Source organism: Chiloscyllium plagiosum, unplaced genomic scaffold, assembly GCF_037043375.1.
Source record: "Chiloscyllium plagiosum isolate Xiang-an unplaced genomic scaffold, Cpla_swu_hap1 HiC_scaffold_29, whole genome shotgun sequence".
NCBI lineage: Eukaryota > Metazoa > Chordata > Chondrichthyes > Orectolobiformes > Hemiscylliidae > Chiloscyllium > Chiloscyllium plagiosum.
The window spans coordinates 95,914,527-96,047,142 of NW_028270167.1; the positions used below are offsets into that span (position 1 = coordinate 95,914,527).

Consider the following 132,616-nt stretch of genomic DNA (forward strand, 5'->3'; position numbering starts at 1 on the left):
AACATCCTGGTAAACCTCCTCTGCACCCGTTCCAGTGCCTCCACATCCTTCCTATAGTATGGCGACCAAAACTGCACACAATACTCCAGATCAGGCCGCACCAGAGACTTATACAACTGCAACATGACCTCAGTACTCCGGAACTCAATTCCTCTACCAATAAAGGCCAGTACGCCATATGCCTTCTTCACCGCACTATTTACCTGGGTGGCAACTTTCAAAGATTTGTGTACATGGACACCAAGATCCCTCTGCTCATCCACACTACCAAGTATCCGACCATTAGCCCAGTACCCCATCTTTTTATTAGTCTTACCAAAGTGAATCACCTCACACTTAGCTACATTGAACTCCATTTGCCACCTTTCTGCCCAGTTCTGCAGCTTATCTATATCCCGCTGTAACCTGTCACATCCTTCCTCACTGTCTACAACTCCTCCGACCTTCGTATCATCCGCAAACTTGCTCACCCAACCTTCTAACCCCTCCTCCAGGTCATTTATAAAAATGACAAACAGCAATGGTCCCAAAACAGATCCTTGCGGAACACCGCTAGTGACGGCACACCAAGATGAACCTTTGCCATCAACTACTACCCTCTGTCGTCTTCCAGCCAGCCAACTCCTAATCCAAACCTCCAACTCACCCTCAATGCCATATCTCCGTATTTTTTGCAGTAGTCTACCATGGGGAACCTTATCAAACGCCTTACTAAAATCCATATACAACACATCTACTGTTTTCCCCTCGTCCACCTCCTTCGTCACCTTCTCAAAGAATTCAATAAGGTTTATGAGGCACGACCTGCCCTTCACAAAACCATGCTGACTATCCTTGATCACATTATTCCTATCCAGATGTTCATAAATCCTATCCCTTACAATTCTCTCTAAGATTTTGCCCACAACAGAAGTGAGACTCACCGGCCTATAGTTACTAGGGTTATCCCTACTCCCCTTCTTGAACAAGGGAACCACATTTGCTAGCCTCCAATCTTCTGGCACTACTCCTGTAGACAAAGAGGACATAAATATCAAGGCCAATGGCTCTACAATCTCCTCCCTTGCTTCCCAGAGAATCCTAGGATAAATGCCATCAGGCCCAGGGGACTTATCTATTTTCACCCTTTCCAGAATTTCCAACACCTCTTCTCTACATACCTCAAAGCCATCCATTCTACTTAATTGTGACTCAGTACTCACATTGACAACAATGTCCTGTTCCTGATTGAATACTGACGAAAAGTATTCATTCAGTGTCTCCCCAATCTCTTCAGCCATGTCTCAGTCACTTCAATGTCTATGTCCCACCCCCTTAGTCAATACATCACAACCCCCTCAGTCACCATGTCTCAGCCACTTCAATGTCTGTGTCCCACCCCCTTAGTCAATACATCACAATCCCCTCAGTCACCATGTGCCACTCCACGCAGTTACGACATCTCACTACGCTCATTCCTTTTATCCTTGCCACTCAGTCACTGCATCCAAACTGCTCTCAGCCAATATATCCCATTCTCCTCAGTCAGTCTATCCTATTCTGGGCAGTCACAAGAATGCACTCGCCTCAGTCACTATATCCAATTCACATTTGTTTAATGTACATCATTCACCTCTAACTAACCTCCCTCCCGTTACATCCCCTCGCCCTTCTCCGCTTTTATGTTCTAAACACTCTGCCCATTCACACATTTGGGACTTCCTTGAATGGGGAACCTCTGTCAGAGACACAGAATAAGCGACACTCAGAACATAACGTGGCCATTCAGTTATTTCACGTTGATGTAAGGGTTACCTTAGCTGTCTCTCCGTCGACATTCTTTTTAACTAGCATTCTTCACTAATGAGGATAAGGATGTGATCAACTCTCGAAATTCTGTTGGAATTGGATGACTCAGAGAACTATATTGTAGACGCTTTAGAACATAATTTCTATATTTGTAAAATAGTCACCGTTAAAGAAAGGAACAGTCTTCACCTTATAGAACATAGAACATAGAACATAGAGGAATACAGCGCAGTACAGGCCCTTTGGCCCTCGATGTTGCGCCGATCCAAGACCACCTAACCTACACTAGCCCACTATCCTCCATATGCCTATCCAATGCCCGCTTAAATGCCCATAAAGAGGGAGAGTCCACCACTGCTACTGGCAGGGCATTCCATGAACTCACGACTCGCTGAGTAAAGAACCTACCCCTAACATCTGTTCTATACCTTCCACCCCTTAATTTAAAGCTATGTCCCCTCGTAATAGCTGACTCAAATCATGGAAATAGGTTCTCACGGTCAACCCTATCTAAACCCCTAATCATCTTGTACACCTCTATCAAGTCACCCCTAAACCTTCTTTTCTCCAATAAAAACAACCACAAGTGCCTCAGCCTTTCCTCATACGATCTTCCTACCATACCAGGCAACATCCTGGTAAACCTCCTCTGCACCAGTTCCAGTGCCTCCACATCCTTCCTATAGTATGGCGACCAAAACTGCACACAATACTCCAGGTGCGGCCGCACCAGAGTCTTATACAACTGCAACATGATCTCAGGACTCCGGAACTCAATTCCTCTTCCAATAAAAGCCAGTACGCCATATGCCTTCTTCACCGCACTATTTACCTGGGTGGCAACTTTCAAAGATCTGTGTACATGGACACCAAGATCCCTCTGCTCATCCACACTACCAAGTATCCGACCATTAGCCCAGTACCCCATCTTTCTATTACTCTTACCAAAGTGAATCACCTCACACTTAGCTACATTGAACTCCATATGCCACCTTTCTGCCCAGTTCTGCAGCTTATCTATATCCCGCTGTAACCTGCCACATCCTTCCTCACTGTCAACAACTCCTCCGACTTTCGTATTACCTATGCACCGATAAACTGGAGCAGTTTCTAATTTGGCTTCTCTGGTGATAGATCAGAAATTATCTCACCGAATGGTGAAATAGGATTGACGGGTTGCATGACCTACCCATTTTCTTAAATTCTTTGAGAGACTGGAGTGGTCTGATCATTTTGTTTTCCGTGTGGTGGGCAGAGGTGAGAGGAGATTAAACAGACGAGTTCGAAATCACGTGGTGGTTTAACGTGCAGACAGGGAAAAACTGTCTCCATGGATGCAATGAGGAACAAGCATACTGTTTCAAAACATCGATGACAGAAATAATGTTGAAAGTTGACAAACGTGCTAATTTAGAGGACGGTTCCTTTTTTATAATCAGCATAAACGATCGAATGGCCTTCCTTCCTGCTGTTGCCACACTAATTCTCCGGTAACTGTCCTTGGAAACATTAGACCCTTTTCACTCCACTGATACAAGCTTGCCAACCTATCATAAAAGATCCTGCTCAAACCTATTATTTCTGGTCCAAATCCAATTAGCTAACAATTGAATTGAACTCGGAAGTTCAGTTGTCACAGGCCTGCCATTCTGATTTCTTTTTTTAAGATTTTCGCACTCACATTGCATGCAACCTGTGACCAAATTCTTCTAGCTTTTTGACCCAGTCATGACGGTGGCATCAACTGCCATAATGATTTAATTGGCAGTGCGGTTTGAGAATTTGCTGCCGTACTGAAATAAATATATTGCAATGGAGTATGGCCCAAATAACTGATAAGGAAGTCAGCAGCAGAGTCCTCATCTCTCCGTGGAATTTTCCAGGGAGTGAAACACATTTAAGTTTGAAAAATTGAACTCTTCAAATTATTGGAGAGACGTTTGACGTGGGGGATATACTTTGATAAATAAGGATTTTATCCTCCAGTGGTTGTGCGCTATCTTGCTCCCTCGCCAGGGCACGGTTGACAGTTTAGCTGAACCTCTCTCACTCAGGGTTATTCCCAAAATGTCTTCATGTTTTACTTAATGGGCACTCAGTGGAGAGAACCCTACTTCTGTCCTGCTCTACGAATTTTTGAAAAAGAAAGTAAATTGAGGCAGTAAACTTCATGAGTTTAAGCCAAGAACTTAGATGAGCAGTTGAATTGTGGCATTTAAGATTAAGGGAATAGTTCAGAAAGTCGGGCAAGTGTTATGCATTAGTTTATTTTTGTTAGTATGCGCCTGATGGACTGTAAGGATGCCCTCTATACCATATGATTTGCTACTCTATCTGCTCACAGGCCAATTAAAAAATTGGTTGCCACGTATTTTCCCGTTCTTTGACATGATCCTACAACTCCTCAGTACCTACATTTGCGTTTACTACTCCACGAGACAACTCCTCCACAGTACCTCCAACTCGTCCACGCCGACCAGATATCTTAAACAAATCTCGTCCAAATGCCAGCAATTGGCCGCTAGCCCTTTGAACCTTTCCTATTCGCACACCTATCCAGATCCCTTTTACATGTTGTAATTGCCACCACCAGCTCATCTGGCATACATGTCCCAACCTCTGCATGAAAACTTTGTACTTAGTTCCCTTTTATATTTTTCCCCTCTCACCCTAAAATTATGTCCTCTTGTTCTGGACAACCCCACCCAAGGGCAAAGACCTTGTCTATTTATCATATGTAGTTCCCTCGTTAAAGTAAACGATAAAGTTATCCCTCAGCCTCTGTCGCTCCAGGGAAAACAACCTCAGTCTATTCAGCCTCTCCCTATAGCTCAAATCCTCCAACCCTGGCAACATCCTTGTAAATATTTTCTGAAATCTTTGAAGTTTCACAACATCCTTCCGATAGAAAGGAGACAAGAATTGCACGCAATATTCCAAAAGTGGCCTAAACAATGTATTGTACAGTTACAACATGATCTCCAATCTCCTATACTCATTGCTGTGACCAATAAAGGAAAGCATACTAAGCACCTTCTTCACGATCCTCTCTCCCTGTGACTCTATTTTGAAGGAGCTATGAACCTGCACTCCAAGGTCTCTTTGTTCAGCAACACTCCCCAGGCCCTCACCATTAAGTGTACAAGTCCTGCTCTGGTTTGTTTTTCCAAAATGCAGCACCTCATAAGTATCTAAATTAAACTCCATCTGCGATTACTTGGCCCATTCGCCCAAGTAGTAAAAATCTCATTATAATCTGAGTTAAGTGCACCACCAGTTTTGATGTCACCTGCAAATTTTATATACTGTGGTACATAAGACTTAGCAATGATCAACTAGCCACAGTTTCAATTAGAACCTTCTTACTGATATGAATCGACTTTATGTCTTCAGTTCCACAAATCCTATTTGATCACCTGGCATTTCTCGGAGATTTCCTCGATCTTCCTCCATGAAGATTCGTGCAAAGTAACTGGTTAGTTTCTCTGTCATTTCCTTGTTCTCCACGATAAATTTACCTATCACTTACAAATGTTCACATTTGAATTTGCTTTGGTTTTCTTTGAGAAACAGATCATAGATTTAGGAAGTCTTCATGTTTCCTGTTTGCTTGTAATCAAGTTCGTTTTTATTTCCTCATGAGTTTCTTGGCTCTCAATTTCTGGAACATAAATTTTTCCGAATTCTCAGGTCCCACAATATCTGGAATTCTTCTCAAGCTGCTTCCTTTGACTTAATGCAATCTTTAATTTCTTATGTTAACCCTCATCGAGTTACCTTCCCTTTCTTTGGTGTTTGTAACACAGAGATATATATGTATGTGTCAGACTTTGCAGTAATTCTATCAACAACAAACATTGTTTTTCTAATACTCAATATGATATCGCATTTTGTGCCCATTCCCTGCAGTTTCCTTCCCCATCCTATGCATCCTAAATCGTGCCTAATTTCATCGTAATTGCCTTTCCCACAGCCATAACTCTTGCCCTGTGGTGTATACATATCCCTTTCCATCGCTAAAGTAAACACAACTGAATTGTGGTCACTATCACCAAATTACGCACTCACCTCCTAATTTAACACCTGGCCTGGTTAATAAACATGTACTAAATCCAATGTGGCCTTAGCCCTTGTTAGCCTGTCCACACACTAAGTCAGGAAACCCTCCTGCACACATTGGACCAAACCTGACCCATCCAAAGTACTTGAACTACACGATTTCCAGTCAGTATTTGGACAGTTAAAGTCCCCCATAACAACTAACCTATCTCTCTCCCTCCTATCGAGAATCATCTTTGCTGTTCATTCCTCTGCATCTCTGGAACTATTCGGAGGCCTATGGAAATCTTCCAACAAGGTGACCTCTCCTTTCCAGTTTCTGACCTCATCCCTTACTAACTTAGTAGACAAGTCCTCCAACGTCCTTTTTTGCAACTGTAATACTCTCCTTGACTGATAATGCCACAGACGTCCCCACCCCACTTTACCATCTTCTCTGTTCTTACTGGGCAATATAATTTCTGGAACGTGCAACAACCATTTCTGTCCCTGCTCTACCCATGTCTCCGAAATGACCACAACATCGAAATCCCAGGTACGATCCCATGCTGCACGTTCACCCACCTTATTCCAGATGCTCTCTGCGTTGAAGTCGACATACTTCAAACCGACTTCTTGCTTGCTCGTGCCCTCTTGCGACCTTGAAACCTTGTTTCAGACCTGTCTTCTCTCAATCTTCTGAACACTCGAACTGCAATTTAGGTTTCCATCCATCTGCTAAATTAGTTCAAACCCACCTGAAGAGTGTTAGCAAATTTCCCCAAGCACCCCTCAGAATATTTGTGCCCCTTCTGGCTCAGTTTTAAAGGTCCCACCTACCCCGAAAAGAGCCCCAAATATTCAGGAATCCACACCATCCCTCCTACACTATCACTTAGCCATATATCCAACTCCTTCCTCGAGGCCAAAGTGGGTACTGAAAATGCTGGAGATTGGAGTCAAGACTAGAGTGGTGCTGGAAAAGCACATCAGAGCATGTAGCATCAGGGAGCAAGAAAAATCGACGTTTCAGGCAAAAACTCTTCATCAGGAGTGAGGCCTATCTCCTCTCTCTCTCCCTATTCCTCACCTCAATCCCACGGAGATGGGAAACAAACCAGAGATAACAACTCCGCCTGTCCTAGCTCTAAGCTTCCATCCTCGCTCCCTGAATTTCTGCCTTAAATCCTCATCTCTCGTCATACCTATGTCGTTGGTGCCTATGTGGACCACGATTTGGCGCTGCTCCCCCTCCCCCTCCCCCTCAAGGATTCCGTAAACATGAGCAGAGACATCACGATCCCAGGCACCTGGGAGGCAACACACCACAAAACCTCCTATCTGTCCCCCGAATTATACAGTTCCCAATTACTTATGCTCTGCTCCTCTTCTCCCTTCCCTTCTGAGCAACAGGAATAGACTTTGTGCCATATACAGGTCCCAATGCTTACCCCGGGCATTGAGAAGATTAAGCCTGTAGGGGTGTTGTCTTATTGGGAATAAAAACATTCCCTACGTCCAGCTTATATTGGACAATAGAATTAGTCCTCCCCATTTTGTTCCTGCGGATGTCCTCAGACTCTTGCAACTAAAGTTTTATTTCGTTCTTTCCTCCTGGGACAGATATCTCACTATCCTATCCCATTCTTCAAGGAATTCCTCGTTATTTTACATATTTTGATGCACATCAAAATCCAAGCCATCTGGATTGCTTCTCTATACAGGGCAGCAACTAAGACCTGTTTCTTCAGTCCCCTGTCCCTTTTGTTGTAAAGTTTCAACATACTCGCATTACATCCGATAGAGTTTTTATTTTATCTGACATCTTTACCAGATTGTTTGTCTGACTCAACTTCTTCTCAATTTGTTAGGGACCACTCAATCTGGCTTTGAAGCGCTCTCCTTTCACTTGTAACAATACCCATGGGAAAACGTACGCAGTTTCGACCTTTTTTTGTCTGCCTCCTGCTTCCGTCTGTGCTTTCCCCTCTTCAGGTAATTCACTTACTCGATTTAATTTCTTCCTTCACTTCAGATATACAATCCAAATGTGAAATCTCTGACGGCGGTCCTGTCAATTGTTTTCTTTATTAGTGCCAAAGGCCTTCTCACTTCATACCCGAATATTGACTCAAAGGGAGTAAACTAAGTAGATTCGTTAGGACATCTCTAATGGTAAACAAGATGAAGGGGATACATTTATCCCCATCATTCGGGAAAGCCTGGCAGTACACTCTTAACATTGTCCTCAGGTTCTGAAGCCACGTTTCCAAGTCTCCATGGTGGTACAAGCTTGGTTTAACATGCTGCATGTCTAAACTATCCATGATTTTCATACATAGTTTAGCAGTAAAATTAGACCATTGGAGTGACTGAATCTCCCTGTGTAGCCCATACCACCTAAACAAAATGGACTTTGCCTTAACAGTAGGTAATGGAATTGCCTACGAAAAACGGGGAGACACAGCCATTACGGTTGGTAAGTACTCGGTCCCACTTTTAGTTTGAGAGAGGGGACATCCGCAATTAACCGCATAACCCATGTGAAATGTTCTGCAAAAGTGACAATAAGCAACAAAGGTGCTGGCTTTGTTATTACCTGTGGCTTCCCTACAATTTGGCACATATGAACTTATGGCATATTTTGCCAACCTTCTTGTGCAGTGCAACGCAACGGACGGAGCCTGCATCTTCCTCACACTGCGATTAACTCCAACAGGTGATTCGTGCATTACTCGCAATGTTTCCTGAGCATATGCTAATTGCGACACAATCTGGTGCATTTCCGCCCATTTCTTCTCTGCATGAACCTGCTGTTACGTCCATTTTCACCTTCGGATTCTGTCCTTAAGATAATAATACTCGGGAATATATTCTGATTCCTTTTCTGAGTATGCACCATCATATAGGTCTGTTACCGTCTCATTTTTCGGTTGTAAGTCCATTTGCTTTTCAGGACAAGGCAACTCTGCCTGATCCTCGACCTGTTCTGGTGTTTGCCGTACCTTGACATCAAGCAGGGTGTCACCTAACCGAAGATCAACTCCTTAATCTGTTTCTTTAGCTTTACATTCTTGCTGTAACATACGATAATGGGATCTTCTTACTACACGGCCTGGAATAATTCCAATAATTTTGCTTTGAACTACTCAGTTCCCTGGTTTTCCTTCGGTTTCCGCATGACTAGGAACATTACCTCCACCTTGAATCCTGTTGAGTCGTTTCCAAAACAAGCTGCATTCCTGGAACTAACAGTCTGCCAATCACTCCCAAAAAGTTACTTCCCCAGTCTTGATTTGGCACTCCAATATGACCTGTTAGAGGGACATGTTAAATTTCTGTCCTTGTATTCCACAGTGGCTGAGCGGTTAGCACTGCTGACTCGCAGCACCAGCCTCGGGTGACTGTCTGTGTGGAGTTTGCACATTCTCCCTGTGTCTATGTGGATTTCCTCTGGGTGCTCCAGTTTCCTCCCACAGTCCAAAGATGCGCGGGTCAGGTGAATTGGCCATGCTAAATTGCCCATGGTGTTCGGTGCATTAGTGGGGAATAGGTGAATGGTTCTGGGTGGATTACTCTTGGTAGAGTCGGTTTGGACTTGTTGGGCCAAAGGGCCTGTTTCCGCACTGTAGGGAGTGGAATCCAATCCAATTGCGGAACATGTCAGAATGAGTGCTGATACTTTCATTTTACTATTGGAGACTGACCAGGTACCGTATCTCTCAACATTGTCACTTCTTCCCTTTCCAAATTACACACCCCTACCCCCCCCCACCCCCTTTCTTCCTGAGTAAACTTTATCCACAGAGGTGAAGTCTTTATAGAGATCAGGCACTATCTCAATACCTAGCCCCTGCCTAGGCTCTGCACTCTCTTGTAGCTCCTCGACTTTACTTCGGGTTTCCTTGACGACTTCCACTAAGCCCACTGGTTTAGCTTATTTTACACCATCTATTTCTCTCGTGGCTTTCTTTAACGAAAAGCACTGGTACTTAACATTTTCTACTTTAACACCTGGTGACTTTCACCTCCTTTTCAATTCCTTGGGATTCTTTTTTACCTGTGATAAGTATTTCCACGGTAATTCGCTCTTCTCCTGATTAATATCCCTCCCGGGATGAAATTCCTGTTGGAAACTAAATTTCACCTTCTGCACAAATGAATATTCATCTGCCATCCGAGACACTCTTCTCACTTTTTGAACCTTCTCTTCATCCACATAAGTTCTTATCACCTCTGGAAGTGAGCTTTTAAACTCCTCCCACTGAACAATCTCTCTTACAGCCTTATATATCTTGTCTATTGTTCCGTTGCACATCTATCGGAATTCCCATGTTTAACTCTTGAGATCTCAAAGTAAATCCGACCTGGTTCCTTCTTTATATTTATACACTGTTGTCTATATGGTTCTGGTACCAATTCCTAGGCACTCAAAATAACATGTTTGGCATATGCATAATCTCTGGACCCCCGTGACAGATTTGCGCATATCTCACTAGCCCTGCCTACAGCATTAATCAGTGTGAGGCGAAAGTGAGTACTGTAGATGCTGGAGATTAGAGTCAACATTCGAGTAGTGCTGGAAAAGCACAGCAGGTCAGGCAGCATCAAAGGAGCAGGAAAATCGATTTTTCGGGCAAATTCCCTTCATCAAGAATTCTGATAAAGGGCTTTTGTCTGAAATGCCGATTTTCCTGTAAATCAGCATTATACATACGTTCACTGGGCACCACACCTGCCTCGCCTATTTTATAAATATGATATCCCTACCATGTTTTTGTCTAAGATGGGATTGTTCATCATCACTCTCCACTGCCCGAAGCTTGCCGTATTGTTTCATCATTGTAAACTGACTTTCGTGTTCACTTTGCTATTTCCGAAGTTCAAATTCTTTCTTTCTCCCTCTCTTTCACTTTTTGCCCAGCTAGGCAACTTCTCTCTCTTTCTTGATCTTCTAACATGGCTGTTCTTTCATTTTGAAAATGTCTTCTCTCTTTCTCTCTCTGGATCTTTGCTTTGCGAAGATTTTTTCTGTGGAGAGTGTGGTGCTAGAAAAGCACAGCACGTCAGGTAGCATCCGAGGAGGAGGAGAATTGACATTTTGGGCATAAGCCCTTCATTGACTGGAACGTCGATTCTCCTGCTCCTTCGAAGCTCCCTGACCTCCTGTGCTTTTCTAGCACCACTTTCTCGGCTCTAATCTCCAGGATCTGCATTCCTCACTTTTGCCTAAAAATCTTGTCTCCCTATCTTTCTCCTCTATCTCAAGCTGTTTCATCTGCCATTGAATTTTAGCCATTTCCAAAGCTGAAAATGACCTTTCCAGCAGATGTAAATGTTGAGCTATTTCGGCAATACCCACATCGTTTTTTTCCCGAGACACAGGCGAGTCCAGCTCCAGCTGTCTGCTAACTGTAGCAGCTTTTCCTTGCTCACGGCTTATAAAGTTCCTTCAGTCACTGCTTCAAACCCCAGAATATACTTAGTAACTGAAAGTGTCATTTCTCTCACTTTTAATCTCACCACCGGAAGCATCTGAAATTAAACAATTTTTTCTCGCCTACATTTTATTTTCCATTCCAGCACAGTAATCGAACAGTGTGATTAAATTTGCTGGGAAGTTTCACATCTCAAAGCTGTTCATTAATCTGTCGAAATCGGCCCACATCCGCCTAAATATATCTAACCCTGTTCAAATCCCAGAATGGATCGCTCCAAACCTGCCCAAACCCCGGATGATGAGCTCAAACTGTCCCGACACAGAGGATGAACCCCTGTATTAATTTAAACCAAGCAACCCCCAGAGAAGCTTACCTCGCCTCGTTAAATGTTAACATGCGTGCATGAGTGAAAGAGAACTCATAATTACCACTATTTAAATAAAAATAATAAATTATTTGCCTAACTCTGACAGTGAATGTGAACCAACAACCATAATCAATTCCAAGCTGCCGTTTCTTAACTAAACACCTTCTGACCACAACTCGATAAAAATACTGTTCTAATAACACAAATATTAAAGGTTACATTAACTTAATGTCTCAGAGTTCATGCAGATGGTCTTCTCATCTCCCTTCAACCTTCTCTCCATGTCTTCCCAACTTTGCTGTGTTCTTCCTTTTTGCTTTGAGTATTTTTTTCACTGGAAAATGTAGCCTTTGCTAGATAGTGCCGTCTGGTTACTTTTAGAACTTTTCATATGAGATGGACAGTGAGCTCTCTCGGTGTGTGGCAGTTTGTGTGACAGGTTTTCAACATAGCTGCGTTTTTATACTTCCAACACGATTCCCTCTCATTCGTTGGATGTCATCAATACAATAAATTCAATTGGAATTAAGTATTGTGGGAATAATTTAAATTGATTGGTTGAGTTTGAAGTATTACCGAAACAGCAACCAAAGTTCAGGAGATTATTTAGCAGCCAATTGTTCCAAGTATCTATTTATGAACAGCCCGTCTCTTGTTCTTCGTCTCTTTGGACTTAAGAATGATATATAGATAGATAGAGAGATAGACAGACAGACAGATAGACAGACAGATAGATAGATCGAGAGATAGATAGATAGATAGATAGATAGATAGATAGATAGATAGATAGATAGATAGATAGATAGACAGACAGACAGACAGACAGACAGACAGACAGACAGACAGACAGACAGACAGACAGACAGAGAGAGAGATAGATAGATAGATAGATAGATAGATAGATAGATAGATAGATAGATAGATAGATAGATAGATAGATAGATAGATAGATAGATAGGTAGACAGACAGACAGAGAGAGAGAGAGAGAGAGATAGATAGATAGATAGATAGATAGATAGATAGATAGATAGATAGATAGATAGATAGATAGATAGATAGATAGATAGATAGATAGATAGATAGATAGATAGATAGATAGATAGATAGATAGATAGATAGATAGATAGATAGATAGATAGATAGATAGATAGGAGTAGTAAAGTTTATTACCACGATATTTCTGTTCAAATCGTCTTTACAATTACGGTTGGCAGAACTTTCAAAGCAGAATCATGAAATATTTCGAATGGATGCAACATAGTTGAAAATGAAAGACTATTCCTGCCAGCACGCGCTTAATTTTTAAAATCTTGCATCCAACAGAGATAGGCAATTGCTAAAATGTAATTCCCTGACTTCAGCTCGCCGTTGCAGTGTAGAATTGGGTATTACTTGCACCGGAAAACTGGGATTTCCTCTCTAATTATATCGTTGGCTTGTCTAAATCGCATGAACTGCAGAGAATCAGACAATCAGCTTGTCGCGACCTTATGAGCAGTACAAAGTGCGTGAGAAAATTGTTGGCCGAGGCAGTGACTCTTACCAACTGTGAGGAATGTCGACATACACAGAAACGATGCACATGACTGGAAAGATACATAGACTGATGCAACATGAATGAGAAGGCAAGAAAGGTGCGGCAAGAGACAGCATATGGAGTCAAATATCCAGGAGATTTATGGCAGGGTAACAGGTATGGTATATCTTCAACCCAGCCATCCCGTGGCTCGACACTTCAACTCCCCCTCCCACTCCACCAAGGACATGTGGGTCCTTGGACTCCTCCATCGCCAGACCATAGCAACACGACGGCTGGAGGAACCTAGGAACCCTCTAACCACAAGGGGTGAACTCAGATTTCACCAGTTTCCTCATTTCCCCTCCCCCCACTTTTTCTCAGTCCCAACCCTCGAACTCAGCACCACCTTCCTAACCTGCAATCTTCTTCCTGACCTCTCTGCACCCACCCGCATTCCGGCCTATCACCCTCACTTTATCACCCTCACCTTAATCTCCTTCCATCTATCGTATTTCCAACGCCCCTCCCCCAAGTCCCTCCTCCCTACCTTTTATCTGAGCACTGCTTGGCACACTTTCCTCACTCCTGAAGAAGGGCTCATGCCCGAAACGTCGATTCTCCTGTTCCTTGGATGCTGCCTGACCTGCTGCGCTTTTCCAGCAACACATTTTCAGGTACAGATATGGTGTGACAGACATGAATGTGACAGATTGGTGTGTGGTGTTTATCATTCGATTTATCTTGTGTCGATTTATTATATTGCAACGCATGTTCACTCTGCTTAATGGAACACACTTTGAACAGAATTGGCAACTCAAGACTGAAAATCCGTAAAAGTGCTATTGACCATCAAAACCAGCAGAATTGTACTCTTGTATAATCTCCAGTCTCAAAATCCTGGCTCAGCATATCTCCCACTCAACCATTACAATGAAGCCAGGGGATCAATCCTGGTTCAATGGAGAGTTTTATGACACATGCTAGAAGCAGCAGCAAACAAAGTTGTCAATGTGGTATCAAACTGGTGAAGGTACTGAGCAGGATTACTTGCATGTTGGACAGTATAAGCAGCAGGTGTTAGACAGAGCCACCCTCACATTTCGCTGCAAATGATTTGCCAGAGTCCATTGAAGCATGAATAAGCCTCTAAAAAAAGACAAATCTGTCTTTTCGCCAGATTTGAATTAAACAAACCAATGTATAAGGCCTAAAGTGATAACACAACCAGTCTTGATTGGTGATGGACAATTTTTGGTGGAGTTGTTGGACGAGTTGTTCAGAGGACTTTGTGCATGCCTGAGACCGCAGAGACACGTTTATTACCAGCAAATGCTTAGAAGGACAATTAAAAAGGATTGACTTCACTATCATTCCATTGGAAATTTTGCCACACGTCTCTGTTCCTTCGTTCATCTGGCTTGGAGATGGCTTTGGACGTTGCAACTTTTCTTATGTTAGGTGGTAAGAGGACAAACTCAATCCTGTCAGCGTAGTGAAAGCAATCTTAATCGTGACTGGGGGTAATAGATTCATAGTGTGTGAGTCCTCCCAGTGTTGTAGTGGAAGGCAATTCTTCTCATGCAATGCCACATGTCAGACAGACAATCTGAAACAGTGGCATCGTCCTGAATTATAGGATTCGTGTATCGCATTTTCAGGTGATATTGTAAAATGTCAGAATTGATAAGAATTGGATGAGGCTGGGCATTTGCTATTAATTCCATCATTTGTTCCATTCTTGCTCACTAGTTAAATGTGCAGAAAGTTTCGACACGGGCATTGTTTTGAAAGGATCTCCCTCTCCTTTACTTTCTCTCTTACACGATCAGTTGAGTTTGGAATTTCTTAAAGTGACACTTGAGCTTTCTCAAATTTACAACGGGTTTCAAAACTCCTGGTACGTTGAAACAATCCGGTTTGTGTCAACGTTGTGGAGGAAGATGTTTAATCCGGTGCTGATGTATGACAGTCATTGCAAACACTGAGGCTTGCTTTCGGTTCAGGACAAAAGAAAAAAAATCGATGATTTGGATATTCTTTGAAGAAAAGCAACTTCCAATTGATCAGAATAATTCCAGGCGAGCAATATGGTCATTCTCTTCGAAATGAGTACAGAGTATTTCCGAGAATCAGTTACCTCAACTTAAAAAATGCAAACAGGTATATCTGAAGAAATTAAGGCAGGCTGGCCTTAGTTGATAAAGAGAGTTGATGTTATCTGTCTCATATATCTGAGAAGTCTTCAGAGAAGTCACAAGTCTTGCTGAAATTGTCAAGCAGGATCTCTTTTTTTAACCTCAGATTTCCGTTATTCACATCTTATTTTTCGTTTGTGTTATTAGAAGATTACTTTATTAAAATTCCAGATCTGGGGTGTTTGGTCAGCAGTTTTTGAATTATTGGAAGCTGAGTTCTCGGTTTTGTGATGGTATTTGTTTCTCTGTGAGAAGTCTTCACACTTCCATGCAAATGATTCGTAAGAGTCCGTTGAATCAAGAGGAAGCATCTGAAAAAAAAGACAAATCTCTATTTTCTCCTGATTTGAAACAAACAAAATAATATTATGAGTAAATGCATGGCACATTTGTAACTTTCATAACATTTTAAGATTTCTCAAACTGTGTCATATATGGTGAAAACGAGTTTTTCCTTTCACCTAAAGAAAACGAATCTGCTTAACATGTCAATAAAAATCTCAAGCCTCCTCTATCTCTATATTAGTGAATAGCCACCACATTTGCCACATTTAAATGCACTAACCCGCTACATTTGAATAGGGACACTGAATTATCCAGTTGTGAGCAAAGCAGGATGGCTAATAAGTGCAGATACTGCCTCCCTTGGGGGCACCTCCACATCACGAGAGGACAAGAAACTGCTTATCCCTGTTCATCCAGGGTTGTCCCTCAGGCCTGATTGCTTTGTCTGCCCAGATTTCTGGATCACCGCGGAAGCACTTGTACACCACATTACCAGAAGTCAAATACCAATTCACCACCACCCTCCCCCCAACGCAGTATCTCTTTCCTTCACAGTTGGTAATGGTCATAAATGACGGGTCTGCAAAGCCAGCAAACAAAATGTATCAACTCGGTCTTTTGGGCAACGTTAAGGTTCAGAGTATTAAACTGATTGAGTGGAAGTGTGTGTAGCTGCTGTTGCCGCTTCTCACCAGCGATGTGTCTCTCTCAGCACTCCATTCCTCACTCACACCATCGCGTTTTCCCTCTTCATTCTGGATGCATTAATAGACCTAAAGCGAGTCCACACTTCAGTTGATTGATGGAGTGGAAACAAAGGGCCAGGCAGCTGGCTTTTCATAGTATAATGTCTTTATTAATTAATCGAATAATTGCTGTCAGTGGAAGCTTCACCGCACTTTTGACCTGTTTTCTGAACTTGGACTGAGTCACCCGATAAATAAATGTACCTGCAGGAATTTAAGTTGCACAGTTTCCAGCTGACTTATTCGAATATATACAAAGACACAACATAATCACTGAGATTAACGCTTGCGAATCTGTAATATGTGTAATATATGTTTGGAAGGAGTAACTGAAATAAAGAGTACTGGGCTAATGGTAAGTTTATTGGTAGTGTAAAACAGCAGAGAGATTTCAGTGTCCACGTACAGAGATCCCTGAAAGTTGCCACCCAGGTTGATAGGGTTGAGAAGAAGGCATACGATTTGTTAGCTTTCATTGGTAGATGGATTGAGTTTCAGAGCCACATTGTCATGCTACATCTGTACAAACATCTGATGCGACCGCACTTGGAGTATTGCATGCAGTTCTGACCAATGCATTAGAGGAATGGATGTGGAAGCTCTGGAAAGGGCTCAGAGGAGATTTACTCGGATGTTGCCTGGGATGGAATGAAGGTCTTATGAGGAAAGGCTGAGGGCCTTGAGCCTAATTTGGTTAGAGAGAAGAAGGTTAAGAAGTGACTTAATTGAGACATATAGGATAATCAGAAGGTTAGCTAGGGTGGACAGTGATAGCCGTTTTCCTCGAATAGTGATGGCTAGCACCAGGGTACATAGCTGCAAATTGAGAGGTGATCGGTATAGGAGCGATGTCGCAAATAGTTTCTTTACTCAGAGGGTAGTCGGGGCGTGGAACACACTGCCTGCAGCATTAGGAGACTCGCCAACTTTAAGGGCTTTTAAATGGTCTTTGAACAAATATATGGAACAAAGATGAAATTGTGTCGGGCAGATAGACTTCGGATTGTTTCCACAGGTCGGTGCTCAAAGCCTGTACTGTGCTGTAATGTTCTATGATCTATGGTCTATAACATCGGTCAGCCACAGAAGTATGAAACTGTCACACATGGTGAAGAGGAAGACTACTGATTTCCTTCTGCTCTCCAACTCTGTGTCTCTGTGACAGTGGCTCTTGCTCTACCCCTTCAGTTCCTTGTGAACCTGACTAGTCAATAAAATGCACATTACAGTAAGAGTATTAAGGAATATACTTGGAGCAAATGGGAGAATTGGTGTTAAAATCGTATCTTGCCGGTCAAAAAGCAAAATTCCAGGATTAATACAAAAACGTGCATTTCTCTAACAGAACAATGATACTTTATCAACATTCCATCCAGGTTCTTACACAAAGTAGAAGCGAATATTTATTTTTAAAAAAACACGTTTTGGAGAAAAGCAGAACTGCAGTTGCCAGAATTTCAGTCTGACAATTCTCAGCTTCTGGCAACAAATGGCCATAAATCGATCAATGTTAAAAGTAACGGCCAACCAGATGGAACAGTCTGTTGCTTCACGAGCTGCAAAATGTATAATGCTGCACACGGGAGTGATGTCCAGAAAAAATAATTAAAATAACATTTTTGAACTGTTTCAATATGACCTCAGTGATGATGACCATTCGATCCGCTGCGGCCATGGCCACCAGGTAATATGTTGTGCAAGTGGAAAGGTCACACTTTCCCTCGGGGCAGCATCACAATGGCTAACAGATTAACTGCAAAAGATGAACGAGAAAAGAGTAAGAAAGTTGTTGGTCAGAATAATTTTTGAGTGAGTAAGAACGGCAGGATTGAAATTGGAATGCAAGAGTTAAAACAATTCGTGATCAGGTCAGTCAAAATATCATCAAGTTCACGACATACCCACATCCATGATTAATACCTTCTTACATACTGATTAGGAGTTATCAAGAGAAAGCAACAGAAAGCTCCCAACTGCGTCAGAGTGTGAACTGTTCTAATGAGGGTGACAAAATTTGACTTTGCATGTTTTGAGAATATTCGTAGCTCACGTTGAGGTTCTGGATGCAGGTTTGCTCGGAGAGCTGGGAGGTTCATATCTAGACGTTTCATCACCCTACTAGGTAACATCTTCAGTGGGCCTCAGTCAAAGCAGTGTACATGACTCCCGCTTTCTATTTATATCTTCGAGTTGGTGATGTGTTATTTCCAGTGGTGATGTCATTTCCTGTGGTGATCTCAGTTTCTGGTCTTTTTCTCAGGGGTTGTCGCATCGAATTCGACCCCATCTACCACCCCCTGAGAAAAAGAACAGGAAATGATATCACCACCGGGAATGACATCACCACAGGAAATAACATCACCAACCCAAAGAAACCCAAACATATAAATAGAAAGAGGAATCATGTACATTGCTTTGCTTGAGGCCCACTGAAGATGTTACCTAGTAGGGTGACAAAACGTCTGGAAATGAACATCCCAGCTCAGCAAACCCACATCCAAAATTTGAATTTCTCGTTCAGCCACTTGGCTGGAATTTTCCAATCTCACGAGATTCCGCTGCTGAGGATTGATCAGCACTGCATAAGAGATGCTTTTACTGGACTGCTGCTACTTCATCAGGTAGCTTTGGAATTGGATCATAAGACACAGAATTTAGAGCAAAAGATTACAGTGTCATGCAACTGAAATGATACATTGAACAAACCTAGATTGCTGCTCAGTATTTCATCTGTTATAAAGGTTTGCAGGTTTGTTCATTAATTTGTAAACCCCAGAACTTCTTTGAAGTCGCCTTCTCGGGATAGCTTGAGGTTTTATTTTAAGAAAGGTGACATCTCAGCTCAGACAGGATCCGTTCAGTTGAGGAGGAATGCGACGGACGTCTGAAGATGCTCAAGGACTCCCTCATAAGAACAGGATACAATGTTCACTCATTAAACGCCAGTTCAAACATGCCAGAACGAGATATTGCAATGACCTCATTAGGAGATAGACACGGGATGCAACCAATAGGATTGTCCAGTACTTCCCAGGAGCAGAGAAATTATGCTATATTCTTCGCAGCCTGGAACACATTATCGATGAGGATCAGCACCTCATCAAGACCTTCCCTATGCCTCCACTTCTCGACTTTAAGCACCTGCTGCACCAAAACCATTGTTTGCAGCAAACTGACCAGCCTTCAAGACAACATCGACCACAACACCGTACAACTCTGTCAGGGCAAGCACTGCAAGACGTGTCAGACTATCGACATGAATACCATAATTACACGTGAGGAAACCACCCCCCCCCCCCCCCCCATGTACGAGGTATGCACTCACGTGACTCGGCCAACATTGCTTATTTCGTACGCTACTAGCATGGATGGCCCAAAGCATGGTGCATTGTCGAGACCAAACAGATGCTGTGACAACTGCTGAAGAGGCACTGCGCAACAACCGCCATACAGGGGTCTTCCCTCCCAGTCAGGAAATGCTTCAGCAGACAGGGACATTCAGTTTCGGATATTTGGGTGACCATCTTCCAAGGGGGACTTTGCCAATGCAAAGTGGCAGAGCAGAGGCTGAAAGCAAAGTTTGATACCTATGAAGACAGCCTCAAACGTGACCTTGGGTTCATGTCACACTACACCCTGCACTCTCTCTCACACACACACAAACAAGCACACATACACACAAACTCCTACATACTCACACACTCACGCAGACTAGCTGTCAGACACACGCTCTCTCTCATACACACACACATATACGCGTCACACTTAAACCTAGTGCACACCCTCTTACAGGCTTGTACTCCATCACACACACGCACACACACTTTACCCGGCATACATGCACACAAACACAAACTCTCTCAAGTCACTCACACACACTCACTTACATGCACACACTCACAGTCTCCATCTCTCATGGACAGGCACACACATATAAGTAGATGGGGTGAATTTGAATTTTCAGAATTATACATGCAGATATTATTCTATTTTGCTCAAAACGCACACATTCTGTGGGCAGTAAATGCAGTCAGTCAATTCATGTAATATTCTATAAACTCCTACTGTGGAAATACAACCAGTCCAACTCAAGTTTGGGATAAAGACAGATTCTAACCTTGCAGCTTTAATGCATTGTCTGAGCTGAGATTTCACCATTTTTTAATATAAAATCTTCAGTTATCTCGGGAACGTGACTGAAGAGAAGTTCTGGGATTTCCATATTAATGAACTGACACCTGCAACCCATTCTAAAAGATGGAAGACTTAACAAAAATCAAGGTTTGTTCAGTATATCATTTCTGTTTAATGATACTGTATTCTTTTGTTGTAAATTCTGTGTCTTACGATTCTCTCCCAAAGTTACCTGATGAAGGAACAGCTCTCGAAAAGCTAGTGCTACGAAATAAACCTTTTGGACTATAATCTGATGTTGTGTGATTTTTAACTTCGTCCAGCACAATCCAAAGCTGGCATCTCCAGTCAGCATTGGCCAGTCAGATAAAGAGTATTTCAATAGACCCGATGCCGAAAATCATCAGAGACCTGAGGCAATGCTTCAAAATCCAGATTCGGGACACAGTTTTCTTAATAGGAAGATCCTGCTACCAGAAATGTTAAACTTGATTTGCTAAATCTGGAAAAATGTCAGAACAACAGTGTGCTATTCGATCTGAAAAATTTGCTACAATAGTGGTTTATCACCCTCCTTAAACTGCTTTGTGGCATTAATCTGAAGTCCATCTATCATTGTGAAGAGGAATATGTCAAGAACAAAAAAGGGAAACACAGTGCAGCAAAAACCCTGTGCCATAAAGTAAAATTTGTAATTTTTAAATAACGCTCGAAGCGCAACTTATATGCCCGCAGGAAATTCTGTCCTCATATCTAGGTTTAATTATTGTCTAGAAATTGAAATGGAATTGCTGCACTTTTCATGAGAAAAAAAAGTAAGTTCAGGGATAAAAGATTCGATGCATATGCACGCAGATCAGTGAGTGGAATGCAAGTCCTGTAACCCCAAATGACGTCCATTGTTTCATTACCACAAGTCAGCTCTGTGATAGCATACTGCCCACTTCTTTAGATGAGTGAAGCACCAATTAATGTCAGGAAACATTACACACAATAGGATTAGACAGGCCACCAGAGAGACAGTACATCTACCAGGCCATGCATTCTCTCACCCTGCCACTGATGTAATGACAGCATTGATTAACATCAATGCAATGCACTGAAATAACCGGTTAAAACCTGTTGAGCAAGACTTTTGAACCTGCTTTCGAGAATACCTGGATGAGGAAGGATACCGGAAGCGTGGGAAAACCACGTTTCCAAACAAGATATAGGCAGTTTCCACTTAAAATATCTTTTACCGTTCCTTCACTGTCAAGCAAACAACTTTCTGAAACGTCCTTCTTAACAGCACTCTTTCTGTTGCTGCGTGAATAAGGCTCCTCTGGTTTAAGAAGGCATCGACCTTCGTCAGTTTCACATCAGCATTGGCCACACATTTCCAACTCCAGCGTTGCCATTTTGATGCACTTTCTGGCAACGATATCCGTGGAAACAGTCACTGATTACAACCTGAAGCGTTTGAACGCTGCATGACGCAGAAAGGTCTGGATGGTCCTGATCTGAATGGACAACAGAAAATTCCATTAACATTCTATAGGTCAGGCAGCAATACTGGTACGCGTGAATGTTATTTCATTATGATTCACTCATCGGGTGTGAATATTGAGGGATTACTCAGCATTAATTTTCAGTGTTAAACCTTCAGAAGGTGATGATGTCAGAGTGATGACTTTTAATCTCATTGTTAGGTCTACGAGAAAATAAATGACTGTATCAATAAAATATTTATAGTCTGGTTTTGATATTAGAACGTTAATATTTTAACAGTTTGAGGACAGAAATTGCAAAACCTGATCAGAATTAAATGTTAACATTATCAGATCTTCGTGATTGTCATTCCAGATGTAAGATACACAAGGAATGTCATGACTAAGTCCTTCTGCAAAAATCTGCAGCATATAGTGTTAACGCTACAGACACCGATTTCAGAATCTTAATTGTTTGATGCACAAGAAAATCATTGTTTCAGGCAGGAGAAATGTGTAGGACAAACTAAAATTAAAATAGAAATTGTTGGATAAACTCACCGGTACAGGACATATGTAGAGAGAAGATTGCTTTAATGTTTTGAGATCAGTAACCTGTTTTCATGCACGGAAAGATAGTGAAGAAGAGATGGATATAACTTTCAGTGGATGAAGCTCTTGCTCTTTAAAAGGACAATATCCTTTCAAAGCAGCTTAGTGTGCAGCAAGATATACTCCTATTTAGCAATCATAAGGTACAACCATGAAATGGAGCAGGAGATCCCGCGAATAAAGACGAGGATAAAAATGGCTGAAGAATGTGTCTTCACTGTTTCAGTTGCTTGTATTTGTTTAGGATGCTGAAGGATGAGGTATTCAATGTAATGGTGTTTCAAGTTAAAGCTGTACATAAGAGGACAACAGTCATTACTCTGCCATTGCTTAGAATAGCAACAAGTTTCGTGGGCGGCACGGGTGGCACAGTGGTTAGCACTGCTGCCTCACAGCGCCTGAGACCCGGGTTCAATTCCCGCCTCCCACGTTCTCCCCGTGTCTGTGTGGGTTTCCGCCGGGTGCTCCGGTTTCCTCCCACAGTCCAAAGATGTGCAGGTTAGGTGAATTGGCCATGCTAAGTTGCCCGTAGTGTTAGGTAAGGGGTAAATGTAGGGGTATGGGTGGGTTACGCTTCGGCGGGTCGGTGTGGACTTGTTGGGCCGAAGGGCCTGTTTCCACACTGTAATGTAATCTAATCTAGTAATGTAATCTAATCTAATAAAAGTTATTAAGTGCATAACGCCAAATCAAACCCAGAAACAACATCACACACAGATTTAAAAAGTTAAGCTTACTGTCATAAATTCCCTGAAACACCGATTGCAGCAAGCACAGTGTAATATGCTTTCATCACCATGTCAAACGTTACATCACCTGAGTTAATTACGTTTGAAATTCGCTGTATCAATGCTGACTACACAGGGTTCTTTGACAGCGAATAAGGAAAATAACCACATCAAATTCTGATTGGCTGTTTGAAAGAATCGTTTTATCCTGTTGAGCTAATCTCTGATCCTCCAAGAACATATCCCTCCTGGCCAGCTGCTTCACACTGCACAGCGCATTCATGCTGGGCTGGGGATTGACAGCAGCACCTGCAAATATAAATAGGTGAGAGGAGGGTATTGCTCCAACCAATAAGAGGCGGTGTTGAGCCTGCTCATGGTGCACACCAGTTTGGGAAAAGGCTCACTCTGTCCTCATTCAGAACAAAACAGACTGGAAAGGAGCTAAACATCTCAACGATTGTCTCTGTCATGTGGGAGATGCTGGAATCCAGCAAAATCCATTCAGAAATTAAGGTGGAAGCAGTCTTCAGCCAGGAGTGCGAAAGGATGATAAGGCCTTTGATCCATGAATCAAATTTTTTTTTTTCAGGTCTGCAGAGTATTCTAAGATCCCCAGCAAGGAAATATGGGAACCAGAGCCGGCTATTTGGCCCGTCGAGCCTGCCCCTCTGTTAAATATAATGATGAATGGACATCGGACTCAGTGAAGCTGGTTCAGTGTGACCACAACATTAAGACTGACACAGACTTTTTAAAATATGCCGGTTATGTCGAGTCCACAAAAGCAGAACAAATCCAACCCCACGTATCGCTCAACACTAGTCAATCAACTGAGTGATAGAAGGAGGTAACAATAGTGCTACCAGGCTGAACTCCATTAGCAATATGCAGCTCACTGATGCTGTGCATTCCATCAGGGCCACACTGCTTTTTTCCTCATTACGGAATTAGTCCAACATGAATTGAACACTAAACTACAGAGTCAAGGTGAGACTGCCAGTGCTTGACATTAAGACAGCATCGGGAGTGTGGTGCTGCAAAAGCACAGCAGGTCAGGCAGCGTCAGAGGAGCAGGAGAATCGACATTTCAGGCAGGAGCCTTTCCTTAGGAATGAGGCTGGGAGCCTCGGGAGTGGAGAGATGAATGGGAGGGGAGTGAGGCTGGGGAGAAGGTAGCTGAGAGTGCAATAGGTTAAACGTGAAGATGTCACAGAAAGTAAAGGAATGGCGATTGCAGTGATCAGGAGTGGAAGGAGTTATAAACCAAATGCACATTTTAACGTTTTGTTCTTTGCTTGACGACGAGTAAATTTGCTCAATGAGGTGAAATTAATGCACAGATGGAACATGGTGTGAACAAGTATGCACCCGGCAGAAGTTTTGGTGATCTCACATTTCTGTGTGTGGAATGGGGTGTAGGGTTAGTATTAGAGGCTGGACAGGAATGTATTGGAATAGTCAAATCAAAGTGAATAACGACGTGGACTGTGGTCTCAAATGCATTCTACCTGTGATGGTATGGAAGCAGACGATGTTCTGGAGCACTGCAGTCAGATTTCAGGATAGTGTGGAAATATGGTGAGGAGCCCATTGTGTGGTTAAACCAGAGACACCGATTGTGCACTGTTTAAGACTGTTTCAACCTCGGCTGTGCCCCGTAGATGGATGGACTCGATAGTTAGAGAGCAAAATTAAGTGGTGATTTTCACAATTCTTTAACTGTTGAAGAATTGTTGATGGAGGCAACAGCGTAATAATATTATCGCCAGACTATGAATCCAAAGACCCAGATAATGTTCTGGCGGCACGTTTTTTTAATTCCACCATGACAGATGGAACCCAAGTTGATTGTTGGAAAAGCCCAACTTGTACACTAAAGTCATTTAGAGAATGAAGTACCGCCTACACCAATCTGGTTAATAGGTGACTCTAAATACAAAGCAATTTGGTTGGCTGTTAACTGCTCTTGATTGGCAAGAAACGCTGAATGAGCCTGTGACGTCCAAACCCTGTGAATAAATAAAATATCCAGGGGTGTTGGATGTACAGTCTGACAACTTAGAAACAGTGGAGTAATGGAGACATTGGGTTATGTTACAAGATAGAATTGAGGCATGCCAGTAGATGTGTGAAACCTAATGAAGGGCTTTTGGCTGAGATCACCTCCTAATGGTGTGTAAGTGTGAATAACAGGAACACAGGGGATTCTTGGGGTCACCGTTTTCCAGATATTTGGAGATGGTTTTCACTGAATCGATGCTAATGGTGGATATATTTTGAGATGAACCATACCAGATGAGAGCAAGAACTGGGAAAAATATCAGCAAATCAGTGGATCCTCAGCGATTGAGTGGCAAAAGGTCAAGGATTGGAGGCCGGTATTAAGAGTGTGAGGAGCTCTGGAGGTAGGATAGGAGCTGGCAAAAGTTGAGAGTTCAGAGCTCAGACAAGATGGAACCTTAGAGACAGTGCCAGGGAAAGGAGGGACATGGAAAAGGCAGCTGCTCACATTGTCTCAACCTGAATGACAAAGAAGCTACGTGAGCATTTCACAAGATGGAGGAAATAGAAATAGAAAGCATTTCAAAAGAAAGTGAAGTTAGAACATAGAACATAGAAGAATACAGCGCAGTACAGGCCCTTGGGCCCTCGATGTTGCGCCGATCCAAGCCCAGCTAAACTACACTAACCCACTATCCTCCATATACCTATCCAATGCCCTCTTAAATGCCCATAAAGAGGGAGAGTCCACCACTGTTACTGGCAGGGCATTCCATGAACTAACGACTCGCTGAGTGAAGAACCTACCCCTAACATCAGTCCTATATCTACCCCCCCTTAATTTAAAGCTATGCCCCCTTGTAATACCCGACTCAATACGCGGGAAAAGGTTCATACTGTCGACCCTATCTAACCCCCTAATCATCTTGTACACCTCAATCAAGTCACCCCTAAACCTTCTTTTCTCTAGTGAAAACAGCCCCAAGTGCCTCAGTCTTTCCTCATACGATTTTCCTTCCATACCAGGCAACATCCTGGTAAACCTCCTCTGCACCCGTTCCAATGCCTCCACATCCTTCCTATAGTATGGCGACCAAAACTGCACACAATATTCCAGATGCGGCCGTACCAGAGTCTTATACAACTGCATCATGACCTCAGGACTCCGGAACTCAATTCCTCTACCAATAAAAGCCAGTACGCCATATGCCTTCCTCACCGCACGATTTACCTGGGTGGCAACTTTCAGAGATCTGTGTACATGGACACCAAGATCCCTCTGCTCATCCACACTACCAAGTATCCGACCATTAGCCCAGTACCCCATCTTTTTGTTATTCTTCCCAAAGTGAATCACCTCGCACTTAGCTACATTGAATTCCATCTGCCACCTTTCTGCCCAGCTCTGCAGCTTCTCTATATCCTGCTGTAACCTGCCACATGCTTCCTCACTGTCAACAACTCCTCCGACTTTCGTGTCATCCGCAAACTTGCTCACCCAACCTTCTAACCCCTCTTCCAGGTCATTTATAAAAATGACAAACAGCAATGGTCCCAAAACAGATCCTTGCGGAACACCGCTAGTGACGGCACTCCATGAAGAAACTTTGCCATCAACTACTACCCTCTGTCTTCTTCCATCCAGCCAATTCCTAATCCAAACCTCCAACTCACCCTCAATGCCATATCTCCGTATTTTCTGCAGTAGCCTACCATGGGGAACCTTATCAAACGCCTTACTAAAATCCATATATACCACATCTACCGCTTTCCCCTCATCAACCTCCTTCGTCACCTTTTCAAAGAATTCAATAAGGTTTGTGAGGCACGACTTGCCCTTCACAAAACCATGCTGACTATCCTTGATCACATTATTCCTATCTAGATGTGCATAAATCCTATCCCTTACAATTCTCTCTAAGACTTTGCCCACAACAGAAGTGAGACTCACCGGCCTATAGTTACTAGGGCTATCCCTACTCCCCTTTTTGAACAAGGGAACCACATTTGCTATCCTCCAGTCTTCTGGGACTACTCCTGTAGACAAAGAGGACATAAAAATCAAGGCCAATGGCTCTGCAATCTCCTCCCTTGCTTCCCAGAGAATCCTAGGATAAATGCCATCAGGCCCAGGGGACTTATCTATTTTCACCTTTTCCAGGATTTCCAACACCTCTTCTCTACATACCTCAAAGCCATCCATTCTACTTATTTGTGCCTCAGTATTCTCATCGACAACAATGCCCTGTTCCTGAGTGAATACTGAAGAAAAGTATTCATTCAGTGTCTCCCCAATCTCTTCCGCCTCCACACGCAACTTCCCCCTACTATCCTTGACTGGACCTATTCCTACCCTAGTCATTCTTTTATTCCTAACATACCTATAGAAAGCCTTAGGGTTTTCCCTAATCCTATCTACTAAGGACCTTTCATGTCCCCTCCTTGCTGCTTTTAGCTCTCTCTTCAGGTCCTTCCTGGCTACCCTATAACTCTCAATCGCCCCAATTGAACCTTCACGTCTCATCTTGAGATAGGCCGCCCTCTTCCATTTAACAAGGGATTCCAATTCCTTATTAAACCACGGCTCCCTCGCACGACCCTTTCCTACCTGCCTGACAGGTACATAATTATCAAGGACACTCAATAGTTGCCCCTTGAACAAGTTCCACATATCATTTACACTCTTGCCTTGGAGTCTACTTTTCCAAGCCACACATCCTAAGTCATGCCTCACCGCATCATAATTTCCCTTACCCCAGCTATAATTCTTGCCCTGTAGTACACACTTATCCCTCTCCATCACAAGTGTAAAAATCACCGAATTATGGTCACTATCCCCAAAGTGCTCACCTACCTCTAATTCTAACACCTGGCCTGGTTCGTTACCCAGAACCAAATCCAGTATGGCCTCACCTCTTGTTGGCCTGTCTACATATTGTGTCAGGAAACTCTCCTGCACACATTGAACAAACACTGACCCATCTAACGAACATGAGCTATAGCTTTCCCAATCAATATCAGGAAAGTTAAAGTCCCCCATAACAACCACCCTATTACTGTCACTCATCTCCTGAATCACCTTCCCAATCCTTTCTTCAATGATTCTAGGACTATTAGGAGGCCTGTAAAAGACTCCTAACAGGGTGACCTCACCTTTCCTATTCCTAACCTCAGCCCAAACTACCTCAGATGGCAAGTCCTCATCCATCGTCCTTTCCACCGCTGAAGTTATGAATTAATCTCACATGAATTAATCTCACATACAATACTTCACTGAATGAATTTTCAAAATCCAAATCAATATCACTAATGTGTTCCCCGTTATCGATATTATTCTTATCTTCCCTAAGCATTTTAATAAATTTGTCACGCATGATTTCCCTTTCACAAGACATGCTGACTCTGCTTGATTCGAGAGTGTAGTGTTGGAAAAGCACAGCAGGTCAGGCAGCATCCAAGGAGCAGGAAAATCAACGTTTTGGGCATAGGCCTTTCATCAGCATTACACTATCGACTCTGATCTCCAGCATTTGCAATCCTCACTTTCTCCTAACTGACTCTGCTTCATTGTATGATGCAGCTCCTTATGCTAAAAACGTCCTTCAGTCCTTTGTAACTTCGAGAGTGAATGATCCTAACACTCTCCTGATCCACCTCCCAGTTTCTTCCTCTCTGTAACCTTCAGAACATCCAAACCTCTGCTGCCCATGTGCTCACTCACACTGAGTCTTTTCTCCCAACCCTGAGCTCAGTGACTTCGCCAGTTGAGAAAGAACGACATTTTAAGAATTTCTTGCACTTATTTTCAAATCCCTGTATGAGAGTGATCATTCCAATCTCTGCTAGTCGCACGATAATTCAAGATATCTGCACTCACCTAATTCTAGTTTGTTGAATATGCTCACTCTCCCAGCAATGGTGGATGCTCTTTCAGTACGAATATTTTATCTATCAAATTAAGTATTAAGTAATTAAAATTGAAATGTCACTCTCGGAGTTGAGTGATTATTTCATGACATGACAGCAGGTGGACCCCACTGTGGTGCATAGTGACCACGTCCACAGCAAGTGTCGGTTGCTTGAAGAATTCCGGCTCAGATTGGTGTTCTGGAGCTTGAGTTCCAAAAATTGCTACACATCAGGGATCAGGGCATGATTTACTTGGACACTCTGTTTCAGAAGGCAGTCTCATTCCTTTGATTAACTGTCTTAAATTCGGTCAGTGGTCAGGGATAGAGAGGGCGTCACTATAAGTGAGGCAGGGAGAGGGAACCAGAATGTAGTGTTAAAGGAGCTCAGCCCTTCCACTCGTTAACAGTTTTGAGATTCTTGTTACCTATCTGGAGAGAGTTGGGGCTGTAGAGAGGATGAACAACCTGACCACAGCACTGTGGTAGAAGGAGCCACTGAATTTGGGGATGGAAAGGAAGGTGTAGTCATTATCAGGGATAGACTAGTAAAGGAAATAGACATTGTTCTCTGTTGCCAGAATTGAGAGTCTGGAAGGTCGATTTTCCTGTCTAGTGCCCGGGTTCTGGATCTCTCATCTGGACGGCAGAAGAACATTGGAGTGAGAGAAGAATGTTGAAACTTTATTGCTGGAACAGCACAGCAGGTCAGGCAGCATCCAGGGAACAGGAGATTCGACATTTCGGGCACAGGCCCTTCTTCCTGAAGAAGGGCCTGTACCCGAAACGTCGAATCTCCTGTTCCCTGGATGCTGCCTGACCTGCTGTGCTGTTCCAGCAATAAAGTTTCAACTTTGATCTCCAGCATCTGCAGACCTCACTTTCTCCTGAGAGAAGAATGTGCCAGTTGTACTTAGAGGGAGAAAGGGGAAAGGTTCTGATGAAGGAATATATACAACTCAGGGTGAAAGGAAAAGCAGAACAAAAAAGATAATGATCTCTGGATTACTCCGCGAAACATTAGCAAATTGGCACAAGGTCAGCCAGATTAGAGATACAGGAATGGCTGAAAAATTAACGTTGGGCAGAACAGGATTGAAGTCATTGGACAATGGTTTCAGTACTCGGTTGCTCCAAGGATGGAACTGCACCAATGGGACATGGTCTACCCGAATGATGCTCGGATCAGAGTTCTTGCAAATCTCATAACTCGAGTTTCTGGATAGGACTTCAAATTAAATTGTGGGAGTTGGTCTCAGTTGCATGGAACATTATCCGTGGAGGGAGGGTTCAGCACTGTTAAAGCACATAAAGTGTCTGAAACAATGTAGATGAGTTTGTAGCGCAGATTGAGGTTGGCATGTGCAATTGGTGTAAGAATGTTCCACTATGGTTATCCCACCTGCCTTCCACAGACCACAGATTGCCAGTGGTCTTTATGCTTTAACCCTTCCCAAGCTTTCATGCTCTTTATTTTGCATATATGTAAGGATACTAGAGAGAGGGGGTCATGTCGTTTCTTTGCCTAATTAGTGTCCATGTATCCTGGTGGCTAGAGAGATGTGGCTGCAATGAGATCAGGGCTTGGCATGAAGAGAAGCAGAGGGGCAGAAAGGAATTTGCAGAATGTCTACGTTTTTTGAAGCAGCTTGTCAGAAAGCTCTATAAGAACATACAATTCTGGATTTAATAATGTGCAATGTGGCAGATTTGTTTAGGGACCTCACGGTGAAGGAACCCATATGAGGCAATGACTTTAAAAGAATAGAGTTCACCCGGCAGCTCAAAAGAGAAATGATTGAGTCAGCTGTAACCGGATTGAACATAGAACAATACAGCGCAGAACAGGCCCTTCGGCCCTCGATGTTGCACTGACCTGTGAACTATTCTAAATATTTTAAATCTCCCCAACGTGGCTGAGTTGACTACATTGGCAGATAGGGCATTCCAGGCCCTTACCACTCTCTGAGTAAACAACCAGCCTCTGACATCTATCTTACATCTATCACCCCTCAATTTGTAGTTATGCCCTCTCGTACAAGCTGACATAATCATCCTAGGCACTTGAGGAAATACATGAGCGAGGAGCTGGCTAGAGATGATTGGAAGGACGAGCCAAACAGGGAAGATAGTGAAGCAGCAACGGCAGAAATTTCTGGGGTAATTCAGGAGACATTGCAAAAATTAATGCTAAAGAAGAAGAAGCAGATGAAGGTAAAGACGAGGCAACCATAGCTGACAAGGGAAGTCAGAAACAGCATAAAAGCAAAGAAGAAGCATACAATGCACTGAAATTTTGTGGAAGCCAGAGGACTGGGAAGTCTTTTTAAAAACAAACAGCAGGAGATAACCTGAAAACAAAAAGAAAAATACGAGAAGATAAGATGAAATATGAGAGCAAGACAGCTATTAGGATAATGAGGCTGCAAGGGAGATTTTAGATATCTAAAATGTTACAGAGAGACAGGAGTAGCGAGCTTTGAGAGGATTTGTATCTCAAGTTGAGGCTCTGTATGTAGGTTTTCTCGCCGAGCTGCAAGGTTCATTTTCAGACGTTTTGTCACCATACTAGGTAACTCGCCACACAGTGAGCCTTCGGACAAAGGTAACAAACCGAAACAAGCAGACAAAACGTGTCCAGAAATCTTAGCCACCCTCCCATATATCAAAAACATCTCGAAAATAACTGTCAGACTACCCAGACCCCTTGGCATCATGGTTGCATACAAACCCATCAACACACTAAAACAGCAGCTAATGATCTTGAATGACCCTATACAGAAAATAAGCAAAATTAATGGCATTGACACAATAGCGTGCAGGAACTGTAACAAAACCTCCATTGGACAAACAGGCGGAAAACTAGCCACCAGGATACATGAACACTAATTAGGCAAAGAAAAGACATGACCCCCTCTCTCTAGTATCCTTACATTTTTGCAAAATAAAGAGCATGAAAGCATGGGAAGGGTTAAAGCATGAAGACCACTGGCAATCTGTGGTCTGTGGAAGGCAGGATGGGATAACCATAGTGGAACATTCTTACACCAATTAGTAGAGTAAGATTAAGACTGAAAGGTCACTATGGTGTAATGAGATAACACAAGTCATAAAGCAAGTTTCTCTGTTAAGTGTTGTTATGACACAATTGGGACCGTAAATATTTGGGTTATGACATTAAAACATCTAATTAATAGTTAGTAGAATCAGCTTGAGACAGGAGACTATTGTAATATATGAAATAGCTTAATATCTATCATAATATATTAGTCTGCAATGGAAGATCTCTGTAGCAGAAGTGATAATAAATATCTAATCATGATATTAGGAAAATAGTAAATAGGGTCCGGAATGAAAGACCATTGTAGCAGAGTTAGCAATAAACATCTAACCGTGACATTAGAATAACATTAAGTAGTATGTACAACTAAAGAGATAGTGGAAACTAACATCACTGGTTTATTGTGCAGCTAGAGTGAGGTACTTTGATTAATATAGTTGGACATGCTGATAAGCTAACAGAAACATGATTTTAAAAATCTAAAAACCCACGGACCCTGAGAATCGTGGGCATTCGAGAATCTGCTTTCTCAGTGTCAGTTTTTTGTTTGCAAATAAAAGACCTACTTGTTGAAGAACTCTCTGTGTCTCCTGGTGGTTCTCTATATTTTCTCTACAGCAAATTTAGCGCTGAGAGCAGGGTCGTGCAGAGACCCACCTGGACAGAAGGTGGCAGTAACAGGGCTCTTCTTGGTCCCCAGGGGGCACTCCCGAGACTGACAGAATAAGGGTACCCAACATAAAATATTTGTATTTTTGCTCTGAATTCGGACTATATTCTGTTGGCTTCGAGTGGTCCTTGGGGACTCAGAGGTGAGGGAACCTGCCGCAGGGTCTCTCCGATCCAAGATCCTAAGGCGAAGGGTAATTTGCTGCTGAAGGACGTGGATAATTGGTCAAGAAAACTGCGCAGTGTGGTAAGCGGTGAGTAAGAATAGAAAGCAGCAATTGTTTAGTAAAAATTCCACGTGATATATATAAGACCTAATAGATAGACAGGACAGAAATATAAGACACTATAAATAGATAGGGCAGAAATATAAGACGCTACAGATAGACAGGGCAGTATAAATAAGGGGAAATTGTTTTATAAGACCCTATAGATAGACAGGGCAGAATAAATAAGGGGAAATTGTTTTACTGGAAGCGCTGATAGACCTGTTTAGAAAGCCAGCAGATTGGTAGTGGGTGATTAAAAGGAAAAGAGCAGAGAATAGTCAGAATGTTATAGTGTTACTAGACTGTTAAATGTCTGTTTAGGTAAGGCTCTGGCTGACAGCAATTGATTTGCAGCAGGGTTCTTGGCTGTCAGCAGCAAACGTGTGTGTGTGTGTGTGTGTGTGTGTGTGTGTGTGTGTGTGTGTGTGTGTGTGTGTGTGTGTGTGTGTGTGTGTGTGTGTGTGTGTGTGTGTGTGTGTGTGTGTGTGTGTGTGTGTGTGTGTGTGTGTGTGTGTGTGTGTGTGTGTGTGTGTGTGTGTGTGTGTGTGAGAGAGAGAGAGAGTTTATAGTTTAATCATTGTGATCTTATTTGTATGCATAATGGTTTGTTAGTGGTTCAATGTTTGTATTTTGTTTCCCTGGAGCTCGAGATCCAGGGTTTTTTAGATTTTATTTTCCACCTTAAGACTTTAATGTTCCTTTTTTATGAGTGAGAGAAATTTCTCAAGAAACCGTTCGTGATTGATGCATTTTGAAGGTGCCATGTTAAGATTGGTTTAGGTTGAATGAATGAGAATAGGTTGTTTGTATTAACTAGCTGCAATTGAGAACGTTCAGAAATTGATAGATTCGTAAGGGACAATTGCAAGTTATAAAGTTATGAATTGCTTATACTATTGAACAAAGCACTATCGGACTTGAATAGTAGGAGGAAGTGATTTATGAGAGCATAGATAATGCATTAGTTGGACTGAAATATATCGTAGCATGGATAAAGGGACTGCAGTTGAGATACTGAGTAAGAAATTTCCAGAGGCAAGAAATGATATAGTAAACATTTCTGAGAAATGGGAAAAAAGAACTAAGGATTTATGACTAAATGGCCAAAAGAAGGTACCTTTGATATACATATGTGCATTGTGATGGAAGGATTAAATAAGAACTATAAGCCGAAAGATAAATCTGAAAATAGAGATCTGGAGATGGAAATACTGAAACTTTTCAGGAAAGAGGGTGAGGAACTGAAGGTAGCTTGTCAGGCACCTGTGGTGGTTAGGAAAGCTGCAAAAGAACAAGCTGAGCAGTTACAGGAAACAGGAAAGCAGGAATCAGCCCTCCCTCTCCCCCCACCCCTCTATACCCAGATGTGGAGGAGTTGAATAGACCTCCTCCTTACTCGAATGAAGAGGCATTGAAGCAGTGTCCAGTAATAAAGGGAATAGTAGAAATGGATTGACAGTTAGAATGGGATGCACGTGTGGAAGACAAAAGTGAACTGAGGGAAAGAAGAGAAAGAGAAAAAAGGGACAGGCAGGAGTAAATAAAAGCCATACAACGAGAGCAAGAAAAGCTGAGATTAGTATGCTGCGTGTGCTAAGGGAACAAAAGCAATTGAGGAATACTCATTACAATACGAAAGAAGGACTGAAGAGAAAAGCAGTGAAAGTGACGGAGAGCAAGCAGAAAGGGATGATCAGAAACAAAGAAAGAAAAAGGCCCCAGTACCTAAAGAATGGGAGGAATTAGAAATCGCAACTGACTCAGAGCCCGAGGGGGATTTATTGAGAAGTAGTGTCAATAAAGGGAAAAAAGGGCCAACAGGGAAGGATGGTACTGATCCTTATAAAAGAGGGGAGAAAACCACAATATATTCCTTGGGGAACTCAGGATCTGGCAGGACTGAAAAATGCACTGCCCAGTTTACATGAGGGAGCAGGAAAGTGGTTCAGGTCTTTTGAACATGAAACCACAGGGCGATTGCTGACTACAGGAGAGTTTAAGGCACTGCTGGTGAGGTTGGTAGGGCTCCCGAAGTTAAAGGAAATAATGGTCCGAGTTCCTTTGAAAAATGAGGCAGACAGTCCAATGATTGATGGGGTCGGGTTTGATCGAGTGAGACAGGCCTTAAGAGACTGTTATCCACCCAAAATGAACCCCCAGGCTCTGAGAGAGGATCCACTTGGAGAAAGTGAAAACCCGACTGTTTACTTGGAGAAAGAGTGAAAGAAGTGAAGGTTAGAAACTGAGCAAGACATAGAGACTAATTAGTTGCTGCCCACAATGTTCCGAAATACCATCATTGAGGCAATGTCCTCCCAAGTCAGGTGGTGGTGGAGGAGGTAGTGGGTCTGACATAATCAATGAGCCATCAGGAATTTGGAGATTATGTAGCTCATGCAGTTGAAAGGTTTCGAAAAGACAAAGATAAACTGTCTGAACAGCAGGAGGAGGTGCAGAGGAAGCTGGTGCAAACCAGATCGAAGAGCTTCACAAGAAAGAAAAAGAGAAGGCTAAAAATTTGTTGCCTGTAAGAACCGACACATTAATCAACACTGGAGAACCAAGTGCCGGCACAAGGGGGGGTCCTATCAGTTAGACAGTCAGGCGCCAGAAAGCCCCATGCCAGCAATGGAGGTTTTAGAGAAGCTTTCCCACAGGTATCCGGGGCAGGGCAGATTTAAACACAGCCTAAATAGAACTGGAGTCCCCAAGGACAGGGACGTAGGAATGGGGGACTAAGGAACATGTTAAATAATCAGGCTTGGGGGCGGCAGAAATGATGTGCCATCAATCAGGCCACTTTGGGAGGAATTGCCCTAATTGGAAGGATTATTGCCCTACAGCGGACCTAGACGGCGGGAATCCCAAGTGGTCACTTCCCAGACACCTACAAGCCCAGCAGGATGTGTAGAACCTGGGTGGGAAGAAGCACTATCCTGTAGTAGTATGGGATGCTGATCAAAAACCAGTAATTCAAGTTAATATAGAAGGGCAGCAGACACCGGTGATGATAGATACTGGAGCAACGGACACTTGTGGACAGCCGCGGTATGCCTCTTACCTTCCCATGTCAAGTCAATTTGTTAAATCTGTAGGGTTCTTGGGGAAATCACAGTTAACCCGATTTACAACTCCAGTAAGATTAGAAATGGAAGGTAGAGAGATAGTTCTGCCAATATTACTGTCTAAAGACACGCCAATTAACTTGTTAGGTAGGGATGCTTTACTACAGTTAGAGCTAAGATTGGAGTGCACACAGCAGGGCTTGGTAATAGAAAAGGCCAAGGCACAATTAGTGATGCACGAATTTGAAGATGTTAATGTTTATTGGATTGGGGATATAGTAAGTGATATTCAAGGCATTTGGGGGATGTGAGAAGCAGAAGTGTCGACGATGTTGACTAAAGCAAGATCACAAAAGTCTGAGCTGCACTGTACAGTGATATTTGATGAGTCTCGGGATGAGGTGTTAGAGAGGCAGTGGCAGCAGGAAGTCACTGCTCCACAACATTTGAGAAGTGAAGCAATAGTATGAGTTATCGCATGCAGACTAATCACATGACCAACCTAACACCGCATGAGTTGCTCACAGGTAGACCTATGCCAGTGCCCAGTTGGAAAGACCCAAATGAAGGGCCTAGCTTGGAGCAGTTAAGCTTAGAACTTAAGCAATATATGCAGCAGCTAACTATGATACATGAGAGTATCCACCTGCAGCAAACACAAAGGGAACCGACATCTGTCAATGAGGAAGGACCTATTTCACCCGGGGATTGGGTGTATGTGTGGGTTTTTTGACGAGCTGAAATGAGCCGAGGAGAGAGACCCCTTTTGTAGTGACTAAGCATCACCTACAGCCATTGAAGTGGAAGGACGACACATGTGGTACCACCTTAATCATTGTACTAAAGCTCTCCCACCAGCACAAACTAACTCTAACACTGAGGTATGTGGAGCTGAGGCTGGGGAACTTGCTCACGAGCAGGGCGCACAGGACGCTAGTACTCCTCAACAGGGTTCTGAGCAAGGATAGGTGAAGTTCTTGGGGATACTGATCATTCTCGAGATGATTGCGATGGAGATGTGGAGCGTAGTTCTCCTGGCAGCGAGGATGGGGAAGACATGGGGGACGCCCATGGTACCCCCCTCTCTGATGCCAGGCCTGCAGACTTGGAGACCACTAACTTGGCAGACCTGGACCGGTGATGCCAGAGTCATTCAGGCTGGGAGGCAAAGACGTATTAGAAATGCAGACCTTGCTGCCCTAACATGGGTATGGGTCCATGACAATCACTGGTATCGATGGGCAAATTATACGGCCATAATGATGGCTAGACAGGACTGTCTCTTGTGTACAAAGGCACCTCCCTCATATTATGTTGTCCCTATCCCTTATAACTCGACCACCTGTACTCAATGGCGTTTGCAGCACTCCAGCCGACCTCTTAACCCAGATGATTACAGGCAATCCCATTTCCCTTTTTGATGCCTCCTACTTCAGGCCTTTCCGTTCTATCAGCAGGACGATGTGGGCTGGCCGCAACTCCAATGATGGTGTGGCTAACAGTAAGACTAATTACACATTCCCCGTGATTGCTTTCAGGATACGGGAAGGGTTGAGTTTTGAATAATTTAAGTGAAATGGCTCCACACCAGTCGGCTATTTTAAGGGTCTTTGCGGGAATACGATTGAACTCGAGGTGGAGAGCACATTTGGGGCTGTGTTAAATTCTCAACGCGTCCCACTGGCAGATACTTGGTGGCTGTGTGTAAGAAAGGAGGGTTGCGCCCGACGCTGCCGCTTACTTGAGTGGCAGCTGTGTCCGTGTAATGCTCCTACACGAGGTAGTTATATCATCACACGTGCAGTTTGATGTGGGTGGCACGGTGGCACAGTGGTTAGCACTGCTGCCTCACAGCGCCAGAGACCCGGGTTCAATTCTCGCCTCAGGCGACTGACTGTGTGCAGTTTGCACGTTCTCCCCGTGTCTGCGTGGCTTTCCTCCGGGTGCTCCGGTTTCCTCCCACAGTCCAAAGATGTGCAGGTCAGGTGAGTTGGCCATGCTAAAAAGCCGGTAGTGTTAGGTAAGAGGTAAATGTAGGGGTATGGGTGGATTACGCTTCGGCGGGTCGGTGTGGACTTGTTGGGCCGAAGGGCCTGTTTCCAGACTGTAATGTAATCTAATCATGTCACAGTCAGCTTTGCGCCGAACTAAGCGACAGTATGTCCCTGATCTAATGATTTGGATATGATCACATAGGACAGCCAAGTGGTATTCCTAATGAGTGTAAGGCTTGCAATGAGATTGCCACGGGCTGGGAAGCTCTCATCCTCCTGATAGGGGCTGTCATGAATGCTGAATGAATTAATTACAGTTATTACAACCAGCAGAGATTTATCAATTATACTGACAATGCCCTTGTGGCTCTTGGGAGAACAATTGGATGCTACTACTAAAATGACATGGCAAAACAGACTGGCCTTAGATTGGATCCTGGCAGATAAAGATGGGGGTTATGTCATGCTTGGGGAACATTGCTGTGCCTTTATACCTAACAACACTAGCCCTGGGGGATATTTTACTAAAGCAATGGAAAAACTAAAGAATCTAAGACGGGAACTAAGAGACAATGTGGGATTGGTCATCAGGCTTTTGATTGGCTGAATAATATATTAAGGTCTTGGGGAGCGTGGTTTGTTATGATTGGCCTTATTGTAGGTGCGGTTTTGCTTGTTGTTGCCTTTATCGTTTGTTGTGCTTCATCTTTTATGAAGTCATTTTTAGTTTGCGTCACTACATGGCAACTTGTGGTGATGTCAGCCATCCCAGGAACTACTTACTCCTCTGATGGAATCCCACTGCTCTATTATTATGATCTAACAACCGCCACAGTGCAAGGAATATGTCCACGTGAGGACGTCGATGATACTTCTGAAGAACGCGCAGTCCTAGACTATGAGGGATTAAAGTTTGTGCGAAGATTTGTAGCTCGGGTGCTCGTTGTTGTGGTTCTGTTCGCCGAGCTGGAAGTTTTTGTTGCAAACGTTTCGTCCCCTGGCTAGGCGACATCATCAGTGCTTGGGAGCCTCCTGCGAAGCGCTTCTTTGATGTTTCCTCCGGTGTTTATACTGGTCTATCCCTGCCGCTTCCGGTATCAGTTTCAGCTGTCCGCTGTAGTGGTTGGTATATTGGGTCCAGGTCGATGTGTTTGTTGATGGAGTTTGTGGATGAATGCCATGCCTCTAGGAATTCCCTGGCTGTTCTCTGTCTGGCTTGCCCTATGATAGTAGTGTTGCCCCAGTCGAATTCATGTTGCTTGTTATCTGCGTGTGTGGCTACTAAGGATAGCTGGTCGTGTCGTTTCGTGGCTAGTTGATGTTCATGTATGCGGATTGTAAGCTGTCTTCCTGTTTGTCCTATATCGTGTTTAGTGCAGTCCTTGCATGATATTTTGTACACTACATTCGTTTTGCTCATGTTGGGTATTCGGGTCCTTCGTTCTGGTGAGTGGTTGTCTGAGCGTGGCTGTTGGTTTGTGTGCCGTTATGAGTCCTAGGGGTCGCAGTAGTCTGGCTGTCAGTTCCGAGATGCTCCTGATGTATGGTAGTGTGGCTAGTCCTTTTGGTTGTGGCATGTCCTCGTTCCGTGGTCTTTCTCTTAGGCATCTGTTGATGAAGTTGCGCGGGTATCCGTTTTTGGCGAATACCTTGTATAGGTGTTCCTCTTCTTCTTTTTGCAGTTCTGGTGTACTGCAGTGTGTTGTGGCCCTTTTGAATAGTGTCCTGATGTAGCTTCGTTTGTGTGTGTTGGGGTGGTTACTTTCATAGTTTAGGACTTGGTCTGTGTGTGTGGCTTTCCTGTATACCCTTGTAGTGAATTCTCCGTTCGGTGTTCTCTGTACCATCACGTCTAGGAATGGGAGTTGGCTATCCTTTTCTTCTTCTGTCGTGATTCGGATTCCTGTGAGTGTGGCGTTGATTATCCTGTGTGTTTTTCTTTCTATTTCCGTGTTTTTAATGATTACAAACGTGTCATCGACATATCTGACCCAGAGTTTGGGTTGAATTTGTGGTAGGACTGTTTGTTCTAACCTTTGCATAACTGCCTCTGCTATGAGTCCCGAGATTGGTGATCAATGGGTGTTCCGTTGATTTGTTCGTATATCTGGTTGTTGAATGTGAAGTGTGTTGTGAGGCACAAGTCCAGTAGTTTCAGCCGTCTTTGTTGATAGGTTCAGCATCCTGTTTTCTGTTCTGTATGTCCAGTAGGTTGGCTATTATTTCTCTGGCTAGGGTTTTGTCAATCGAAGTGAACAATGCCGTCACGTTGAATGATATCATGGTTTCTTCTTTGTCTGTGTGTATATTTCTGATGATGTCCAAGAATTCCTGTGCTGATTGTATAGAGTATTTGGATCCGCTGACCAGGTGTTTCAGTTTCTGTTGTAGTTCTTTGGCCAGTTTGTATGATGGTGTTCCTGGCAGTGATACTATGGGTCTGAGTGGGATGTCTGGTTTGTGTACTTTAGGTAATCCATAGAATCTGGGGGTGTCGTTGCTTTCCGGCTTCATTCTTTGTAGGTCAGCTCTAGCTACGAAACGACACGACCAGCTATCCTTAGTAGCCACAGACGCAGACAACAAGCAACATGAATTCGACTGGGACAACACTACTATCATAGGGCAAGCCAGACAGAGAACAGCCAGGGAATTCCTAGAGGCATGGCATTCATCCACAAACTCCATCAACAAACACATCGACCTGGACCCAATATACCAACCACTACAGCGGACAGCTGAAACTGACAACCGGAAGCGGCAAGGACAGACCACTATAAACACCGGAGGAAACATCAAAGAAGCGCTTCGCAGGAGACTCCCAAGCACTGATGATGTCGCCTAGCCAGGGGACGAAACGTTTGCAACAAAAACTTCCAGCTCGGCGAACAGAACCACAACAACTATGAGGGATCTTGGGTCTTTTGTACTGTTCTGGATGAGTCGAGGACAGGTTTTTGGTCCAAGGAACAACAGAAATGGAGGAAGAACCCTTTAAGTCTCAGACTCCGAAAATTATTTAGTCCGTGTTGGGACCTATATTGTTTGTATTGGGCACAAGAGAGGCTGAGCTTAGTGTCTTCTTTCTCTGGTCGAGACCAGTAGGTCTCAAAGGGGGGAATATGGAAAATAAAGACCATGAAAGCATGGGAAGGGTTAAAGCATGAAGACCACTGGCAATCTGTGTTCTGTGGAAGGCAGGATGAGATAACCATAGTGGAACATTCTTACATCGATTAGCAGAGTAAGGTTAAGGCTGAAAAGTCACTATGCCGTGATGAGATAACACAAGTCATAAAGCAAGCTTCTCTGTTAAATGTTCCTATGACACGAATGGGACCGTAAATATTTGGGACTTGACATTAAAATATCTAAATAATAGTTCGTAGATTCAGCTTGAGACAGGAGACTATTGTAATAGATGGAATAGCTAAATATCTATCATAATAGATTAGTCTGCAATGGAAGATCTCTGTAGCAGAAGTGATAATAAATATCTAATCATGACATTAGGAAAATGCTAAGTAGGGTCTGGAATGAAAGACCATTGTAGCAGAGTTAGCAATAAATATCTAACCGTGACATTAGAATAACATTAAGTAGTATGTACAACTAAAGAGATAGTGGAAACTAACATCACTGGTTTATTGTGCAGCTAGAGTGAGGTACTTTGATTAATATAGTTGGACATGCTGATTAGCTAACAGAAACATGATTTTAAAAATCTAAAAACCCACGGACCCTGAGAATCGTGGGCATTCGAGAATCTGCTTTCTCAGTGTCGCGGTTTTTTGTTTGCAAATAAAAGACCTACTCTCTACGTCTCCTGGCGGTTCTCAATATTTTCTCCACAACAGATAAGGAAGGACACCACTTCGACTGGGACAACGCATCTATCCCAGGACAAGCCAAACATAGACACACACGAGAATTCCTAGAAGCATTGCATTCCAACCATAATTCTAACAACAAACACATTGAGTTGAAACCCATTTACGACCCCTGAGAAAAAGAACAGGAAATGACATCACCATAGGAAATGACGTCACCGCATGAATTGACATCAGCAGCCCAACGAAACCGAAACATTCAAATAGAAAGCAGGAATCCTCAGCAGTACTTCGTCCGGAGGCTTACTGACGATGTTGCCTAGTATGATGACGAAACGTGTGAAAATGAACCTTCCAGCTTAGCGAGCAAACCTATATCCAGACAAGAGTAGACATTGGACCGCTAAAAAATGTAAGGTTGGAGCAGTATGAATGGGGAAGAAAGAAACGGCAAAGGAACTGAATAGGTAATTTGCATCAGTTTTCACCGTGGAAGACAACAACAGCATAGCAGAACTTTAGAGAGAGACATAGACAGAAGTGAGATCACTGGCTATCAATCAGGAGAAGGTGCTGGGGAAGCTGTAAGGTGTGAAATAAATAAACCACTCAGATTCGATGGACTGCAGCCCAGATTGTTTTAGGACACAGCTGAGGACTTTGACAAGGCATTTGCGGTAATTTTTCAAAAATCATTGAAATCAGTGAGAGTCTCAAAGGACTGAAAAGTGACTAATGCAACATCTATGTTTAAGAAAGGAGGGTGGCAGAGGGAGGAAATTATAGGCCTGCGGGAAATGAGAGGAGATAGGAGAAGTGCTAAATAAACCAGTATTCACACTGAAAAATACAATTTTGTCGAGGAGAATATTGAGATACAGGCTACTAGACTGAATGGAATAGACGTTCCGAAGGAGGACGTGTTAGCAATTCTGAAAAGTATAAAAATGGCAAAGTGTCCTGTGCCGGATGGGATTTATCCTAGGATTCTATGGGAAACCAGATTGCACATTGCCCAGCCTTCGGCTTTGAACATTCTGTCATCATTTCTACAGGAATAGTGTCATTAGACTGGAGGATAGTAAACATTGTTCCCTTGTTCAAGAAGAGGAGTAGAGAAAACCCTGGTAATTATTGACCAGTGAACCTTACTTCCGTTGTTGGTACAGTCTGGCAAAGGGTTATAAAACATGGGATTTATAATCATCCTGAAAAGAAGAAGTTGAATAGGGATAGTCAACACTTTTCTGTGTAGGGTAGGTCGTGCCTCACAAAAATTATTGAGTTCTTTAAGAATGTGACCACATAGGTTGATGACAGTAAAGTGGTTGATTGGTGTATATGGATTGTACTAAGGCTTTCGATGAAGTTCTCCATGGTAGGTTAGTGCACAAAAATGTAGGCACGGGACTAACGGTGGTTTAGCGATTTGGATCAGAAATTGACTGGCTGAAAGAAGATAGAGGGTGGTAGTTGATGGAAAATATTAACCTGAAGTATATTTACTAGTGGGGAACCGCAAGGATCTGTTTTGAGTCCACTGTTTGTTATTTTTGTGAGGCCACGCTGCAGCTGTACAAAGCTCTGGAGCAGGCACAACTGGAGCACTGCTTACAGTTCGGGTCAGCGCATTATAGGTAGGATGTGGAAGCTTTAGAAAGTGTTCAGAGGAGATTTACTATGTTGTTGCTTGGTATGGAGGGAAGGTCTTACTTGGAAGTGATGGGGCACTTGAGGCTGTTTTCATTAGAGAGAAGCAGGTTGAGAGGTGACTTAATTGAGCCATATAAGATAATCAGAGAATTAGATAGGGTGGAAACTGAGAGCATATGTCCTCGGATGGTGATGGCTAGCAACAGGTGACATTGCTTTAAAATGAGGGGTGACAGATCTGGGACAGTTGTCAGAAGTAGCTTCTTTACTCAGAGAGTAGTAGGGTCGTGGTACGGACTGCCTGCAACAATAGTAACTCGCCAGATTTAAAGGGATTTAAATGGTCATTGGAAAGGCATACTCGCGAGAATGAAATACTGTCGTTCGTTAGGCTTCAGTTTGTTTTCACAGGTCGGCGCAATATTGAAGGCCGAAGGGCCTGTACTAAACTGTAATGATCTATGTTCTATGTTCTACATTCTATACTTTCGTTGTTGGTAAGGTTTGAGTGTACCTTATGAAGAATGAGTCTGCAGAGTACTTGGAAATGTATGGTAAAATAGGGCACAGTTTTGTCAAGGGGAGGTCATGCCTGACAAATCTATCCGTTTTCTATGAGAGGCTAACAAGTAATTTAGACAAAGGAAATCCAGGAGACGTGATATACTTAGATTTCCAGAAGGCTACACAATAGCCTGCTAGATGAGATAAAAGCATGTTGCTACTGGCAAGTAGAGGATTGGCTGACTGGCAGAATGCAGCGATTTTAGATAAAGGGTTCCATTACAGAATGGCAGCCGGTCATTTGCTGAGTTTCATGGTGGCCAGTTTTGTGACCACATCTATTCATGTTATACTCTAACAATCGGAACAATGAGAACGGAGAGCAATCTTGCCATGTTTGAGGCAGGGACAACTAGTTTTAATGATGGGGAGGCTGCAGAAGGATTTGGACAGGCTAGGACAGCGAATAAGGAAGTGCAGATGCAATAGAATGTGGGTAAGTGTGAGGTTATGCAGTTTGGTAGGAAGAAAAATGGTGTAGACCTTTTTCTAAATGTGGAAAGGCAACTGAAATCTAAAGCACAAAGAGACTGCAAGTCGGAGATCAGAAATTGTCTAAAGGCTAACATATAGGTTCATTTGGTAGTTCATAAGGCAAATACCATTTAATCATTTACCAAGAGCAGAGTTGTAAAACTGAGGCTGTATCAGAGCTGAAAATGTGTTGCTGGAGAAGCGCAGCAGGTCAGGCAGGATTCCTAAAGAAGGACTTATGCCTGAAACGTCGATTCCCCTGCTCCTTGGATGCTGCCTGACCTGCTGCGCTTTTCCAGCAACAAATTTTCAGCTCTGATCTCCAGCATCTGCAGTCCTCACTTTCTCCTGAGGCTGTATCTGCTCTGGTCAGAGGGCATGTGGAATATTGTGAGTAGTTTTGGGCCCTGAGTCTACTGAAGTATGTGCCGTGGTTGGAAGGGATCCAGAGTAGATTTACAAGAATGGTCCCAGAATGAAGGGTTTGTTGCACAAATAGCAGTGAGGACACTGGGTCTGTATTCAATGGAATTTTGAAGATTGAGGGGGATGTAGGAAGGTGGAAAGTGAGGCAAAACAAGAATCGGTATGTTGTTTTTGATTAAAATGTTGCTGCTGCATCTGGAGAAAGCAATTCCAAAAGAAATCCAGTGAAATTATATGGATTGAAATTCGAAATAAGAAAGGAATGATCAACTTAATGGGATTGCACTCCACCAGCTCCCCCCCCCCCCCCCCACTCCAATAGTCAGAGGGAAACTGAGGAACAACTCCGTAGAGAAATCTCAGATATATGTACCAATAATAAAGTTGCAATAGTCCAAATATTAACTGGAATTACCATAATATTCACGGTTCAGATGATGAAGAATTTGGTAGATAGGTTTTTCTTTGCTTTATTTCTGTTTTCTCATGAGGTGAGTGGCTGTGTTATAAATTTACCTTGAGGTCAGGGCCCTCTATTCTTCTTTATGTGCAGCCGCGTCAACCCGGAGACTGAAGTGATGGTGAATCACCGATTGAAAAACTAACCTTGAACTTTGGGGTCCTCATTTTAGTTTCAGTAGCAGAAGGAGCGGGCGTGTCGACCGTGAGGCTGACGGGAAGGTGAACCACTGATTTAAAAAACTTACCTTGAGCATCAGTGCCCACCATTTTTGTTCCAGCAGCATGAAAAGCGGGAGCGGGAGCAGATTGACCGCACTCCCAGCAGGAGCAGATACTACACTGCTGAGGAACTAAAGTACTATATTTGGGTGGGTTTGTTACCTGAAACACCACACATATAGTGTCTGCCACCCATCCTCCTCCACTAACCAAAAAAAGATTTCTGTGCACCGGATTGGTAAGGTAAATTGAGTTTTTAAAATTATTATTTATTTTCCTACAGCCTCTTTAGGAATTTAAAATCGTGGGAATGGCGGTTAGTGCAGTTTAAAGTGATTTAAGAAGCCAAACTTTGATTTATTGATCAACTTTTACCAATCGGATATTTCAGCTGCTAATCTTGACATGTTTACTCTCTGTTCTTCCACATGAGTTCTTGTTAGTTCAGAAAATGAATTTTCGAACCCTCAAGTGCCAATTTCTAAAGTTCAAAGCCCCTCTCTGTCTACCTTTCCTTTCCTCCTCTTTTCTCATAATTAGCTCTTGCTGTAATTATCTCTCCTTTCCTCAAGGAAGGAAGCAGCTCCAGCTTGTCTGCCAATTCCAGCAACTTGGGCTTAATCGTCTTTTGCAAAATCCCCCAAGTCACTTCTCCCAACCCCAGAAAACTCTTGGTGACTGAAAAGCCATTGCTATCCCAAGCACGTTTTAAAACAATCAAAATCAACATCTAAAACAAAAGACATTAACTCTGACCACTCGCTACCTTCGAGTCCAACAACCCAAATCCCAAATCAGAACTACAGATCAAATCCTGGACGAGCCCCCAATCTGCTATGGACCAGACCAGGTCCCTCGTAAAATTTCAAAAATATAGCACAGACACTAACTTTGCTGTTTGTTTTTAAGCATGTCCGAGTGGATACTCCACGAGTGATGCAGGTGGTCAAAGCACTTAGGTTTAAACAAAACTGAATTTATTTACAATATTACCGAATGAAACACATACAAACAGAATACAGAATAACTTAATGTTGTGGATGCAAGTAAATCCCCAACAGTCGGCGTATTCAGCAGGATTTCGATTTCACAAGATTTCCCAGAATCTGTTAAATTTTGTCCCCTAACCTGTTGAGTGCCTATCTGAGTCAGTAGATGTTGCAACAAGGCAGGAGAGGAAACGTTACCGATGCGGGTGGGTGATCCTTGAGCCACGAGCTACAGTGAGTGGGATTGGGCTGTAGTGATTGAGGCTCGTTTTAATTTTGTGACCCCGAGCCATGAACTCTTCAGATTGTGGCGATAGAGGCGATCAGTTTTAAATTAATAACCCTTAGTGTTCTGATAGAAGTTGTGTTATATTTTGGTTCACATAAGCCACGAGTCAGTTGGGCTGTTGCGGCACAGGTTAAGTTTTGGAGTTGCTCCAAAAGTCTCGACCGGCTGTTTGTGCCCATTCCTCCTCTGAGCCAATAAGCGTGAGAAGGGAACTGGGTTCCTTTGTAAAGACAGGCTGTGAAACGCTGAGGCAAGACATAGTTGAAGGAGACCGTGCCAGTATTTGTAATTAACTGGGAGACGTCTGCCTTGAGAGATTGACTGGGATCCCGATATTTGTTGTCTGTCTCAGCTTCTCTGTTGCCTCTGTCTTTTGGTTCGGCTTGCTTCGCTTTGTTGCTTTGTTTTCTTCATTTGTTCTGTTTGACCAACATATAGATCAATGGGATCACAACTGTCAAAGATCACCCGTGATGAGCTGCCCCCGGGGATGTGGTTAGAAAGGCAGCCCACAGCCTTTTCCTACCTCACAAATGACAGAGCAGCGCCACAGCAAACACATGAAGTGCAAGAATGAGGCAGGAACCGTTGTTACTTCCGAGTTCATGAGCCAACGTCGTTTGGAGGGATACGGGCCACAATCATTCCTTTATTTCTTTACCCTTGAATTACATGAGTGGTCTCATGGGAATTGGCCTCACAAGAGTTCATTTAAATTAGGCAAGATTGCTTACTGGTTAGTTAACTTCGAGGGAGGGTGTGGCCAGTCCACCTGTGATAACAATTGCACGCTCTAATGCCCATAAAAGTTTAAGGAAACGAAAAAGAGGTAAGCATTGTGGGAGAATTGTTAAATTCATGGCAGACATTTTGTCACATATTAGAAGCCTGGGGATCATTTGTAATCACATTTTAATCCCTGCTTGCTAAAAGCCTGTGTTTTCACATACCCAGCTAAAACGGTTATACTGATGTCTGATAAATGAATTCTTCTCTTTGAATAGATCTATTCTTCTCTTTGCAATGAACTATTCCATACTGTCACCTGCTTATCAGCTACTAACTAACTCTGTCCATGCATTACGAGACTAAAGCTAATGAATGAGCAAGATGGCTAGCTTGTTCATTATCCTGCGAGTAACAGTTTGATAATTGTTAATCGATTGCAACCTATGTAATCACACAACTCTCTGTACCTTGCCGGAGTGACTTGTGGCCATCCAATCAAGCTGGTCGCCTTGTCTCTCTCCGTGAGCTTGTGAATAAACCAGTCAATATTCAAGACCTGTGTGAGGCGGTATTTGTAAATTGGACCCCGACGAGTGAGTTACCCACTGCATCATTTGCTTCAATTTCCAACAGGATCATTGAAGCACTATCACTGTTCACTGGGGGTTCGCCTTCCGTTCCAACGCTGCGAGTAGGGCACCTGCTTGGGGAGTCTCGTATCATTCAGGTGGATGACGTGCACAATTATTCGGACCCTTTCAAGGGTGATCACTGCATTGATGCTTGGGATGTTGACCTGGTAGAAGACATTGGCGTTGGTGTATCGTTCTTCCCAGGAGATTGAGCAGACCGCTCTGATGGTACTGCCCTAGAGCCACGAAGTGCCTGCTGTGGACAGTTCACATCTCAGAGCCATATAGGACGGCGGGAACCACCACCCAGTAAATCATGATCTTGGTATCAGGTCGGATGTTGTTTTCTCAGGCGACCAAAGGCTGCGCGAACACACAGGAGGCGATGCTGGATGTCTTCATTAATATCTGCTTTGGCTGACAGGGCACCTTCGATGTATTGGAAGTGGTCTCAATTATGTAAGACCCCACCAAGTACCTTGATGATCGTGCGGTTGCTCCACAATACCAGGCTAGGCCAGGAGGAAGTTCATGTTACAGATGTTTTGTGTAAGACTCATGCTCTCATATGCCTCTCTAAAGGAGCTGACGATGGTTTTTAGCACGTCTTCTGAGATTGCACATACACCAGCATTAACTGTGTACTGGAGTTCAATGGCACTGGTTGGGGTGACTGACTTTGGCTTGAAAGCAGCGGAAGTTAATAAACATCCCACGGGCTCTGAAGGTTAGTTCCACTTCAGCGGGCAGCTTGGCTGTGGTGAGTTGTATCATTTCAGGAGGTCCATCAGCAACAATGTTGTGAGGATAACACAGCCTTGCTTGACACTGGTCAGAATGGGGTATCGGTCACTGACAGAGCCAATTTCATTACCACGACTTTCATTACGTCATAGAGTTGGAAAAGAATAGTGACAATCTCCATGGAGCAACGAAAGCAGAGTAGGAACCTTCATAACACTCCCTGATTGACGGTGTCACAGGCATTTGTAAGGTCAAAGCAGACAATGTACATGATAGGTTCTTTATTCTACATTCCTCCTGCAGCTAATACGAATTGAAAATATGTCTGTTGTGTCCCTCTATAGCCAACAGCCGTACTGCAATTCAAGGAGAAGCTTCTCAGCCTCAGGGAGGAGACGATTGAGGAGACAGGTCAATCAAAGAATCCCAACAATGTGGAAGCAGTCTATTTGGCACAATAAGTCCACACTAACCATCCGAACAGTAACCTATCCAGACCCATTCCCCTACCCAAATGTGCTGCATTTACCACTGACTAATGCACCTCAACTGCACATCCCCGAACACTATGGGCAATTTAGCATGGGAAATTCATCTAACTGCCACATCTTTTGATTATGGAAGGAAACCGGAACAACCAGAGGAAACCCACACAGACACGGGGGCAATGTGTAAACTTAACCCACACAGACACCTGAGGTTGGAATCGAACCTGTGTTCCAGAGGATTTGCAGCACCAGTAGTAAGCACTGAGCCACCATACTGCCCACAGGCGGTCATGACTTTTCCCAGCAGGGAACAGCAGGGAGATGCCCTGAAGTTACCCCTCTCGGATTGTTCTCTTGCTTAAAAATACTCCAGAATTTGGAAACCATCTGAGATCTCCCGCGGAGCTTTCCTCCTTCCAGGTAAGACAGGTGTGTAACTGCAGCAGAAAGTTGTTGCCTCCGCACTCCAATGCCTCAACATTAATATGGTATGCTCCTGCAGACTTGTTGTTCTTAAACTGCCATAGGACCTTCTTTACTTCGTGCGGCCTGGGATGCTGCCAAACTCATTGCGTGTAGTTTGCTTTGGAATGCCTCCCAATATACTCACATTAAGGACAGAATCCTGGCTAAGGAGGTCTCCGAAATTCTGCACCTCAGGATGTTCTTTGACAGATTATTTATCTTTGATAAGAATCCCCTTGGCCAGCATTGTTTCGGGCATGTGCTGTATGCCTTTTTTCCGCATTATATATGAAGCATGGGTGATATCCAAAAAATTATGTTCTGGAAATCAAAGCTGCTATATTGATTCTCAATAGGTAGGCGTTGATTGTTTTGTGAAAGTTTAAACTCCATTGCTTACCATTACATTTGGTGTTGTTATTTACGTTTCTGATGGTTAGACATACTCTAGTGTCCAGTAGAACCCGGAGGGACTGAACGGTTAATGCAAAGGAGAGAATCATAGTGATCCAGTAATGGAGAGCAGAAGGAAACCTTCGATTTTGCTTTTCCCCATAGCTGGCAGTTTATTCTTTATGTGGTCTTTGTATGCAATAGGAGTCACATCGAATAATATTATAGGAAGATATTCTGGGGATTATGTGCAGCCTGAAATTGCCTTTAAAGAAGTCGGAGCTAGGCTGCAGAATTTAAATTGTAGGACAAATCTAATTAATTATGGTAGTTTAGGATTCTGTACATTCAACTCTGCATCAGGTTGCACGTCATTGCGTCCGCACACATGCAGATATGGCTATTTTTTCAAGTATCAAGTATTTATCATTGTGTTTGTGTAATCCTACGATACAGCAAGTGTCAGCGAAAACAAGGCAGCCTTTCGACCTTTGTACTCAAATTACAACATTCAAATTGCCTCAAAATGTACGCAAATGTTTCTGCACCAGTTTTCTTAAATAAACAATCCCAGTCTCTCCGATCAATCCATTCCAGACGCTCACTTTGTACGTTGAACATGCTAATTTTGCGTCAGACTGTGGGTTTGCGCGTCCGTGTGTGAACTGGCGTGTTGTTCTGCCTGTATGAACACACCTGGTCTCTCACACCACAGGTCATGCATGTCTGCGTAAGTTTGTGAATGAACCTGTATCTGTTCGTTTGACAGCGATTGTCCATGCCTTAGCATCTGTGCTAGTTGGTATGAATACTTCAGATTTACTTCCTGGATGAAAGCTGATGGCTCAAAAGACATCATTATGGGGGTTGGACGTATAGTGGAACTGATCGTGCATGGCAAAGAGGAGGCAGATGGTGAACGCAAACTGGACGTTTTGAAACCAACAGAAAGCGTCAATGCAATAGGGGATTTACGTGGGAACTAGACAAGAGGAGAAAAACCGAGCTAACGTAATGAAACAAAGAAGTAAAATTCAAGCGGCAGGAACAGGAAGGAAGGTCGACACAAATTGAAAATTCTGCTCTCTGTCACCCTTTTTCACTGTGGCTGCGCAGTTAATGTAGGAAGTTAGAAATGCCCGACTCACAAGCACATTTTACTGTTACAACTACTTCAAGTGTGTCTACATATCTCTTCTTCTATTTTTTCCAGCTACATTCGCTGCAATGTGACACCTGTTTTTTTTTAGGTGTACCCAATCAGCATCATTTGAGGAAACACCTAAGAGACCATCCCTCCTTTTTCGTCTGATAACGTCTCTCATCAGAATTGCACGACCTGCTTTTTCACTTCCGCACTCTCAACTAAAAACTTTCAACCTGGAATTTTCTGCTGCAAATTCTCCACTTTCTCAACCGTGTTAGATACTAACCACATAACTCCAGACTTACGGCATGTATTATTTTGTGATCGCAGCTCATCGACCTTGTTCAACAGACTCCTTGCTCTGGGATAAATATCAACCACACTTTCGAAACCCCAAGTGTGTTGAAACTGAACAATCTGTAGTACAGGTCAGGCTGTTGTGTTTCAAAGGTTGTGTAACTACTGGATATAGGAACCAAACCTCTGTGTACATAAATATCACCAAGCCTTAAATCTAGTCAATATCTTACGGCCAAAAAAACAAAAACATGGAATATTGTAGTTGGCACTGTGCAACTTCGCGATTGACTGCCCGTTTTGGGAATAGCAATGTGGAGAGTTCTGATCCAGATATTTTAACTGTGAGGGTCTTTTGTTCTAAGTTCTAGATTTTTAGATTTCAAGTAGACTGGCATAGAATATGTGAATGACTATTATGTATAGCTGTTTAAAATCTCTCACCCTGCAAGTACTTGCTTTCCAAATTGAGAGGTTAAAAATTTATAGCATTCAAATATTCACTTGCAAGTCATCAGTTTGCAGCCCGATTATTGAACGAGTATTAACACATTTTAGTTCCATCCTCGCTGTGTTTAGGGAAACAGACAAAAATTAGTTCTTGAACCAAATCTCAGGGTAGGTGTCAGATCATCAACTGACGTACGAGACATTCTCACAGCCAGTTTCATGACTGACAGCTTAAGTGGGTAGTGGTTAATAAGAGAGTCGACATTCAGCAGTTCGAGTTCGAGATATAAGCGATTTATTTGTGAGCATGCGAGTGCAGCACAAAGTCTGTCTGTAAAATTAAAAGCAGTCGCAACGTCTTTAATGTTAAGTACAGTAATACACCCCATGCAAAGTGGGCAATCAATTTATCAATTTCCCTGTTGAATAAGTTTAAAACTAGCTACTGAGGAGATCAAAAAGCTTTAAAACAATGTCACGTTCGTAATGTTAACCAGGATAAACATTGACAGACTTCCAAAAGTATCACATTGTAATCTAAAAGCATAAATATCTGAATAGTTATTTTGAAATACATAGTATTGGTTCATTCAAAGTTCCAAGCCCCAACTATGATATTATAACTTCACCCTGATTTGCGACAATGCTGATCTTTCACAGCATCTATAATTCACTTAATTTTAAGTATCGCGCAAAACATGTGAAGTTGTACCCATCCACTCAATAACCAATAGCCTCAACTCTACAATTTTGTCTGCCTTATATGCCTAATAGCTTTGCATCTCAAAAAAAAAGCTAATTGCCTCATTTTCTTTCCTTCTGGCCGATTTATGAAAGTGGAAGAGTTCATTAAGCAAGGCATTTGATAAGGTTCCCCATGGTAGGCTCATTCAGAAGGTCAGGAGGAATGGGATACAGGGGAACTTAGCTGTCTGGATACAGAATTGGCTGGCCAACAGAAGACAGCGAGTGGTAGTAGAAGGACAATATTCTGCCTGGAAGTCTGTGGTGAGTGGTGTTTCACAGGGCTCTGTCCTTGGGCCTCTACTGTTTGTAATTTTTATTAATGACTTGGATGAGGAGATTGAAGGATGGGTTAGCAAGTTTGCAGACGACACAAAGTTTGGAGGTGTCATTGACAGTATAGAGGGCTGTTGTAGGCTTCAGCGGGACATTGACAGGATGCAGAGATGGGCTGAGAGGTGGCAGATGGAGTTTAACCTGGATAAATGCGAGATGATGCATTTTGGAAGGTCGAATTTGAAAGCTGAGTCCAGGATTAAGGATAGGATTCTTGGCAGTGTGGCGGAACAGAGGATTTGGAGTGCAGATACATAGCTCCCTTAAAATGGCCACCCAAGTGGACAGGGTTGTTAAGAAAACAAATGGTGTTTTGGCTTTCATTAACAGGGGGATTGAGTTTAAGAATCGTGAGATCTTTTGCAGCTCTATAAAACTTTGGTTAGACCGCACTTGGAATACTGCGTCCAGTTCTGGTCGCCCTATTAGAGGAAAGATGTGGATACTTTGGAGACGGTTCAGAGGAGGTTTACCAGAATGCTGTCTGGACTGGAGGGCTTATCTTATGAAGAGAGGTTGACTGAGCTCGGACTTTTTTCATTGGAGAAAAGGAGGAGGAGTGGGGACCTAATTGAGGTGTACAAGATAATGAGAGGCATAGATAGAGTCGATAGTCAGAGACTACTTCCCAGGGCAGAAATGGCCAACACGAACGGTCATAGTTTTAAGCTGTTTGGAGGAAAGTATAGAGGGGATGTGTGAGGCGGGTTCTTTACACAGAGAGTTGTGAGAGCATGGAATGCGGTGCCAGCAGCAGTTGTGGAAGCAAGGTCATTGGGGACATTTAAGAGACTGCTGGACATGCATATGGTCACAGAAATCTGAGGGTGCATACATGAGGATCAATGGTCGGCACAACATCCTGGGCTGAAGGGCCTGTTCTGTGCTGTACTGTTGTATGTTCTATATTCTATGCTCATTCTTTTTGTTGTTCATTTCCTGCTGTCAAGACATTCGTCTTAAGTATATAATTAAGATGCCAACAAGGAAGCAAAGAAAGCCACTTTGAACTTAAAGCGTGCTGCGGCACTCAATATGATTTAGTCTGAGTAAATCATACGTGACTTATTTAAAACACATCAGGTCCTAAGTGTTATTGATTGTCTTATGAATTTGTAGGCGTGTCCTGTGCATTTAAGAGAGTGAGTAAGCTGACAAAGAATTATCAAGCACGGAGTGTGCTGAAAAATTTAAAATATGTAATATTTGCCTATGAATCAACGAGCTGTGCTAAATTGTTCTGGTACACAACAAACTTGAATTTGAAAAAACAGTTTAAATTTTTCCCAAAATATCAAAATCCAATCGAATTTGAATTTTATTGTATTGATGACATCAAACCAATGAGACCTTCCGATGTTTTCAGGTATAAATTTCGGGTATTTTGAAGAGTTAGTCAAAGCGGTAAAGACCACCAAAGTGGCGGCAGACTCGCTGTCTGAAAGTTACCTGTTCATATGAAATCTGTACAGCAGAAGACAGAAGGAAGCCGAAAATCTGCAGAGGAACATAGACAGTAGGGTCGTTTTGAAAATTGAATTTTGTAAACTTAATCGGGGTATTATATCAGATCCGTATGGTTATGTAGAGTGGGAGGTACATAAATCGTTAAGATAAAGGAGGTTTACAGTGTAGCGAGTTGTTATTTAATGTTCTCTTTACTTTTGGAATTAAAGAATTTTTTTTTCATTAAATAATGGGATTTGGTAATTCTTTGCCACACATATTTTTACAGATTACGAGGCGAGGTAAGTGTTTCTATGTGTCTGGTTTAAATTAGCAGAATGGTTTACCACGTGTCTAAACAATTGGGTTTAGGTGGAGAGGTTGTTTCATCTTGCGAAATAATGTAGAAAGAAGAGACCCATGAGTTTTCTTCTAAATACGGTACATATTTGAGATAGAAATAAGGAAAGGTTTTTTTTTGCTCTCTCATACATCTTTGAGTCTCAATATTCTCTTCTTCAAAGTCAAGGGATGTAGACAGTTCCGATATTTTGCTGGAAGATTATTGAATAGTGAGGAGGTGAAAGAATTTCAAAGGAACTTCGAGCTGAGCATAAAATCAGAAATACAGTGATCAAATTTAATGATTGAGAAGGCTTGAAGGGGCAAGTGGACTCTGCTTTTTGCTTAATGGTTTGTGATTTTGGAAATTACTGCTTAACTGAGGCACGTGATACACAAAGCTACAACATAAAACAGACTCGTTAGCGTTATATGATGAGTACATTTCTATTTCAGAGTAAAAACCATTGCTAAAAGTTTGCTCCTGTTAGATCGTGAAAGGGCGGGACAGTCCGTTTTTGGCAATGCTGTGATCATCATGACAAGGTATCGAGTGGTCATGAACATGGTCAGTTTTCTTCATGCTCTGAAGAGACCACAAGCATGCAGTATCCCTCTTCATGGACCAATTCCACATCTTGATTGGCTCGCTCATTGACCATCATCTGAAGCTGCAATGTCGAATGCAAAACAAGATCGTTACACCGAAGGTATGAGATGAAACAAAGTCAGAGAGAGGGTCTGAAAGTTACAGGGTCAGCGAGTGAAACGCCACAGGTTGAGACATAGAAAGGACCGGAGAGAGGGGTAGAATGTGAGACAGATAAAGTGATAAGTGGAGAAAAGGCAGAGAATCGAAGGACAACAGTGAAAGGCGTGCAAGGAAGGAAAGACCTTGCTAGAAAATTATATAAAGTGGGAAGGTATAAAATTCAATGACAAAGAAATAGAAGACAAAAAATTAGAGGGAAGTGGCAAGAGCGAAAAATGAAGCACAAAGAGAAAAAGGCTCGTTCCTCTTGATCCTGATACACAGTAGCAGTGCAAGCACATTCAGCCTAATCCATGTCTTGAGCCAATTTAAGGTCTTAAGAAGGCTTGTCAAAACCTCGAAGGACATTCCTCCTTTTCCCCGACGAATGTTTTTGTCTGTGTGATATAAGACGAAACGAACACGAAGCATAAACTGTTTATAATTGCGAAGCACTAGTGCCCAATCACTGATAATGGACAAGGAAGGGAAATCTTTCTCTTCACTATTTATATGGCGGAGTCTCTCACCACGTTAATCGCGATTCTCCTCGCCTTTTCATTCTCAATCTCTGCCTCCGAAATTATCATCACGTTAACCAATCGGTTTGGCGAATCTAAATAAAATAGCAGCAAGAACAGATTCAACAGACACATATTTCACACAAGGCATCGTGATGATTTAAGTGTGTAGTCCCTTCTCAGTGGTATCAGTTTTGCCGTATTCTCTGTCTGTTTCTTCACTCTGTATATCTTTATATGTGTTATTATGCCTTCATTTCACTCTTTGTATCTCCTTTAGACATTCCCTCGATTGGCATTCTTCACTCCAGCTTCAAAATCTCGCAGCTTGTTGCTTGCAGTTCACAAATAATTTACATCCATCTTTATACAATTCCTCAATTAGCCTTCCCTCCTCGTATCATCATCATAAAAAGCAAAAAGATGAGGTCATGGAATCAGGTGAATACACATGGAGTCAGACAAGGAAAACCCAAGTGCAAGTCAATGAGAGAGAGCGAGAGAGAGACAGACAGACACAGTGAGAAATAATGACAGGGAGATACAGAAAAAAAGAGACAGTCAGAAATAGGAAGGAACAGGGAGAGACGGTTTGGCAAAGGCAATAATAAATAGAGATAATTAAGGAGGCTCATACAAACAAACACGAAGATAAATGCAGTGTAGGGATATCCAGATTGAGAGTGAGTAAATGAGAGAGAGAGAGAGGGTGGCTTTCGAACACAGTTATGGAAATGTAGACAAAGGGATGCAGACAATCGAAAAGAGGGAAATGCAGAGAGATGAAATAGGTTAGCGAAGGCAATGGAGACCCAAATACAAACAGACAAACAGTCAAAGGCCGGGACACAGAGAATATGAGACAGGTAGTTGGATGGAGCCACAGAAACAAAGACTCTGATATAAATATTGAGGAAAACTAACAAAAAACACAAAAATCTAGTTGTGTAAAACTGAGTCAGTGCATAGATCCAGAGAAACATACGGAAGAATAAATACAATACAACGACAAAGAGATAAGCAACAACAGAGAGAAGTAATGATTCAGAACAAGCATAAAACACAGCTGAACTGTGAGATAGAGAGAAACAGAAGGAGAGAGAAGGGCGTGAGGATCAGACACAGACATATAGTCTATTTTCAAATGAAAGAGCGAGGAGGAGAGCAGAGCTGGGATTTAGAGACAGAGAGAGAGAGAGAAATTGAAGAACCAGATTCACGCGTAAAACTCATGGTTTGGACGACTATGTCATTGGCGAAATCATTGCTTCACTGACACTGCCTCACCTTCTTAGAAGTTAAAAATCACACAACACCAGGTTATAGTCCAATAGATTTATTTTGAAGCAATAGCTTTCGGAGTGCTGCTCCTTCATCTAGTGTTTATGGAGTATGAGATCGTAAAAGCGTGATTTTTAACTTTGTATCCCCAGTCGATTACCAGCACCTCCAAACAATCACCCTGTTCGAATATCTTCGGTTACTACAAGATCCCAAGCATTTTTCTGTGTCGAAAAAAAATCATAATCGATTCAACCTGTCCTTGTGTGCCTTCATCCCGCCCCAGGAATCAGTCTAATAAGCTATCTCCATTTCGACATGCGGAGGAATGTCCTTGACCAGGTAAGGAGATCAAAGCTGTACAGTGTATTCGAGATGTTGGTTCACCAAATCAGTGGACAATTCCAGCAAGACATACTAGGATACTTCCCTTTTAATGCCGACACACCATTAATTTCACTGCTTCCTTTACCTGCTTATCTCCCGAGACAGGTGCACGAGGATAAGCAAGTCTTATTGCACATTTCCCTCTCTCAATTTGTAGCCATTCAAATTTAATGTGTCTTTTTTCGTTTTGCTACCAATGTGGCGGATGCCAAATGATCTACATTAGATTTCATCGTCTATTGTTTCACACACACATTCAACTTGTCCAAATGCCCCTGAAGCTCTCTGCATATATCCCGCAGTGTTTTCCACACGCAGCTTTTATGTTCATGTGATTTTCACAAATTGTTCAGTACTTACAATTCCCTTACCTTGCCCAGAATCATTCTGAAGATCAGAATGTCGTATAGGAGTGGATGGCGTAGGAACTGATTTTAAAGTTGAAGTCCCAAATCCTGTTGAAGCAGGCATGGAAAATTCAGCTGAGGTTTTCGTCGATTGGTCCGCGGGTCTCTGAGTTAACTTTGTCTCTGAAACGGCAAGATCGGAAGGTGACAGTTGAGATTAAAGAGGGAGCTTCGCATGCTGTTTTGAAACATAGAAACCTAGAAGATAACAACAGGTGGAGACTATTTGGTCCTTCGAACCTGATTCATCATTCAACAGAATCAGTTTGATTGTCCAAATCAAGAACCTAATCCTGCTTTTTATTCATAAGCTTTGATTCTATTCGTTTCAAATGTTATATCCAGCTGCATCTTGAACATATTCAATGTTGTCGCATTAACCACTTATTGTAATAATGAGTTTCACAGGCTCAACATTCTTTGAGTGAAGAAATGTTTGCTCATCTCTGTCCTGAAGGATCCATCCCATAACCTCAGACTGTGATACTTTTTGTATCCAAAATCCAACATCAAGAACACCCACTCTGCATCTAACTATCTAGTCCTGTCATAAATGTATTAGTCTCTATGAGACCGCGCCACCCCGCTCCCGCTCCCCCACCCCGCCCCACCCAGGCTCATTCATCTGAAAACAATCCTTATCCTAATCAATTTCGCTTCATACATCAGTTCTGCCAAAAGCCTGAATCAGACTGGTAAATCTTCACTGCACTTTCTGAGAGCAAGATCATCCTTCCTCAGAAAAGGAGACCAAAACGGCACCCAATATGCTAGGTGTGGCCTCATCAAGGTCCTGTAGAAATGCAATAACACATCACTGATCCTGTAGTCAAAATCTCTCGCAATGAAGACGAACACGTTATAATGGTTATTATTATTATACATTATTGCAATCAGTCTGAATATGGAGATGAATCCTGACCAACTGGCATAATCCCAGTCATACATCAAATTCAGAATAATAAAGTGCAAGCAACACTCTTTTTAAACTGTATGATGACAATATCCCAAAGGGTAGGATCAAATTCCAACGCTCCATAACGCAAGACCGTCTGCCATTACCTTTGATTTCAAACAGTCAAGTCATACACTTCACAGCGATCAACGTGTAAATTCCTACTCCCAATAGGTATTGCATGCCATTTCCTTAAACTACTGCATTCTATTCCCGTTGGAGCTTTCATCACTCACCTCCACGAAACGACATTCTACGCACTTCATTCAAAACATCGTATTCACTTTACCCCATCCTCACTGTGTATTGAAATCTTACTGACCAACAGACACAGTCCTTGCGTTAATCTTACAGATATTTGTAGATTGTGTCTGAAGTAGTGATTGCACTTAGAATGCCACCAAAGCATCAATCAGAGATGTAAGGTGTAATGCCAGGTGCGAGCAAATTTAAAAGCAATTTTTGAAGCATAATAAGAGGTATGTAGTCAGACGGGTGTGCTACATGTTACAGAAGATGGTGTGATTTGGAATACGACTTCTCAGTGGAGTATGGGGTTTTTGTACATTCAGGATCCTGAGTTGTTGGAAGATTTGAAACAAGAAGGAATAAATATAGATGTATCAAGTCGTCTCAGGACAGAAGAATGGAAGGAAACAGCGGACGAAAATTCACAGCTGTCACTGTCAATACAGAGACCATTCTTGAAAAATTGGCCTTATTCTAGTCAACACATTACAGTTATAGCGGGAGTTGGAGCGGATAGGAAGATGCACATGTGGAACATTTCAACATGGTGGTGTCGAGTTGAATGGTAGGATGTTGGATGAGATGCGGAGAGGGGAAATTATTAAACTGGTGAAATCGACGTTGATGCCAGTGGTTGGAGGGTCCCAAGGCAGAGGAAGAGTCGTTCTTCCTCCAGGCATAGCATGACAAGGGCTTGGCGGTGGAGGAGACCCGGGACCTGCATGTTCTTGGCAGAGTGGGAGGGATTGTTGAAGTGGTCAACCATGAGGCAATGGGGTTTTTGGTGTGTGTGTCCAAGAGATGTTTTCTGAAATGTTCTGCCAGTTGGTGTCCTGCCACTCAACATGGAGAAGACTAAATCGAGAGCAACTGACACAGCAGATGAGACGTTTTCCTGCACATCGATTCTTGATGTGGTCATCTCTATATTGGAGAGAAAGGACGCCAACCTCATGGAATGTTTCAGGGAACATCTCTAGGACACACGCGCCAAACAATTCCACTGACCTATGGCCGACCACTTTAATCACTGCCCCACTCTGACAAGGATATGCAAGTTCTGGGCCTCTTTGAAGAGAAAATGAGGTCTGCAGATGCTGGAGATCAGAGATGGAAATGTGTTGCTGGAGAAGCGCAGCAGGTCAGACAGCATCTAGGGAACAGGAGAATCGACGCCTCCTCTGCCACCAAATCCAAGCCACCCGATACGTGAAGGAAGAACGCCTTGTCTTCCCACTTAGGACCCTCCAACCACACGGTGTCAACATCTATTTCATCAGTTTTCCACCCCTCCCCAAACTCATTGCAGATGCAACAATCCAACTCATCACTGCCCTCTTGAACTATCCCACCTCTCCATGTTCCTTCCCACCTATCTGCTCCACCATCAGGTCCGACCTATCACTTTCACCCCACACCTGCATCAATCTATCACCTTCCCAGCTCCCTTCTCCCCAGCCCCACTTCTCCTATTTATCTACAAGCTCCCTTCCCCCATCTCCGTATTCCTGATAAAGGGATTATGCCTAAAACGTCGGTTCTCCTGCTACTTGGATGCTGCCAGACCTGCTGTGCTTTTAATGCCGCACCTTTCGAATCTGATCTTCAGCATCTGCAGTCCTTACTTTCTGTTAGTCTCAATATATTTATGAATACTTGATAATGGACCCTATCCCAACCTTTACATCACATTTAGATTGACAAAATGCAAACATCACCTAGTATGAAATGCATAATGAGAAAATGAAAAGGATAATGTTCCAAGTCACGATAATGAACGACATCCACAATTGTCTTCGACTTGCAACAGTCAGGACACAAAAGTGAGAGCAAGAAAAATCAAAGAAAAGCAAATTCCTTCACCCAAATGACATTGCATCCCATTCCCGTCCATCACTGCATTCTATTCTCTTCAAATATATCATCCGTCTTCTCTCAATATCTTCATCCCACACCCTTTGTTCAAAACACTGCACTGTGTTCAACCTTTACTGCATCTGACTGGAGCACAGTGAGAGTCCTTGAAATGATGTGAAGATATGATCGTTTGTAAAGTCAGGGAAGCCTTAGTCGGAGATGTGCAGTTTAATTCTGACTAAGAGAGAATTGAAGAAATAAATTTGACATATAATGTGAGACATTTAATCACAAATGAATGCTACCTCCTGCAGAAGATGATGCAGATTTGAACGGTGCATCTGGTGATATCACAGCTATCAATCTCAATATGGAGAATTGTGGTGAACAATTGGCATTCTGTTTCACGAGATCAAGCAAGAAAGGAAGCACAATTTCCAACTCTCAATAGCCTTTGTATTCTATTCCCCTCAGTCACTGCATCCTATTTCCTTCAGTGCCTTCATTTCACTCCTAACCCACAAGCGCAAGCAAATTGATGCTGTGGAGATCCCGGTCCAACTCTGTGTTAATGGCATGGATCTTCTTTACCTGAAGGTTGAGGTGAGAACATCTTTTGCATAAGCTTGCATTTAGTAGTCAGTGTATTATATGTAAGTGATGGGATGTCACGTTGCAGTTTTACAGAACATTGGTGTGGTCACCTTTAGAATATGATGTTGAATTCTTGTCTCCCTGTTCGAGGGAAGATGATGTGAAACTGTAAAGGGTTCAGAAAAGACTTAAAAGCATATTGGAGGATTCGTGCGTTTGACCTATTGGGAGAGGCTGAATAGGTGGGTTTTGTGCCACATGGAATCGAAGGACGGGGGTCGACATTCCAGAGGTTTATAAAATCATGAGGATTGTGTTCAGGTGAACAGCCAATACATTTTCTCCAAGAGTTGGCAATTCCAAATCTAAACAGCACCGGTTTTAGTTGAGAGCAGAAAGATGTCAAAGAACCTGAGGGGCAGCTTCCTCGCGCAAAGAGTGGTACATGTGTGGAATGAGCTGCCAGAGCAATTAGTGGAAGGGTGTACAGTTAAAAAAATTAAAAGGCATCTGGATGTGTACGTGAACAGGAAATCTTTAGAGACATATGGGCTGAATGTTAGCAAATGGGACTCGGTCAGATTGAGATAGCTGATCGGCATGCATCAGAGTTGGACTAGAAGGTCTATTTCCATGGTGCACAGCTCCATGACGCTTAGTAACTCCATTCTAGCGGTTTTAATCAAAACATAACACTCCGTTTATGCCGTGCTTTTCCTCTAATGCATCTCACTGAAGGATAGAGAGAGTCCTTGACTGAATTATGTCGCAATTTGCAGATGTATCAGTCTTGTGATTGATTTTAATGCCATGAAAGTGTAAAATTGAAATGTGAGGTGGAAGTCTGACTGAGCATTTAAGATGCAAATTTGAGGTATTATGAATCAAATAGTATCAATATTTGAGGTAGTAATCAAAGTTGAGTTATTATCAATCAAATGGTATCAATACTTCAGGTAATAATGAAACTTGAGACAGTATCAATCAACATTATGTCTATTTGAAGTATTAATCACATCGGAGTGATACCTAGTGCAGAAAATGCAGTGTATTTGTAAGATGCTTTCTGGGTGGCTTTACGATTTGTTTTACCTTCAGAACCCTGAGTTGCTGGAAGTTTTGTAATTGCAAAAAAAAATTGCGAAGATAACTAAGAGTTACAGAAAAGAAGAACAGATCAAAAACGAGGGGTAGGAAGTCAGATTTGTTTGTCTTAATATATGCAAGAACTGAGAAATTGCCTCCTGCCAGTCACTATATCATGTTCCGTTTAACAAAATGCAGTCAACTCTCAATCCTAACTGCATGAAGAGTACGATCATTTTTCAATGCACGATCAGGTAGGGCATCTGCCATTCCCTTTCTTTTTAAACAGTCAAACCAAAGATTAACAGCTAAAAAGTTATTCCTACTTCCAGCAGTCATTGGATTCCATTCCTTTCAGTGGCTGTATTCTATTCCCTTCAGTACATAATTCCATGCATCTCAGTATCTTCACACCATACCCTTCATTCAAAGCATTTAACTCCTTGAATTGGTTGTACACTCAATATGAAATTACTGCAATTCACCTCAGTTACTGCATGGTTAATTCCAAAGTAATTGGCGCTAATTCTCTTAAAATACTAGACACCACTCTGCTCAAGCTTCTCAAACACTCTTCCTCAACATGAGCAGAATGTATTGTCTGGTCTGTGAGTCGTTGATTCATACAGTCTTCCAGCACGGAGACAAGTGCTTCGGCTTTTACTGGTTCATACCAACCAAAATGTCCATCCACACTAATGCCATTTCCTTACAATTGGCACATATGCTCTAATTCATTCCTATCCATGTATTTGTCCAAATGCCTTGTAAATGCCATTAACGTAGCTGCCTCAACAACTTCTGCGAGCAGCTCATTCCATATGCAGACCAACTTCTGTGTATAAACGTTGCCCTTCACATTCCCTTTTATTCTTTCCCTTTTAACGTAGATTGGTGCTCTCTAGTTTTCTATTCCCCTACCCTGGGAATACGACTGGTTGTATTCACATTACCCACGCCTCTCATGAACTCATCCACTTCTAGAGGATTCTCCCGCAGTCTCCTGCGCTCTAAAGAAAGAAAAGTCCTTGCTTGTCCAAACGCTCTCAATAATTCATTCAGACTGTTTAGTCTTGGCAACATCTTTGGAAATTTCTTCTGCATTTTTTCTATAGCAAGGTGACGAAAATGGAAGACCATTTTCGGCCACACCAACGTCCTGTACAACAGTAACATAGAATGTTAACTTCGATACTCAGTGCACTGACTGATGAAAAGAAGAAATTGAAGACTTCAGATGCTGGAGATCAGAAACGAGAAGTGTGACGATAGAAAAGTGCAGCAGGTCAGCCAGCATCCAAGGAGCAGGAGAATCGATGTTTTGGGCCGAAGCCCTTCATCAGAAATGAGGCTTGTGGGCCAGGGGGTTGGGAGATAAATGGGAGGGGGTGGGGTTGGTGGGAAGGCAACCGAGAATGCGATAGATAGATGAAGGTGTGGGGAAGGTGATAGGTCTGAGAGAAGGGTGGAGTGGATAGATGTGAAAGGTGATGGACAGGTCAGGAGGGCGTTGCCGAGTTGAAGGCTTGGGATGGGGATAATGTGAGTGGAGCTTAAATGAGGAAACTGCTGAAATCCACATTGATCCCGCATGGTTGCAGGGTCCAAAGGCGGAATATGAGGCGTCTCCCTCCAGGAGTTGGGTGATTAGGGTTTGGCAATGGAGGAGGCCCAAAACCTGTTTGGACAATGCCCGAAACATCGATTGTCCTGTTCTTGGTGTGCATTTCCAGCACCACACTCGCGGTTCTGAGACATGAATGTCAGTGTGCCAAAAGCCTTCCTCACTGACCTGTCTAAGTGTGACTGTACATTCAGAGAATCGTGCACTTGAACTCCAGCTCCCTCTGTTCCATTGCAATCCTGCAGACCCTACCATTCACCATGAAACTACTACCTTGATTTGACTTTCCAGCATGCAAGACCTCACATCTATCCATATTAAACGCCATTTGCGATTTCATAGAACATAGAATATTTAGAACATTACAGCGCAGTACAGGCCCTTCGGCCCTGGATGTTGCGCCGACCTGTCATACCAATCTGAAGCCCATCTACCCTACACTATTCCATGTACCTCCATATGCTGGTCCAATGACGACTTAAATGTACTTAAAGTTCATGAATCTACTCCCGTTGCAGGCAAGGCATTCCATACCCTTACTACTCTCTGAGTAAAGAAACTACCTCTGACAACTGTCCTATGTCTATCACCTCTCAACTAAAGCTATGCCCCCTCGTGCTCGCCGTCAGCACACTTGGAAAAAGGCTCTCCCTGTCCACCCTATCTAACCCTCTGATTATCTTATATGTCTCTATTATGTCACCTCTCAACCTTCTTCTCTCTAACTAAAACAGCCTCAAGTCCCTCAGCCTTTCTGCATAAGACCTCCCCTCTATACCAGGCAACATCCGAGTAAATTTCCTCTGCACCCTTTCCAAACCTTCCACATCCTTCTGAAAATGCGGTGACCAGAACTGTACACAATACTCCAAGTGGGGCCGCACCAGAGTTTTGTACAGCTGTAGAATAACCTCATGGTTCCAGAACGCGATCCCTCTATTAATAAAGACCAAAACACTGTATGCCTTCTTAATCACCCTGTCAACCTGGGTGGAAACATTCAATGATCTGTGTACATGGACACCGAGATCTCTCTGCTCATTTACACTACCAAGAATCTTACCATTAGCCCAGTACTTTGCATTCCGGTTACTCCGACCAAAGTGAATCAACTCACACTTGTCCGCTTTAAACTCCTTTTGCCACCTCTCAGCTCAGTTCTGCAGCTTATCTATGTCTCTCTGTAATATACAACATCCTCCGTCACTATACACAACTTCACCGACCTTAGTGTCGTCTGCAAATTTACTAACCCACCCTTCTACGCCCTCATCCAGGTCGTTTATAAAAATGATGAACAGCAGTGGACCCAACACCGACCCTTGCGGTACACCACTAGTAACTGGACTCCAGGATGAACATTCCCTATCAACCACCACCCTCTGTCTTCTTTCAGCAAGCCAATTACTGATCCAAACTGCTATATCTCCCATAATCCCATTCCTCCGTAGTTTGTACAATAGCCTACAGTGGGGAACCTTATCGAACGCCTTGCTGAAATCCATATACACCACATCAACCGGTTTACTCTCATCTACCTGTTTGGTCACCTTCTCAAAGAACTCAATAAGGTTTGTGAGGCACGACCTACACTTCACAAAACCGTGCTGACTATCCCTAATCACATTATTCTTTCCTATAAATCCTATCTCTTAAAACCTTTTCCAACAATTTACCAGCAACTGAAGTAAGGCTCACTAGTCTATAATTACCAGGGTTGTCTCTACTCCCCTTCTTGAACAGGGGAACCACATTTGCTATCCTCCAGTCTTCTGGCACTATTCCTGTAGACACTGACGATTTAAAGATCAATGCCAAAGGCTCGGCAATCTCCTCCCTGCCTTCCCAGAGAATTCTAGGATAAATTCCATCCGGCCCAGGGGACTTATCTATTTTCACACTCTACAGGATTTCTAATACCTGTTCCTTGTGAACCACAGTCCCACCTAGTCTAGTAGCCTGTATCTCAGCATTCTCCTCGATAACATTGTCGTTTTCTAGAGTGAATACTGTCGAAAAGTATTCATTTAGTGTTTCCCCTATCTCCTCTGACTCCACACACAACTTCCCACTACTATCCTTGATTGGCCCCTCGTCATTCTTTTATTCTTCTGAGCTCTCTCTTTAGGTAATTACTGGCTACCTTTTAACCATCAACACGCTACCTGAGCCTTCACATCTCATCCAAACATAAGCCTTCTTCTTCCTCTTGACCAGAGATTCCACTTGTTTTGTAAACCACGGCTCCCACGCTCTACAGCTTCCTCCCTGCCTGACAGGTACATACTTATCTAGGACACACAGGAGCTTTTACTTGAATAAGCTCCACATTTCTAATGTCCCGATCCCCTGCTGTTTCCTTCCCCATCCTATGCTTCCTAAATCTTGCCTAATCGCAGCGTAATTGCCTTTCCCCCAGCTGTAACAACTGGCCACTGGTATACACCTATCCCTTCCTATCACTAAAGTAAACATAACGGAATTGTGATCGCTATCACCAAAGTCATCAGCTACATCCAAATCTAACACCTGGCCGGGCTCATTACCCAGTACCAAATCTAATGTAGCTTCGCCTCTTGTTGGTCTGTCTACGTACTATGTCAGGAAGCCCTCCTCCAAACACTGGACAAAAACTGACCCATCTATAGTACTCGTGCTAAAGTGTTCCCAGTCAATATTTGGAAAGTTGAAGTCTCCCATGACAACAACCCTGTCTCTCTCGCTCCTATCGAGAATCATCTTTGCTATCCTTTCCTCTACATCTCTGAAACTATTCGTAGATCTTTAGAAAACTCCCAACAGGTTGACCTCTCTTTTCCTGTTTCTAACCTCAGCCCATACTACCTCAGTTGACGAGTCCCCAAACGCCCTTTCTGCCACTGTAATACTGTCCTTGACCAACAATGCCACACCTCCCCCTCTTTTAGCATCTTCTCTGTTCTTACTGAAACATCTAAATCCTGGAACCTTGCAACAACCATTCCTGTCTCCGAAATGGCCACAACATCGAAGTCCCAAGTACCAACCCATGCTGCAAGTTCACCCACCTTATTCCGGGTGCTCCTGGGGTTGAAGTAAACACACTTCAAATCAACTTCTTGCTTGCCGGTGCCACCTTGCATCCCTGAAACGTGATTTTGGACCTCCCTACTCTCAACCTTTTCTATACTTGAACTACAATTTTGTTTCCCATCTCCCTGCTGTATTAGTTTAAATCAACCCCAGTAGCCTTAGCAAATTCCTCCCCCCCCCACCCCAGCCCCAGGATATTGGTACCATCTGGTTCAGATGGGTTTCTCAGTGCTTTTCCCCAGCTGATCGAGTTCCAGCTGCCATTTCCAATAAACTTCCTTAATGTCCACGAAACTGCCTATTTATTTGCATCTACGAATTTCATAAACCTGCCTTGCAGATTCTCATCCAAATCATTGACAGAGACAATAAACAGCAAAGGGCCCAGCGCCGACGCCTGAGGCAGTCCACTAGTCACAGGCCTCCACTCCAACAAACATCCTTCGACTCTTACTCTCTGCTTCTTACCATAAAGCCAATATTATATGTAATGTGCCAGATTCCTGTGGATTCCATGCGATCTTATCTTCCAGAGTAACTTAACATGTGGATACTTATCAAAGGTCTTACTGAAATCCATATTGACTACGTCCACTGTGACCTCATCAACCTTTCCAGTCACTTCGACAAAAAAAAATAATTTGTGCAACATGATTTCCCATGCTGACAAAGTTTTGCAGACTACTCCTAATCAAACTCTGTCTTTCGAAATGCATATATACTTTGTGTTTCAGAAACTTCTCAAGTAACTTATTTTCTACAGATGTCAGGCTTGCTGGTCTATAGTTTCTGGGTTTTTCCAGTGCATTTGTTCTTGAATAAAGGTACAACATTTGCCACCATCCAGTCTTCTGGGACCTCTCCTCTGGCTAACTATTATGCTAAAACGTCAGCCAGGGCTCCCACAATTTATCTTCTAGCCTCTTTCAGTGTTTTTCTTTATCTCTGAACCGGACCAGGAGGTTTATCCACCTTCATACATTCTAAAGCATCCAATATCACCTCTACTTTGATTGTCACCAACACATGATCATTACCTTCCCAAGTTCTCAAGGCTTCATGTCTTTCTCCGCTTTAAACACAAAGGAGAAGCATTCATTGAGTATCCCGTGTATCTCCTGTGGTTCCACAAATACATGTCTGCTATGGTCCTTGAACAGTCCTATTCTCTCTGTAGTTATTTTATTTGCGTTTAATATATATATTTTTTAAAAAGTCTTTCTTTGTTTTCTCCTTAATCCTCTCAGTCACAACTATTTCGTACTCTCTTTTCACCTTTCCGATTTCAGTCCTCAGTAAACTCCTGCCTCCTCGACATATATCCAGGGATTCCATTGATCCCACATGCCGGTAACTGAGCTATGCCTCTTTCTTTTTTTTTCTGGTCAAAGCCTCAATATCTATTTCTGCCAAACTTGCTCTTCACTCTCTAAGAAACATATAGACCTTAAATTCTGGCTATCTGACTTTTAAAGGCCTCCTACCTGTTGGGGTCCCTTTCCCTACAGCAAACCACTCCAATCAACTTCTACAAACTCCTGTCTAATTATTTCAAATTCCATCTTGCCCCAAATTGGAACTTGAACCTGCAGACCAAATTTTTCCCTCTGCATAACTATCTTAAAATTAGTAGAAGTATGGTCGCTGGTTCAGAAGTGCTTCACCACTGTCACCTGTGTAACCTGCCCTGCCCTACTTCGCAAGTCTATTTCGGCATTTGCCCCTTCTCGACTAGGACCCTCCATAAACTGCATGGGGACTCTTGCCTGAACACGCTTAAAAAATTCCACCACATCTAAACGCTTAACTCTGTGCAAGTCCCAGTCTGTTAGAAAAATTAAAATCGTCTACTGCGACACACCTATTGCTCCTCCATGTCTCCCGAGTGTTCCTGCATATTTGCCCTATAATTCCCATTGACTATTTGAGGGCCTATAGTATCACCTCAAATAACGTCATTACTCCCTTCATCACTAGATAATCCGTCAGTTATTTCATTTTTAAATGCAGCTGCATTATTCGCCTTGATCAAAAAAAGCCCTTCCCTCTTTCTATCATCTCTAAAGCACATGTCCCCTGGCACATTAAGCTGTGTGCATTAATTCCTGCTCCGTGAATAATTCTTTTCAGCGATTCAGCTCTGGCTATTACCTGCTTCTGCAGTCACTGCTCGGTTTAATGATGAACTTTCCTCCGGTTCCCAAGTGGAATGTTTAATGTCGTTCCCAATTTCAGCAGTGTTTGGATCTGAGGGAATGGAGATTTAAGAACGATTGTAAAAATGGAACTTTTAAATTCAGATATTCCTCAATAATTCTCAGTGTTCCACGTATTTCAAGAGGCAATAGCCTAGTATTACTTTCACTATGTTATTAATCCAGAAACTCACCGAACGTTTTGGGGAACTGGGCTCAAATATTGACACAGCAGAGTGTGAAATTCTAATTCGAGAAAACAAAATCTGGAATGAATAATGTTGTGATTGCAGTGAAACCATGGTGGATTGGTGGAAAAATACAAGCATCTGGCTAATTAATCTCCTTCAGGGAAGGAACCCTCACATTGGCTCGACTGCAAGTGAGTCCAGATCAATAGCAATGTGGTTGACTTCCAATCCCTCTGACATGGCCAAGCAAACTATCCAGTTTCACCAATCGCTTCGAAGTCTCAACAACAAAAGGAAACTGAATGCATCAACTGACATCAACCAAAGCATTGGGAAAGAAATGGTCCAAAAAGCTCTCTCAACTTACAAGTCCTCCTTACTAACATCTGGCAATAGTGCTAACTTGGCGAAAGGTATTTCAAAGATTAGTTGGCCAGTAGCCTATTTTACTTATGCAATCGACATTTGGAAACAATTGACCAGGCACCACTATTGCCATATTAGTTATGTCCTGTCCTGCTGGTTGGATAGTCCCAGAAGAGGTGGCAGTACAGCAGTTTACAATCGACAAGAAGTTGGCCTGAAAGTCCTCAGCGTGGACTCCAGTCCCATTCCATCGCATGACTCGGACTAAACGTGATTAAGGAAACCTCTGATGATCGTCACGTACCAGCCTCCCACACAAGATGAGTCAGTGCTGCTACATGTTGCACAATACATTTGATAAGCATCGAAGGTGTCAAGGATGAAAACTCTAAAATATGATTTGGAGATGCAATAGGGTTAGGGTGAGGGAGCCGAAAAACTATGTCATTTTCTTCGCAGCCTGCAACACATTATCAATGAGGATGAGCACCTCGCTAAGACCTTCCCCACACCTCCACTGCTCGCCCTTAAACAACCTCCAAACTTCAAACAGGTCATTGCTTTTACCAAACTGCCCGGCTTTCAGGACAACTTCATACAACCCTGTCATGGTAGACCCTGCAAGATGTGTCAGAGTGTGGACATGGATACCACCTTTACGCATGGGGACACCTCCCACCATGTACGTGGCAGGTACTCAGCCAATGTTGTCTATCTCAAACGCTGCAGGCAAGGATGCCCTGAGGAATGGTACGTTGGGGAAACCGAGCAGAGGCTAAAGCAACGGATGAATGGACACCACACAACAATCAATAGACAGGAGTGTTCCCTCCCAGTTGGAGAACACTTCAGCGGTCTGGGACATTCAACCTTGGATCTTTCGGTGACCATCCTCCAAGACCGACTTTGTGACAGGCAGCAGCGAAAAGTGGCTGAGCAGAGGCTGATAGCTAAGTTCGCTACCCATAGGGATAGCCTTAAATGGGTTCATGTCACATTACAGGTGACTCCATTGCACTATATATAGAAACCGATACTTGTGTATATATATATATATATATACACACACACACGCAAGCGCGTACACCCAGGCAATCGTACACACACACACACACACACACACACATACACACACGCACAGAGGCACTCCGATGCGCATACACACATTCCTAGTGACACACACACACCCACACTCACACATGCACCCTCTTACAGACTAAGATCCCTTTACACTCACACACACATTCTCTCTCCATGACACTCAAAACCACACCCTCCCCCACACACTCACACAAACATGCGTGCAGAAACATCTAATTTTTGGGGGTGAATTTGTACTTTCAGAGTTACATTACATGAATCCATTTAAGATTCTGTCAATTCATTTTTTAGATTATAATCAGTTTAAACATTATGGCACAGAGAGCAGCACACAGAGGTGTTAATACCCAATACATTATCTGGGCTGACGCCAATTGTTAAAGTTGACTTGAGAATGCAACTTTTAAACAAAAGTTTTGGGATTTACATACGAAAGAAGTGAAACTAACATGGTCATTCTAACAGATGATGGACTTAACAAATAATCAAGGTATTTTTCAATGTATAGATTCAGTACTTTACACTGCAAACTTCTTCTACAAATTCTGTCTCTTACAATCATGTACTCTACAATCACCTGATGAAGGAGCAGCGCTTCGAAAGCTAGTGCTTCCAATTATACCAGTTTGACTATAACCTGGTGTAGTGTAAGTTTTAACTGTAAAATAGATTGTTAGGGAATACAATATCAAACACGTACAGAGCCTTGGCAGTCGTACTGACGATCGAACTGTTCGGGTCCTAAAAGATCTTTGGGGTCCTGAAGGGAGAGGGTGACCAACCTCAAGTCGTTGTCCATGTAGGTACCAACGACATAGGTAAGAAGAGGGATAGGGATGTAAGGCAGGATTTCAGGGAGCTAGGCTGGAAACTGAGAGCTAGAACAAACAGGGTTGTTATCTGTGATTTGTTGCCCATGCCACGTGATAGCGAGGCAAGGAATAGGGAGAGATATCAACTGAACACGTGGCTGCAAGGATGGTGCAGTGGGGAGGGTTTCAGGTTCTTGGATAATTGGGGCCCATTTTGGGGAAGATGGGACTTGTACAAACAGGACATTCTTCACTTGAACCAGAGAGGTACTAATATCCTGGTGGGAAATTTGCTGGTGCTATTCGAGTGGGTGTAAACCAGCTCAGCAGTTGGATGGGAACCTGAGGTGTAATTGCAGTATACGGGAGGATGAGAGTAGGAAGGACAGGGATAGAATTTCAGGGTCACAGAAATATGCTGACAGTCAGCAAAGTAGTTCTAATACCTCTTCCTTGTGAACCTTAATCATACCTAGTCTAGTAGCCTGTATCTCAGTATTCTTCTTGACAACATTGTTGTTTTCTAGAGTGAATACTGTCGGAAAATATTCATTTAGTGCTTACCCTATCTCCTCTGATTCCACACACAACTTCCCACTACTATCCTTGATTGGCCCTAATCTTTCTTTCGTCATTCTTCTATTCCTTAAATATCTATAGGAAGCCTTAGGGTTTACCCTGATCCTATCCACCAACAACTTCTCATGTCTCCTCCTGGCTCCTCTGAGCTCTCTCTTTAGGTCTTTCCTGGCTACCTTGTAACCATCAAGCGCCCTAACTGAGCCTCCACATCTCATCCAAACATAAGCCTTCTTCTTCCTTTTGACCAAGATTCAATTTGCTTTGTAAACCACGGCTCCCGCGCTCGACAGCTTCTTCTCTGCCTGACAGGTACATACTTATCTAGGACACACAGGAGCTTTTTTTTGAATAAGCTCCACATTTCTAACGTGCCTATCCCCTGCTGTATCCTTCCTCATCCTATGCTTCCGAAATCTTGCCTAATCGCATCGTAATTGCCTTTCCCCCAGCTGTAACCCATGCCCAGTGGTTTACACCTATCCCTTTCTATCACTAAAGTAAACATAACAGAATTGTGATCGCTATCACTAAAGTGCTTATCTACTTCCAAATCTAACACCTGGTCGGGCTCATTACCTAGTACCCTCTCTCCCTCGTAGCCCTACACACGGAGGTAAAAAAAAACACCATTTCGACTGGGACAACACATCTATCCTGGGACAGGCTAAGCAAAGACATGCCAGAGAATTCCTCGAGGCCTGGCATTCCAACTACAAAGCAATAAACAAACACATAGATCTAGATGCCATCTATTAACCCCTCAGAAAACGAACAGGAAATGACATCACCACAAACCATAGGAACCCCATCCAGGAGAAAGATATAAATAGAAAGCAAGAGGCAACAGCTTCGCTTCACTTGGAGGTCACCACTGATGATGTTACCTCACCATGTAACGAAACGTCTGGATGCCAAACCTACAGCTCAGCGAGCAAACCTACACCTTACACCCCAGTACCAAATCTAATATGGCTTCACCCCTTGTTGGCCTGTCTACATACTGTGTCCTGAAGCCCTTCTGTACACACTGGACAAAAATTGACCCAACTATAGTACTCGTACTATAGTGTTCCCAGTCAATATTTGGAAAGTTGAAGTCCCCCATGACAACTACCCTGTCTCTCTCACTCCGATCGAGAATCATCTTTGCCATCCTTTCCTCGACATCTCTGGAATTAGTTGTAGGCCTATAGAAAACTCCCAACAGGGTGACCTCTCCTTTCCTGTTTCTAACTTCAGCCCATACTACTTCAGTTGACGAGTCCCCAAATGCCCTTTCTGCAACTGCAATGCTGTCCTTGACCAACAATGCCACACCTCGCCCTCTTTTACCATCCTCTCTGTTCTTACTGAAACATCTAAATCCTGGAACCTGCAACAATCATTCCTGTCTCCGAAATGGCCACAACATCGAAGTCCCAGGTACCACCCCATGCTGCAAGTTCATCCAACTTTTTCCGGATGCTCCTGGCGTTCCCATTTTCAGCAGTGTTTGGATCTGAAGCACTGGAGATGCAGTGTAAGAATAATTCAAAGATGGAACTCTTTAATTCAGATATTTCTCAAAGATTCCCGTCGTGCCACGTATTTCATGGAGGCAAGAGCCCAGTAGTATTTTCACTGAGTTATTAATCCAGAAATTCAGCGAACGCTCTGGAGACCTGGTTTCAAATCTGCAGCCTGCAGTTGGTGGAATTTTAATTCGATGCAAAATAACACACCTGACATGAAGAATCTACCGATGGCCATGAATCCATGTTCATTTGCTGGAAAAAAAAGGACGCTGCTGGCTAATTAATCTCTTTCAGAGAAGGAAACCTCATCTGCTCTGAACTGTAAGTGCGTCCAGACCTACAGCAACGTTCTTGACGTTCATACCCTCTGAAATGGCCTAACAAGTTATCCTGTTGCACTAATCACTTCAAAGTCTCAACAAAGAAACAAATCCAGATGGAACACCTGGCATCGACCAAAGCACGGGGAAAGATCATGGTCCAATAAGACTTGCCACCCTTCCAGTCCTCCTTACTAACATCTGACAATAGTGATAACTTTGCTGAAGTTATTTCACAGATTAGTCCGTCATTAGCCTAATTTTGCTTGCATATGTCCAGTCCCACTTGCAGGACAGTCCCAGCAGAGGTGGCGGCACAGTGGCCTACAATCGGAAGGAAGTTCACCTAGAAGTCCTCTGCATGGACACGAGTCCCTTACCATCTTGTGACATCAGATTAAACATGGTTAAGAAAACTTATGCTGATCACCACAACTGAGGAATCAGGACTGCTACATGTTGCACAACGTATGGGATAAGCGTCGAGCATGGCATTTACACAAAATGTACAATGGATGTGTGGGGGATTGCAATATCAAACACCGACAGTGTATTAGCAGTAGCACATTTGATCGACCTGTTCGGGTCCTAAAGATAAAGCTGCTAGAATGGAGCCATGGCAGATGGCGAGGGAACGATCAAGTGGGTAAAATACAATTGATTTCATCCTTATCACTCTGCTGAGTGCAGATGCATCTGCACAAGAAAATATTGTCAAGAACGACGACCGCATTGTCCTTGTCGAGACGAACTTGAAAACCATCCAAATTGTAATGTGGCATTGTCACCATGCTAAACGGGACAGACTTCAAGCAGATCTAGCGATTTCAGACTCGATAAAGCCCGGTAGGACATCATCAACAACAAAACCATCCTCCAGCAAAATCTGCAACATATTGTTGGGCATGACCCACACTCAAACCTTAAAATTAAGTGATAGAATCAAACTTGTTCAGTGGAATGTGCAGGAGAGTACAGCAGGAGTAGCATCTAGCATACATATAAATGTGGTGTCAACCTAATGAAGCTACAAAACACAGCTACTTCAAGGGAGGGAAGAGCAGGGGAGAATTGACTGGTAGATGAGCCTAGCATGAAAGGCAGTGAAACAGCAATGGCGGGAGCTTCTGAAAGTAATTCAGGAGACACGGCAGAGATTCAAACTGAGGAAAACTTACAATGGTATAGGTAGGTTCAGGAAACCACAGTGACGAGCTGTGGATAGCGTAAGAGCAAAACAGAGAACATATAATGTGGCGAAGGGCCGTGGGATCCAGAAAGATTGGAAAGCACACAAAGACAAACAGAGGGCAACAGAAAAGAAATAAGGAATGCAAAGCTTAAATATGAAGTTCAGCTATCCGGTAATATAAAGGAAGACTGCAAGGGTTTCTTTAGATAATTTAAGGGCAAAAGAGAGGGCAACGTGGACGCTGGGCGGCTGGGAACTGACGCTGGAGAGATAGCATTGGAGAACAAGGAAATGGATGAGAATGGAAATATTTATTTCGCGTCATGCTTCACAGTGGAAGACAGGTAAATATCTCAAAATTTCAAGAGAGGGAGCAGAGCTTTGTATGGTGACCACCACCAACGAGAAGGTGCGAGAAAAACAGAATGGCCCGAAGGTGAAAAAACACCTGAACAAGATGTATTACACCCAATAGTTCGAAGGGAGATATCTGCAGAGATGGTGGAGGTGTCAGTGGTGACATTTCAGGAATCGCTATAAACAGGAACGTTCCTAGAAGGCTTGAAAATCATTAACGTGACACCCCTGTTTAAAAGGGGAGTAACACAAAAGAGGAACGCTTGCTGACCAATTAGCCCATCTTCGGGCCTTGGTAAGCGACAGAAATCCATTGTGAAGGATGAGATTTCTGAGTATTTGGAAGCACATGGGAAAATAACAGAAAGACAACATGGTTTCATCAAGGGGAAGTCATGCCTGACAAATCTGCTGAAATTCTTTGAGGAAGTAATGACCAGGTTAGACCGAGGAGAGTCTGTTATCTAACTTGTGTTCAAGAAAGTCTTTGATAAAATGCCTCACAGGAGACTACTGACTAAGATGAGGGTCCATGGTATCAGAGGTAAGGTGCCAGTATAGATAGCAGCTTGGATGTGTTATGAAGTTGAAGGTGTGTACTTTACAGCTAAAAGAGAGTAAATGCTGTTTTGCACTGAGAGCTGACAAGCATCTGTCATATGACTAACTCGCTGAGTGGCTTGGAAAATTGAAAGTATGCAACATTTGGCTGTGACATAGGGCTGTGATGCTGTTCGTTGCTGTTTTGACAACAATCCGAATTCAACTAATCAGCTGAAATTATGCACAAGGATACGAAAAGACAATCGTGTTTGACTTTATTGTTTTGTTAACCTCGAACCAATGCGACAATCTGATGTTTGGAGATAAAAAAGCAGGCAGTTTAATCGTCAGGCAGAATATTGACATGGCAATTGCCATTTAAAACAGTCTCTGTCAAAGGTACCTCCTCGCCTGAAACATATTCGCAACAAAAGAAGGAAGACGACTCAGGGAGAACTTTAATGTAATTATAATTAGTGTTTTATTGGAACAGTATATTGTTATAGAGATGGAGGCTGATAATAAGCAGTTAAGAGATGTGGTTAGCTGTTCTTCAATGTGCACTCATAGAGTTAAAAAATAACTAGATGCCTTTTTTTTAAAGATTGGATTTTGGAGTTCTGTTTTACTCATTTATTAATAGATTGCGAGTGATGGTGAGTTTTTTGGTGTTTGGTTTAATTAACTGAGGGGTTCACCACAATGTCGTTACAGCTGTCTGGCAGAAATCTGAGAGTGAAGATTAACAGATACTTCTCAGGATGGCAGCAGGTGACAAGTGGTGTTCTGCAAAGCTCAGTTTTCATGCTACAACTTTTCATTTCATACCTTAATGATCCAGATGAAGGAACCGGGATTATTCTGGCAAAGACGACAGTGGAAACAAAGATAGGTAGATGCACAGGTAGCATTGTCGGGGCGGCTGCAGAAGGATTTGGACAAAGAAGTAACATACAGAGTAAAACTTGGAAAAATGTGAGATCATGCACTTTGGTCGGAAGAATAGAGGCATGCAGTATTTCCTAAATGGACAAAAAAAGTAGAATTCTGAAATGCAAAGGGATTTCTAGCTCATAAGTCCATCAAGGTAAACTTGCAGGTTGAGTCAGTAGTTAGGCAGGCAAACACATTGAAGACAATTGTTTTGTTTGGGCTGGAATATTAAAGCAGGGATTTACTTCTGAGACTCTATAAAACTCTAGTCAGGCCACATTTGTATTGTGCACAGTTTTGACCCCCCATATCGCAGAAAGGATATATTGGCCCTGGATAATGCACAGAAAACATTCATGAGAATGATCCCAGAAATGAAAAACTTACCATATGAAGGGCGTTTGCGGACTCTGGGTCTATACTCGATGGAGTTTAGAAGGAGCAGGGACATATTTGAAACATACAGAGACTAGCCAGAGTAGATATTGGAAAGGTGTTTCCATGGGCAGGAGAGACGAGGCCATGACACCACAGCCTTATAGTAAAGGGACACCTTTTAGAACGGAGGTTAACTCGAGTGTGTTGAGTCTTTGGAATTGATTGCCACAGAAGGCTGTGGAGGCGAGAACATTGAGTGTATTTCGGACTGAGATAGATGGGTTCTTCAAGTCGATCAAGATTTACGGCTTGAGAAAATTATCTGTCATGTTTGAATGGTGGAGCGGACTCGATGGGCTGAATGTATGTCATTTGGTTTTATGTTTTTATGTCAAGCAACATAATCTGCAAATGGTAGATAGATATAAGCGATCCCATAAACAATGGATCAGAAGTGCCACATGCAGTGAATGGTGTTTTTACGTAACAACTCATTGCAGGAGGAGCCACAAATGCCCCCATCCTCAATGATGGAAAAGAGCAACACAGTTGAAAACGTTACCCATTATTAGCATCCTTGGGGTGACTCAAATAGATTTGCCACTAAAAGATGGCAACAGTAAATCCAGGCTAGGAATTCTGCGGCAGGAACTCACGTTCTGACTCCCAGAAGACTGCTTAACACCTCCAAGGCGGTACTCAGGATGGAAGCAGCATCTACAATGCTCACGTATTCCTCTTGATTTGCATTACATCCACAAATATCTGTCTCTCCACCACCAACATTCAGGAGAACGGTTTGTACTACTTACAAAATGCACTACAGAATTCACTAAAGATCTTCAGACAGCACCTTTCAAACCCACGGCTGCTTCCATCTACACGAGCATGGGAAGCAAACATATGGGGACAAGACAACGTGCAAGAATATGTCCCAGACAATCACCATCATTACTTCGAAATGCATCGCTGTGCTTTTACTGTCAAAATGCTGGAAGTCCCTCGCTATGGACATTGTGGATCATCCACCTACATACACACTGGAACTAATCAAGAAGCTGTTGCATCTCCACTTTCTCAAGGGCAATAAAGCCCGGCCAGTAAATGCTGGCTCAGTCAGCCACCCAGTTTCCCACGAATAACTGATACAAATATAATGCCGAGGCACAGTGCCTTTCCCGGATTTAATACCAGATACGAATCTATGTCCTTTGTGATTTTCCTGAAGAAATATTGACAGCAGTAATTGCTGCTGCTCGCTATAACTGAAAGAAAAACATTCACCAGCAGATCTTTTGCCTCTGCAGTAATTGTACTAAACGAGTGGGGACAAATTCATTTAAATCCCTGCTTGTGAGGCGGTCATTTTATTTTCAGATCCTACATTCTCTGTGGCATTTGTGAAATGTTCTCAAATGAATGTGGGAATGAGACTATGATTCGGAGATTAGGATTCGATGTGTCCTTTGAGTAAATGACAGTACTGTGTTAAGACCAAGAAATGAGAGACTGAAACTTTGACAGTGTACTGTAGCTGGGAAAGTGAATTTAACACCACATAAAGAAACAGCTCAGCCCAACACGTCCAACTTGCATTTATGAAATGGATGCAGTGAGGATGGGAGTAGAACATGGTGACTCAAGTGAGTGCAATGTAGTGACAGTGAAAAATGTAATATAATATCTTAGGACAGTGGGATGCAGTGATTAATGGACTGGGATGTGTTTTCTGACATGAGACGGACATCAGAACAGATTGCAGAGTGATGTAGTTACTACAGTGAGCATGATACTGTTGTTGAGGGAAGTTAGAAATGTTCACCAGGGGAGTGTGAGGCATTGAGTAAGATGTGGTAGAATGTAGGAACTAAAGCGAATTGAATTTCATGGCTTAAGGGAGAGGAGTGCTTCGACTGAAAGAAGTTGGAGGTTATACCTTGGAAACCAGCATCATATTTCTTTGGATTGTTTCCTTTCATAATTAAGACAAGGAGGCGCTTTCACATTGCCAATCATTCCGTGCTGCAGTGGCTGATTGTTATATTTTATTTACATCTTCTCTGAGAGCAGTGACTTCCCAACTACATTATGTTCTCTTCCTCTTTTCAGTTAACTCGGATCACTTTTGAATATTGTATTTCAAAAGTTTTCAACCACTCAGTGATTGAAAGTTCAAACTATTTCTAAAGTCATTGGAATGATATTTTCTTAGTGGAGTGAGACACCCCAAAGTTTCCCTTGTGAGTAACGTAAAAAGAGAACTGTACCTGTGCAGTAGGCAGTACAATAATGCAACGCCTTCAATTCATAAACAAAGTAACTGCTGCAGTTTTTGATCTTTATCTCATGGACCCAGTGACATTGATTTCTTTCCCAGTTTATACAAACTCTCCTGGTCACTTCCCCATCGGCCATGGTTGGATGAGAACCTGTAATAAGGTTGATCAGTATTGAAGAACGTAATCAATGTGAACAGTGCTGGGCAGTGAACATCTGTCTAATAAATTATGAAATTACCCTGTAACCACGCTGTTCCACGTGTCGAGCAGTGATATGGTTGGACAACCACCTCTGGCATCTTCCATCCACCGGAGCTGAAACAGCAATCACAGAGAAAGCTAATGAATGGCAATCTGCCATAACATCATACCCAATTAAAGATCCTTGATGTAACCATACTTCCCATTCCAAAGCAGGTTAACCTTCCTCAGAGTCTCATCATAGTCATGGACCCATAGAGGTTGAGAGCATATGTAAAAAAAAGTCCTTTATCTCATTGTGTTACACCAGTCAAAAACAGTTTGAAAACCAAATTTTCAACGGCTTTTCCATCAACCTTCTTTGCTTTAGCATCGTAAGTACCCATCTAAGTATCTTTGTAATAACGTGAGAGGTTTTCACTTAGTCATCCTCATGGACAGTAAGCGCCAGATTACCATTATCTCTGGGCAAAATCATTTTTCCTCATATGCTGTCTAAACCCATTACCCTAATTTTATGCCTCCTGGCCATTCATGTCTCCATCAAGGGGGAAGAAGAAAGGATATTCCTTTTGAGCCTATCTCTCAAAATCATAACTTCTTTATGCATTTTAATCATGTCGCCTTTCAATCACCTCTGCTACAAGGAAAACTGAAACGGTTGTTTACATCGGTTTTCGGAAATTAAAATCTATAGCCCTTTCAACGGCATTTTAAATCTTTCCAACTCAAGCTACATTTTCTTGGAAATTTCTTCCAAACCATCTCCTGTACTATCACAATCTTTCGATATTGCATATTCCAGAATTTCCCACAGTACTTGGTGTGAGGCGTGTAAAAAATGTCGCCCAACTATTGCCCCGCCTGTATTAGCCTTTGAAATGTCCGTTCCAGGAAGGAGTGGTGAAAAGCATTTTGGATTTATTTGAGTTTGCATTTAATATACTCGTGACTGACAACAAGTTCAAAAGATACAGAGTCTGGATGGGAAAGATGACAATCAGACATAGAGTCGGAGTGGCATAAAGATGTACAAGTCAGAAACAGATACTTTGGTCCAACTCATCCATGCCGACCAGATATACTAATCTAATCTAATCCTATTTGCCAACATTTGGCCCATATTCTGACAAATCCTTTTCATTTGTATAACCGTCCTGATGGTTTTGAAATGTTGTAATTGTACCAGAATCGATTACTTCCTCTGGCAGTTCATTCCAAACAAATACCACCCTCTGCGCGAAGAAGTTGCCCATTACGTCTGTTTTCAATCTCTTCACTCTTCACCTTAAACCTATGCCGTCTAGGTTTGGACTCCTCGCCCCAGAAATAAAAAAAAGACCTTGACAATTGAAGCTCTGCATGCCCCTCGTAACGTTATAAATTCTATCAGTTTACCCCTCAGCCACTGATGCTTATGGCAACCAACATCGGGAGGAGCATCGAGACCTCAGTCGATCTATCTCTACTGCAAATTTCATCTGTCTGCTAATCTGCCATATTTCCAAATTCGGATGTAAGTCTGAATTCTTGTACACTGCATGTCTTTTGACACGGATGCTGTTAGATATCCTCGGCCCTCTTACGTTCTTATAAACAATTTCCGAACTGCAGTTTCTCGCTGATCAATGGAAAGTCTGAAAAAAAACATAGTGCAGGAAATAGGGCGTGTGGCCATAAGGGATGATAAGATGTAATCACTCCCAAGGATCGTTCCTCGTCATTCAATATGATCATGATTTGTTTGACATTCGTCATGTCCACTTTTCCTGCCTTTTCTTGAAACTCAAGATTCTCATACTCATTAAACATCTATCCATCTCAACTTTAAAAAAGATACAAGACTCTTCCCCCAAAGATCACTTTAACAAGCTATTCACACACATCTGAGAAAATAATTCTGTCCTGTTTTAAGTGTCAAATGGATGCCCCTTTAATCTTTTTGTATTTGTTGTGACATTAGATTCGCCCATGGTTGGCAATATCCTCAAAGCATTTACCCTGTCAAGCTGAATAAGAACTACATGCATTTCAATGAGATTACCTCTCAATCTTCGAAACTATGGCGAGTCCTGTCCCAATTCGTTTAACATTTGCTCATTAGAAAATCCCGCCTCATATCAGATAATCTTGTTAAACGACTCTACACTGCCTCGAATGAAAGGATACATCTCCAGAAAGAATGGAATCAAAACTGCTCACAGTACTACTGATGTTCTCTGACCAGCAACTTGTACAATTGCAATAAGTCTTTCCTTCATTTATACGATAAACCCTTGATATAATGACAGACTTTCTGACCAGACTTTCTGATTACCTGCTGTCTCTGTTTGCTTGCTTTCTTTGTCTCGTTCATAAGAAAACGCAAGGCCGATTGTGTTGCAGCTTACTGCACCTATCCCTCCCCCATTTACATTATTATATGATCTAACTTCCAAAGTGCTCAACTTCTCATTACACTCAATTTATGCATTATTATCCACTTCTTTAACCTGACAGATTAGATAGATTACTTGCAATGTGGAAACAGGCCCTTCAGCCCAACAAGTCCCTCCGAAGAGTAACCCACCTAGACCCATTCCCCTACATTTACCCTTGTACCTAACACTATGGACAATTTAGCACGGCCAATTCACCTAACCTGCACATATTTGGACAGTGGTAGGAAACCAGAGCACCCGGAGGAAACCCACGCAGACACAAGTAGAACGTGCAAACTCCACAAAGACAGTCGCTCGAAGGTGGGAATTGAACCCAGGTTTCTGGCGCTATGAGGCAGCAGTGCTAACCACTGTGCCATCGTGCCACCCATTAACCTATCAATATCATTCTGTAAACTCGTTGCATCCCCTTCACAACCTGTGAGGCTCAATATGTTAATCTCCTCCTGTTTAAAATGCCTCCTTCTATCTAGATTTATCACCAATGGCCTTACTATGGCGCTATTTTGTTCGACATCCAGAAGCAGTTATCGTTTCTCCTGTGTCTCTCTGAGCCCTCTTGATCGGAGCCTATTTACATTGTTACACATCCGACCAAATCCATCAATACCTGTCATGAGATAGCCTTGACATATCCTTGACCTTATTTAAAGGTAAGTGTAAAGTGTGGCGTGGCAGATGTGATTATATTGGTCAAATTGTCATGGTTTGAGCAAAATATACATTTTTCCCCACACCAGCATTAAAATACAAAAACTTGGCATGACTTTAATTCTATCTAAATACTTGAGAAAATAATTATATATTAACGATGACTCATCAACTGTTCCAACGTAGTACCATTTCAGAAATACATCCTTGAAAAAAAAGCAAAGTCAGGAAGCGGACTACCCGTGTTTGTGAATTTTTCCAGTGCAGGACAAAGCACAAATATAGCAGCAGAATGAGACCTCATTCTTTTTTTTCTGCAGCAGAGAGAGGGTTGTGTCTTCAGTTCCAATTCCGAAAAGCCCAACTCCAACAACTGACAGCAAAAACTAAAACACTATTACTGTGTGAGCCAGACTCTCACGCTCATGCTTCTTTTGTCCACTTTTATGAAAGAACCAAAACTATTGAGTCTTCTTTACATGGAATAGATTATCGTGGTAACGCTAACAACACTTGTTTCCTCGAGAAATAAGATGGAACAAATCCTTCTTAGAGGCCATCCTGTCACAATGTTTAATCAGTTACTTTTCCACCTGATGGTTCCGACTTCACCCAGTTCCCATCCATGCAGACAAACAAAGGTCGTCTCATGATGAAAAGCACATTATCCATCTTTAATGGATTATTGCAGGTAGAAATCTGTATTACCTTTTGAATCGATACCATCCGTGTTTAAGGTGCACATCACATTCTGCTTTACCAGTACATTCATAATTACGGCAATTCAAACTTCTCCAGGGCTGTACCAACACGTTGTGAAACACACACGGGTCAGTGTCTCCAGATTCTGCAACTGTGTGACAAAAAATGTTTAATTGTGATATTCAGCACTGTTACAAAACAAGAGAGACGTATTATTCTCTGAATCACAGAATCATGAAATAGTTCAGCATTAAAGAGGCCCCTCAGTCTGTGAAATTGCATGGCAAAGAAAAAATCACTGATCCCATTTCCCATGAATTGGCCAAAGCATTGAGTTCAATGACGCCACAAATGCTCATGGAAGGAACTTATGAAAGTCGTGAGTTTACCCATTTGCAATACTTTCCCAGACAGTCCATTTCAGACACCATCTACACGAGACGATGGGTGAAACTCCCTTGAAACTTCCTGCACTTCAGCATAAAAAAGTGTGCCCCCTTGCTTTTGAGCCGTCAAACCAAGAGTACAACTGATTTACATTCCACACTGGAATTGCCCTCATAATTGTGTACAGTTGCATCAGATGATGTGGAGGTGCCGCTATAGGACAGGGGTGGACAAAGTTAAAAATCACACAGTACCAGAATCATAGTCCAAAAGGTTTACTTCAAAGCACCAGCTTTCAAAGCGCTGCTTCTTTGTCAGGAAACTAGTGGGGCAGGCTCATAAGACACAGAATTTACAGCAAAAGGTCGCAGTGTCATGCAATTAAAACGATATATTGAGCAAACCTAGATTGCTGTTAAAATGTTCATCTTTGTTTGGTCCGGTTGGTTAATATGTAAGTCCCAGAACTTCTATTAAGTCATATTCTCGAGATAATCTAATGTTTCATCGAAAGAAAATGTGACATCTCAGCTCAGAGAATATATTAAAGGTCTGAGGTTAGAGTATGTCTCTGTCACACTCTTGAGTCAGATGTTCTATTTCCAAAGTAGGAATTTGTAAACTGTTACATGGATTGACTGCCTGCAAGCTGTGAGTGTGGTGCTGGAAAAGTACAGCAAGTCAGGCAGCATCCAAGGAGCAGGAGAATCGCCATTTCCAGCATAAGCCCGACATCATGAATGAGACTTGTGGGCTGGGAATGCTGAGAGGTAAATAGCAGGGAAGTGGGGCTGGGAGGAAGGCAGATGAGAAAGTGTCAGGTAGATGAAGCTGTGAGTGAAAGTGATAGTCGGAGAGGAGGGTAAAGCATACAGGTGGGAAGGAAGATGGACAGGTCAAGATGGCGGTGCTGTGTTGGAAGCTTGGGATTGGGATAAGGTGGGGGGAGGGGAAACGAAGAAACTGATGATGTCCACATTGATCCAGTGTGGTTTCTGTGTCTCAAGGTGGAAGATGAGACGTGGTGAGTGTTTGGTGATGGAGGAGGCCCAGCACTTACGTGTTTGTGTGGAGTGGGAGGGGGAGTTAAAGTGTTCAGCGATGGGTTGGTGAGGTTGGTTGGTGAGGTTGACCGAGAGATGTTCCCTGAAATGATCCACAAATTGTCCTCAGTGAAACGTCAACAACATTATCTGTATCGGATACAGTAGATGACGTGTGTGGAAGTACACATAAATTTCTGACATGTGTAAGGATCCTTTCAGGCTTTGGATGGAAGTGCGTGTTGGGGGTGGGGTGACCTTGCGAAGTGCAAACCCTGCACCCTCTTGCGGAACGTTTCAGAGAACATCTCGGTGACACCCACACTAAGCAACCCCACTGCCCCGTGGCTGAATAGTTTAACTTCCCCTCTCACTCCGCCAAGATCTGCAGGTCCTCGGACTTGTCCATCACCAAACCCTAATCTTCCAACACCTGAAAGAAGAACGTCTCCTCTTCCAAAATGTGAAACTGCAGCTGCACGGGATCAATGTAGATTTCACCAATTTCCTCATTTCCCCCTCCTCACCTTAATCAATTCCCAAACCTGCAACCCAGCACCGCCCTCTTGATCTGTCCATCTTCCTTCCTATCTGTCTGCCCCCGCTTCCTCCCCGACCTCTCACTCATACTCCCACGTTCACCCACCGGTCACAATCCCAGCTTCCTCTCCCAAGGCCGACCCTTCCCCCTGTTAATCTCTCAGACTCCCACTCCGGTTCCCATTCCTGGTGAAGCCTTATGCCCGAAACATCGATTCTCCCGCTCCTCAGATGCTGCCTGACCTGCTGTGCATTTCCAGCACCTCACTCTCGACTCTGATCTCCAGCATCTGCAGTGCCCACTCTCTCTTGCCTGCAGGCCATGTGATTTTTCAGCAAAAATTCAATGTGCCTGCAAATACATTGTGGTTTTGCTCAAAAAGCACACGCCCTGCAGGCAGTCAATGCACACAGTCAATCCGTATAACATTTCATAAATCCTACTTTAAGGAGTTAATTACAGGAGAACTGTGCCTGCTAACAGGCAGTCCATGCCAAATGTAACAAGAAACAACGAGAATGCTTTTTATACGAAGGCACTTTGCAGATTTGCTGTCATTTCGATGAAAGGACTTTAAAACAAAAAGTCATCAGTTTGTCACTTCTGAGACCAAAATATGAAAATCTGAAAAGATCAAACAATAGGACAGCTCTGAAGAAGCAGCGAATCCTGGAAATGTCAGTTGGTTGAGGTCCTGTCCTAACATTAATCAGTTAATAGCGAAGTTGGGTGGCAGGCTTATGCTTACTTACTTGAGAGGTCTAATATTTGGTACTACGTGGAATAAATTCTGAACTGTTGTTTCAGTATTTGATTGCCCGCTAGATTTCGGAATAAGTAGCCGAATTAAAGATATTTTCTTGTGAATTGCCCACAATAAACTCATGGCTGATCTGAGGAATAAATCCATCGACCAGCCATTTGCTCAAATTCCTTCATCCTTTACATCATTCAGACACGGAAGAAAAGCTGTCTCCGATTTAAAAACAAAACATTGATCCAGCATATACTGCTGTTTATGGAAAAGATTTCAAAAATTCCACCAGCCCTTCTGCCTGGAAGTGCTTCCTAACTTTTCGCCAGAACTGTTTAGTCCCAATTCTGAGACTATGCTCCCTATTTCTAGAATCTCCAGTGGAAATAAATGATATTTCTTTATTTTCTTTCTTCTGTTAATATTTGAAGACTCTGATCAGAGAAACAGGCCTAATTTGTCCATTCACTCCAGAAGTCTATGTGTCATTCCTATAACCTATAACCGACATCATTATCCCTCCAAGGACAGTACACCTTTACAAAGACGTGAATCCTAGATCTACTCACATTACTGTCAGTGTGTGATTCTTTACTCAGAAAGTAGTTGGAGCGTGGAAAATTGAGCAGATTCGCCAACTTTAAGGGATCGTTGGATAGATATGCGCAAGAGATAACCTAGTGTAGGTTAGATGGGCTTCAGACTGGTTTCACAGGTCCGCGCCACATCAAGGGCTGAAGGGCCTGTAGTGCACTGTAATCTTCTATGTTCTAAGTTCTATATTCTATCTCTCCGAACAGTCCACACCTCCTCTATTTCTACTACATGCTTAAATCCAGCTTCCCTCCTTTTTTGGAATGAGTTTTCCTCCTGACCCGTATCTTATTTAGTGAGACATTAAAATGTTAGGGTCATAAAAAAAATGAAGCACACCAATCAGCCAATTGGACATTTTGCTATCTCTGCCGTTCACTACAATCTCGGCTGATCAGATATTTCCACTTACTTGCTTTTTCCCATGATCCTTGTATTCTCTCATGATTAGGAATCTGTCATCTCAGCTTTAAATAAACACAAGCACCCTATAATCCTTTGGGCAAACATTTTCAAAGTTGCACAAGATTCGCGTACTCTGTTCTGTTGTCCTTCATTCTAAAATGAGCAACTTCACATTTTCACACCTTCGAATCCATTTGCAAACACTGCTCCCACTGTCAGAGCAAAAATCTTTCTGCTAAATTCCAGGCTGGATTTGTTCTTGCTAATCTTATGATTATAAGATAGAACCATATAATCAGGGAATAAAGCAGCCCAGAAGAGTCCTTCGGGCCACTGAGTTTGTATTGCCTCAATACACCAATGACACCTATCCCATACTCGACTCATAGCCGTGAATGTTATGACATTTTAAGTGATCATGCAAGCACCATCATTCACCATCTTGGTGAAATGGTTCTTCCTCGAATCCAATCAAAGCCACTTTAAAATTATGACATCTCATTATTATTTCGACTGGTGGAGACGGAGGGAGGAGGGAGAAGGTTGCCCATGTATATCAGCGTAAATACTTACTCGAAACTCTTGACAATTTTCCTCAGAATCTTTTGGACCTCTATCAGGTCTTTTTTCAAATTTCTCTGCTTCAAGGAAATAGACAAACACATGCAGCTTTTATTCATTGCTAAGATGCTGCACCATAGGCAACAGGCAGGTGAATCTCCTTTGCACCCTATCCAACACAATCACATCGCATTTTAAGTGTGGTAACCAGAACGTCGTGCAATATTCCCGCTGTGACGAACCAAAGTCCTGCCCTTCTCCAATGTGCAACCCTTGCTCTTATAAACTATGCCAGGATTTAAAAAGGCACGAGTTATGCATACCTCCTTAACTATCCCAATGCGTTCTCTTTCCACTTTTAGCGACCTGCTTAGGAGCACCATAAGTCCCTTTATTGCTCCGAGTTATCTATTTTCTTGACATTAAGTATTCGTTTGGCATTGTCCTTCTTTTTCCAATTCGAATGTCCTTGCGCTTCTCAGAGTTATCTCCAATATGCCACTGACGTGTTTACGTGACCAAATCCAACCATTACCCCCACCCCCCAACTACCACAACAACATCAGCTAGCACTGCTGCCTCAAAGCACCAGGGACTCAGGTTCAGTTTCAGCCTCGGAGACCAGTCTGGTGAAGTCTGCTCATTCTTCCCACAACTGCGTGGGTTTCCTCTGGGTGCTCTGGTTTACTCCAACGGTCTAATGGTGTGCCGGTTAGGTGGATTGGCCTTGTTAAATTGCTCCAGAGTATTCAGGAGTGTTGGGTTAGCAATGAAAAATGCCAGTTTACAGGAATAGGGTCTGGATGTGATACTCTTTGGTGTGTCAGTGTGGACTCGAATGGCATGCTTCCAAACTGAAGGGATTCGATTATTTAAAAAAAAACATAATAGACAATCAAGGAGTCGTACTGATCCATGCCGTATGTCATGGCACAACAGGATCCTGTCAAGCAACAGCTTTCAATAACTACACTTCAATGTTGAGCATCCTGCATTGAAATAAATGCAGGTTAATTTATCAGAGGGAACAAAGAGATTGATGAAGGCAGACTGGTGCATGTGAACTATATGGACTGCATTTAGGCGTTTGAGAATTGCCCTCATCATCAACAGGTTAGCGAGATTAGATCTCATGGAATGCAGGGAGAACTGGCCATTTGGATATGGAACTGGCTTGATAGTAGAACACGGAAGGTGTTGGTGGAGGATTGCTTTTCAAACTGGAGGCCTGTGACCAGTGATATGCTACAAGAAGGGGTAATGGGTCCACTGTTTTTGGTTACTTATATAAATGATTTCGATGTGAACGTAGGAGGTATAGTTACTAAGTTTGCAGATGACACCAAAATTGGAGCTGATGTGGACAGTGAAGATGGCTACCTTAGAGTACAAATGAGGAGTGGCAGATGGAGTTTAATTTAGATAAATGTGAGGTGCTGCATTTCAGAAAGGCAAATCAGAGAAGGACGTATTCATCAACTGGTAAGGTCCTGGAGCGTGTTGATGAAAAATGAGACGTTGGAGTGCAGGTTCATAGTTCCTTGAAAGTGGAGTTGCAGGGAGACAGGATATTGCAGACGGCATTCAGTATGCTGTCCTTTTTTGGACAGAGCATTGCGTACAGGAGTGGGGAGGTCATGATGCAGCTGCACAGGACATTAGTTCGGGCACTTTTGGAATATTTTATGCAACTCTGATCTACCTCCTAGCAGAAGGATATTGGGAAACTTTAAAGGATTCAGATAAGATTTGCAAGGATGTTGCCAGGGTTGGAGGATTTGAGCTACATTGAAAGGCTGAATAAGTTGAGGCTGTATTTCCTGGTGCATCCGACGCTGAGGAGTGACTATGCAGAGGTTTAAAATTGATGAGATGTATGGTTAGGGCAAATCAACAAGACATTTTCCCTGGGATGGTGGAGTCCGGAACTAGAGGACATATGTTTAGAGTGTGAGGGAAAAACATTTACAAGGGATCTCAAGGATAACTTTTTCATGCAGAGGGTAGTGGGTGTATGCAATGAGTTGCCGGGGAAGTGGTGGAGGCTAATCCAATTACAACTTTTAAAATAAATCTGGATGGAAAAATGAACAGGAAATGTTAAGCGGGATATGGACCAAGTGCTGGCAAATGAGATTAGATTAGCTTAGCCTATCTGGTCCGCATGGATGAGTTGGACCAAAGAGTCTGTTTCCATGCTGTAGAACTCTATGACTTTGTGACTACATTATTTCGGATATGATGTGATAGAATTTGAAAAGGAGAAAATCTCAATCAAATATACAGTCGCTGTGAGTCACACCATTCAGTTAATTCATCTCACCTCTGTTACTCACCTTCTCTCGCTTTACTTTGTTATTGGAAGCCATTACCATTAGTCGCAGTATCTCATGGCATCACACACCACATCTCCCTCCCCTCAGTCACTATGTCACACTCACCTGAGTCATTATACCTCAAATCCCACAATCATCGCATCTCACTTCAGTTAATATGTCACACTCACTTCAGTTACTGCATTAGTGACCGTGTCATCATTCATTACATCACACACATCTTAATAGCTACATACCCCTCTCTTCAGTTACAGAATCGCAGTCTCCTCAGTCACTACAACTAAATGCCATGTCGCATCCCATTCCCTACGTCACGTCAAGACACTCTTCTCAGTCAATGTATCTGTAATCCACTCTGACACAGCACCCACTCGGCTCAGTCACAGCATCTCCCTCTCCTTATTCAACGAAGACGGCATACCTCAGGTATGTCATTCCACTCCCGTCAGTCACTGCATCCTCACTGCCCTAACTCAGTGCACTCTACATCCCTCAATTTCTGCACCAACGTGGTGGTCTTCTTGTGGTACGTGATAGTCCCTTTCCTGGCCTCGAGGCAATTCCAGAGCGATCTCCCAACCTCATGAAACTCATCGACCAGCCATTAGCCCAAATTCCTTCATCCTTTACTTCACGCATGCACGGAAGAAACATTGTCTCAAATTTAATAAGAAACACTGATCCAGCATATACTGCCATTTACAGAAAATATTTCAAAACATCTACCACCTGGTTAGTGACTGGAAGTGCTCCCTAACCTTTCTCCAGAACCGTCAATCCAAATTCTCAGAATGTGCTCCTTATTTCTAGAATTTCCAATGGGAATAGTTTATATCTTTTTTTTTCTGTTCATATCTTGAAGACTCCGATCAGAGAAATAGACCTAATTTGTCGATTCAGTCCAGAAATGTAATCATTGAAGTGTATGTGTCATACCATTAACCCTACATCATTATCCCTCCATGGACAGAATACCTTTTCAAAGACGTGAATCCCAGATCTACTCACATTACTGTCAGAGTGGTCTAACTAGGGTTTTGTATAGCTGCAAGAATACATTGGCTCACTTATACTCTAGTCCTATAGATATAAAGGTAGTATTGCGTTAGCTTTCTTAGTTATTTTCTGAACTCATTTGTGATATTTTAAAGGGCCAAGTAACTGATCCCCTGAGTCAGTCTGTACATCCACTATATTTATCTTTATATTGGTCAGAAAGTTACCTGATTAATCATTTCCGTTCCAAAATAGATAAACACACACTTTCTTGTATTGAAGTCAATCTGCCACAGTTATTCCCATTTATTTAGTCTTTTAAAATCCTTTGTAACTCTATGCAATCTTCCAAAATGTATATTATTCTGTGTAACTTAATGTCATGAGAAAACTCGGATGCGATCCTGTCGATGCAACATCCAAGTGGTTAAGAAATGATGTGAATAATTAAGACCTATTGCTGTTGTTTGTGGGTCACCACTAGTCACATGCTGGCAATCGGAGCACTGTGGATTGTCCCCATATTTTGTCGCTTTGTACTCACATTTTCCAGCTATGTTAGCAACTTGCTCTCAATTCTGTGGGATTATAATTTAGTTTAAAATCTAAAAATGGGGCTTTATTCAATCTCTTCTGGAAGCACCTATGAGTAACATGCATCAACATTCTGCAGCACTATTTTCCACTTGGCTCCAAGCCCCCACCCAATTCTGTGCATTCCATCATCTCCCTCCCATCTACTCCGACGGCTGCAGATTCAGATTCCTGCAGAATGTTTGAAGTCCAAAAGCTTATAGGTTAGGGTTGAGCAACATAAGTGCGATCCCTGCTTCAACTGTTGTCGTTCTGTGCTTCATTCCTGCACCTACATCCCAAGCAGCTGGAGATAAGGTGTCCCTTCAGACAGCAAACTGAAGAAGAACTGTAAAAAGAATGCCCAGTTTGCTTTGCTGTAACTCCTTGCATTGTTTATTTACGAAGCAGAATGTATGTAAATTCTTTGGTGTGACATTGATGTTAAAGAGACACTTCGTTTTCAATCATTCTATAACATAACAGAATTGTACCTGTGCAGTAAGCGTGTTTTTCCATTGTTTTCTTCAAAAAATATACAAAGTAATTGGAACAGTTTTGAATCGTTATCTGTTTGGTCCAATGGCAGAGCTTGCCATTCCAGTTGAAACATACTGTGCCATTCGTTTTTCCCTGGGACTCGGTGGGATGAGTAGCTGCAATAACGAGTTCACAATTTGATTATCTTGCTTTTAGGGGCAACGAATGCACATACATGTTCTGTGGAAAGAGTGAACGTACCATTTAACCATCCTGAAGCTTCTGTGGAGCAATGATGTGATGGAACAGCAGTCTCTGGCATTTTCCATCCACCGGAACTGAACAAAGGAGAAAGAGCGAACTCATCACAATTGTTAATTGACTGTCCCATTCGAGAGAAATGCACACTGTGTTCCAACGGTTTCTCACAATGGCCACCTTCAACTTGCTCTTTGCTCTCAAGAGTTGACACTTTATCTTCTGTCTCCATTCCCTATCATGACATATATCTCTAATGCTTCTAATGCTGCATGATATTCATGCAGCAGTAATAAACTGGCAGTTGCATTGTACAAAAGCCTCCACGTATTGCCATTCATGGCGATGACAAGCATGAGGGGACATGGTTATAAACTCAGGTATGACAGATATAGGACAGATGTCAGAGCTAGTTTCTTTACTCAGAGAATAGTCAGAGGTGGAACGCACTGGCGGCAACAGTAGTAGACTCGCCAAATTTAAGGGCATTTAAGTGGTCTTTAGATAGGCGCACAGACAAGAATGGAATAGGAAAGGTTAGATGAGATTCAGATTGGTTTCAAAGGGCGGTGCAACATCGAGGGCCGAAGGGCCTGTCCTGCGCTGTAATGCTCTATGTTCTATATTCTATCTCTCTGATCAGTCCACACCTCCTCTTTATTTCTACCTAATGCTTAAATCCAACTTTCCTCCTTTATTGGGAAATCAGGTGTGATTTTCCTGACCCATATTTTATGTAGTGAGTTATTAAAATGACAGGACCACACAAACATGAAGGACAGCAATCAGCCATTTGGACGCTTTGCGAGCTCTGCCACTCACTACAATCCTGGCTAATTACACTTACTTGCCTTTTTCCATGATCTTTGAATTCCGTCATGATTAGAAATATGTCATCTCAGTTTAAATAAACACCAGGACCCTATTATTCTTTGTGCAAACATTTCCAAAGATTCACAACATTCTCGTACTCTGTTCTGATGTCCTTCCTTCTTTCATGACCAGCTTTAAACTTTTGCACCTTATTTGCTTCCATTGTCTGAGTAAACATGCTTCTGCTAAATTCCAACTGGACGTGTTCTTGCCAGTCTTATGATGATTATTTATCCAGTTCATAGAACTGTAGGTTCAGGGAATAAAACAGGCCAGAAGAGTCATTCGGGCGATTGAGTCTTCACTGCCAGAAAACACGAATGACTCGACTCATTCAATCCCACACTCGGCCCACTGCCTTGTATGTTATGACATTTTAAGCATTGATGGAAACATCACCATTCATCCGTTTGATGAAATGGTTCTTTCTCGATTTCAATCAAAACCACTTAAAAATTACGCCACCTTGTTCTTATTTCGACTGGTTGGGACGGAGGTTGGAGGGGGAAGGTTCCCCGTGATTATCAGTGCAAAAACTTTCGAGAAACTCTTGACAATTTTCCTCATACTATTGTACACTTCCATCAAGTCTTCTTTCAAAGTTCTCTGCTTCAAAGAAATAGCCACACAGATGCATTTTTTTTCATTGCTGAAATGCTGTATCATAGGCAACAACCTGGTGAACCTCCTTTGCACCCTATCCAATGCAATGCAACCACAGCATCACACAATACTGCCGCAGTGAATAACCAAAGTTCTGCACTCCTCCAACTTGTTCTCCTTGCTCTTATAATTTATGCCTGGACTGAAAAAGGCAAGAATTATGCACACCTCATTAACTATCCCATTGCACTCTCTTCCCACTTTCAGCGATATGCGCAAGATCATCACAAGTCCCTTTTTTTTCGCCAAACTCCCTATTTTCTTGGTATTGAACATTCGTTTGACATGTTCCTTTTTCCAGTTTGAATCACCTCGCACTTACTAGAATTATCTCCCATCTGCCACTGATTTGCCTAAGTGACAAAATATTTCCCCTCTCCCTCCCACACCCCCCCCCGCACTACCACCATATTCGAATCCACAGCGTTAGTGACAAGGTAGCTCAGTGGTTTCCACTGCTGCCTCAAATCACCAGCGTTCCACGTTCAGTTTCAGTCTCGGAGGAGCGTCTGTATGAAATTTTCTTATACTTCCCGCATTGGCATTGGTTTCCTCTGGCTGCTCTAGTTTACTCTCCCATGTGTTTCCACATCCTTGTCCAAATCTAAAGCATATGATATTACAAATGTTTACTCTGCTGTAACACACTCATAATACTGTATTGATAGATTATGGAACGTAGATTCGGCTTTCCCTGGTACCTGTTAAACCTGTACCATCCATTCTCGAGTTTATTGTCGCCTTTCACCTCATTGGAACATTGAGTATGAGTGCAGTCAATGCTCCTCCAAGCATCATTTAGGACTTTGTGATTTACACACGGGTCAGTATCTGCTGTCGAGTGTCCTATATGATAGAAAGATGTTTTAACACGATTGTGCAAATTATCACCAATATCACAAAGCGAGCTGCACATACATTCACACAGCCAACACCTCAATCTCAAGTTACCATAGCGACCTGGAAAGAAGAAACATCACTGCGTCCTCTGGAAAACCAGTTCCCGAGTAAAGGAACAAAATTAAGGAATAGAGATTATATCAGAGAAAGCGATATTCCAATGCATCTGGAAAGTATAGGACTGAATGAACTGTTCTCAGAGAAGGGAGAACAAAGAACGAGAGGTCAAGGTGGAAAGATGGATGGTGAAAGAAGAAATTAAGAAACAAGAACAAATTTAGTTTGACGCAATAGTTGTTTGAATTCAAAACAGCACTGCCAGAAAGTACTGAAACAGATTCATCCACATTTAAGAGATCCACCATCTCCTCTTCTGTAATATGGATATTTTTCAAAATATCACCATGTTTTCGACACATTCTGTATCTTACATGTCCTTCTCCACAGAAAACACTGATGCTAAATACTCATTTGTGATATCCCCCATCTCATGTGGCTCCACACATAGGTTGCTTTGCTGATCTTTGAGGGGCTGTATTGTCACCCTGGTTACCGTTTTGTCCTCAGAGTTGAAAAATGTGGTGCTGGAAAAGCACAGCAGGTCAGGCAGCATCCGAGGAGCAGGAGAATCGACGTTTCGGGCATAAGCTGTACTTCAGGAAAAAGGCTGGTGTGCCAAGCGGGCTGAGATAAAACATGGGGGGGGGGGGACTTTGTGGGAGAGGCGCTGGGAATACGATAGGTGGAAGGCGGTGAGGGTGAGGGTGTTAGGCCGGAGAGGGGGTGTGGGCGGAGAAGTCGGGAAGAAGATTGCAGGTCAAGAGGGCGGTGCTGAATCCGAGGGTTGGGACTGACTTAAGGTGGGGGGGAGATGAGGAAGGTGGAGAAATCTACATTCATCCCGTGTGGTTGGAGAGTTCCTAGGCGGAAGATGAGGCGCTCTTCCTCCAGGCGTCGTGTGGTCAGGGTCTGACGATGGAGGAGGTCAAGGACCGGCATGTCATTGGCGGAGTGGGAGGGGGAGTTAAAGTGTTCAGCCACGGGGCGGTTGGGTTGGTTGGTCCGGGTGTCCCAGAGGTGTTCCCTGAAACATTGCGCAAGTAGGCGGCCTGTCTCCCCAATGTTTCAGGGGAGCAATTATGGTTGCTGGCCCCAAAGTGCTGCCCCAATGACATCTCAGTCACCTGCCCTGCCTTATTTCCAAAGAGTAGGTCACGTTTTGCGGCTTATCTAATAGGTACATCGACATACTGAATCAGAAAATGTCCTTCTTCACACTTAACAAATTCGTCTCCATCCAAACCCGAGAGAAATTGAGGACCGCAGATGTTGGAGATTAGAGTCGAAAATGTGGCGCTGGACAAGCACAGCCAGTCAGGCAGCAACTGAAGAGCAGGAAAATCGACGTTTCAGGCATAAGCCCTGATGAAGGACGTATGCCTGAAACATCGATTCTCCTGCTCCTCCAGTGCTGCCTGACTGGCTGTGTTTTTCCAGCACCACACTCTTCGACTCCATCTAAAACCTTAACACTATGGCATTCCCAGTCAAATTAAAGCCCTCTACCAATACCACCCTATTATTCTCACAGATAACTGAGATCTCCTTACAAATTTGCATCGCAATTTCACGTTGACTATAAGGCGGGATCTAGAATACAATCTCAGTAAGGTGTTCATCCTTGTTCTATTTCGCAGTACCAACAAAATAATTTCCCTGGATGCATTCATCGGAATTTCATTCTAAAGTTCAGCCATTACGCTATCCCTTATCAAATACGCTCCTCCTCCTCGTTTCTTCCCTCCTTTTTATGCTTCCTATAGCATTTGCATCCTGGAAAATTAAGGTGCCAGTCCTATCCATCTCTCAGCCATGTCTCTGTAATTGCTATCATATCCCAGTCCCGTGTCCCTAACCATGTTCTGACTACATCTACTTTCAATATTAGGCCTCATTCATTGAAATACATGCAGTTTGATTTGTCAGAAGTAACAAAGAGCATTGATGAAGGCCCAGCAGTGGATATGCTTTACATGGACTGCAGTAAGACATTTGAAATGTATCCTCATGGTCGACTGGTAAGCAAGGATAAATCTCATGGAATGCAGGGAGAACTAGCCATTTGGATACGGAACTGGCTTGAAGATAGAAGACATAGGGTGTTAGTGGAAGGTTGCTTTTCAAACTGGAGGCCTGTGAACAGTGGTGTGCCACAAGGAGGGGTGATCTTTCCACTGCTTTTGGTCACTGATATAAATGATTTGGATGTGAGCATAGGAGGAATGCTGAATACATTTGCAGATGACACCAAAATTGGAGCTGTCGTGGTTCACGAAGGAGGTGACCTCAGAGCACAACTGGATCTTAGTCAGATGGGCCAATGGGCTGAGGAGTGTCAGATGGAGTTTAATTTAGATAAATGTGAGATGCTGTATTTCGGAAAGGCGAATCAGAGCAGGACGTATACACTTAATGGTCACGTTCAAGGGAGTGTTGCTGACCGAAGAGACCGTGGAGTGCAGTTCATAGTTCCTTGAAAGTGGAGTCACAGGTAGATAGAATGGTGAACAAGGCATTTGGTATGCTTTTCTTTATTCGACAGAGCATTGAGTACTGCAGTTGGGAGGTCATGATGTGGCTGTACAGGACGTTAGTTAGGCCACTTTTGGAATATTTTATGCAATTCTGGCCTGCGTCCGAGCAGAAGGAGATTTGAAAACTTTAAACGATTCAGAAAAGATTTGCAAGCATGTTGCCAGGGTTGGAGGATTTGAGCTAAAAGGAAAGGCTGAATAAGCTGAAGCTGTTCTCGCTGGTGCATCCGCAGCTGAGGGGTGACTGTGTAGAGGTCAAAAATTGATGTGATTCATGGTTAGAGTAAATCGACAAGATATTTTCCCTGGAATGGCGGAGTCTGGATACAGTTTTAGAGTGAGAGGCGAAAAAATCTACAAGGGATCTAAAGGGTAACATTTTCATGCAGAGAATGGTGGGTGAATGGATTCATTTGCCAGGGGAAGTGATGGAGGCTAATACAATTGTACATTTTAAAAGGTATCTGGATGGGAATATTATTAGGAAACGTTAAGAGGGATATTGGACTAGTAATGGCAAATTAGACTCGATTAGGATATCTGGTCAGCATGGTCCAATTGAATCAAAGAATCTGTTTCTATGCTATCCAAATCTATGATTAAGTTAGTTTGAAAATGATGTGATAGATATTTCAAAAGGAGCCACACCATTCAGCTAATTTACCTGACCTCTGGTACTTACCTTCTCTCACTTTGATGTGTTATTGGAAGATACTGCCATCAGTCACACGTCACGTCCTCACACACCCCATCTCACTCCCCTCAGTCACTGTATCACACTCACCTCAGTCACTGCATTCGGGACCGTGTCCTCATTCATTGCATCACACACATCTTAATAACCACATCCCCTCCCCTCAGTTATGGAATCTCAGTCATCTCTGACACTACACACAAATGCTAAGCCGCATCATATTCCCCTTCGTCACTTAAGGCACTTTCCTCAGTCAATGCATTCATAATCCACTCCGACACAGCACCCAACCCGGCTCAGTAACACCATCTCCCTCTCCTTATTCAGGGAAGACAGCATACCTCAGGCACATCATTCCACTCCCCTCAGTCACTGCACCTTCCATTCTCTAACTCAGTACACTCCAAACCCCTCAATTTCTGCATCAGCATGGTGGTCTTCTTGTGGTACGTGGTAGTCCCTCGGCCTGAATAGGTCTCAGCGTGGTTTCTTGGCCCCAAGGCAATTCCAGAGCGATCTCCCAGCCGCCTGAAACTCGAGATGAAGCCCAGTGTGGTCTGTAATCAGCGTCCAGTGCGTGCAGAAAGTGCAGTGTGCTGTATTCTGGGGTGGAATACTGTTGTTCAGAAACTTTGATTCTCCAAAACTAGCATTTGTATTTCTCCATTCCTTAGATTAGATTAGATTCCCTACAGTACAGAACCAGGGCCTTCAGCCCAACAAGTCCACACCGACCTTCTGACTTAATACAATCCATTCCCATCAGACACTTCATTCCATAACCTTTGGTCACTGCGTGATATTATTCTGTCTTGCAACATGGAATTATCCTCAGTCACTGTATCGTATTTCTCCCAGTTGTTACCTTCAGTCAACACATCCCACTCCCCAAAGTCACTACATCTCAATTATTTCATTACTTCAATATATTCCCCTCAGTCACTATGTCACATTCTCACTCTTTGTGTCCTGTTTCCCCGTTCACGCAACTCCACTCAGAAAAGTCACAACATCATTTTCCCATTTTTGACAGAACGCGACTCATCACAATCTCTGCATTTCTCATGCCTCGATTACTATATCCAACTTCAGTTATTGACTGCATTCCACTCCCCTCAGTGACAGCATAACACTATCCTAAGGGATTGCATTCCACTCTTCGGAATCACTGCAATCCACTCCCCTCAGTGACTATATTTCACTTCCCTCCGACACCACTTCTTACTTCCCTCTGTATCTGCATCTCACTCCAATAAGTCACTCCATCGTGTTCCTCTCGGTCTTTCGGTCACTCCCCTCAACTCCCCTCAGTCACCATACCATGCTCACAACAGTCTCCATATTCCACGTCCCTCAGTTTCTGTATCCCATTTCCCTCAGTCACTAAATCTCACCGCTCTGAGTTACTGATACCCACGGGTCTCATTCATTGCTTCCCATTTACCTGAGTCACTGTATCCTAAACCGCACAATGGCTAAATCCCATGCCATCTAACTCATTCGAACCTACTAACCTCAGTCAACACATCCCACTCGCCTCAGGCTTCATATCACACTCCACTCAGTTATTGCATTCCCACTCTGGTCATTCACTTCAATGCATTCCACAGAGTCGCTAAATCTGACAACCCTGTTACGATGTTCTAATCCCCTCAGTTACAATATCACACTCACCTCAGGGATTACTTCCCACAAGCCTCACTCCACACACCCTGCTCAAGTCCTCCACCCCTTTGGCATGGTCTGTACTCTTATCAGTCTCATTGTTGAGCTCTCCCACTACTGCAATCTCTTTCACAGAACGTGTGAGTGAGAGGAAGAGCTGAAAGCGCCGTTCACTTATTTCACTGCTTGAACGGTTAATATTATACATCTGCTTTTATCGTCTTCTTAACTTACAAATTTGAGGGTTACGTCTCACAATCGCAAATCTGTTCAGAATGTATGATGCAGAGAATCACACTGTATGTGATTAGTAAACAGCTCTGTGCCTGTATAATAAGCAATATTGTGGGGACAGCCACCCTTGCCTTATGTAGAAATGAAACAAATAATTAAAAGGAAAGAAATCTTGATTTGTATGATCACAGATCAGCCACGATCTCATTGAATGCTCAAAAGGGCTTGAGGGCCTGAATGTTGCAATGAAAGACTGGAGAGGTCTGGTTCATTTCTCCCCCATGCTATAGGCGGGGTTAATAGCAGATTTCACAGACGAATTAAGAATCATATGAATGCTGCATTGTGTGTACACTGGAGCAACATGAATCCGACTCGGTACAGTATCAATTAAAATAGTGATGAAGAGGTTCCAAACTGAATTTGGTGACTTGCTCCATTCAATAATCAGCAGATGGCTTTAGTGGCATTTCTAACTGTTGTTGCCACTCTAATGTGGTAAGAACTGTGGGTAGAAAATCAGTCACTTCAGCTTCTACTGATTCCAGATATTCCCCATTTGAAAAAAAAAGGCTGGTTAATCCTTTATCAGTCCAATAGGAATGAGCTCACCATTGGGAACGAGGAAGTCGATTTAACAAAGACCTACCATTCAACTTAGTTTTAAAATTTCCATTTATGTTCTGTGTTTACTGCAAAAATGGCATCATTCGTTGCAACATGCAAATCGCAGGAATATCCATAAAGTCATGGATGAATGGTACCAGGTGAGCTGTTGCTCCCATTTAATTTAAATTTAAATAAACCACAATGAGGTTTGACTACTATGCAAATGACTTACTCAGCAACCCGAGGATCAGCAGCAGTGTCCTCATCTCAATATGTGATATTCTAGAAAGTGAAACAGAAAATTTATGTTAGAGAAGGGGAGTTCAAGCGAGAATAGGAGGAAATGTATCGTGGTGAGGGCGGCGGGGGGTGGGGTATTAACTGCAGAGAATTTAATTTTACAGCTGTTGACATCTGTCAGTGTGACACAGAGACATAATAGTTAGCACTGCTGCCTCACAGTACTCGGGTCGATTCCACTGTTGGATAAATTCCTGTGTGGAGTTTATACATTTTCCCCTTGTCTGCATGGTTTACTCTGAGTGCTCTGGTTTTCTCCTACTGTTCAAAGATGTGCAAATTAGGTGAATTACTTATGCGGAATTGCACATACTATATATGGATATGGAGGTTCGGTGGGTTAGTTATGGGCAATGCGGGCTTAGAGGAATAAGGTCGGGGCGAGGGTGTGGGTGAGATGCTCTTTGGATGGTCTCTATGGACTCAATGGGCCGAATAGACTTCTTTAACACTGTTGGGTTTCTCTATTTCTATGACCTCGCCCCATCACTTGGATCCTTACAGACAAATTTAACTTCGCCCCTTTAACTCAATAATTCACCTATGGAGTGTAATCTACACACTTTCCTCACTGGGGACCCAGCGGACGGAAGTTTATCTGTCTCCTGCACTGCAATATTTGTAAATGTTGACGCTGGAAACACTGAAAAGTGTTTGGATCGCGTTTCATAACATTGAAGGCTATGAGCATCAATTGAGAAACTGGGTTGAGTGCAGCCATTAGCTTCTTTTTCTGTTCTGTATGATTGCTTCTGTTCAGGAGTCAATCAAAACGATGTCAGACATTTGCTCATAGAACATAGAACATAGAATAGTACAGCACAGAACAGGCCCTTCAGCCCACGATGTTGTGCCGACTACTGATCCTCATGTATGCACCCTCAAATTTCTGTGACCATATGCATGTCCAGCAGTCTTTTAAATGTCCCCAATGATCTTGCCTCCACAACTGCTGCTGGCAACGCATTCCAATCTCTCACAACTCTCTGTGCAAAGAACCCGCCTCTGACATCCCCTTTATACTTTCCGCCAATCAGCTTAAAACTATGACCCCTCGTGTTAGTCATTTCTGCCCTGGCTATCGACTCTATCTATGCCTCTCATTATCTTGTATTCCTCAATTATGTCCACTCTTCTCCTCCTTTTCTCCAATGAAAAAAGTCCGAGCTCAGTCAACCTCTCCTCTCCTCCCTTGCTCACTCACTCACCCAGACCCGAATCAATCTCTCTCCATTATTGGAGCTGTGAAATATTGATTGCTGTATCACACTATCTCTCGTTTGACTTGAAATTTAGTATCCCTTTCATCTTTTTCATCACTCATGACCTCCACTGCTCTGGAGAGAACGACATTTTCCTTGGTGGTTCCATAAGGCAAAAAGAAAGTTATACAATGAAGATGTCATATTTTCATGACAATATTGGTCTAAGAAAATATCGCAAGATTTTCCCATGAACTCTTCATGGTGGCTATTAAAAGCATTCTATATTTTTGTTTTCGAAATCATGTGTAGATTAAAGATCTCCATGACCACTTATTTTGTATTATCCCAAGCATCCGCAAATTTGGTTCATATATCACCAGCCGCAATGAGCTTATTGTTCAAGAAGCTGCCAGCCACAGCTAATACTCCATTACTTTGCCTACAATTTTACCTCTTCAGGGAGACAGATCAAAATCTCCCTTGCTCACTCACTCACCCAGACCCGAAGCAATCTCTCTCCATTATTGGAGCTGTGAAACATTGATTGCTATATCGCGCTATCTCTCGTTTGACTTGAAATTTAGTATCCACTTTCAATAAGACATCGAAAGACAGAATGAGCTACGTCTGCTTTTCTCACTGATAACCCAATGGACATTTAACGTTCATGTTCATCCCTCAATCTGGGATCCAGACAGATTAACATCAACTCTGTGTTTCATTCTTCAAATGGGCCCAAACGAACGAACTACAATTGAATTGTTTACACTTGTTTGAAACTTGAAATGTCTACAGTGACATTTGTAGGACTGTCTACAATATGACACACGTAATGACTATGGTAAACTGTGCAATTCTAATTGATTAATCCACAGAACCAAATTAAGAAATATTTACTTCTCCATTTTTTCATGTTTTTGTTGCAAACTGCATTGTTTTGATGGCATTGATTAACATATCCCAGAATGATTAGTCTGTCATGAAGAGTGCTGTGTAATTAACCTTGGCCGACATACTGACCTTTTATCCATGCCCCTGGAAACATCTGGGATGACATGAAGTTGAGCATAGATCTTGGCAGGTTTTATGTGAAGGCTATAAGGTTATAGATGCGGTATAGTGAGGCAATGTGCGACATTATCGACTTTTGGAGAGGGAGTGGAAGAAAATACTTTATGAAATGAACTGTGATGACAGTTTAAACCAAAATCAGGGATTGCTGTAGCTCTACAGGTCATGTAAGTATCTGTGGAGGAATAATCAGTTTCGGTTTGAGCTCTCGAAACCGTTCATCATGAAACCAGAAATGTTACATCTGTTTCTCTCTCCTCAGATCACGCCAGACCTGTTGAGGTCGACACAGCGTTTTATTTCTTTTTCAGATTGCCAACATTCGCAGTTGGGCTGGTCTCACTTTCCAGAAAGGAAGCATCAGGTGGAATAACAAGATGACAGCATTTTACGATGAGAGGCAGACATTTATGGGCATTTGGGGGCGGGGGGGGGGGGTGGCGAAGTAAAAAGAAATCCATGCAAATTGTAGTCGTGGTCGGGATTGCACTGTCAACAAGGAAGTTGGAGGTGGCATACGTCGAATCGTTTACTGAATACTTGGATGAACATTTGTGCCTTACTATTCAAGGTTATGGGCTGAGGACGTGAATTTGACATGACCAGAGTATTTTAATGGTTCAGAGTCAATAGGTTGAAAGTGTCTCTTATGTATTAGAGGATTCTGTGAAGTAGACAATTGGTGGATTACCCTGAGAGTCAACAAACCACGGGTGGATTGTAGAATTGTAGGATTGAGAAGAAGAGTCCTTCATGGCGAGGCCAGCCGTTGTGGGAAAGAAAGCTCCTCTGTTTGGATCATTCTGCATCACAAATCAGCCGATCTATCAGTTGAGCTATAGGAGTCCATTTGGTTTGAATATCACATGGAAGTCAAAGGTGAACCACAGACATTGAGATGCAACTATCAACATCACAAAGCCCTCCGCTACACAGAATCCAACACTAACAATTCCAATACTTTCACAGTGACACGTACACTGACATCACTTGACATCGCTAAGGTGCATCTAAATACTTCTTCGCAACCCTCTCACTAGTATCCTGACAGAGGCTTGGAATTGAGGGTGATTTAGCAGTTTGGATTAGAAATTAGCTTTCTGAAAGAAGGCAGCGAGTGGTGGTTGATGAAAAATATTCAGCCTGGTGTCAGTTACTAGTGGTGTGCCGCAAGGATCTGATTTGGGACCACTGCTGTTTGTCATATTTAGAAATGACTTCGACTCAGGCGTAGGCGGATGGATTAGTAAGTTTGCAGGCGACACTAAAGTCGGTGGAGTAGTGGACAGTTTTGTAGAATGTTACAGGTTGCAGGGGGACTTTGGATAAACTGCAGAATTGGGCTTAGAGGTGGCAAATGGAGTTCAATGCAGCTAAATATGAGGTGATGCACTTTGGGAAGAATAACAGGATGGCAGAGTACTGGGTAATGGAAAGATTCTTGGTAGCGTAGATGTGCAGAGGGATCTTGAAGTCCATCTACATAGATCCCTGAAAGGTGGATAGTGCCGTTAAGAAGGCATAAGGTGTGTTAGATTTCATTGGTAGAGGGATTGAGTTCCGGAGCTGCAATATCATGTTGCAACTATACAAAACGCTGGTGTGGCCACACTTGGAATATTGTGTACAGGTCTGGTCCCCTGAAAATTTTGGGAAGGACTTGGAAACAGTGAAATAGGTGCAGAGGAGATTTGCCAGGTTGTTGCCTGGTCTGGAGTGAAGGTCTTATGAGGAAAGGCTGAAAGACTTGAGTCTGTTCTCATTGGAAAGAAGAAGGCTAAGAGGGGATTTGGTAGAGACATACAAGCTGATCAGAGGATCAGATAGGGCAGACCGTGAAAGTCTTTCTCCTATGACAATGATGTCAGCTTGTACGAGGTGGCATAACTACAAATTGAGGGCTTATAGATTTAAGACAGATGTCAAGGGCAGGTTCTTTACACAGACAGTGGTAAGGGTGTAGAATGCCCTACCTGCTAATGTAGTCAACTCAGCCACATTAGGGAGATTTAAACAATCCTTAGATAAGCACATGGATGATTTTGGGAGAGAGTAGGGGAAGGGCTGAGAATAGTTCACAGGTCGGTGCAACATCGAGGGCTGAAGGGCCTGTTCTACGTTGTGTTGTTCTATGTTCTATGTTCTATATATGGATGAGGAAGGACACCACTTCGATTGGGGCAACACATCCATCCTCGGACAAGCCAAACAGAGACATGCACGAGAAATCCTACAAGCATGGCATTGTACAAGCAATCCTACAATGTTACCTCGTATGATGACGAAACGTCTGAAAATGAACCTTCCAATTCAGCGAACAAACTTAAATCTGGAAACGTTCTTTGTCCATACCTCTCTTAGTTTTGTTGCATCTGCATCGGTCCCACACTCCTGACTTTCCCCACCTTTACCCAATGCCCGCAGCCACCTGTGTCCACATGCTATGCTCATAGGATAAAAAGCACAGCCTGTTCAAGCTTCCTTCATCACTGAAAATTTGCAGTCAAATAGTATCCTGGCAAATCTCCTCTGCACCCACTGCTGGGCAATTATGTCCATCCTATAATGTGCGGCTTCCTTAACAACATGCAATTGTCTGGGTGCAGCACAAACAATGTGACAACAGCTATTTAACTTGGAGAATTGTACTGTCTTCAGGGTCTGTCTTGGAGTCAGATTTTTACTACTTTAAGTCTTTCATTAATTTCAGTGCCTGCATTGCTTGCAGGTTATCTCTTAATGTTAGGGCCTGTAATCGTCTATGCTGACTGTACTGTTGGGATCTTTTTCATCGAGAGAGTGGTGGGAACCTGGAACTCACTGTCTCGAAGGCTGAGAGAAGCAGAAATCCTCATAACTTTGAAGAAATAGTCAGGTGTCGACTTCAGACTACAGGGCACACAAGATGTCGAAATTGGTTAGAATAGTAAGTTGCATGGCATGGTGCAGGAAGCCAAAGGATTTTAATTTCCTCTGTTGTTAACATCAAATTCTGTATGACTCTGCCTGTATTAATTTGTGATCCCTATTAGTTTTAGGAATGTTGCTCCAACATACAACCCTTTCTCAATCGCTGCATCCTACACCTGCCAGCCACCACGTTCCACTACCATCAGTCTTGTAACCCTTCTGCCCTCAGTCTCTAATTTCGATTTCCATCAATCACTACATCCCACTCGCGTCAGTCACAATATCTAATTCCCATCAGAAGCTAAATTCCATCCCCCCCAGTCCATGATTACCATTGTCCTCAGTGACTGCATCCCACTCACTATGTTCCATTCCCCTCACTCATAAATCCAACCCCACCTCAGTAATTCCCTCCCACTACTTTCAGTCACTGTACCTTATTTGCCTCAGTCACCACATGCCACTCCATTCAGCCAGTGCACCCCACTATCAGTTCAACCCATTCACCTCAGTCACTGCATCCGATTCCCTTAAGTCAGACTATCCCATTCACCTCAGTCACTACTTCTCATTCCACTCAGTCAATACAGCCCCTTCCACTCAGTTACTGTATCACACAAGTCAGTGATTTCTTAATCCCACATGTCCCGTCCATGTCCTTCTCCATCTACTCTTCCCCGGAACACCTTTGGGCTGCCGCACTACTGTTACCACTCTCGCAGACAGAGTATGAATAACAGCGAAAACAGGACACGATTGGTATCGATTTCATTGTAGTGAAAAGGTCACAATGTGTTTCTGACATTTACTACTTTCTTCACGGATGAGCATTAATGGTTTGTGAAACATTAAATTCTGTTGGTCATGCAAAACCTGTTAATCAAACTATGGGTGATTTCTAAATAATTCTCCCTTCTGTTGCATATTTTGTGCCACACCCAGACTACCGTGTGTTGTTCTGGAAACCGCATATTACAGGAGGGATATAACTGTCCTGCAGAGTGTGCACAGGACATTGACCAGGATATTCAATGTGACATAAGGGAGCCGGCTTCAGCATTAACATAAGTGAATGAGGGAAGCTTTCAATCTTGAGTTCTATGATCATCTCACTGAAGTTCTGATCAGGCATGATGGGCTGAGTGTCCTAACTCTTTTGATAGAACATTTATAAAGACGAGTGAATTTAGTACGTTTATCAGTGTTGTAAACAGCGTTCAGAGGAAAATCTGCAGACCAGTTCAGAATCATCTAGTGGTTTTCCTGAGAGGACAGTCAGAAAGTGTTTCCATTGAAACAATTAACACTGTGCACGGAGGTACATTTGCAACTGAAGTTGAACAGAAACGACAGTGAAACGGGGACAATTTGGTGGATTAGGCGAGATGCACCTTTTGATAATCCTCATGAATATGCAGGGTGGAATGACGTTACTCACTGCTGTTGTCACTCTGTAAATTACTGTAATTTGTCAGATGGGAGCCTCCGTCACTTTGACCTGCCCCCACTGATTCCAACAGTTTTAGCTTCCAGAATAAAAAAAAGTAGCCTGTTTCAGTCCTTTGTCCAGTCCAAAGACAATTAGTTTATCATTTGGGGAAAAGGAGGCCTGTTTGTCACAGGTCTGTCATTCACTTTTTTTAACAAAATCTCGCTTTGTAACGTTTCATTTTATGTATTCATTAAAATGGAGTTTATCTTTTTGGCCAGGTCATACCAGTGTTGTCAACCCCCATATGGTCTCAAATGACAGTCACTAGCGAGTTTTCTTTTCCGACCATAGTGATTTTTAAAAGCCTCATACATTTTGAATGATATGAAAATGACTTCATAGGAAACTGAGAAACAGCAACAGAGGACCGTCCCCATGCACAATATTAGAGAAAGTGAAAAACAGAATTTAGTTTCGAGAAAACAAATTTTAGCGGTAATAGAAGGGAAATGTAATGCGCAGAGAGGATTTCACCTTACACTGGTAATGCTCTGTCTCTCTCACTCACTGGAAACACAACGCACAGATTTACTTACATCCTTGCACTCAGAAACATTCCCAGAAAATGTAGTATACATGCACGTTCATAGTGGGAACGTTATCTCTCTCCTGCACTGCGACCATTAAAAAAATGTTTGAGTCGGGAATCAAGACAAACGTTTAAAACACGTCAATTGCGTGGGCATTTCACGTATTGCAATCTTCAAGTCTATAGGCCCAGTGCAGGAAATTGGGATGAGTGTTGATATTACTGTGTTTTTGGTCGTGTTATAACTGTGCAGGATTAAATCAGACATCGTTATGAAATATTTAGTATTCTTTTTTCAACGTCTATCACCTTCTCTGTGTCTACATTTCAGTCAACTGCTCCAATGGAGAATAATGCATTACTCGGTAGCTCGAGAAAGCAAACAAAAATGAATAAAAAACAAAAATGTCAGGTTTGCTGGACAAACTAGTCTGAGAAAAATCTCAGGACTTTAAAACATAGGTTTCTGAAAAGGATCTGATTTCTTTTCTCGAAATAATTTGCAGATTGAGGATATTCATGATCGTTGCCTTTGTATTGTCACATACATCCAACATTTCGTTTGGTATTTAAAGTAACACATGCTACTTATTGTTCTAGAGTTTGTAGAGCACAAATAATAGGCCATTCTTTCCCCATACAGACTTCCTCTCCACAGACACAGATTGAGCTTTCCCTCACTCACTCATTCCAATCTAAAGTGCCAGCATGATATTTACAATTCGTCGTCACTGTGGTCACAAAATGCAGCGTGGGATCAACCAATTTCTCTCTTTCCGTCCCCACAAGATTGACATCGACCTCCCAACTTCAAATGGTGCGTTGAGAGGCAGAGGGCAATTCAACTCGTCCTGTCAATGACAACCCAATTGACTTTACGTCTATGTTTCTCGTTCACTGTGAACCAGATAGAGTCATATTCGGCTCTTTCCTTGAAAGAGACCCAAACCAACAAAACACTATGCATTAATTACAAACGCCATTTTCGACGGGTAAACCTTTGAGCCCAACAATTATTTTTCCACATGAACAATCCCCAAACACCCAATCATTAAAACCTATGCATTCCTGGTACAGGCATTCTCTTCTTTGGCTCCACTTCCAGTCCTGATGTTTTGAAACGCTGTCAACATTCGAAACAAAATGTCCATGAAAGGAGCATTGCATCGGTAGAATAATCACCAAGTCAATCATTGATGGGCTTACTTCGATCATTAGTTCACATGGGGACGCTTACCAGAGTCTCCAAAGGTGATGCTGCTGTTGAGATACAGCGGATTATATGTTCACGTCATTCATGTTCAGTCAGGCAGAATGTCTTGATATTCCGAATGGCACATTCAGCATTGCTCACTATGTTACACATGCAATGACAATGGTTATTTATGCTATTTTTATAAGCCAAAGATTTACATTAATGTACGTTCCATGCAAACTCAGGAGTTTGCATGGAACGTACATTAATGTAAATCTTTGGCTTATAAAAATAGCATAAGGAGTTTGCATTGGAAGAATTTACATACCTGAAACAAAGAAACATCTCACGAGTTTGATTTTTAGTCTCGTAACAGTCTTCCATAATGAAGGATGCATGGTAACTGAGATTAGCTTCAGAATAAGCGACAGAAATAACCTGAGAAGAGATATGGGCAGGTTTTATTTGCAGGATAGAAATTTGGAACATAGAATATAATGGGACAAAATGTGATATTATCTCAATTTAAATGCAAGTTGGACAGAATGGGAAGATGGACATGAAAACAATGCTATTATAAAGCAAAATAAACATTCAGCAGATCTTGCACCATCTGTGGAAAGAGAAACAGAGCTGGCATTTCGGGTCCAGAGAATCTTCTTCACAATTTAAAACCTGAAACGTTAAATCTCCATGGATTCTGTCAGTCCTGTTGCAATTTATCCAGACATTTCAGTTTTTGTTTCAGATTCCGAGCGTCCACAATCCTTTGTTTCCTTCGCTTCTTTTTCTTTTGTATGACAGTCTAAAGATTGTGATACAATGGAAATATCAAGCTTTGTTGTATTAAGATACGTAAAATCTCCAAAGTCATGCAGTACCACAGGCATGTTTTTCCACTAAAGGCAGAAGGCTGTAAGTCAGCAAGGGTCGAAATAGTGCAGCATCGTTTTAAAGTGAGAGACAGGACATTTGGGGAAGATTTGAGAGAAATGAATAGTAACAGTCTGGATTGCACAGTCTTGGAGGGATGTTGACACGGGAAATGTCACAATCTTTAGACAACACTTGGAAAAACAGTTGAAGTAACATAGTATCCAATGTTATGCGTATCTTCCGGGATAGTAGGTGTTTTGCATATCGTGTATTGTTTACAGGAGTGACTCCACAGTTTGAAGGTTCGCTTCCAACTACAGGAGGCGATGAATGAGACAATTAGTGGCAGTTTCACTGGAGGGTTAATACACCTCAGCTGGAGGAAGAGGGTGAGAAAAGTGCCGTCCTGGCAATCTATGCCGTTGTGGGAAGTGAAGCCATTCGGCTGAGACCCCACTGCAAATCGACAATCATACCAAGTGAACGACCAACCACAATGCTTACCTTGTTTAATACACAGGTAACACAGAAACCATGCAGTTACTGAGTCATAGAAAACCTGCCGCAAAGAAAAGGACCTTCAACTGATCAACTTACGGCCAGACAAAAACAAAAGCCGAATAATTCGAAACCCATTTTACAATATTTAACCCAGAACCTTGTTTGCCTTCGTAGTTCAAAGGCATATCTAAATATTTGTTTCCAATTATATGACAATTTAATTATTCTGTTTACTCTGTCTGTATCCTCCATAATTTTATTCATTTACACAATTTTCCCATCTCAATATCCTCAGCTATGAGTAAAATACACCTAATCTGTTCAAAACCTCTTCATATGTGTGAATCATCAGCCCAGGGAAGATCGCGGTAAATCGTCTCTGCACCCTAACTGCTGCAATCAAATCCCTCCACAATGTAGGTTCAGTATCAACATTCAATTCGCCAGCTGTAGTGCAATTAACTTTACACGAGCTGCATTAATTTGGATAAATATATTGTCTCTGTATCTGTGCTGGTTTCAGGGGTTGCTTTAATTTCAGTGTCGTCACTCATGGCAATGATTGTTTTTTTTAGAGTACGTCTTAGTTTAAGGGGCGGTATTAATTTGTCGCCTAAGGTACTGTCAGGATCATTTCACCAAGTGGTTGGTGGGAATCTGGAACTCAATGTTTGTAAGGGTGTTAGAAATAGAAACCTACAAAACTTTACAGAAGTATTTAGGTGTCAACTTTGGTTACCAAGGGATGCAGCGCTCTGAACCAAAAGCTCGTAATGGGATCAGAATAATGAAGTGAATAACGGAGTCTGATCAGCCAAAGAATATTTTTTTGGCGTTATTAATATCCAACAATCTTTGTATCTATTTTCCATAATTTCAGAATCTGTATTAGTTTCAGACATCTCACTAGAGTCAGTCATTCAATCTCACTTGCGTACTTCACCACATCACACTCCCAGCATTCACAATATGCCCCTCCTCTCAGTCACCATGTCTCAGCCACATCAATGTCTGTGTCCCACCCCCTTCGTCAATACATCACAATCCTCTCAGTCACTATGTCTCAACCACTTAAATGTCTGTGTCCCACCCCCTTAGTCAATACATCACAATCCTCTCAGTCACCATGTCTCAGTCACTTCAATGTCTGTGTCCCACCCCCTTAGTCAATACATCACAATCCCCTCAGTCACCATGTCTCAGTCACTTCAAAGTCTGTGTCCCACCCCCTTAGTCAATACATCACAATCCCCTCAGTCACTATGTCTCAGCCACTTCAATGTCTGTGTCCCACCCCCTTAGTCAATACATCACAATCCCCTCAGTCACCATGTCTCAGCCACTTCAATGTCTGTGTCCCACCCCCTCAGTCAATACATCACAATCCTCTCAGTCACTATGTCTCAACCACTTCAATGTCTGTGTCCCACCCCCTTAATCAATACATCACAATCCTCTCAGTCACCATGTCTCAGTCACTTCAATGTCTGTGTCCCACCCCCTTAGTCAATACATCACAATCCCCTCAGTCACCATGTCTCAGTCACTTCAATGTCTGTGTCCCACCCCCTTAGTCAACACATCACAATCCCCTCAGTCACTATGTCTCAGCCACTTCAATGTCTGTGTCCCACCCCCTTAGTCAATACATCACAATCCCCTCAGTCACCATGTCTCAGCCACGTCAATGTCTGTGTCCCACCCCCTTAGTCAATACATCACAATCCCCTCAGTCACCATGTCTCAACCACTTCAATGTCTGTGTCCCATCCCCTTAGTCAATACATCACAAAGCCCTCAGTCACCATGTCTCAGTCACTTCAATGTCTGTGTCCCACCCCCTTGGTCAATACATCACAATCCCCTCAGTCACCATGTCTCAGCCACTTCAATGTCTGTGTCCCACCCCCTTAGTCAACCCTTATTGGGTTAAAATTGTGTCCCAATACATGTGTGAATCTAACCGAAAATGGAAGGTGTCGCTTGGTCCCGTGTGAATCTTGTTATACACCTTCCCGTGTGAATAACCAGAATGGAATGTGTTTTTTAGCCTTGCTCTGCTCTAACCGAAAATGGAAGGTGTCGCTTAGTCCCGTGTGAATCTTATTATACACCTTCCCGTGTGAATCTTCTTATCTGTATGTAACCAGAATGGAATGTGTTTTTTAGCCTTGCTCTGCTGTTCACATGAATGTTTATATCTGGAAAAGAGTATATCAGCTGGAGAAGTCTCCAGTTCGGTAGAGTCTGCTCCGGGGTTACGTTTAACCGCCGAGCGTGGGTTGTTGGCAACCGCTCTACGAGAACTGACGGCTCCCAGTTCGGGTAACATGTAGAGTGAGTATAAACCAGACCCGTTGTAAGTACGAGACTGGTTGTGGTGACACTGCGGGGAATAAAACACTTATATTCTAGCAGACTCGCCTCTTGGCTGTTTGTTCTGTGTCAGACTACTTTCCTGCGAGCCTGGTCCTTGACCTTGAGAATTTTTTAAAACATTTTGGCGTAGCCGGCAGGATCAATCGCAATTGAGGAAAGATTTTGATACAGAACAATGTTTTGGAAAAAGGCTAAGAAACCAGAGGAACAAACTGTGGAGGTCCCGACGTCCCGGGATGGCATGGGCCGTGGCATGGCGTGGCAGTTTGTTTGAGAAATGGTGGGGGGCGACCGGAGGACTGGGAGGCCGAGGGCGTAGGAACCCCAGGGTCGCTGCTGTCCACCCTTGAGAGGATCCCAGTCCTGCCGAAGAACCCATTGCCTGGGGTACAGCGGAGGATGTGGGCCTGTGCGGCGGCTTGTAGACAACAGTCAGACAAGCGCCAAAAAGCTGAAGCAGAATTAGCCCTCCTGAAACATGAGCAGGGACTCAGTTCGGGAGATGCCTCTATGTTGAGGCAGGAAATTATGAAGTTAAAAGCTGAATTGACAGCATTAACTGAACTAGCACGACGAACTATTATGTATCTGTCTGCTAAGAAACGGAAAGAGAAAAGGAAGGTCCCTCGAACCCCGGACCCGGTACAAGTCCGGGCGTTTGTAGCCCAGTTAAATAACGGGGATCGGTGGGATATCGATCATTGGGATGGGAACATTTGGGGAGATTTAGATGATCAGTACGAAGAGGACCCACCCGTACTCCAAGCTAAACCAGTGGTTAGGAGAAAGCAGGTTCAGAGACGTCTCCCAGTGCAACGGGAGGTAATGTTAGATGAGAAAGGAAACCCTATACGGAATGAACAAGGGGAGGCAATTATGCATGAATTACCGCGGGCTCAGCCTCCCGCAGAATTCTCTGAATTAACGGAAGACTTCACTACCGATGAGGTGCTGTTTATCACCCAGAAAACCCGACGTAATCCTGGGGAGCCGTTAGAGCTATGGCTAATTCGGCTCCTCGAGGAAGGGGGGCAACAAGTGCAGGTAGACTATCAGGATGCTCCCAAGTTTGGTGGATTAGCAAAGGATGCTGCCATAGACCTGGGGTACCGCAACCAAGCCAAGGATATGGTAATAGATCGCAGTATGGGGACCCTATTTGGGATGTATGCCAGGGCAGTGGCCGAACAGTATCCCTTCCCGTCCGATTGGCCCCCCTTGGAAGGAACTTGGACAACGATTAAGGAAGGGGTTCAGAGGCTAACCCGTTTGTGTGTGCGGGATGCCCTGTTGCTGGGAGTGCTGGACGAGGTAGATAACACAAATGTTAGTAGACAGACTAGAGACCACCTAGTGAAGACTGCCCCCCCCCCATTATAAACCACTGTTATTAACCATAATGTTGAGTGGACGGGGAGAAACCCTAGGAGATGCCCGTAGTATGATGAGGGAGATGGGTGGTTTGGGGGATTGGGGACCCACAACCCGTGCTTCTCAGGGGGGCACGGAGGGGCGTCGCCCTGAGGCTCGGGCAGGGGGAAAAGTAAACCCTAATCAAGGAAGTAACCAAGGCCCCTCACGGCGTGCTTTGTGGCAAGCTTTGATACGGGCGCAGGTCCCAGCATCGGAGATTGATGGCCTACCTACACCGGAATTAAAAGACTTATGCAGACGAAAGGGACTGAAGGTGTCCCGGGTAGAGACAGAGTCCCGACCCACTATGGAAGACCTAGTGGAATTACTAACACAAAAATGTCAGACACGGGGTCCGGTTGTTAATGAGCCTCGAAGGGGTAGAACTTCCACTTCCCAGCGGTGGGAATCCTCGGAGGACGAGGAGGAGGAGGAGGTACGGCCTCCCCTCCGAGAGTGTTATAAAGTGGATAGGCGTGGCCGGAAACCTAGTAAGAAAGGCAAGAACAAAGAAGGGCGAGGCAAACGTCTTTACCCAGTGCTGTCTGGGGAAGATGAATGGGAGGAACAATAGGAATCGGGCCAAGCCCCAAGGGTTTGCCCACGAACGAGCCAGTGGTCAGCAGACGACATTCGACCTCATGTATCATTGACTGTCTATTGGCGCAAATCCGTCCAAACCGTTATGGCTCTAGTGGACACAGGGGCGGAGGCCACCTTAATCTATGGGACGCCCCATAAGTTTAAAGGAACCCCAGTCACGCTGGTTGGGCTGGGAGGTAATCTGATTGAAGGAAAAACAGTACAATTGCCCCTAAAGATAGGTACAATGCCCATTAAAACTTATTCAATTATCATTACACCGGTTAGAGAATGGATCCTGGGAATGGACATTCTGGCCGGTTTAACACTTCACCTCCAACAAGGGAAGTTTGAATTTGGAATCACGAAAATGGCTTTGCGCTGTCGGACGGTGTTAGTGGGAAAGGTTAAAATGGACCCCTTCCCCATCCCGATCGCCGATCGCGTAATAAGTCTTAGACAGTATAGGATTCCCGGCGGACATAAAGAAATATCCGCCACAATTAAGGATTATTTGGAAGCGGGAGTGCTTAGGACATGCACCACGGCGTGGAATAACCCCTTATGGCCCGTACATAAAGCCGATGAGTCATGGCGGATGACGGTAGATTATCGGCAACTAAACCGTCACACTCCGGCCTTGACGGCAGCGGTCCCGGATGCCGTCACTATTATAGGACGAATCCAACATCATCCAGGGGTGTGGTACGGAGTAATTGATTTGGCTAATGCCTTCTTCACAATTCCTATTCCCGAAGATAGGCAGGAACAGTTCGCATTCACTTGGGAGGGTAGACAATTCACGTTCACGCGATTGCCCCAAGGATATCTGCATAGCCCTACTATCTGCCACCGGATAGTTGCAGAACACTTGGCTGCCTTTAAAGTGCCTGACGAAGTGATGATCTCGCACTATATTGACGATATGATGATACAGGGGACAAGTCAGAAGCAGGTTCAGGAATTGCTGGACCAACTGGTTCAACATATGCGAGGATATGGGTGGGAGATCAACCCAGCCAAAATCCAGGGTCCCTCACAAACGGTAAAATTCTTAGGAATCGTGTGGAACAAGGGGGAAAGGGAAATCACTGCGAAAGCTAAAAATAAGATTCAGGTCTTTGCCGTCCTTCACACCCAGAAGGACGTGCAGCAATTTTTTGGGTTATTCGGATTCTGGAGACAGCATATTCCCCATTTAGGACAAATTTTAAAACCTTTGTATCGAGTTACGAGGAAAAAGGCAGCGTTCGAATGGACGGAGGTCCATCAAACTGCATTTGAAATGGCCAAGCAAGCGATACAGCAAGCTGTATCCTTGGGAAAGATACAGTCAGGACCTGTAGAACTGCAAGTCTCAGCACAGGGGGATTATGCCAATTGGAGCTTATGGCAAAAACAGGAAAGAACCCGTAAGCCACTGGGATTTTGGTCCCGAAAAGTACCCCCGGCAGGGGAACGGTATACCCCCTTTGAGAAACAGTTATTAGCATGCTACTGGGGCTTGGTGGAAACCGAAGCCCTGACCATTGGACATGAAGTGATCATGAGAACAGCTATCCCTATTCTTCCGTGGGTACTTAGTGACCCCACTACCCACCGAATAGGAACTGCCCAAGAGAGCAGCATCATTAAATGGAAATGGTATGTGTCGGAGAGAGTGCGGACTGGACAGAAAGGAGTGTCAGTCCTACATGAGCAAGTGGCGGAGGCCCCTGAGGAAGGGGAAAAGCGGTTTGAGGTGATTGAATACAAGGAATCACCCGTTAAGATGGGAAAACGGTATGATGAACTGACCCCGGATGAACAAGCCACGGCTTGGTTCGTAGATGGGTCAGCCCAATGGAAAGCGGGACAGCGTAGATGGAAAGCTGCCGCCTTTAACCCAAAACAAGGCACTACCCTAGAAGAATTAGGGGAGGGAAAAAGTAGTCAGTGGGCAGAATTAAAGGCAGTGCATATGGTAGTCATGCAAGCAGGGGTCATGGGAGTTTGTTTGTTCTCTGACTCGTGGTCAGTGGTTAACGGCATGACACAATGGATGCCAACTTGGCAGGCCAATCAGTGGATGATCCAGAATAGGGAAGTGTGGGGTAAACAGTTATGGGAAGATATATGGGAGAAAGCTCAATACCTGGTCATATACATCACCCACGTAGATGCCCATACCTCTCGAAATGATGTGGAAGCTCTACATAACCGATATGTGGATGGTATCGTCCGAACCATGATGGTGCAAAGGGGCACCTCAGTGGACCTAGCTAGATGGGCACACCTTAAGGCTGGGCACTGGGGAGTGCAAGGAACCTTGCACTGGGCTCGAGACCGAGGAATAGATCTTATGGTAGATGATGTTAAGACTGCAGTAAACCAGTGTGAGCAGTGTCAACATCAGCGGCAGGGAGTGCCCCAACACATGATGGGGCATATCCATCGGGGGGATGGTCCGGGACAGAGCTGGCAAATGGACTTTGTGGGTCCCTTACCCTCCTCACAAGGATGTAACCACATATGTACAGCTGTGGACACTATGTCTGGGGTTTTGGTAGCCCATCCCTGTCGTCACAACAATCAACAGGCTACCTTGCGATGTTTAGATTTGATTGAACAATTTTATGGATTGCCCATACAGGTCCAGAGTGACAATGGCTCCCATTTCACAGGAAGGGCGGTAAAGCAGTGGTGTCACGATAGCCACGTGGATTGGGTTTATCATGTACCCTATCACCCATAAGCTGCGGGACTTATAGAACGAATGAATGGGCTTCTGAAGTCCTCACTACGAAAAGCAGGAGGTTGCAATGACTTAACGGGTTGGAGGAAGCAACTAATTCGGGTGGTGAAACAAATTAATAACCGCCCATTAGGAAATGGGGTAACACCCTTGAATAGGATGATACGAGTATGTGATACCCCAAAGACTCAGCCTATTAAAATGTGGAAATTCGCTGAGGAAGCTGATATTCCCGTAAGGGCCACGCCGGCTTCGGCTGGACTGGACCTACGAGCACTAACTGCCCAGACTTTGATCCAACAGAAACCTACGGTGATTAAGACCGGGTTAGGATTGATTTGTCCCCCTGGAACCTATGGGCATATCCTCCCGCGGTCGGGACTGTCACTAAAGGGGATTGATGTGATGGCAGGCGTAATTGACGCAGACTACCAAGGGGAGTTGGGGGTGATCCTGGTCAACATCACCGCTGAACCTTACGTGATACAGAAGGGGGACAGAATAGCGCAATTGGTCATTAAGCCATGTAACCTTACAACGGTGGAAGAGACGGGAGCTCCCGTTACGGTTACTGAGCGTGGGACGGGGGGATTTGGGTCTACTGACACTAAGGGGGCCAAGGTATGGGTGCGCCAGACGACCGGCCCCCCCAGGCCGGCCGAAATCATAGCACAGGGGAAGGACAGTCTGGTCACCATTATGTACCCCGGGGACCCGACCTGGGCAAACGTCCCGGCGAACCAGTGCTACTTACGTGAGACCTAAATAATGTTGTAATTGCTATGCACCCGCAGGCTGACCCTCCGCCTTGAACATGGGGTGGTCATGGGGATTGCGACTCCTATTGGCGATGTTCGCGATCGGATGGCCACTCCAGGGCATCGGTATCACGGCCTGGACGCTGGTACCGGTCGCCCGCCATGAGGTGCGGTGGGAGGCCAGTAGCCAGCGACGGACGCAGGACGATTTTACATGTGAACCCGGTCAGCAGTGCGTTGTTCTGACTCTCACCAGCGACTGTCAATTGTACACGTGTGCACAGTGCTACATGCGCCGGGATGGGGAAAAATATGACATATCGTTCATACCGCCTAATTGCACCCTGGTGGTAAATGCCCAAGTCAAGACGTGTTTGTGGGACCGACGCACCCAGACATGCGGGACAACGGGGACTCATTGGAGCATCACAGCTCGGGGGGAAGATCTGTGGCTGCGCAATGCCACCGATATTCGGAATCGTCATCGATTCATGTGGTTAATAATGGTACTGCCCTCGACGAACGCCCCGTCTGAGGCGTTATTAAACCCCACGCGGGGCGGGCCAGTCACGGGGGGCGTGCGGTCGCATCGAACACAGTTGGCCCCTATTATGTCAACTTGTCAACAGATGGCCCGGGCGGTACTGCACACTGATGTTCATTGGCGGGTACAGTTGCCCCTCATACCCGAGTGTCATACCAAGAGGCGGCGACGAGCGTGGTACGACACCCTGCTGGGAGGCGCAGGAACTGTTATGGGTATCTCGAATGCCATTGACTCTGAGGTAACCCGTACTAAATTATCTAACACGGGACAGGCCACCTCACAAGGACTACATACTATTGGAAGGTGGATGCCATCCGTAATGATGACTCAAGGAGAGACAGCTGAAATAATGATACGATCTCTGCAATGGGAACTGGATGTCTGGGGCGCCACTCAGGAACTGTTTGAGAACATTACGGCTCAGTTAAATTGGACTGCCTGTCATATTCAAATGTTGCATGCTCAAATACAGAAAGAACGCTTTTTGCGTGTGGTAACATCCCCCAATGTACAGGCGTGGAGGGGACTATGGAATGTATCTGAGAAATTGTGGATGATAACCCATCCAGAGCGAACATGGTGTAACGCAACTATGTGTAACGGATACTTTGTTACCATGAATGTAACCCACACTGTTACGGTCTGTCGATATTATGTATTACCAGTGATTACATCTTCTGGATATTATTTTCTGAAGACAAGGGGACAGTGGTTTAGCCCAGATACCAATATTACCTATGATCTGTCCGCTTGTGAACAGACTGATCAGGGGAAAACTTGCCTACTGATGGACAGGTATCGGGACCCTTGCTTGACTAAGGGAACGGCCCTGTGCGAATGGACTGTTGAGACTCCAAGGGACATGATGTGGCAGATTGGGCCACACACGCTCTGTGTGGCTACCAATAATCCACATCCTATGCTTCCCTCAGCACCGTTCTCGGGATGCCTCTCAAATGTCTATCAGTGGCACTGGCAGAATCACACCTATTTGTTGACCACTTATAGCAGTGCTCGCCACTTTACCAAGGTGCAGTGGAAAGTGCTGATGAATCCCTGGAACATTTCCCTGGATCGGTTTAAGCGAGCATTGGACCGATCCGAGGAGCTTAAGCAGATATTACGAAAGCATCAAACCAATGTCACCAAGGTTACGGTGTCTACCTTTATACATGGACAGGAGGTAGTACATGCTGCCCCTGTAGTGGACGTGGAGTCAGCTCATCATTGGTGGGACATATTGAGTGGTATGTCCTCCACTGCGGGGACATTCCTGTTCCCACCCTTGTCGATCCTGGTAGCGGTCCTGGTGATTTTAACATGCTGTAATGTCCTGGCTTGCTTGTATATTTGGCGTGTACGTAGGCGCTTGTTAGAAAGAATACATATGGGCATAATGTAACACATGTATTGGGTCAAGCAGTGGAATGTGGTGTAAAATTATGTCCCAATACATGTGTGAATCATTATGCAACACATGTATTGGGCCAAGCAGTGGAATGTGGTGAAAGGGTTAAAATTGTGTCCCAATACATGTGTGAATCTAACCGAAAATGGAAGGTGTCGCTTGGCCCCGTGTGAATCTTGTTATACACCTTCCCGTGTGAATAACCAGAATGGAATGTGTTTTTTAGCCTTGCTCTGCTCTAACCGAAAATGGAAGGTGTCGCTTAGTCCCGTGTGAATCTTATTATACACCTTCCCGTGTGAATCTTCTTATCTGTATGTAACCAGAATGGAATGTGTTTTTTAGCCTTGCTCTGCTGTTCACATGAATGTTTATATCTGGAAAAGAGTATATCAGCTGGAGAAGTCTCCAGTTCGGTAGAGTCTGCTCCGGGGTTACGTTTAACCGCCGAGCGTGGGTTGTTGGCAACCGCTCTACGAGAACTGACGGCTCCCAGTTCGGGTAACATGTAGAGTGAGTATAAACCAGACCCGTTGTAAGTACGAGACTGGTTGTGGTGACACTGCGGGGAATAAAACACTTATATTCTAGCAGACTCGCCTCTTGGCTGTTTGTTCTGTGTCAGACTACTTTCCTCAGTCACCATGTCTCAGTCGCTTCAATGTCTATGTCACACCCCCTGAGTCAAAACATCACAATCCCCTCAGTCACCATGTCTCAGACACTTCAATGTCTGTGTCCCACCCCCTTAGTCAATACATCACAATGCCCTCAGTCACCATGTCTCAGCCACTTCAATGTCTGTGTCCCACCCCCTTAGTCAATACATCACAATCCCCTCAGTCACCATGTGCCACTCCACGCAGTTACTACATCTCACTACGCTCATTCCTTTTATACTACCCACTCAGTTACTGCATCCAAACTGCTCTCAGCCAATATATCCCATTCTCCTCTGTCAATCTATCCTATTCTGGGCAGTCACAAGAATGCACTCGCCTCAGTCACTATATCCAATTCACATTTGTTTAATGTACATCATTCACCTCTAACTAACCTCCCTCCCGTTACATCCCCTCGCCCTTCTCCGCTTTTATGTTCTAAACACTCTGCCCATTCACACATTTGGGACTTCCTTGAATGGGGAATCTCTGTCAGAGACACAGAATAAGCGACACTCAGAACAGAACGTGGCCATTCAGTTATTTCACGTTGATGTAAGGGTTACCTTAGCTGTCTCTCCGTCGACATTCTTTTTAACAAGCATTCTTCACTAATGAGGATAAGGATGTGATCAACTCTCGAAATTCTGTTGGAATTGGATGACTCAGAGAACTATATTGTAGACGCTTTAGAACATAATTTCTATATTTGTAAAATAGTCACCGTTAAAGAAAGGAACAGTCTTCACCTTATAGAACATAGAGCATAGAACATAGAGGAATACAGCGCAGTACAGGCCCTTTGGCCCTCGATGTTGCGCCGATCCAAGCCCACCTAACCTACACTAGCCCACTATCCTCCATATGCCTATCCAATGCCCGCTTAAATGCCCATAAAGAGGGAGAGTCCACCACTGCTACTGGCAGGGCATTCCATGAACTCACGACTCTCTGAGTAAAGAACCTACCCCTAACATCTGTTCTTTACTTTCCACCCCTTAATGTAAAGCTATGTCCCCTCGTAATAGCTGACTCAAATCATGGAAATAGGTTCTCACGGTCAACCCTATCTAAACCCCTAATCATCTTGTACACCTCTATCAAGTCACCCCTAAACCTTCTTTTCTCCAATAAAAACAACCACAAGTGCCTCAGCCTTTCCTCATACGATCTTCCTACCATACCAGGCAACATCCTGGTAAACCTCCTCTGCACCAGTTCCAGTGCCTCCACTTCCTTCCTATAGTATGGCGACCAAAACTGCACACAATACTCCAGGTGCGGCCGCACCAGAGTCTTATACAACTGCAACATGATCTCAGGACTCCGGAACTCAATTCCTCTACCAATAAAAGCCAGTACGGCATATGCCTTCTTCACCGCACTATTTACCTGGGTGGCAACTTTCAAAGATCTGTGTACATGGACACCAAGATCCCTCTGCTCATCCACACTACCAAGTATCCGACCATTAGCCCAGTACCACATCTTTTTGTTACTCTTACCAAAGTGAATCACCTCACACTTAGCTACATTGAACTTCATTTGCCACCTTTCTGCCCAGTTCTGCAGATTATCTATATCCCGCTGTAACCTGCCACATCCTTCCTCACTCTGGATCAGTGGTGCTGGAAGAGCACAGCAATTCAGGCAGCATCCGAGGACAGGCAAAATCGACGTTTCGGGCAAAAGCCCTTCTGATGAAAGGCTTTTGCCCGAAACGTCGATTTTGCCTGTCCTCGGATGCTGCCTGAATTGCTGTGCTCTTCCAGCACCACTGATCCAGAATCTGGTTTCCAGCATCTGCAGTCATTGTTTTTACATCCTTCCTCACTGTCAACAACTCCTCCGACTTTCGTATCACCTATGCACAGATAAACTGGAGCAGTTTCTAATTTGGCTTCTCTGGTGATAGATCAGAAATTATCTCACCGAATGGTGAAATAGGATTGACGGGTTGCATGACCTACCCATTTTCTTAAATTCTTTGAGAGACTGGAGTGGTCTGATCATTTTGTTTTCCGTGTGGTGGGCAGAGGTAAGAGGAGATTAAACAGACGAGTTCGAAATCACGTGGTGGTTTAACGTGCAGACAGGGAAAAACTGTCTCCATGGATGCAATGAGGAACAAGCATTCGGTTTCAAAACATCGATGACAGAAATAATGTTGAAAGTTGACAAACGTGCTAATTTAGAGGACGGTTCCTTTTTTATAATCAGCATAAACGATCGAATGGCCTTCCTTCCTGCTGTTGCCACACTAATTCTCCGGAAACTGTCCTTGGAAACATTAGACCCTTTTCACTCCACTGATACAAGCTTGCCAACCTATCATAAAAGATCCTGCTCAAACCTATTATTTCTGGTCCAAATCCAATTAGCTAACAATTGAATTGAACGCGGAAGTTCAGTTGTCACAGGCCTGCCATTCTGATTTCTTTTTTTAAGATTTTCGCACTCACATTGCATGCAACCTGTGACCAAATTCTTCTAGCTTTTTGACCCAGTCATGACAGTGACATCAACTGCCATAATGTTTTAATTGGCAGTGCGGTTTGAGAATTTGCTGCCGTACTGAAATAAATATATTGCAATGGAGTATGGCCCAAATAACTGATAAGGAAGTCAACAGCAGAGTCCTCATCTCTCCGTGGAATTTTCCAAGGAGTGAAACACATTTAAGTTTGAAAAATTGAACTCTTCAAATTATTGGAGAGACGTTTGACGTGGGGGATATACTTTGATAAATAAGGATTTTATCCTCCAGTGGTTCTGCGCTATCTTGCTCCCTCGCCAGGGCACGGTTGACACTTTAGCTGAACCTCTCTCACTCAGGGTTATTCCCAAAATGTCTTCATGTTTCACTTAATGGGCACTCAGTGGAGAGAACCCTACTTCTGTCCTGCTCTACGAACTTTTGAAACGAAAGTAAATTGAGGCAGTAAACTTCATGAGTTTAAGCCAAGAACTTAGATGAGCAGTTGAATTGTGGCATTTAAGATTAAGGGAATAGTTCAGAAAGTCGGGCAAGTGTTATGCATTAGTTTATTTTTGTTAGTATGCGCCTGATGGACTGTAAGGATGCCCTCTATACCATATGATTTTCTACTCTATCTGCTCACAGGCCAATTAAAAATTGGTTGCCAAGTATTTTCCCGTTCTTTGACATGATCCTACAACTCCTCAGGACCTACATTTGCGTTTACTACTCCACGAGACAACACCTCCACAGTACCTCCAACTCGTCCACGCCGACCAGATATCTTAAACAAATCTCGTCCAAATGCCAGCAATTGGCCGCTAGCCCTTTGAACCTTTCCTATTCGCACACCTATTCAGATCCCTTTTACATGTTGTAATTGCCACCACCAGCTCATCTGGCATACATGTCCCAACCTCTGCATGAAAACTTTGTACTTAGTTCCCTTTTATATTTTTCCCCAAGGGCAACGACCTTGTCTATTTATCATATGTAGGCCCCTCGTTAAAGTAAACCTCGATAAAGTTATCCCTCAGCCTCTGTCGCTCCAGAGAAAACAACCTCAGTCTATTGAGCCTCTCCCTATAGCTCAAATCCTCCAAACCTGGCAACATCCTTGTAAATATTTTCTGAAATCTTTCAAGTTTCACAACATCCTTCCGATAGAAAGGAGACAAGAATTGCACGCAATATTCCAAAAGTGGCCTAAACAATGTATTGTACAGTTACAACATGATCTCCAATCTCCTATACTCATTGCTGTGACCAATAAAGGAAAGCATACCAAGCACCTTCTTCACGATCCTCTCTACCTGTGACTCTATTTTGAAGGAGGTATGAACCTGCACTCCAAGGTCTCTTTGTTCAGCAACACTCCCCAGGCCCTCACCATTAAGTGTACAAGTCCTGTTCTGGTTTGTTTTTCCAAAATGCAGCACCTCATAAATATCTAAATTAAACTCCATCTGCGATTACTTGGCCCATTCGCCCATGTAGTAAAAATCTCATTATATTCTGAGTTAAGTGCACCACCAGTTTTGATGTCACCTGCAAATGTTATATACTGTGGTACATAAGACTTATCAATGATCAACTAGCCACAGTTTCAATTAGAACCTTCTTACTGATATGAATCGATTTTATGTCTTCAGTTCCACAAATCCTATTTGATCACCTGGCATTTCTCGGAGATTTCCTAGATCTTCCTCCATGAAGATTCGTGCAAAGTAACTGGTTAGTTTCTCTGTCGTTTCCTTGTTCTCTACGATAAATTTACCTATCACTTACAAATTTTCACATTTGAATTTGCTTTGGTTTTCTTTGATATACAGATCATAGATTTAGGAAGTCTTCGTGTTTCCTGTTTGCTTGTAATCAAGTTCGTTTTCATTTCCTCATGAGTTTCTTGGCTCTCAATTTCTGGAACATAATTTTTTCCGAATTCTCAGGTCCCCACAAAATCTGGAATTCTCTGAAGCTGCTTCCTTTGACTTAATGCAATCTTTAATTTCTTATGTTAACCATCATCGAGTTACCTTCCCTTCCTTTGGTGTTTGTAACAAAGAGATATATATGTATGCGTCAGACTTTACAGTAATTCTATCAACAACAAACATTGCTTTTCTAATACTCAATGTGATATCGCATCCTTCCCCATCCTATGCATCCTAAATCGTGCCTAATCTCATCGTAATTGCCTTTCCAACAGCCATAACTCTTGCCCTGTGGTGCATACCTATCCCTTTCCATCGCTAAAGTAAACACAACTGAATTTGGTCACGATCACCAAATTACGCACTCACCTTCTAATTTAACACCTGGCCTGGTTGATAAACCAGTACTAAATCCAATGTGGCCTTAGCCCTTGTTAGAATGTCCACACACTGAGTCAGGAAACCCTCCTGCACACATTGGACCAAACCTGACCCATCCAAAGTACTTGAACTACACTATTTCCAGTCAGTATTTGGAAAGTTAAAGTCTCCCATAACAACTAACCTATCTCTCTCCCTCCTATCGAGAATCATCTTTGCTATTCTTTCCTCTACATCTCTGGAACTATTCGGAGGCCTATGGAAAACTTCCAACAGGGTGACCTCTCCTTTCCTGTTTCTGACCTCATCCCATACTAACTTAGTAGACAAGTCCTCCAACGTCCTTTTTTGCAACTGTAATACTGTCCGTGACTGATAATGCCACACACCGCCCCACCCCACTTTACCATCTTCTCTGTTCTTACTGGACAATATAATTTCTGGAACGTGCAACAACCATTTCTGTCCTTGCTCTACCCATGTCTCCAAAATGACCACAACATCGAAATCCCAGGTACGATCCCATGCTGCACGTTCACCCACCTTATTCCAGATGCTCTCTGCGTTGAAGTAGACATACTTCAAACCGACTTCTTGCTTGCTAGTACCCTCTTGCGACCTTGAAACCTTGTTTCAGACCTGTCTTCTCTCAATCTTCTGTCCACTCGAACTGCAATTTAGGTTTCCATCCATCTGCTAAATTAGTTCAAACCCACCTGAAGAGTGTTATCAAATTTCCCGTAGCACCCCCCAGAATATTTGTGCCCCCTCTGGCTCAGTTTTAGAGGTCCCACCTACCCCAAAAATAGCCCCAAGTATTCAGAAATCCAAAACCATCCCTCCTACACTATCACTTAGCCATATATCCAACTCCTTCCTCGAGGCCAAAGTGGGTACTGAAGATGCTGGAGATTGGAGTCAAGATTAGAGTGGTGCTGGAAAAGCACATTAGAGCAGGTAGCATCAGGGAGCAAGGAAAATCGACGTTTCAGGCAAAAACTCTTCATCAGGAGTGAGGCCTATCTCCTCTCTCTCTCTATTCCTCACCTCACCACCACGGACATGGAAAACAAACCAGAGATAACAACTCCACCTGTCCTAGCTCTAAGCTTCCATCCTCGCTCCCTGAATCTCTGCCTTAAATCCCCATCTCTCGTCATACCTATGTCGTTGGTGCCTATGTGGACCACGACTTGGCGCTGCTCCCCCTCCCCCTCAAGGATTCCGTAAACATCACGATCCCAGGCACCTGGGAGGCAACACACCACAAAACCTCCTATCTGTCCCCCGAATTATGCAGTTCCCAATTACTTATGCTCTGCTCCTCTTCTCCCTTCCCTTCTGAGCAACAGGAATAGACTTTGTGCCATATACAGGTCCCATTGCTTACCCCGGGCATTGAGAAGATTAAGCCTGTAGGGGTGTTGTCTTATTGGGAATAAAAACATCCCCTACTTCCAGCTCATATTGGACAATAGAATTAGTCCTCCCCATTTTGTTCCTGCGGATGTCTTCAGACTCTTGCAACTAAACTTTTATTTCGTTCTTTCCTCCTGGGACAGATATCTCACTATCCTATCCCATTCTTCAAGGAATTCCTCGTTATTTTACATATTTTGATGCACATCAAAATCCAAGCCATCTGGATTGCTTCTCTATACAGGGCAGCAACTAAGACCTGTTTCTTCAGTCCCCTGTCCCTTTTGTTGTAAGGTTTCAACATACTCGCATTACATCCGATAGAGTTTTTTTTTTGTCTGACATCTTTACCAGATTGTTTTTCTGACTCAACTTCTTCTCAATTTGTTAGCGACCACTCAATCTGGCTTTGAAGCGCTCTCCTTTCACTTGTAACAATACCCATGGGAAAACGTACGCAGTTTCGACCTTTTTTTGTCTGCCTCCTGCTTCCGTCTGTGCTTTCCCCTCTTCAGGTAATTCACTTACTCGATTTAATTTCTTCCTTCACTTCAGATATACAATCCAAATGTGAAATCTCTGACGGCGGTCCTGTCAATTGTTTTCTTTATTAGTTCCAAAGGCCTTCTCACTTCATACCCGAATATTGACTCAAAGGGAGTAAACTAATTCGTTAGGAGCATCCCTAATGGTAAACAAGATGAAGGGGATACATTTATTCCCATCATTCGGGAAAGCCTGGCAGTACACTCTTAACATTGTCCTCAGGTTCTGAAGCCACGTTTCCAGGTCTACATGGTGGTACAAGCTTGGTTTAACATGCTGCATGTCTAAACTATCCATGATTTTCATACATAGTTTAGCAGTAAAATTAGACCATTGGAGTGACTGAATCTCCCTGTGTAGCCCATACCACCTAAACAAAATGGACTTTGCCTTAACAGTAGGTAATGGAATTGCCTCCGAAAAACGGGGAGTCACAGCCAGTACGGTTGGTAAGTACTCGGTCCCACTTTTAGTTTGAGAGAGGGTACATCCGCAATTAACCGCATAACCCATGTGAAATGTTCTGCAAAAGTGACAATAAGCAACAAAGGTGCTGGCTTTGTTATTACCTGTGGCTTCCCTACCATTTGGCACATATGAACTTATGGCATATTTTGCCAACCTTCTTGTGCAGTGCAGGCCAACGGACGGAGCCTGCATCTTCCTCATACTGCGATTAACTCCTACAGGTGATTCGTTACTCGCAATGTTTCCTCAACATATGCTAATTGCGACACAATCTGGTGCACTGCCGCCCATTTCTTCTCTGCATGAACCTGCTGTTACGTCCATTTTCACCTTCGGATTCTGTCCTTAAGATAATAATACTCGGGAATATATTCTGCCCTTGTATTCCACAGTGGCTGAGCGGTTAGCACTGCTGACTCGCAGCACCAGCCTCGGGTGACTGTCTGTGTGGAGTTTGCACATTCTCCCTGTGTCTATGTGGATTTCCTCCGGGTGCTCCAGTTTCCTTCCACAGTCCAAAGATGCGCGGGTCTGGTGAATTGGCCATGCTAAATTGCCCATGGTGTTCGGTGCATTAGTGGGGAATAGGTGAATGGTTCTGGGTGGATTACTCTTGGTAGAGTCGGTGTGGACTTGTTGGGCCAAAGGGCCTGTTTCCGCACTGTAGGGAGTGGAATCCAATCCAATTTCGTAACATGTCAGAATGAGTGCTGATACTTTCATTTTACTATTGGAGACTGACCAGGTACCGTATCTCTCAACATTGTCACTTCTTTCCTTTCCAAATTCCACACCCCTACCCCCCCACCCCCTTTCTTCCTGTGGAAACTTTACCCACAGAGGTGAAGTCTTTATAGAGATCAGGCACTATCTCAATACCTAGCCCCTGCCGAGGCTCTGCACTCTCTTGCAGCTCCTCGACTTTACCTCGGGTTTCCTTGACGACTTCCACTAAGCCCACTGGTTTAGCTTATTTTACACCATCTATTTCTCTCGTGGCTTTCTTTAACGAAAAGCACTGGTACTTAACATTTTCTACTTCAACACCTGGTGACTTTCACCTCCTTTTCATTTCCTTGGGATTCTTTTTTACCTGTGATAAGTATTTCCATGGTAATTCGCTCTTCTCCTGATTAATATCCCTCCCGGGATGAAATTCCTGTTGGAAACTAAATTTCACCTTCTGCACAAATGAATATTCATCTGCCATCCGAGACACTCTTCTCACTTTTTGAACCTTCTCTTCATCCACATAAGTTCTTAACACCTCTGGAAGTGAGCTTTTAAACTCCTCCCACCGAACAATCTCTCTTACAACCTTATTTTTCTTGTCTATTGTTCCGTTGCACATCTATCGGAATTCCCATGTTTAACTCTTGAGATCTCAAAGTAAATCCGACCTGGTTCCTTCTTTATATTTATTCACTGTTGTCTATATGGTTCTGGTACCAATTCCTAGGCACTCAAAATAACATGTTTGGCATATGCATAATCTCTGGACCCCCGTGACAGATTTGCGCATATTTCACTAGCCGTGCCTACAGCATTAATCAGTATGAGGCGAAAGTGAGTACTGTCGATGCTGGAGATTAGAGTCAACATTCGAGTAGTGCTGGAAAAGCACAGCAGGTCAGGCAGCATCAAAGGAGCAGGAAAATCGATTTTTCGGGCAAATTCCCTTCATCAAGAATTCTGATAAAGGGCTTTTGTCTGAAATGCCGATTTTCCTGTAAATCAGCATTTTACATACGTTCACTGGGCACCACACCTGCCTAGCCTATTTTATAAATATGACATCCCTACCATGTTTTTGTCTAAGATGGGTTTGTTCATCATCACTCTCCACTGCCCTAAGCTTGCCGTATTGTTTCATCATTGTAAACTGACTTTCGTGTTCACTTTGCTATTTCCGAAGTTCAATTTTTTTCTTTCTCCCTCTCTTTTAGTTTTTGCCCAGCTAGGAAACTTCTCTCTCTTTCTTGATCTTCTAACATGGCTGTTCTTTCATTTTGAAAATGTCTTCTCTCTTTCTCTCTCTGGATCTTTGCTTTGCTAAGATTTTTTCTGTGGAGAGTGTGGTGCTAGAAAAGCACAGCACGTCAGGTAGCATCCGAGGAGTTGGAGAATTGACATTTTGGGCATTAGCCCTTCATTGCCTGGAACGTCGATTCTCCTGCTACTTCGAAGCTCCCTGACCTCCTGTGCTTTTCCAGCACCACTTTCTCGGCTCTAATCTCCAGGAACTGCATTCCTCACTTTTGCCTAAAAATCTTGTCTCCCTATCTTTCTCCTCTATCTCAAGCTGTTTCATCTGCCATTGAATTTTAGCCATTTCCAAAGCTGCAAATGGCCTTTCCAGCAGATGTAAATGTTGGGCTATTTCGGTAATACCCACATCGTTTTTTTCCCGAGACACAGGCGAGTCTAGCTCCAGCTGTCTGTTAACTGTAGCAGCTTTTCCTTGCTCACGGCTTATAAAACTCCCTAAATCACTGCTTCAAACCCCAGAATATACTTAGTAACTGAAAGTGTCATTTCTCTCACTTTTAATCTCACCACCGGAAGCATCTGAAATTAAACAATTTTTTCTCACCTACATTTTATTTTCCATTCCAGCACAGTAATCGAACAGTGTGATTAAATTTGCTGGGACGTTTCACATCTCAAAGCTGTTCATTAATCTGTCGAAATCGGCCCACATCCGCCTAAATAT

The 132,616-nt window shown here is 43.3% G+C and overlaps 1 protein-coding gene across 1 annotated transcript; it reads right to left on the reverse strand.

The window, feature by feature from the left end:
• Positions 1-55,399: 55,399 nt before the first annotated feature.
• LOC122552416 (uncharacterized) lies at positions 55,400-110,941 on the reverse strand. The gene is made up of 12 exons (XM_087976555.1): positions 110,859-110,941; positions 102,347-102,396; positions 96,120-96,264; positions 93,886-93,962; positions 93,639-93,800; positions 84,961-85,105; positions 81,198-81,274; positions 80,948-81,109; positions 70,348-70,443; positions 58,724-58,882; positions 56,694-56,779; positions 55,400-56,083 (listed from the first exon to the last, which is right to left on the reverse strand). The coding sequence occupies exons 2-12, from the start codon at positions 102,378-102,380 to the stop codon at positions 55,982-55,984; spliced, it is 1,245 nt and encodes a 414-aa protein (XP_087832681.1). The 5' UTR covers positions 102,381-102,396; positions 110,859-110,941; the 3' UTR covers positions 55,400-55,981.
• Between the last annotated feature and the right edge of the window lie 21,675 nt (positions 110,942-132,616).

What these genes read in the sequence shown, in the direction of transcription:
- LOC122552416 (XM_087976555.1), bottom strand. Translation starts at nt 102,380, where the DNA reads ATGAGGACACTGCTGCTGATCCTCGGGTTGCTGA. An exon ending in TTGTACTGCCTACTGCACAG is followed by an intron (nt 70,444 to 80,947) that starts GTACAGTTCTCT and finishes CCATTCCCTCAG; the next exon opens with ATCCAAACACTGCTGAAATT. An exon ending in AGCAGTGACTGCAGAAGCAG is followed by an intron (nt 58,883 to 70,347) that starts GTAATAGCCAGA and finishes TTGCCGTTTCAG; the next exon opens with AGACAAAGTTAACTCAGAGA.